General features: G+C 36.8%; 14 protein-coding genes, 2 long non-coding RNA genes, 1 other non-coding gene and 1 pseudogene across 26 annotated transcripts; 6 read left to right on the top strand and 12 right to left on the bottom strand.

Moving 5' to 3' along the window:
* Positions 1-16,425: 16,425 nt before the first annotated feature.
* On the bottom strand, positions 16,426-21,732 carry LOC109151345. Its single transcript, XM_019299318.1, has 2 exons — positions 20,319-21,732; positions 16,426-16,832 (listed from the first exon to the last, which is right to left on the bottom strand). Exons 1-2 carry the CDS (start codon positions 21,476-21,478, stop codon positions 16,811-16,813), a joined length of 1,182 nt encoding a protein of 393 aa, XP_019154863.1. The 5' UTR covers positions 21,479-21,732; the 3' UTR covers positions 16,426-16,810.
* A 1,372-nt stretch (positions 21,733-23,104) lies between these two features.
* LOC109151080 (sugar transporter ERD6-like 6) lies at positions 23,105-27,441 on the top strand. The gene is made up of 19 exons (XM_019298992.1): positions 23,105-23,345; positions 23,426-23,488; positions 23,649-23,738; positions 23,842-23,901; positions 24,044-24,109; positions 24,199-24,264; positions 24,381-24,456; positions 24,779-24,843; positions 24,926-25,018; positions 25,204-25,284; positions 25,369-25,453; positions 25,815-25,861; positions 25,955-26,017; positions 26,113-26,172; positions 26,298-26,357; positions 26,437-26,496; positions 26,752-26,866; positions 26,951-27,153; positions 27,333-27,441. Exons 1-18 carry the CDS (start codon positions 23,163-23,165, stop codon positions 27,061-27,063), a joined length of 1,446 nt encoding a protein of 481 aa, XP_019154537.1. The 5' UTR covers positions 23,105-23,162; the 3' UTR covers positions 27,064-27,153; positions 27,333-27,441.
* On the bottom strand, positions 27,148-30,703 carry LOC109151081 (epoxide hydrolase 4-like). Of its 2 annotated transcripts, XM_019298993.1 has the most exons (4): positions 29,957-30,700; positions 28,845-28,931; positions 27,693-27,760; positions 27,148-27,441 (listed from the first exon to the last, which is right to left on the bottom strand). In XM_019298993.1, the coding sequence occupies exons 1-4, from the start codon at positions 30,647-30,649 to the stop codon at positions 27,306-27,308; spliced, it is 984 nt and encodes a 327-aa protein (XP_019154538.1). In that variant the 5' UTR covers positions 30,650-30,700; the 3' UTR covers positions 27,148-27,305. The 2 variants fall into 2 exon arrangements, with proteins under 2 accessions (XP_019154538.1, XP_019154539.1); XM_019298994.1 differs by lacking the exon at positions 27,693-27,760 and having other exon boundaries at positions 29,957-30,703.
* Positions 30,704-31,458: 755 nt separating this feature from the next.
* Positions 31,459-32,739, top strand: LOC109151083. Its single transcript, XR_002049254.1, has 3 exons — positions 31,459-31,625; positions 32,238-32,455; positions 32,631-32,739. It is a non-coding gene; the product is annotated as an uncharacterized LOC109151083 (long non-coding RNA).
* On the bottom strand, positions 32,457-34,826 carry LOC109151082 (epoxide hydrolase 4-like). The gene is made up of 4 exons (XM_019298995.1): positions 34,047-34,826; positions 33,593-33,682; positions 32,987-33,054; positions 32,457-32,739 (listed from the first exon to the last, which is right to left on the bottom strand). Exons 1-4 carry the CDS (start codon positions 34,731-34,733, stop codon positions 32,604-32,606), a joined length of 981 nt encoding a protein of 326 aa, XP_019154540.1. The 5' UTR covers positions 34,734-34,826; the 3' UTR covers positions 32,457-32,603.
* A 4,573-nt stretch (positions 34,827-39,399) lies between these two features.
* Positions 39,400-40,627, bottom strand: LOC109151241 (GATA transcription factor 19-like). Its single transcript, XM_019299164.1, has 2 exons — positions 40,132-40,627; positions 39,400-40,039 (listed from the first exon to the last, which is right to left on the bottom strand). The coding sequence occupies exons 1-2, from the start codon at positions 40,540-40,542 to the stop codon at positions 39,785-39,787; spliced, it is 666 nt and encodes a 221-aa protein (XP_019154709.1). The 5' UTR covers positions 40,543-40,627; the 3' UTR covers positions 39,400-39,784.
* A 10,418-nt stretch (positions 40,628-51,045) lies between these two features.
* On the top strand, positions 51,046-51,117 carry TRNAQ-CUG. The gene has a single exon. It is a non-coding gene; the product is annotated as a tRNA-Gln (tRNA).
* Positions 51,118-51,976: 859 nt separating this feature from the next.
* LOC109151277 (maf-like protein DDB_G0281937) lies at positions 51,977-55,194 on the bottom strand. 4 transcript variants are annotated; one of them, XM_019299202.1, is made up of 9 exons: positions 55,041-55,168; positions 54,781-54,898; positions 54,613-54,674; positions 53,694-53,777; positions 53,268-53,337; positions 53,105-53,196; positions 52,940-52,981; positions 52,773-52,853; positions 51,977-52,195 (listed from the first exon to the last, which is right to left on the bottom strand). In XM_019299202.1, exons 1-9 carry the CDS (start codon positions 55,065-55,067, stop codon positions 52,124-52,126), a joined length of 648 nt encoding a protein of 215 aa, XP_019154747.1. In that variant the 5' UTR covers positions 55,068-55,168; the 3' UTR covers positions 51,977-52,123. The 4 variants fall into 4 exon arrangements, with proteins under 4 accessions (XP_019154747.1, XP_019154748.1, XP_019154749.1 ...); XM_019299203.1 differs by having other exon boundaries at positions 54,613-54,687; positions 54,827-54,898; positions 55,041-55,163; XM_019299204.1 differs by lacking the exon at positions 54,613-54,674 and having other exon boundaries at positions 54,827-54,898; positions 55,041-55,162.
* A 4,486-nt stretch (positions 55,195-59,680) lies between these two features.
* LOC109151278 lies at positions 59,681-62,560 on the bottom strand. Its single transcript, XR_002049276.1, has 2 exons — positions 62,260-62,560; positions 59,681-62,049 (listed from the first exon to the last, which is right to left on the bottom strand). It is a non-coding gene; the product is annotated as an uncharacterized LOC109151278 (long non-coding RNA).
* A 1,908-nt stretch (positions 62,561-64,468) lies between these two features.
* On the bottom strand, positions 64,469-70,665 carry LOC109151275 (succinate dehydrogenase [ubiquinone] flavoprotein subunit 1, mitochondrial-like). Of its 2 annotated transcripts, none has more exons than XM_019299198.1 (16): positions 70,405-70,665; positions 69,897-70,064; positions 69,195-69,282; positions 68,788-68,934; positions 68,570-68,710; positions 67,823-67,908; positions 67,648-67,740; positions 67,511-67,574; positions 67,239-67,382; positions 66,626-66,813; positions 66,332-66,506; positions 66,072-66,242; positions 65,842-65,911; positions 65,624-65,744; positions 65,503-65,540; positions 64,469-64,818 (listed from the first exon to the last, which is right to left on the bottom strand). In XM_019299198.1, the coding sequence occupies exons 1-16, from the start codon at positions 70,495-70,497 to the stop codon at positions 64,716-64,718; spliced, it is 1,890 nt and encodes a 629-aa protein (XP_019154743.1). In that variant the 5' UTR covers positions 70,498-70,665; the 3' UTR covers positions 64,469-64,715. The 2 variants fall into 2 exon arrangements, with proteins under 2 accessions (XP_019154743.1, XP_019154742.1); XM_019299197.1 differs by having other exon boundaries at positions 69,897-70,067; positions 70,405-70,635.
* Positions 70,666-73,888: 3,223 nt separating this feature from the next.
* On the bottom strand, positions 73,889-77,579 carry LOC109151276 (protein LIKE COV 1-like). 2 transcript variants are annotated; one of them, XM_019299199.1, is made up of 6 exons: positions 77,274-77,575; positions 77,003-77,055; positions 76,003-76,112; positions 74,758-74,925; positions 74,460-74,684; positions 73,889-74,285 (listed from the first exon to the last, which is right to left on the bottom strand). In XM_019299199.1, the coding sequence occupies exons 1-6, from the start codon at positions 77,442-77,444 to the stop codon at positions 74,179-74,181; spliced, it is 834 nt and encodes a 277-aa protein (XP_019154744.1). In that variant the 5' UTR covers positions 77,445-77,575; the 3' UTR covers positions 73,889-74,178. The 2 variants fall into 2 exon arrangements, with proteins under 2 accessions (XP_019154744.1, XP_019154746.1); XM_019299201.1 differs by having other exon boundaries at positions 74,188-74,301; positions 77,274-77,579.
* Positions 77,580-81,567: 3,988 nt separating this feature from the next.
* Positions 81,568-83,087, top strand: LOC109151129. The gene is made up of 2 exons (XM_019299047.1): positions 81,568-81,740; positions 81,848-83,087. Exons 1-2 carry the CDS (start codon positions 81,568-81,570, stop codon positions 83,085-83,087), a joined length of 1,413 nt encoding a protein of 470 aa, XP_019154592.1.
* Positions 83,088-87,132: 4,045 nt separating this feature from the next.
* Positions 87,133-90,678, bottom strand: LOC109151372 (prohibitin-3, mitochondrial). 2 transcript variants are annotated; one of them, XM_019299362.1, is made up of 2 exons: positions 89,753-90,678; positions 87,133-87,391 (listed from the first exon to the last, which is right to left on the bottom strand). In XM_019299362.1, the coding sequence occupies exon 1, from the start codon at positions 90,585-90,587 to the stop codon at positions 89,757-89,759; it is 831 nt and encodes a 276-aa protein (XP_019154907.1). In that variant the 5' UTR covers positions 90,588-90,678; the 3' UTR covers positions 87,133-87,391; positions 89,753-89,756. The 2 variants fall into 2 exon arrangements, with proteins under 2 accessions (XP_019154907.1, XP_019154908.1); XM_019299363.1 differs by lacking the exon at positions 87,133-87,391 and adding an exon at positions 87,585-87,607.
* Positions 90,679-92,771: 2,093 nt separating this feature from the next.
* On the top strand, positions 92,772-93,218 carry LOC109151126 (glutaredoxin-like). Its single transcript, XM_019299046.1, has one exon. It carries the CDS (start codon positions 92,772-92,774, stop codon positions 93,216-93,218), a length of 447 nt encoding a protein of 148 aa, XP_019154591.1.
* A 2,549-nt stretch (positions 93,219-95,767) lies between these two features.
* On the bottom strand, positions 95,768-100,039 carry LOC109151362 (proline-rich receptor-like protein kinase PERK5). Its single transcript, XM_019299347.1, has 9 exons — positions 99,955-100,039; positions 99,071-99,652; positions 98,468-98,956; positions 97,975-98,061; positions 97,827-97,897; positions 97,643-97,719; positions 97,399-97,543; positions 97,141-97,302; positions 95,768-96,368 (listed from the first exon to the last, which is right to left on the bottom strand). Exons 2-9 carry the CDS (start codon positions 99,534-99,536, stop codon positions 96,129-96,131), a joined length of 1,737 nt encoding a protein of 578 aa, XP_019154892.1. The 5' UTR covers positions 99,537-99,652; positions 99,955-100,039; the 3' UTR covers positions 95,768-96,128.
* A 2,062-nt stretch (positions 100,040-102,101) lies between these two features.
* On the bottom strand, positions 102,102-104,360 carry LOC109151363 (F-box protein At5g03970-like). Of its 3 annotated transcripts, XM_019299350.1 has the most exons (3): positions 104,287-104,360; positions 102,259-103,399; positions 102,102-102,227 (listed from the first exon to the last, which is right to left on the bottom strand). In XM_019299350.1, the coding sequence occupies exon 2, from the start codon at positions 103,362-103,364 to the stop codon at positions 102,273-102,275; it is 1,092 nt and encodes a 363-aa protein (XP_019154895.1). In that variant the 5' UTR covers positions 103,365-103,399; positions 104,287-104,360; the 3' UTR covers positions 102,102-102,227; positions 102,259-102,272. The 3 variants fall into 3 exon arrangements, with proteins under 3 accessions (XP_019154895.1, XP_019154893.1, XP_019154894.1); XM_019299348.1 differs by having other exon boundaries at positions 102,102-103,399; positions 104,287-104,358; XM_019299349.1 differs by lacking the exon at positions 104,287-104,360 and adding an exon at positions 104,195-104,274 and having other exon boundaries at positions 102,102-103,399.
* Positions 104,361-107,161: 2,801 nt separating this feature from the next.
* Positions 107,162-108,084, bottom strand: LOC109151125 (annotated as a pseudogene).
* A 5,954-nt stretch (positions 108,085-114,038) lies between these two features.
* On the top strand, positions 114,039-114,455 carry LOC109151124. Its single transcript, XM_019299045.1, has one exon. The coding sequence runs from the start codon at positions 114,039-114,041 to the stop codon at positions 114,453-114,455; it is 417 nt and encodes a 138-aa protein (XP_019154590.1).
* The last annotated feature ends 28,329 nt before the right edge of the window (positions 114,456-142,784 follow it).

Genomic DNA, 142,784 nt, shown 5'->3' with positions numbered 1-142,784 from the left:
TTTACTGACAAAAAAAATTATATTTCGTCAGCAAATATTATCAAAAAATAGTGACTTTATTTAATACAACTCCCAAATTATTATGTTTAGTGACATTTTCTAGAGCGTCGTTAAAATTTTCGTCGGGAAATGAAAGATTTCTTGTAGTACGTGGATCACAAATTATATTTTATATTAAACTAATTAGTTCCAACTAAATTGTGTTAAAATAATTAAATTCAAACTAATAATTGAGGAATCAAATTATTTTAGTGTAAAAGTTTGGTGCTTTGGTGTAAATGGATTGGAGATGAATAAAATTTGATGTGAAAATATTTGTTTTGATGTCACATTTTGTGAAAAAAAATTTGTATTTTGGTGTAATGTGAGATGGAGATGGCCTTACAAATTACAATGAGATCCACTTTCACAATCAAAGAAAAGGAAAAAAAAAATGCTGGATGACAATCAGCAAACATGACTTCATGAGTATGAATATAATCAGAACAGTACAAGACAAAAAAACATAAAGGCAAGCACTAATACATGGAAAGAAAAAGGAGAGAACTCAACTTGGCATGGGATGAAAGGATTCCAAATAAGTGCACTCCTGCAAGAGGGAAGCAATCAGGAAGGCACACAAGTCAGCCACAATCGATCTACATAGACATCGGCTTGCACATCAGAGCTATATACAGCGTAGCGATATGATGCTCTCGTGCTGTAACGTAACATAGTTTAACCTACAGCACATGCGCACAAAATAATTTGGGGAACACAAGAAACAAGCTAGCAATTAACCTAGAAACAAGTATGAGGTGAGGAAAATACAACCATGAACCGGTAGTACTAGAGGTCCAAACTTAGGGGTTTGGTGTCATATAGCTTTATAGAACGAATGCTATATAGAACCAGCATAAGTGCATATCAGGTTTGTGAGTCAACTGCAACTGCTACAATTAAATGTGCACTTCACCCTATTTCAGATGAACACCGCTAAGTTCTTTATTAACATTTATTGGTATCATTCACACACACACACATATATATACTAGTTGTTCACACGCATTGAGCGAATGAAATAATGCCTCCCAATAAAGATTTTTAAATAAATACTTCAAATTAAAGTATATCGACCAATGCAAGATTATATAGGAGATATTCATTTATAGGTAATTGAATGTTGAATTTGTTTATTTAAATCGGTAACTCAAAGTATATGAATGCAAGATTATATAAGAGAGATGAGTATAATTGTCATTAAAATAAATGGTTGCAACTTCGTAATAACGCTAATCTAAATACATAGTCTAAAAACGATGGTCTAAATACTTGCAATTTTAACACAATTTACTTGTACTTTAATGTCCAATTATTTACAATAATACCACCTATTTTTTTAAAAAAAATAATGTTTCTGAGCCGTTAGATCTGGACATGTGGACGACTGTGAATGGTTCTTAGTTCTCTCTTGGGTACTTGGTTCTTTAGACGTAAATAGTCCTTTACTTTATACGAAAATGTCTTATTTTGTACTAGTATTGCCTCGTGGACCTTGTTGTGCTCTATAAGCTAAGTATTTACTTTTCCAAAGAAATATGATAGATGATTATTATGTGTGAATGGTTGTATAGTGATCATCAATGTGTGATAATTATTACTATAGCCATTGTTTAAGAGGTAGATATGTCATATGTATTTGCATCCAATTGATTATCAGATTTTGAGAGTTTAATTAAAATATATATATTGTGACACATTTTCTTGTTATGACCACATGTGTGGGTGCATTTAATGTCAAGTGACAAATTGTTGTTGTGTCACAAATTACTCTCTTGTGCTTATGGAGATATGTACCTTCATATAAGAGCAATTTTTCAATTTACTTTTGAGGGTAACAATTATTTGCTTAGGTATGTTGAAATTTATATTATAGCATAATTTTAAACATAGCATTAATTATGATATAATATAAATGTGGCAAGTCATAGCACTAATTAATTATGTGATAATAGCACTAGGACAATTTATATGATAGATTCTAGTGTCAAATCGACTTGATCTTGATTCAAAAGTCGGTGATTATTTGTCCAAATTCAAGTTTATTGATGGTGCTAATTTGTTATAGAAATTAGAAATAAGGGTCAAATATGACATTAAACTGCACACGATAATGCAATTAGTTCACTAAATTTAAAAACCCTACAATTGAATCTTAAACTATCCAATTTCATGCAATTCCTCAGGTTTCTAACATGTCACCCCAAATTTAAAATGTTTTTTTTTTTAAATAATTTTTTGAAATGACACGAAGTGATGACAGAATCTATTAAGTTTTCCTTTGAACAACTAAAATAGGTGTGGCTTAAACAATTATAAAAAATAAATTAAAATGTGACAGCCAAGTGTGAATATATAGGTAGAAAAATTCACTAAAGGATTCCTTATATTAATGATATAATATTCTTCAAATAAGTCATGGAACTAGTAATAAAACAAGTAGTAATACTGCAATTAGCCTCGTAAATTTTAAAAAGAAAAGTTTTAATTAAATCATTGAACTTGTAAAAAAATGCAATTAGTACTTTTATTAAGTTTCTATTAGGTAACTTGTGGACCAGATATGCCATTTGACCTTTTAAAGTGATTTAGCCCTTAGTTGTATAATTTTAGAACTAATGTGGAATAGTAGTACTGCAGTTAACATATTTTGTACCTATAATTAGTAATTTATGTGTTTGTAGTTACTATTTAACATGTTTGTAGCATTTAAGCGATTAATTGTATGTGCAAAATATATCAACTGCAAAGAGTTAATTTCACCAAAGGTTTCTTGTCTTTGGTGACAATTTCAAATTTAGTCCTACACTATCGTCGTTTTTGTCATTTAACATCCCAGACTACTATTTTTGGACACTTTTAGTCCTTCTCATGACATTTTTCTATTTTTAGTAAGAACACTTTTGTTTCTTCATATTTTTCTTTTGTTAATTTTTCGATTTCAACCGGTTTAAATTGTTTAGGAATTTACTAAAAATTGATTGCAAAATGTGGTTACTAAAAATCAAAGGTTACCTAAAGTTTAAACCAATTAAGCTTGTTGAAAACGGAAGAATAACAAACAAATATTGATACTGCTAATTATATGTAAACAATATAAAATAACACGAGACCAATTAAAGCAAGTAAAGTCTTTATTGATCACGGTAAAGGCCCTAAGTACAATCTACTTGGTTGTTCTGAGTACCGACTGAGTGCGGTCGGGATTCTCTAACAACAACCTATCGATCGTCCAAAAGTCCTCTACACTGTAGCTACTGTGGGCATTTATAGCCGCTGTGCCGGGGACAAGATTCCGGCTGCTCGGCATGTCTTCCACGTAGCCACCACGTGTCATCCTCCCGGGTGCCCTGTCTGTCGCCATGAAGAGCCGCCACGCGTCCTTTCGCGTCCTTTGTGCCAGCTCTTTCGTCGAAGGGCTACCGCTCGGTGGTCGACACCAGCGTTCGGGCAACTTCCGGCCGTTCCCGACCGGGATCTCTATGAAAAAAGCCCGACCTGCTACCTGCAAGGATCAAAAGAGAAAGATAAAGGCAAGTCGGTCGTGGCGGAGCTTATGTCGGTCGGGATATTCCCTACCAAAAGCCCCCCAGCCCGGGCCTTTTTGATCAGTCGGGAAAAAACGGGACGGGATGAAGAAGCCCAACCGTCAGGCATTAGACCGACCGGCCAGCTGTCATTCCCTCCTACGCCACGTGTCGGCCTCTGCCGGCCTCGGCGATCCCATCCGTCGCCTCGGATTCAGCGCGGGTCGTGTCAGGCAAGTTGGCCCATTTCCCGCCTAAATGCCCTCCTATAAATAGGCCCTTGAGGCCCTCATTTGAACTTTCCTCACTCTTTTGCTTCAGTCGGTATCCTCTAAGAATCCCGAGCAGAGCATCTCAGCAAGGCGATCGAGCAAACAAATTTCAAGCTCTCTCTCGCAAAGTTCCTTCATCCGGTAAGCCATCCCTCCTTCTCTTTACTTCACGCTTTCAACTATAGGTAGAACTGCTAGGTCAACTAACTGTCCCGGACGACTCAAGTCCTTTACTAACCCCGACCGACCTTTAGGTAGAGCGAAATGACGGATTCTGACAGTCAAAACGCCTCGATCGCGGATTATGACGAGGAGGTCGAGCACATCAGCGGCGAGGACGTGGACATTATGTCCTACACTCCCGAAGCCAGCCCCCGAGCAACGTCAGCCCCTGAGCGAGCCGTCGAGCATAACAACGCATCAAGCTCCTCCGGGACGTCGAGCTCTAGCTCCAGCGGATCGGGGAGCTCCAGCGAAGAAGAGGAAGGGAGAACCACGTCAAGCGGGCGGGGTTCTCCGACCGAGGGCGTTAGGGAAACGCCTACCCGGGTGGTTGGGGACTACCCGGAAGCTGCTCCTCGAGGGGGTGATCGGGAAAATACCCCCGATCAGACCGAAGAAGACCCGGCCGGGCCGGCCACACCAGCCGTCGAGCTCGAATTCTTGAACAGCGAGAGTGTCGAGCAAGAAATGAGCCTGCTGACCAAAGGCGAAGCGGCTCGGATTGCTGAAGTACTCCGGGGTCGGGTTGAATTCGACACGAGCCGGCAGCTGGGGAACGTAATTGACAGGCATCGGGGCAAGTGGATCGGGATGCATTACGACTCCCTAATGGCCCCGATTGCCATTCCCTTCCCGGCCCTCTTGACGGCCTTTCTAGCGTACTATCGGGTCGTTCCGGCTCAAATCTGCCCGAACGACCACCGGATCCTCGCCTGCTTTCCGCAGATATGCACTCGGCACGAGGCCGAGTGCACGATGGAGTTGTTCAACTTCATCTACCAGATCAAGGTCCTCCCGGGCCGCTACGGGGGCGGGTTCCTGATGCTGCAATCCCGAGCAGATATGTGCGCCATCAAAGGCCTGCCCGGGAACAACAAGGGGTGGAAGAACAGAATTTTCTCCATCAAATACGACCCCTGGATCCTCCCGGTCGATCGCACTTGGAGCAGTCACTTCAGAAAGCAAGTGGTGCCGGCCGTGACTCAGGCGCTCAAGGAGACGGTCACTCGGATCTCGAGCGAAATACACGAGTATTCCATCTTCCGGACAGCCGAGAGTCTCGCAGCCGCCAAGCTCCCGCCCCCCACGTACGAGCTAAGGGAGAAGTACCTGCCCGTACCGATGGGCGTGACGGTCGCCAAGCCGTCGAAACGAAAGAAGAAAGGTTTAGCTCGAGCTGTTCCTCCCGACCTAGCTTCATTTCTTGATCAAACTAACTTAGCTCTTTTTACTGCAGCCATGGCAGAATTCGGTGATGAAGACACCGCCCTTCCCCCGCCCGCCAAGATCTCCCTCGGCGGGAAGAAGAAGGCCAAGACCAAAGCGGCTGGGGAAAAGGAGATTCCCTCTGCCCGACCTCTGAGCGCCTCGACCGTGACGACGGGCGAGGGCTTCGTCGTCGAGCAGCCAGACGTCCTGGTCACCCGGGTAGAAGTCGCTCGGGGAAAGGAGAAGGTCGCCGACAAAGGCGCGACCGAGGTGGGCGGCATGAAGCGCCGCCGTGACCAACACAGCCCGAGCCCTTCTGTCGGGCGGGAAAGGGATTCTACGTCCGTGCTGGCACGGATCGGCAACGCCGCGCCAGCCCGAGCGGATCTGGGGAAGATGACCCCGACCCAGGTGGCTGAACGGATCGGCCACGACCTGGCTGAGGTGAGTTTCCCAACTTATAATCTCTTTGCCCAAGTATCTTTGACCGGGCTAACCCTGAATACCCTTTTGTATTGCAGATCTCCCGGGCGACCCAACTCCTTCAAGGTCAGGCTATGCTGGCCGAGGAAGCTGATCATCATAAGAAGACGGCCGCTCGTCGTCTGAAGGAGATCAAGGAGCTCCAGGCCGAGCTGGAGAAGACGCAAAAGGCCCTGAAGAAGGGCGACGAGGAGCGGGTCCTCGCCGAGAAGGTCGCCAGTCGGGCGATTGGAGAGGCCAAGGGGCTGAAGGCTCAGCTCGAGAATCCGAGCGAGCTGGCGCGGGCAGCCTTCAAAGACAAGGACTTGGGCTCGGCCTTCCTTACAGCAGCCCGGGGAACAGAGATCGGGGAAGAGCTGATCGTCTCGTTCGGTCGCTGGGGCTTTACGGCCGGGAAACGGAAGATGCTTGAACGAGTCCGTTCCCGGTTGGAGCAGGCTCTAGACGGGGAAGACCTTCAGCTGGTCCTCTCGACATTACCCCCAGACCTAACCGATCCCGGTCCCTCTCCCTTCGCCCCAAAAGCCAAGGCGTCTGAAGCCGGGACATCAACGGCAGTCACCTCAAGCGGGAAGGAGGCGGCTGCTGGAGCTCGGGAGACGAAAAAAATAGAGTAGGCTTCTTTTCTTCTTTTTGTAATGAACATTGATCGGGAGCCCGGTCCCGAATTGTACCGGGCAGCTTTTGTTAGTTAATAAAATTTGTTTTTTGCTCCATCTTGCGTCGCTCGTCTCTTGTTTCCTTGCTTTCAATTTACACACACTGATCATAATCACTCGACCACCTGGCCTTTAGACCCGGTCTCGCAATACTCGATCCGCTCAGCGCCCGACCTTACGACCTTATGGCCTGGTCGTGCGTTCGATATTTCGACGTCAAATCTGGCCAACCGATCGGGTTTACCCGATCTCCGGGCCTTTGTCGAAAAATTTTTGAAAACAAGCCTCTACGGTCGGAATGTAACCGAGCGACGGGCCTGCAAATACTTCCTTATCCCAACCCCCACACTATTGTGCGCTCGAGGCACGAGTGGGTGCAATAGTGGACAGAAGTTGGACGGATCGGGGAATAATGCTGAGAGCTCCTGGCTTCCCCGATCAGTGGCATGACTTGGGTGTCCGCCAATGTGGAGCGCGTTTTGACCGATCGATAGATTTCGCCCGGTTGATGAATGTTGAACTGATCTGCATGTAACGAAGGTGAAAGAAAATAACCGATCGGGCCGCCGCATACAAACGGTCGAGCAATCATCGATCGTATATACATTAAACTTTCCCGCTCGCAGGCTGTTTAGTAAATATTCACAAACTTAGGAATTTAATTACAAGCGACGACCGGGACTTACACGCAGGTCAAGCCCCCTCTTCGTCCAAAGATTACAACAAAGAGGCCTAATGCCTAAACATAACGAGGTGCTCGGAATTCCAAGTCCCCTCGATTACCCGACCAGTTGTCGTCTCCAGTCGGTATGTTCCCGGCCGTATGATTGCACTGATGATATATGGCCCCTCCCAGTTCTGAGCTAACTTTCCGCCCTCTAGAGGTTGACTGGCCTCCCTTCGTCGTAGAACGTAGTCTCCGACCTGAAAATAACGAGGGTTGACCCGAACATCTTTAGAACTCTTGACGCGCTTCTGATACTCGGCCATGCGTCGAGCGGCTAGCTCTCTTTTTTCTTCGACCCCATCGAGATCCACCGCCATGGCATGTTCATTTTCCTCGGCGTTGTAGGTTCTCTCTCGGTCGGTCGGGATCCAAGCCTCGATCGGGAGTCGGGCTTCTGCTCCATAAACCAAGGCGAAAGGGGTCTCCAAAGTAGCTTCCCTCAGGGTCGTCCGATAAGTCCATAAGACATATGGCAACTCATCGGCCCAACTACGACCAGCCGAGTGTAACTTCTTTTTCAGACCTTCCAAAATCGTCCGATTCGCGTTCTCCACTTGACCGTTTCCCTGAGGGTAAGCCACCGACGACCGGACGTGAGTCGTCCCGATCGTGGCCAGGAAGTTCTGGAAATATTGGCTTACGAATTGGCGGCCGTTGTCGCTGATGAGATGCACGGGCACACCAAAGCGGGAAACCACATTGCGCCAAAGGAAGCGAGCACATTGCTGAGAGGTAATCGTGGCTAAGGGCTCGGCTTCTATCCACTTGGAGAAGTAATCAATGGCGACGATCACGAACTTTCTTCGACCAGAGAGTTGAGGGAAAGGGCCCAAGATGTCTACCCCCCACCTAGCGAAGGGAATTGCGGTCGTGACCGGTAGATAGAAGGTTGCCGGTCGTCCAGGCTTCCGGGCGTACAGTTGGCACGTCTCACATTCCCGAGCTAACTTTTCACAGTCTAGCTGGAGGGACGGCCAATAGTACCCGATCAGCATGATACGACGGGCCAGGGATCGACCTCCCTGATGTGAGGAGCAGATTCCCGAGTGCAGCTCCTTCATGACTAACTCGGCCTCGAACGCGGTCAAGCAACGCATAAGAGGGCCTCCATACGATCGCCGATAAAGACGACCATGCAAGGCTTGGAACCTCGGGGCTCTCAGCTTGGCTTTTCGAGCACGCTGTGGGTCGTCTGGGAGTCGACCGTGCTCGAGGTATTCCTTCAGATCGGTGATCCAGCTGTCCTCCACCAGTTGGATTGGATTGACCGGCAGGCGATGGATACTGTGTTTGGGGATCACCAAGATCCGAGCTATCTTCGACATGTGTTCCGGGGCGTCTTGGGCCAGTTTGGATAAGATATCCGCATCGGCGTTATCCAGCCGGGGTATGTGTCGGACGGTATACCCCCGGAACTGAGCGAGCTTTTCCATGGCAAGGTCTCGGTACAACTGCAAACGCTCACCATTGACTTCATAGTCCCCGAGAACTTGCCCGACCACGAGCGCAGAATCTGTTTGGGCTCGGATGTATTCAGCCCCCAAGTCCCGAGCGCATTGCAAGCCATTTACAAATGCTTCATACTCGGCTTCGTTGTTGGTCGGGTGGAACTGATACATGAGAGCAAAATAGACTTTGAATCCTTCTGGGCTCGTGACTACTACTCCTCCCCCTGCTCCTTTTTTGCTACTTGACCCGTCAGTAGCCAACGACCACCACTCAGCCTCGGGATCCGCAACCTCGGGGGGCCGAGTATCCCGGGCGGTGCACTCAACCAAGAAGTCCGCAAGAGCTTGACCTTTAATAGCCGGTCTTGGTCGGTATTCGATCGCGTACTGGGTCAACATTAACGCCCATTTGACTAGGCGACCTGATGATGAAGCAGTTCGGAGGACTGGACCGATCGGCTGATCGGTCAACACGCGAATCGCTCGACCCTGGAAGTAGGGAGCCAACTTCTTCGCGGCAATGTACAAGGCGTAGACGACCTTCTCTAGCCGGGAGTACCGGAGCTCGGGACCATGTAGCGCGTGGCTTACATAATACACCGGTCGCTGGACCCCTTCCGGATCGGTTCGGCACAACACTGCGCTTACTGCGCGATCGGACACGGCGAGGTACACGTCTAGCTCTTCTCCGAGCTCGGGCTTTGAGAGCACGATTGGTGACATGAGATATTCCTTCAGCTCGTCAAAAGCCACTCGGCATTCTTCGTCCCAGACGAATCCGTTAACCTTCCGCAACACCTTAAAGAAAGGTAAAGCGCGCTCGGCTAGCTTGGAGAGGAACCGGCTGAGGGCTGCCAACCGACCGGTCAATTGCTGGACTTCCCGAACGGTGGAAGGCGGCTGCATGTCCAGAATCGCTTTTACTTTGGCCGGGTTAGGCTCGATTCCTCTCTTGGTCATCATATAGCCGAGGAATTTGCCGGTCTGAACCGCGAACGTACACTTGGTCGGGTTCAGCCGCAACTGGTACTTCCTCATGATCTGGAAGCACTCCCGAAGGTCCCGAGTGTGGTCGGATCGGTCCCGACTCTTGACCAACATATCGTCGATGTAAGCTTCCATCGTTCGGCCCAGCAGATCAGCAAAGAGCATGTTGACCATCCTCTGGTAGGTGGCTCCTGCGTTCCGCAGACCGAACGGCATCACTCGGTAACAATACAGCCCATCCGGGGTCACGAAGGCTGTCTTGCTCTCGTCTTCATGGTGCATCATGATCTGATGGTACCCCTTGAAGGCATCCATGAAGCTCATTAACTCGGCCCCGGCCGTCTCGTCGACCATCTGGTGAATGCTCGGTAGAGGATACGGGTCGAGCGGACAGGCTTTGTTGAGGTCCGTGAAATCGATGCACATCCTCCATGCTGGGGGCTTCGGGACAAGAACGATATTTGCCACCCACTCGGGATAAATCACCGGACGGATGTGCTCGATTGCCGCCATCTTTTTGACTTCCTCCCTGACAAACTCACGGCGATCGGAGGAAAGGTGTCGTGTTTTCTGCACGACCGGCTTTGCTGCGGGATCGACGGCTAACTTGTGACAGATGACCGACCGATCGATCCCGGGCATGTCTTCAGGCCCCCATGCAAAAATATCAGCATACTCCCGGAGCACGGTCAGAACTTCTGCTCGGATCTCGGGGGTGAGGGCTCGGCCAATCTTGATCCTCCTATCCGGGCGATCCTCGGATAGGGGAACTTCTTTTATTTCTTCGGAAGGCTCAGGCTGCTCCTTCCGCTCCTTAGCCTCCTCTTTGGCTATGGTGTTCACCCGGGAAGATGGACCGGAGTCACGTCTATTGACCGCTCGAGTGTAACACTTCCGGGCGGATTGGACATCGCCACGGACCACGCCGACCCCGTTAGGGGTGGGGAATTTCATGCACAGGTGGGGCATAGAAATTATCCCACCGATCTTCATGATGGCGGGTCGGCCCAAGATAATGTTGTGGACGCAATGGAGGTTGACCACAACAAATTCCAGCTCCGTTTGGATCGACTTTGGAGGCGTGCCGATCTCGACCGGGAGCGTTATTTTTCCCTCGGGGTAGATAAGAGCCCCGGTAAATCCCGACAGTGGTACACCGACCGGAGTCAGCTCCTTCCTGTCAAGGCCAAGCTTCTCAAACACGTCCAGGTATAGGACGTTCACGCTACTGCCCGTGTCAACCATAACCCTCTGGACGTCTGTCCCCTTAACGTCGATCGTGACCACGAGCGCCTCCATGCCGTGGTCGCTGCTGGTAGGTTGGTCCTCAAGGGTGAAGGTTATGGGCTCCATCTTCTGCCTCTTCCTGGTTCCCCGGGAATCCACTATTGCGACCGGGCAATTAGTCCGCGGTCGGGAAGCATCTTCCAGCCCACCAAAAATGACGTGGATGGTAGGTTTTCCGGACGGGCGGCTACCGGACGGAGGGTCGGGGTCCCGTCGGTCATCATGACGATCATCCCTTCTGTCTTGCCCAGATCGATCAGAGCGGTGTTGAGAACGTCTATGATCCCTCCGATCGGTGTTCCTTTTGTTTTCCTCTCTCTTCCCCACACACTTGTCCAATTTTCCTCTGTTCAGCAGATCTTCCAACAATTGGCGCAAGTGGGTACACTCCTCGGTGTCATGCCCGGCACACCGATGGTAAGCACAATGCTTACTCTTGTCAGGGCCGTCTCGATCGGGATGGGGGAGCTTGATGAGATTGCAGGACTGGGCGTATTGCATGGCCTCCGCCGCAGATCGGTTCAAGGCCGTAAATTCTCCAGGCCTGGTGCGGGATCAGGGGTTGTCATCTCCCGACCTATGTTCCGCCCGGCCGGCCGGTTTTCGGGACGAAGAGCCGACCTCCTGCAAGCGCTTGACGGCATTCGGCTCGCCGGCGTTGGCATAGTCTGTGACCCTCCGAAGGGCCTCCTCGTAAGTGGTCGGGGGGTGCAGGATGAAGTCCTGATACAAATGTCCCGCCCGGAGAGATATGTGAAGCATGTGAGTGGCGGTCGCATCATCCATGGGCTCGACCTCCCCGACCGCTGCCTTCCACTTGATGAGGAAGTCGGTCAAGCTTTCCCCTTCGAGCTGCTTAGCCTTTTCGAGGTACATATAGGACTTCCTCACCACTTTTGAAGTAATGAACTTCCGTACAAACTTGATCGCCAGGGTCTCAAATTTGTCGATTGACCCCGGCTGCAGGGTTCGGAACCATTCTGCCGCCCGACCGGTGAGGGTTGAGTAGAAGGCCCTGCACATCACGGCGTCTGAAACGCCCTTCAGCATCATATTGCTGAAAAAATCATTCACGTGAGCCTCAGGATCTGTCCGACCGTCGTAACTCTTCTCTCCCGAGACCTTTAAGTCGAGCGGGTAAGGCTGAGCCATTACCGCTGCTGTGAAAGGCGTCTGGTGTAGGGTCGATCGGTCGGCCGGGGGTGCTGTAGGATACGCACTCCTGAGCTGCGCAACTTCAGCCTGGAGGTTGTAGAGCAATCCTCGGGTTTCGTTGAGCTCGGCGGCTTGAGCGACTTGGGCTGTATCCCGAGCGCGTCGCCGTCGGTGAGATCTCGACCCGCTATACCCGGATGAAGCCTCGTGGCTAGCTTCCTGCATTTGTACGTCCTCTTGCCCGCGATTCGGGTCTTGGGGTCCCAAACGCTGGCGCATCTCTGGTCGGAGACGATCAAAAGCTACCGCTCGGGCAACTTCTTCAGGGTCCTCCGCTTGAACGGCCTGAGCTGGTGCCTCCATCGCATCAGCACCCCCCGACCCCAACCGCGAATGAGCCGAGCGTCGAGCCCGGGATGTGGACTGACGCTGCGGCTCTACTTGTGCGGTCGGTTGTACTGGAGGGGCGGCGGCTGGAGCTGTATAGGCAGGCGTATATGGTGGATAACCAACCGGGGAAGTGTAGCACATCGGTTGGCCTGGCCAATACCCATACGGTGGAGGTGGGACCGGGTACGGATACTGGGCGGGATACATCATCGGCTGCTGCTGGTATGGCAGACCGGGTGGTGGGTATCCCGGTTGTATGTAATTCACCGGCTGCTGGGCGGCCGGGTATGTATTTGACGGATGCGGTGGTGAGAGGTTGAGGTTGAGGTCCATCGTCTGACCCTGCTGTTGGGTAGCATAGTGGTCGGAGGAGCTCGCCGCGTCCGCCTGGTCGTCGGCAAAGTTGTTGTGTGCCCACGGATACATGTTGGTATAGAGACCGGGTGCTCGTCAAGACGTTGGTTTCTCGTACGATTCCCCACAGACGGCACCAAAATGATACTGCTAATTATATGTAAACAATATAAAATAACACGAGACCAATTAAAGCAAGTAAAGTCTTTATTGATCACGGTAAAGGCCCTAAGTACAATCTACTTGGTTGCTCTGAGTACCGACTGAGTGCGGTCGGGATTCTCTAACAACAACCTATCGATCGTCCAAAAGTCCTCTACACTGTAGCTACTGTGGGCATTTATAGCCGCTGTGCCGGGGACAAGATTCCGGCTGCTCGGCATGTCTTCCACGTAGCCACCACGTGTCATCCTCCCGGGTGCCCTGTCTGTCGCCATGAAGAGCCGCCACGCGTCCTTTCGCGTCCTTTGTGCCAGCTCTTTCGTCGAAGGGCTACCGCTCGGTGGTCGACACCAGCGTTCGGGCAACTTCCGGCCGTTCCCGACCGGGATCTCTATGAAAAAAGCCCGACCTGCTACCTGCAAGGATCAAAAGAGAAAGACAAAGGCAAGTCGGTCGTGGCGGAGCTTATGTCGGTCGGGATATTCCCTACCAAATATATATAAAAAGGCAAATATATCCTTATTAAAAATAGAAAAAGTTATGAGAAAGACTAAAAGTGTCCAAACGATAATAGTCTGAGATGTTAAATGTCAAAAACAATAGTTTGGGACTAAATTTAAAATTGCCACCAAATACAAAGAATCTCTAGTGGAATTAACTCGACTGCAAAAAAATAATTTTTGGACTAATGTCCATCATGCAAGATGGATCATGCTCCATAGTATAACACTTGTACGAGCATCCAAACAGGGTCGGCCCAGAGGGACGGGCAACATGGGCACTCGCCCAGGACCCAATTTTGAAAGGGCCCCCTAACTTGGATTTTTATTTTTTGATAATGTTAAGAGAAAAAAATTTTCTTGCATGAGCAGAAATTTAAACCCACAACTTCAAAATTATTATTTAATATTAAATTCACTTAAACATTACAATCATTTAATATAATAATTCAATTAATAGATGCTACGTATATATTAGAGAATATTAAGGGTGTGTTTGGAAACCTGGAAAATGAGTTTTAGAAATCATTTTTCAAGTTTCCATTGTTTGGATGTGCCTGAAAAATCAAGTCAACGGAAATCATTTTTCGTTGACTTTGGAAAATAGGCTTGTTTTGGAGGAAAATGACTTCCCCTTTTTTTTTTGGGGGAAGTCATTTTCCAACTTTTACACCAACATCACACCACCACCAACATCATCAACACCATACCACCATCACCACCACTACTTCCACCGCCACCACCACTATACCATCGCCACCATCACACCACCACAACTACCACCACCGCAACCACTACCACCACCACCACCACCGCTGCCACCACCACCACCACCATACCACCGCAACCATCGTCGCCGCCACCGCCACCACCACTATACCACCGCAACCATCGTCGCCGCCACCACCACCACCATACCACCGCCACCACACCACCACCTTCACACCGCCGCCGCCACCACCATACCACCGCAACCACCGTCGCCGCCACCACCACCACCATCACACCAAAACCACTACCGCCGCCGCCGCCACCACCACCATACCACCGTCGCCGCCACCACTACACCATACCATCGCCGCCGCCATCACCACCACCATACTACCGTCACCACACCACCAACATCACACCATCGACGCCGCCGCCGCAACCACCACCACCATACCACCGCAACCACCGTCGCCGCCACCACCACCATACCACCGCAACCACCGTCACCGCCATCACCACCATACCACCACCACACCGCCGCCGCCGCCGCCACCACCACCACCATACCACCGCAACCGCCGCCACCACCACCACCACCATACCACCGCAACCACCGCCGCCACCACCACCACCACCGCCGCCACCACACCACCACTGCCACCACCACCATACTATCGCAACCATCGTCGTCGCCGCCACGACCATACCATCGCAACAACCGCCGTCGCCACCACCACCACCACCATACCACCGCCACCACACCACCACCACCACCACCACCACTGCCACCACCGTCATACCACCACCAATTATTATTATTATTATTATTATTATTATTATTAATTTATTATTATTATTATTATATAACGAATAACACCACTACCACTACACCACCACCACCATAATATTTTTGATATATTATTAGTTTTTTTTTTTTGGAAAAACTTAGCTATTTTTTATTATATTTAAAATTAATATTATATTATTATATATTATTATACATGTTGTAATATTCTAAATAAAATAATTAAAATGTTTAATTATACAATTCATACTCATTTTCCAGAAAATGAACCAAACACACAAAACCAGTTTTCCAGAATGCAACCAAACACTGGAACTCATTTTCCGGAAAACATTTTCCAGAAGTAATTTTCCTACTTTCCAAAACGGACCCTAAATTAATTTACAATTAAGCTTTATATAGGGCCCAAAGTTTGAATGAACACTACTCTGAGACTAATTTAACTGATTTTTTTTAAATAAAGTCTTAAAAAATTATATGTTAATAAAAATTCAAAGTTATCCTTGAATTATTTTCAATTAACACAATCTTTTGAACTATATATATATATATATATATATATATATATATATATATATATATATATATATATATATATATATATAAATATTTTAACTTTATATATTAAGGGCCCTTGTTTTTACTTTGCCCCGGACCTATAAAATGATAGGACCGGCCCTGCATCCAAAATAGCATTTTTGGGTGGTTTTTTATGAGATTTTTTGCTAAAGTGGATGAGAAAGAATGAGACGGGTTCTTGCAGGAAGAATTGGTTGTCTCCAAAAATGGACCCCACCAAAACAAAGCAATACTATTGCTCACTCGCGTGAGCAGCACAGAAGCGCTTAGGCGGGTACGTGAACTACACGCGTTCGCGTGAGCAACACAGAAGCACCTAGTTGAGTACGTGAACTACACGTGTCCGCTGAACGCATTTACCCTAGTTTTTTTCTTCTTCTTTTTCTTTTTCGGACAACTTTTTATTTTTGCTTTTAAAAAAAAATAAAATCCCTTCCTTCACTCCTATTTAGCATCCAAAAATTTGTGCAAAAGTTTTATTATTATGGATGCTTTAACATTACAATTTTTGGGGAGATTTTTGAAGCTTGAAATCTTATGTGGAAGTGAGAAAAGGAGAAGAGAGAATGTGGAAGATCTTAACACCGAGATGTGATTTTTTTTATTTTTTTGCTTTTGTTCTCTAACTTCTCTCTCCTCTTTCCTTGTAATATGACAAATCCCCTCAAAATCTATGCCTAATGAGTATACTCTAACCAAAAACCAGATCCACATAGACATGGATATGCAAAATTTCTTTAAGATTTGGTCTTCCTAGAAAAATATTCTTGCTTTGTCCTTGACATACATACATAATCCCACCCTAGGAACATATATATATATATATATATATATATATATATATATATATATATATATATATATATGTATATATATATATATATTCATATTTGCTATTATGAAACGAAACAAAACAAAACAGGAGGATGTTGATAACAATGGCTTTCTTTTTACATTTCAACATCAAGTACCACTCTTACACAGCATTATTACATATTTTTACCATAATAAATTCTATTTCTTCCTTCTACGGATGCTATTTACTGCATCAAACTTCTTTGACCCTAATTATCATTCAATAACTTCCAACACAGAGTGTCTACAAGTTCACAGTTTCTACTAGAACAGCTAAAACTCTAAAACAGCAGAATGTCTGACCAGAAGATCTTATCCATTGTCCCCACAAGCACTGTGCTAAAATTAATCCTAGCCTTTCACAAGAACATCATTAGAGTAGAGTCTGTCTCTCCAATGTTAAACTCTATGATCATCAGTACCGAAACTCAAACCTCAATTATTGGCCCCAAATGCAAGCCCTGAAACAGAAGCATTCATAACAATTGGGCATGTTAATTGACGTTGCAATGACTTAAATGGGAATTGGGCATATCGAAAGTCGAATTTCCTAATGAATTGAGAAATAACCTAAAAACTAAAAAAGTATTAGTAAAAAATGAATACCAAGAACAAAGATTCACCCAACTGAGGAATGCTACAATAACTGGCATATCAAATCACAGTTCTGAATACCTTGTATTTCCAACTAATTATATCTTGTAATAAAGATTTTACATTACAGAGTCAAAAGCATAACTACATTGAGAAGGCCATGTAAATGGACATATCACACAGAAATAAGGTTAAATTTTCTGATTATGTAAACACTTCCCATACTAACCAGTTTTAAGAGAGACAGGTGCTAAGACATTCTACAGTTGCCATTAAAACTTAAAAGATACCCTTTCTCCAGTGGAATTGTTTCGCTTTACAAATTGATATTATCAAGTTTAACAGTCAAAATTGATGTTGAGAAAGGTTTTTTTGTCCAAGTACTTTGGACATTCCACCCAAATTGTATTAAGGACAAAAATTCCAAGTCATTACAAATATAGTCAGTTCAGCCAGAAAGCAACTTCTCTTTTGCAAGTCTGGCATGAGCACAAAACTACCATGCTCCTGACTGCTTATTGAACATGAAATTCTATCAAATGTTTGAATCTAAGGGATTTTTCATATCAGACACCACTCATAGCTCACTCCTGTATTATAAAGTTGTTTTCTTCTTTTTACCTTCTCCTGATATATCAGATTGAGATGAATGAGCAGATTAAAAATTTTATGCGTGAGAGAGGCAGGAAACAAAGTGATACTTAGAAACCATATCTAAGCATTTAATACCTGATTAATATCAAAAGAAAATATGAATACACATGAAAACCAATAATATAACCTAAAATCAGGTAGTATTATGGTTCCATGCCTTTTCATAGACATGATAGATTGATAGGTGATCGTAGCTGCCTGCTTGCCAAATTAGCCTAAAATCTAGACTACAAGTACTTCTATCTTATAAGGGCGTGGCTTTGACTCAGCTGCTAAATATAATTATCCACTTTCTAAAAAAGATATACGGTGTGAAATATACAGAACCATGAATCCATGATAATTGAATATGAGCATAACTCCAGGTCTTTAATCATTTAATTTGCTAACCATCTTTAAAAGTCTAAGTACATTTATTCACCCTTTGCAAACTAGCAAAAATATAAGAAAGTCCAAGTCTTTAATCATTTAGACTGCTACTATTTTGGCCTAGTGTTCCATAATTGTTTAGCATGTCAAATAGTCTTTACTAATGTAAAAAGATACTCAGTATTATTTTCTAGCAAAGATCAACAAATTGATATGAGCCTCTAGTTTTCACAACTAGTGACAACAACAAGGGATTGGATAGTGCATTGATGTCTCAATATAAATGAAAAAAATTAATTAATTATCAAAAATAAGTAAATGCAAAAGCAATGATTCCAAAAGATAATTTGTTTACTTCAGTTTTCCATTCCTAGTTTCTGTTTTCCAATTTATATTCTCTATTTTCTATTCTTTATTTTTAGTTTTGAAAACATGTTTACCAATACGCATTTACAAATTCAATTTTTTGAGACTATAACCATATAACGTTATAAAATAACACAAATTCAAAATTCTGAGTGATTTTTTTAGACCTAATATTCAAAATAATTTTGAACATGATTGGTTTGAGCAAAATATATACAGAGTATACTTTTTTATTTGAATTTAGTGTATGTGTAATTTTAACATCATATCTTTGGAACAAATTTATATCGTGATATAACATAACGAAAAATATATGAATCATAACCTATCAAGATCACCCAAAATCTAAAAATCCAATTGGATTTTAAGTTTTACTATAGATAATATGAATAATGTCTAACTCTAAATGTATATATGTAGAGGCAATACCAAAAACGAGCCTTCAACTATCACAAATTAAAAATATTGATCCTTATCAATCAAAACTCTCAAATTAAGTCCTTCGACTATAAATTTAGTACCAAAAATGGTCCACCAGTTATTTCTCCATCAAAACCCATCCAAAACTAACGATGTTTTTGGAATTTCAGGGTATTCCCATATTTTCCTTCCCTTCTCATTGATATACAAAGTCAAGTGGGTGGTTTTTTTTTTCTCTTGCTCTTATCTTGCCTGGAAAAGCATTGAACTCTTCAAGCTGTCATACACCATTCTTGCTAATCTTGTTAGTTGTTATCTCTATAGAAATTTTTTGAGGAGAACAAAAATGGAAACTTCCCAAGTTCAAGCTTCTCCCTTTGAGAGTGTCTTGAGAAATCAAAACCATTTTCACAAGAATCTCAAGGTTTTGTTGAATTCTTGTGTTTCCAATCAGTGGAGAAACGGTTACAATTCCAATGAAAATGCTCACCAAATTGACATTACACTATTAGAGTCCTCTGGGTTCATAAACCCTAGACAAAACCCATAGGAATGATGAAAGGAATACAACTACTAAGAATTCTAATAATTGGGATAAAGTCAGAGAAATTGTGTTTCCCGGGGAGAGGAAAAACGAGGACAAGAATAAAACAGAGAATTTGCCATCAAGGTCGGATACCTCGGTAGTGGAGGTTCCGCATTTTGATGGCATCTCCTCCCTGGTGAGGAGGTGGAGAGACTTTAGAGTGGTCATGGAAACCGTCAATTCCACTGCGAACAACTCTTTTGTTAGTATCTCCAAAAGTAATTCCACCACCTCTACACCGTGCGATGGTTCTCCATTGATGGAAGGCTTGTGCCGCCATCATCTAGCGATGGGGAATCCGTCAGTATGACACCTCCTTTTCATGACAAAAACTCCGAAGCCTTGGAGGAGAGACTAAAGTCGCCAATATCATCAAGAAATTGACCTATAATACCTTGAAAATGCGGGAATACCCTAAAATACATAAAACACCCTTAGTTCCTGCTAGGTTTTGATGAGGAAATGACTGGAGGACCATTTTTGGTACTATATGGAAAGTCGGAGGACTTAATTTGAGGGTTTTGATAGATAAGGATCAATTTAGTAATTCACAATAGTCAAATGACCATTTTTGGCATTGCCTCATATGTAGGTTATGTCGGTATAACTAGATGAGACTAGAGAAGATAGAAGATAATGAATAGATAAATAAGTAGATAGGTGGTAGGTGTGGGTGGAGTAGATTGATAAGCATAAGTGAGGTAGAAGTTAGTAGGTATCGAAAATGGTGGTTATAGATGAAATGGTGTGTATTTCTGTAAATTTTAAAAAAAAAATGGAAGGAGAAAAAACAGTGTTTCTTTTTAAAACTATATGCAAAGTAATTATGTTTTCTGATTTTCATTATTTAGTTTTTCAGTTTTCTAAAGAGCTCAAAAGTTCTCGAGTTAGGAAATAGCAATCAAGCCTAAGATTAACAAGAAACAAACTAGTATACTAAAAGCAAGAGGATGAATACCCAAGATTTCCAATGCCGTTAATTGGCTCCAGAAGTTGCAATTGGTGCTGTTGCTGTGCATCCTGCTCGGCATCAATTTGCTGCAATGGCTGCACGCTACTACCGTCTAATGCTGCTGCAGCGGAAGCTGGCGTCCCCTTTCCTTCTACAAACCGCCACATGTACCATGCCCCGACTGACCTATAGGGTTTCCATTTCTCGCACAATTGCTCCATCTGAGATGGCCTTGGCAACTCCTCTAATCCATGAAGCAGTTGTACCCCTTTCCTTACTCCCAAGTCGCTTACAGGCAAAACATCTGGTCTATGAAGTGAAAAGATCATGAACATGTGAACGGACCACGAGCCAATGCCTTTAACCATTGATAGCATTGTGAACAATGAACGATCGTCCATTTTAACAACAGTATCATCAGATAAAATCCCAGACTTGTACTTGTTTGCAAGGTCATAGAGGTAGCTTGCTTTTCGGCCGGAGACTCCAATTTGCTTGAGCTGTTGAGCAGAGAGGGAGAGGACGGTGTCTGGATGAACAGCTTTCTCCCCGCCGCATAGTGAGATGAATCGCGTGTATATAGAAGTGCCGGCCTTGTACGCCAATTGCTGGTAAAGAATACTCTTTGTGAGAGCTAAGAAAGGTGGGTGGCGCGTTTCAAACGTTGGCGGTGTCAGGGTGTCGATCAGGGACACGAGGAGGGGGTCCACAGCTCGAAGGTGGCGGAGGGCGAGCTCAATTTCGCCATCGGCTGATAAAGGCTTGACGATTTGGGGCAAAACCCTAGATATCTGGGTCACAGCTTTCCGGCGATTCCTGGAGGTTGCGGTTAAAACGCTGGACGTTGAGGCGGCGGAAGTGGCGGGAGTGAGCGCCTTCAGTGGAGAGGAAGAAGAGGGATCGGCGGTGGCCTCCGCGGGCTTCTGATCACCTCCCTCAACAGAGGACGCGGATGAAAGTTTTCGGATTTTCTGGGGCCGAATTGGGATTTTGGAAGGATTCGAGTGATTACGAGGAATATCAATCGGCGCGTCGGCGACAAGGGCCGGCTCCGATCGAAGCCCGGAATCTGCATTAGGGTCAGACGGCTCCGTCAGCGGTTCAGTCGGCGGTTGGGACTCGGAATCGGGTAGGGTTTGGGTCTGAGTCCGGGTCTGCTCACCCATCGAGAAAAAGGGAAACACAAAAATCCTAAGATTTCAGTTAAATGGTGGCGGTGAAAGGCGACGGACGGCGGAGGAGAGAGTATTAGTAGGCGTCGATGCCCGGAGTTCGTTTGGCGTGTATGAAAAAAAGTCAAGCAAATCTAGGGAGAGTGAATTGGCGCGTGGATAACGTGCACACTGCACACAGGCTACAACGTTGTCGCACCACAAGTCCGAGGGTGTCGGTGTTGTTGGGTTCGGACCAGTAGTTTGAAACGTGTTCGAAATGACCAATTGGCAAGGTTTTAATTTTAAAAGGACATCTTTTTTATTTTGGGTACTGTTTACTCTTATGTAATATCATTCCATATATACTTTTTCAGTTTTCAAAATATTACGTACTATTTTTCCTATTAACTTCGGTTTCTAATATTTGTGTATGAGTGTAGAGTTAATTTAGCGGAGGTCCCTTGTTTTAGTCTCACATTATCAATTTTGTCATTTAACATTCCAGATTTTAGACTATCATATTTTGAACAATTTTGGTCCTTCTAACGACTTTTTAGTGAAATTATATTTTAAACAAATATATTTTCGTCTCTTCAAATTTTTTAAAAAGTTGTCTCAATGAATTAATTTCAACAGAGGTCAATTGTCTTTGGTGACAATTTCAAATTTAGTATAGATAATCGTTTTCTTCCATTTAACACCACAGACTATTATATTTTGAATTTTGATTATTCAGATGACAAATAATAGATTTTTTTGTTTTGTTTTGTTTTTGCTCTACAATTATAGTAGATGATTCACAGAATCACTGACTAAAACAATAGCGGTCAGATTGAAGGCGAATAAGTGGCGACATTCAAAGCTTTCTAACTGCGTTGCAAAATGACCCCTCCCCCGCCCACACCCAGAGACCGTCACCTACTTGGTATCACCATTGATGAAGGACGATTTGGGGCGGGTTAAAGCAGATGAAGACAAGAACCAGGTGAAGGAAATGGTGAAGTGCAAGTCTAAAGAGACGAAAATTAGAAAAAAAAACAAAACTTGTGCATTAAATAAAAACAATAAAAAAAAAATTGAAGAGACAATAATAAAAAAATGTCATTGCCTAAAATAGGGCTTCACCTGAAAAATGTTCAAAATATGATAGTTTGGGTTGTTAAATGTCAAAAGTGACTGCCTGAGACTAAATTTAGAAATTGGAATTGTCACCAAAACAAATGATCTCTGTTATAAATAATTCAATGGGAAAATTATTTAAAAATCTTGAAGAAACGAAAATATTATTACCTAAAATAGGATTTTATAAAAAAAGTCATCGGAAGGATCAAAAGTATCCAAAATATTATAGTTTGGGTGTTAAATTACAAAAATAATAATTTGAGACTAAATTTGAAATTACCACCAAGACAATGGACCTCCAATGGAATTAAATGAGTGTATCATATTCTATTTTATTTATTTTATAAGAAATTGAAAAGGGAATAGTTTTTTTTTTTTTTTTTATAACAAGTGAATAAAATTTTTAAAAACCTTGACATGACATTCATGATCTTACAGTCAGCATCCTGTGCGTATAACTCGGTCAGCTTCTCCACCATTTCAGTAGACCATTGCAGTTTACCTTTGAATCTTTTATAATCCATTGCAGTTCTCACCTAGCTCCCCCTTTCAGCTCCCCTGCGCCGCCGCCGCCATGAGTTTCCGAGACGACGCCTCCGCCGAGGATGGGCTTCGAAAGCCCTTGCTCCACAACGGAAGCTGGTACCGCATGGGCTCCACGCAGTTCGGAAGCATGACCTCGTCGTTCCGCGAGTCCATCTCCATTTACCTCTGCGTCTCCATCGTCGCTTTAGGGCCCATCCAATTCGGTTTCACTGTACGTACAACCATGCATCCCCTATGCACACGTACGTGCTTATAATCATTGTTGGATAAATGGGTAATTTAATGTTACAGTGTGGTTATTCTAATCCTACACAAGCTGATATTATCGAAGATCTTGGGCTCACCATTTCCGAGGTTTGAATTTTCGCCCAAAAAGATACGGAGTACAGTAATTTTTTTCTTAATGTTCTTCACTTTAATTTGTTCATAGTAGAAATGTTTGTCTGATTAAATGAAATAGAATAGGAAATTTATACGAAATTTATGTTTGTGTAACTCGATTGTTGCTGGACAGTTCTCTCTGTTTGGATCTTTAGCAAATGTGGGTGCCATGGTTGGTGCAATATCAAGTGGTCAGATTTCAGAATACATAGGGCGAAAAGGGGTATATGCAGCAAGAAGTTTTTCTTTTCTGTTTGTGAATAGCCACGGAGTATTTCTCTTTTCTTACTTTTATTTAGTTATTTTGTGTATAATTCCAAATGCAGACGCTGATGATTGCTTCAGTTCCTAATGTACTAGGGTGGTTTGCCATTTCATTTGCCAGTGTGAGTTTTTTTTTTTTTTTTTTTTTTTTTTTTTTTAAATTATTGCAGTTTTCAATCATTCATGAAATGATGGAATGGCTTGAAATTGTTGTAAGTATGTTGTATCTCTAGATTGAAATTTACTTGGCTTCATTGTTCACAGGATGCTTCATCTCTGTATCTGGGAAGGTTATTGGCAGGTTTTGGTGTCGGTATAATATCTTATGTGGTAAACTAAACATATTTGATTCAAGAGTTATTCTGGTAGAATTCATGATGATAAGTTATGGTTAAGAGAAGAGTGCTTATAATCTATAGGTGCCTGTCTATATAGCAGAGATATCACCTCAGAACTCTAGAGGAGTTCTTGTATCCATTAACCAGGTTTGTTGCACAGCTTGCCTTAATATTAGAAGCTACTTTGGTTACAATTTAAATTGTTCTTTGATGTTATTCTTGGTAAATGAAATTGCTGTTGTTTCATCCATTTTTCTATTTAGCTATCAATAACTGTTGGAATAATGCTCGCATATCTATTGGGGATTTTTGTGCCTTGGAGAGTGCTTGCAATTTTAGGTAAGAAGTTCATTTTTTATTTACCTTACTGAAATTTTGCATATTTGGCAACCTTTTGAACTAGAATCATCATTTGTCAGTTTCTTGCCTATATGAAATTTGATTCATCGATGCCTAAGCTGTCTTCATCTTCTGAGTTTTATCTTGTCAATCTTCCTATTTAGCCAGAGATTTGGTTACTGGAAAGTTAACAAGATTTCAAGTCTAAGTAATTTGACATGGCCTCTTTTGGAAGAGACTTGTAATGTGGTTTTTGTCTGTGAATATTGAATGTTGAAGATACCTGACCTTTAATTCATGAAATTTCCATGGTAATATGCAGGGATGATACCATGCACAATCTTGATACCTGGTCTCTTTTTTGTACCAGAATCTCCACGTTGGTTGGTAAGGTTGCAGATACAAGTTTTGATATAATTGGGTCAAGTATTCTCATATCCTGATTTCTTCTGTTCACTGTAAAATGTAGGCTCAAAGGGGGTTAACTGATGATTTTGAAACATCATTGCAAGTTCTACGAGGCTTTAATACTGACATCACCTCAGAAGTGAATGAGATAAAGGTATCATATTGAACTCAAACAAATTTGACTTTATGACAGGATTTAGACATATTTATTAGTTTGGATATGGTCATATGACTGATGTGAACCTCGATATTTTATACAAGAAACTTTGCACTGCTTCTTTGTTTCTTCCAATGCTTTCATGTCTTCGCAGTTATTTATTGTGCTTGTCCTGGCTACAGAGATCTGTGGGGGCAACAAGTAAAAAGACTGCCATCCAGTTTTATCAATTTAAAAGAAGACAGTATTACTATCCTTTGATGGTAAACCTCCCTCTTGTATTTGATGAAAATTTTACGGTTCTGAGCCCTTTGGGTTTTCATTCCCTGGGGTATTTCATGACACAGGTAGGTATTGGATTACTCGTTCTCCAGCAACTAAGTGGCATCAATGGCATCCTGTTCTATTCTACTAACATCTTTAAATCTGCCGGTGAGTTTGCCTACCCTGTGCTTTTAACTGTAAGCTTCCCATTACATGAATTCACAAATAATGGATGCTAGGTGTAATAAATTTCCTTTCATTGTTCTTGGACTTCTATATTTTAAATGCATCATAGTAAGATGGATTGAAGTATTTAAGCCAATAAGAAGTGTTTTGACTTTCAAAAGTTATACACTAAAACTTGCTTACCATCAAGTATGAACTCCATATCTTTTAAAGCCAACTTTCTTTATACATTTCCAAATTCTAATGCTGCATTGGTCATGAGTGTTGATACTAGTCTGAGGTTATTGTAAGAGGCTATGACATGGAAAATGGTTCAATATCTAAATCTAATGTTTCACAACAGGAGTTTCATCCGATCAAGCTGCAACATTTGGACTTGGGGCTATTCAAGTAATTTCTGTCTCCAGAGTTTAGTAGATATCTGTTTTTATGAAAAAAATATTCAGACTACAAATCATTAACAGAACTATTTTGTTGAAAAAGGTGATTGTCACTATGATAGCTACATTGTTGATGGAGAAGGCTGGCCGCAGGCTGCTTCTTATTGTATGTTCTTCCAGTTCTGCAAAACTCAGATTTACTATGTAAGACAGAAAAGTCCCCAAAGTTTACATATCAAGATTTTCTCTCTATTTTTCCAGATATCTGCATCAACAATGACCGTTAGCAGCTCCATTGTTGCAACTGCATTCTTTCTGAAGGTCTGTATTTTTAAGTGCTGAACCTTATAGTAAAATAATTTGTTAACCATTAACCCGAATAGTTGTTACACAATTTTGGGACTGACCAACAGTCTTTTGTAATTATTTTCCACTGATTGGCACAGGATTCCACTCCAGAACATTCGCAGTTTCAGTTTGGAGTAATATCTGTGACTGGATTACTGGTATGCTTCCTAGGCTTCTAATTCTCGTCTTTATGGAGCTTTTGATGGGTATCTCTTCTTCACTACTTTATTTTGGCAGATTTATGTGATCGGTTTTGCTATAGGATTGGGGGGTGTTCCGTGGATTATAATGTCTGAGGTAAGACTAGAGTTAATTATCACATCACTATAGTGTAAACTGTAAAGCACTCAATACAACTTAAAGTAAGTAATTATGCATGAAGGTGGTTGGCTGATGGCCTAACTGTATCCAAACTAAAGTAGTTTACTTTGTTCTACTGTAACCAACCACTCAAATCATTGGTAAGTTGCTAGTTCATTTGTGTTATATGAATAAGGACTTGTGTAATTATGACCAGAAAATAGCTTACATGTTTAAGTACGGTTATCCCAGGTACTGCCTGTGAACATTAAAAGTCTCGGTGGCAGTGTAGCAACGCTGTGCAATTGGCTAAGTGCATGGGGCGTCACAATGACTTCTAACTTGCTTATGAGTTGGAGTGAAGGAGGTTCTCTCTTCTCTCTCTGTGTCTTGTGCTAGCTTCTGTCTTTATTTGATGAGGTACTATATGGTTATATTATCTTTTCAACAGGAACGTTTACCATTTATGCTTTAGTGTCAGCTTTCACAGTGGTTATTGTAAGACTCTGGGTTCCCGAAACTAAAGGAAAGACACTGGAAGAAATTCAAACATTTTTCAGATGATGAGTTTTGCTTGAATATATATATCGGGTATCATACTGCCAGCATTTGGTGCAAAATTGTGAACATGCTCTATTCCACTTGATATGTCAGGTGCACAAAGAAATCCAATTCATTATAATTTTGCAGCCTTAAAATTAAGTTTTTATATCCAAAACTTTGGATAAATATGATAGATGCTTGGGATAAGAACTGAACATTGAATTCAGAATGAAGATTGTCACTACTTCCTTGTTGTTTTATAGTCACTTTTTGGGTTTATCGCCATACAGGGAAGCAAGGAACTGCTTGAGAAACCTGTTGTAGACGCAAGGCCGCTCTAGGTGAACCAGGTGACCCGCTTTCTTTATGCCTTGAAACGTCGTCTTGCTTCCTAGTTTCCTGTCATCATGTAAAGCTAAGGCATTGGTATTTAAAGAATCTCATACTCTTCAGCTGTTTTGCTGAATAATAGGCATATATGTTTTATGTGTAGTTCTTCATAGATCCTTTTTGTGTGTATTTGGAGACTTCATTGAAGTGGAAACTGGTTTCAATCTGATGTTCTTGGGCATTGACAAATCTATTAACTGGACCATGTTTGTTCTTTATTTAATATTTTGTGTTACATATATATAGCCTTAGGAACTTACTCTTTCATTTCTTGTGCTAGCTCCAACTTGAAAATCTGATCATTCTCACCCCACAGAAGGTGTATTCTCTATTAAAAGACACCACCAACATGTTAAAAGATCAGTCAACAATTATGTTCAATGAGTTAATACCAGCTGGGATCCTCTGAATATAGTGACACCGCCACATATAGTCTTAAACTTTCAATTTAACCACACTTGGTGTTGGTTTTAGGATTTTTGGGTCCAAGAAGGTCCAACACAACCGTAGTTGGTGGATTCACCGTTCAAACAAAGCTGCTAGAAACAAGAGATAACTTGCTAGAATTATGTATTTTTACTTGTGCTTTCTGGCGACTCTATGCCCAGGAGAAGCTTGTCCTTACATTTGCTCGAGGGACCAACTTATAGGTGGCATCCCTTGCTAATTTGAATACGTACATTGAATGGACATAAGGAGGGTCTATTAAAGCCAAGGGCCGTTGGACTGCCGTTACTAGGCCTTGTTAACGGCCTAGTTGACCGGGCACTGAAGGCAGTCTCTTAATGACAACGGCTAGCTACCGGACCGACCTCTGTCCATGCCGAGCGCCTGCTCGCGTCGACTCCTCGGACTCGGCCGTGTCCTTCTCTGGGCTTCTTCCCAGCCCATGGCGCTTATTTCCCCTGTTGGGGCAATCTTTGTGGGCTCAACCTTTGTCCCCTCTTTCCTTTTCTTCTCGGGCCCTAGGCCCGTTGGGTTTATACCTCATTACTTGGTCCTTCAACTTTTAAATTTAACCAGTCGTGGTCTTTCTCTTAGTTTACGTAAGGTCAAAGTTAGGACTATGGTTGATTAAAAAATTGAAAGACCATGAGTAGTTAACTTGAATATTGAAAGACCATGGGTGATTAAATTTGAAAGTTGAAAGACCACGTAGCAATGTCACTATACTCAGAGGATCTCGGCTAGTATTAATTATCACACCCTAAACCCCTGGGAGTGGATTGTTAGATATTTTGGATATAGACATCGGAATTTTTTTTCTTACCGTGTTAATTAGCACAGATGCCGATAATATCAGGTATCAGGTATAGTTATATATACTATTTTTTGGTGTGTTGTATTAACAATTCAATATTATTGACACCAGTGCTGATATATCGGACCATAGAAAAAAGGTAGTTGACTACCTGGGGAAAAGCTGGGATAGTAATATCTTTGCTAACTACCATGCCTTCTAGCAGTTCACTCCTTTCCTTCCTGTTGCCATACATCACCTGCCATCATAATTCAAATAAGAAAAATACCACGTGGATCCTCATTCTCTATTCTAAATTTTCTTGCTCAAAATCTTGATGTAAACACTTTAAACGGGTTTAAATAAAAGAATAATTAACCAGTACCCGTCACTCAAGAAAATGTTCTTCTTCCACAACTCCAAAACCCAATAATTAATCAAAGGGAAAATGACACTTTTTTTTTTTTTTCATGAGTTAGCACTTTTTCTCCCTGAATTAGCACTTTTTCTCCCTGAATTATTCAAGTGGCTGTTTTTCCCCTGAAATGTTAAATGGACATATTTATCTTTAAAATAAATATTTCATTTATTTTTCTTCTCCCACAAATTATGACCACAATTTAGTTCGAACCAAACAGTCACTATAGCAACCAAACTGAAATATTTTAATTACAATTTAGAATTGAAACCCAATATTTAGAGTTTATTCAAATCGCGAACCGGGACGGCTTGTTAATGTTCCAAACTAAAATATATATATATATATATATATATATATATATATATATATATATATATATATATATATATATATATATATATATATATATATATACATTTATTGTTGAATTTAGACTACTATTTTAAAATAAAAAATAAAATTTTAAAATAAATACATTACAAAATCGCGAAGTGTCCGGTTCAATTCAAATCGAACCGTGGTCATCCCTACGTATACGCAATAATTTGTTGGAGAAGAAAAATAAATAAAATGTTTATTTTAAGGGTAGAAATGTAAATTTAATATATTATGGAGAAAAATCGCCACTTTTAAAATAATTGAGGGAACTAATGCGCTTACATTCAAATGGAAAAAGTGCTATAAATATATAACTAGGGGGAAAAGTGTCATTTTCCTTTAATCAAAAAGAAAAGAAAAAAATACTATGTGTACAGTGTACTCTTAACTTTTTATAAAAAAAATAGTTTATCAAACTCGTCGGAGAATAAGATTTGGGAATACATATACTAAAATGATTTAATCTAGTATATTAGTTACTATACCTCAAGGAAATCCTTGTAAAAGCGATTAGGGATCCTGAGTTTTCTATAAGTAGCAACCTTAAATAGAGCCTTGAGACCTTTGACAGAGGTAGGCAATAGCATGTCCGAGGAAGTAGAGAATCCTAGGCTATTAACCATGTGGGTGATGATATCGTCGGTGGTAGCCATTATTGCGCCGGAGACTACCAGGGCCTCCACCAGCTCCGGGAAGAGCTCCGCCATCTTGAACGCCACCATGCCGCCGTAGCTAAACCCAACCACCGTGCATTTCTCCACCCCGAGCTTCCTCAGCCCCTTGGCCAAACACTCGGCCTGAAATGCCGGCGACCGGTCGGCGCTGTCCGTGACGGAGCCGCCGAAGAAGAGGAGGTCAGGCACGTAGATAGCATACTTCTTCAGCCACCCAACCTGGAACTGCCACGTCAGAATCCCTTCTCCGGCGAAGCCGTGCAGGAGCACCACCACGGGTTTGGATGGTTTGGCGGCGTCGGAGCTAGTGACGACGACGCCGGCGTTGGAGGTAGGGATAGTGGTGGCTAATTTGTTGCGCTTCTTGGGGGTTTTGATGGTGCCGATAGGAACCCAGATGTTCATGACGGTTCCTGGCTGGATCTCGACGGCATGAGGTATAACACCAGCCATTTTCATTACGAAATGCAACAATGACTTCTGAGCTTCCACAAAGTTGACCATGGTGGTTTGTGAGAGTATTTTAAGAAGCTAAGCTATGACGATTATCACTTACAAATAAGCACAACTTGCCGCTTACTTGCTTGCCTAACTTTTTTTTTTTTTTTTGTTTTTTTGTTTTTTTGTTTTTTTTAGTGTTAGGAAGTCTATGATAATGTAGTATCTGTTCATAGCTATTTTCTCAACCTATTAAAATACAAAGTGCAACTTTAATGTTATTAGACCACAAGGTCTTGACGCTTGCCTAATTTTACAACTAAAATTTTATAATATTAACTATTTTAATAATGAAAATAATTATTAGGGAAAAATGTCAAATAAGTCATCAAATTTTATCTAAGAAGTCAATTCTGTTTGAAAAGGGGTCAAATCAACCCCTGAGTGAATCAGATAGTGCAATTGACCCCTAAGTAAAAAAGTTTCATGTAAGCCCTCTAAATCGGCTAAAAAACAATTAAGTTCATTTGCTACCTACACAGCCGGTAAATGTTTAGTTGTTGTCATTATTGTGTGGACCATATTTTGTCTACTGTAAAATAATATATATTCAGTACAAAAACAATATATATTGTATTCAAGGGGTGTACATTATTTTTGTTCTAAGAGTACATTATAGATTCTATAATATAATGTACATTCAGTAAAAAAATAATGTACATTTAAGATATTAAAAATGTACTTTTTGTTATTGTCCACATAACTCTACACAATAATTTGCCGTTGTCGCCAATATGGATTATATTTTACAATATCTATCGCCAATAAGTGGAATTGTTTTCTTTAAAAAAAAAAAATCGCATATACGAATAAACCCTAATTCTCTTCTCCTCTATCGTCGATCTCTTTATCTCTCTTACGCTCTCTCGCTACTCACAATGGAATTAACCCTAACTCGCTCTCTCAATTCAATCGATCAGTGACGGGAACTACAAAGCTATTGGTAGTTAACATTGCAACGACTTCACTTCCGTGCAAAGAGGTAAGAATCATGTTGGTTTGCAAATTTTGATTTGCTAATATTTGTAGTTTGCTGTAGATATTTTATTCACAAATTTGTGTGGCCAATGTGTTATGTTCATATGGGTGTTGAAAACAGGGTGTGAATGCTTGGGTCCCTCGTTGTAGTTGATAATGGAGATATGTTGTGTTCTTGTGGTCTCCATAAGTATTTTTTTTTTCCAGTTGTATAATAACTTTGTTGTTGTTGTGGTCCTTCTCTGTATTATTTGTCTCAGCTGTAATTTTTTTTGCATAATGCTGGTGTGTTGGGTCCCTCTCTGCAGCTCCCTGCTTGTTGAATGTATAAATTTCTGCATCAATTATTGCATCTTGATTTTTTTTTTAATTTTATTGCTGCTTACATCAATTTCTGTCCCTCTATATACCGCAACTGTAATTTATTTACTACTGCATCACAAATAATGGATGCTAGGTGTAATAAATTTCCTTTCATTGTTCTTGGACTTTTAAATGACTGCTAACTTGCTTATGAGTTGGAGTGAAGGAGATTCTGTCTTCTCTCTCTGTGTCTTGTGCTAGCTTCTGTCTTTATTTTATGAGGTACTATATGGTTATATTATCTTTTCAACAGGAACGTTTACCATTTATGCTTTAGTGTCAGCTTTCACAGTGGTTATTGTAAGACTCTGGGTCCCCAAAACTAAAGGAAAGACACTGGAAGAAATTCAAACATTTTTCAGATGATGAGTTTTGCTTGAATATATATTGGGTATCATACTGCCAGCATTTGGTGCAAAATTGTGAATATGTTATGTTTCAGCTGATGCTCTATTCCACTTGATATGTCAGGTGCGCAAAGAAATCCAATTCGTTATAATTTTGCAGCCTTAAAATAAAGTTTTTATATCCAAAACTTTGGATAAATATGATAGATGCCTGGGATATATAAAAACTGAACATGAATGAAGATGGTCACTACTTCCTAGTTGTTTTATAGTCACTTTTTGGGTTTGTCGTCATACAGGGAAGCAAGGAACTGCTTGAGAAACCTGTTGTAGACGCAAGGCCGCTCTAGGTGAACCAGGTGACCCGCCTTCTTTATGCCTTGAAACGTAGTCTTGCTTCCTAGTTTCCTGTCATCATGTAAAGCTAAAGGCATTGGTATTTAAAGAAAATCTCATGCTCTTCAGCTGTTTTGCTGAATAATAGGCATATATGTTTTATGTGTAGTTCTTCATAGATCCTTTTTGTGTGTATTTGGAGACTTCATTGAAGTGGAAACTGGTTTCAATCTGATGTTCTTGGGCATTGACAAATCTATTAACTGGACCATGTTTGTTCTTTATTTTGTGTTACATATATATAGCCTTAGGAACTTACTCTTTCATTTCTTGTGCTAGCTCCAACTTGAAAATCTGATCATTCTCACCCCACAGAAGGTGTATTCTCTGTTAAAACACACCACCAACATGTTAAAATATCAGTCAACAATTATGTTCAATGAGTTAATATCAGTTGGGATCCTCCGAGTATAATGATACCACCACGTGTAGTTTTAAACTTTCAATTTAATCACACGTAGTCCTTCAACTTTCAAATTTAACCAGTCGTGGTGCTTCTCTTAATTTACGTAAGGTCAAAGTTAAGACCATGGTTGATTAAAAAATTGAAAATTGAAGGAATATGGGTGATTAAATTTGAAAGTTAAAAGGACCATGAGTGATTAAATTAAAAGTTTAGGACTGAACGTGACAGTGTTTATGTACTCTAAGGATCCAGAGTACCCCTGTGAGTGGGTTGCGGGATATTTTGGACATGGACATCGGATTTTTTTCTTTTTTTTTCCTATAGTGTTAATTAGCACAGATGTCGATAATATCAAGTATAATTATATATATACTATTTTTTGGTGTGTTGTTTTAACAACTCAATATTATTGACACCAGTGCTGATATATCGGAACCATAGAAAAAGGTAGTTGACTACCTGGGGGAAAGCCGGGATAGTAATATCTTTGTTGCTAACTACCAAGCCTTCTAGCAGTTCACTCCTTTCCTTCCTGTTGCCATACATCACCTGCCATCATAATTCAAATAAGAAAATAACTATGTGGACTCTCATTCTCTACTTCTAACTTTTCTCGCTCAAAATTTTAATGTAAACACTTTTATTGGCCCTACATTAAAAAATAATTAATCATTACCCGCCACATTAAGACTCAAATTCTTCCCTATGACAAATTATTCTGTGGGCTTGGGTCAACCTTGCAAGGTGGACTTATATCCAAAATACACACTTTACAAATTGTGAACATTCAATATATAACTTGCGTGTATTTTAGATCCGGGTTCACCTTGCAAGGTGGACTTGATCCATGGTACCCATAAGGCCATAATTAATAAAAAAAGAAAATGATTTTTAATCCAGTATATTGGTATACCTCAAGGAAATCCTTCAAAAGGCGATTAGGGAACCAGAGTTTTCTATAAGCAGAAACCTTAAGAAGAGCCTTGAGACCTTTGACAGAGGTAGGCAATAGCAAGTCCGAGGAAGTAGAGAATCCTAGGCTATTAACCGTGGGGGTGATGATATCGTCGGTGGTAGCCATTATTGCGCCGGAGACTACCAGGGCCTCCACCAGCTCCGGGAAGAGCTCCGCCATCTTGAACGCCACCATGCCGCCGTAGCTAAACCCAACCACCGTGCACTTCTCCACCCCGAGCTTCCTCAGCCCCTTGGCCAAACACTCGACCTGAAAAGCCGGCGACCGGTCGGCGCTGTCCGTGACGGAGCCGCCGAAGAAGAGGAGGTCAGGCACGTAGATAGCATACTTCTTCAGCCACCCAACCTGGAACTGCCACGTCAGAATCCCTTCTCCGGCGAAGCCGTGCACGAGCACCACCACGGGTTTGGATGGTTTGGCCGCGCCGGAGCTAGTGACGCCGACGACGCCGGCGTTGGAGGTAGGGATGGTGGTGGCTAATTTGTTGCGCTTCTTGATGGTGCCGATAGGAACCCAGAAGTTCATGACGGTTCCTGGCTGGATCTCGACGGTATGAGGTATAACACCAGCTAGTTTCATTATGAAGTGCAACAATGGCTTCTGAGCTTCCACAAAGTTGACCATGGTGGTTTGTGTGAGTATTGGGAGTGAAATATGAATCGAAGGTTTTAAAGAGTAAGAAGCTAAGCTATGACGACTATCAGTTACAAATAAGCACAACTTGCCGCTTACTGAATTGCTTGCTTGCTTGCGTAACTTTTATTAATCCTTCAACAACCAAAATTTTTATAATATTAACTATTTTAATAATGATAATAATTATTAGGGAAAAGAGTCGAATAAGTTATCGAACTTTACTTAAAGAAGTCAATTAGGTCTTTAAATTTTTTAAAATAGCAATTAAACTCATCATTGTATTTTGATGCAATGAAGTTCAAAAACCTGTTAGTGACCTACTATCACAGGTCACTAGGATTCCGATCAATATTTCAGCCAACTCCAGCGACCAAGTTCAAATATTTAACATTCAATTGTATTTATATATCAACCAATAATGTCCATGGGTGTTGAAAATGGTGACCATATCAATAAAGTTAGAAGTGTCAAAGTGGGTTAAGATCCGTAGGCCAGTACCAATCCACCACATAGTCGGATAGATTAGGGTTGAACATTTTTGGCTAACAAAGAAATCACATAGTACTCAAGGGTTTAGTATATTGGACAAACAACTCTAAAATAACATAAAAAGGATTGCACCCTAATCTCGAGAGCTTTACTATTCTGTCCTGGAAACTTGGTGGACAAAATTAACTATGGAATATTGCTTACACCCACTTCTTTATGCTTGCCATTATTATGAGTGCTAATGTACAAGCATTTTGAAGAATGTAGACCAGTTGAGACACATCTCGCAATTTTTCTCATATATTCGTCTTCAAGAGTATAAGCGGTAAGAACTCATTAAGTTTAGAATTTAAACTTATCAAAACAATTAAACCAATGAAAATGTATGCAATTAAATCATATATTTAACTACATGATTAAACGGTTGATAAATAGTTGATTGAATGTAACAAGGCAAACTAATTAAGGTAGGTTGTTTGTGTATTGATGAACCACACTTCCTACTCCTCACGTCATTCAATTCAATTCCCTTGATTGGCTCATGTGAAGGGGAATGCAATCTTTGAGAAAATCAACGTTAACCGTTTTTTTTCTCCCAAATACTGCTCACTAAATCATATATTGAGTTAAATTCGTGCGGATAATCTTTTTTTTTTTTTTAGTACTACTGACTATGTTATAATTTAGTATTCCATATATGTTAATAACTACGAACTTTTTTAATTTATCAAAGTATAAAAAGTTGATAATATTACCCTACTAAAAATTAAACTTATGACTACTTTACATTTAAAAAAATCACTTTATGCGACTAGACCACAAGGTCATTAGCTCAACAACGTTAACTAAACAACTTGTTTCAATACCGATTTGTTTAATTACTTGGTGAATCTAACACTAACAAATCTTTGCTCCATATATAATATTGAATTTTATTAAGATTTGCTAACCTACCGTTGAAACTGCGGCTTCTGGTCAACCTGTAGTGATGTCGTTACTAATATTTTTTTTATTATTATTTGTGGTTAATTAGTACATGAAAATGTTTATCAATTATTCTTTAATTTTTTTTAGTCATAGAAACAAGTGTTAAATTTATATTGCTCATTAGTTCCAACACTATGAATCAAGAAAATGGAAATTGTAGCGAAACGATGATGAAATTAAAGAAAGATAAAGAATAGAAAAAATTTGGAAGCGTTAATCTCTGTATCTTCATTCCAAAAAAAAACCATATATATACAATGAATTTAAGGAATGCAATAATGACAAATAATTACATAGTTGTTACAAATGTTACAAGACTGAATTATAATAATGTCCATAATAATAAATATAATATTTATAACATGCACCCCCTCTTGACATTATTTGACCGTAATAAAAATTCGTTAGAAAAACTATGTGGGAAAGACCTAGACAATAAAAGAGTATAAGATAAAAGTAATTATATGAATCAGTGAGAATGTCTTTGGTCTTTATGTGCTGTCTCTACGTACTGTGAGTGTTACTATTATTATTGTAATTAATATTGTATAGTCTATAGTAGTAGTGTGTGGTGTTAGACTCAGTCTCTATGTAATAACTTATCTCTTAGGAGTGTTTAGAGGTTCAGTTGGATATACCCTCTGTAATCCGTATTCAGTTTGAATCGAATTAATCTTCTCTCTCATTTGTACCCCATAAGACCAGTTTTTAAGGAATATGTTTCACTAACTACTTAGAATGCAAGAATTGGGCCCAACTGCTAATATAATTTGTTCTCTTCTTAGCCAAATCAATGCATTCAAGCTCTATAAATATATTATTATACCATCCGTTTCTTAGCAAACTAAACATTACTAGTACTCCATAGTATGAATTTCAGATCTCTTCTTTTGAGTAAATTAAAAGTCTTTGTTCCAATCTTGTAAATAAGCCAAAGAACTTGTGGTCAAGTGACATAAAGTTACTCTTTTGATTAGAACTGGGAAGTCATGTGTTTGAGCCTCACTGGAGTTAGTATTGACTCGTTGGGCTTTAATAGGTTGAAAACGTATATGAACACATATTACTACAGGTAACCGATCAATTGTTAATAATAAATCAAATCCTAACTGGTTCAATTTGATTCAATTCAGGTAACCCAAACTAAAATTCCACCCCTAATTATTATTATTTTCGTTTTTTTGTTAATATAAAGGTCTGTGTTGACAAAGGCATGCTTAACTTTCCCTTTTAGGTGGCAATAGTGTACGTGTAAAGTAGTTTAGTCGTTATGGCAATGTGATATTGTGATTGGTTTAGCACTCTTCAATGCTTAGCATATAGGTTAGGTTGAATGCCTCACTTTGGTGGTTGCTTATCATCCAAACTCTTTTGACTGTCCTCAATTCGGTTACTATCATATCATCATATATATTTATATTTTTATGGGTCCTACAAGGCAAATTATTCTGTGGACCCGGGTCCATGGTATAACTATTGGTCCTACAACATACCCATGTGGGGTTTCCCTGTTTTGTATTGGGTTACTACTCCTTTGGGCCATTGTTTGGACTTGTGGCCCACTTCCCATTATGGACCATCCGTACAACAAAATTGCCTCAACAGTAGTACATGTCTAGATGATCATCATTACTTGTGGTCTTGTGTTAATAGTTTTACTTGTTTTCTTTTCCTTTTCCTTTTTCTTTTTGTTATGGATACCATGCAGGAAGGACGTACAAACACCAATTGGTATACCATCGGGTTCATATTACATTGTAAATCCTAATATAAAGATTCTATATCTTCAGTTAATAGATTTTGTATTTACCGTTAACTGTGTCTGTACATGTAAACGAATAACTTGATAATTGCTGACACATAATATGATAGCTAAGGTACAGAAATTATCAACTGCATGTACATAATGTATCAACTATAGATACAAAAGAGTTAATTCCAGCAATGGTCCTCCGACTATAGTGATTTTCCAAAATTAGTCCCCGACTTTTAATTTGGACACTTTAGGTCCCTTGACTTTAAATTTCTTTCCAATTGAGGTCCTTTCGTTAGAATACGGTTCATTAGACTTTAAATGAAGGAGTAAACTCGTCCTTTCACCTGCCTATGTATTATTCTTCATATTTCTCCCTTCGTATTTCGCGGTTATACCTTGTAAACATTTCAATAATAGAGGAACGCACACACGAGTAGTAAGCAAATGGGGAATGACGAGGAACATTTTAGGATTTTGACTAAGATTATCTTCATATATATCGCGTATACAATGGAGAAATACTAAGAATAATACATAGGCAGGTGAAATGATGAGTTTACCCCTTCATTTAAAATTCAATTAACCGTATTCTGACGAAAGGACCTCAATTGGAAAGAAATTGAAAGTCAAAGGACCTAAAATGTCTAAATTAAAAGTCAAGGACTAATTTTGGAAAATCAATATAGTCAGAGGACCATTGCTGGAATTAACTCGATACAAAATCTAACTTGGTAATTGCTGACACATGATATTATAGCTACAGATACAGAAACTATCAATTGCAGACACATAATATGTCAACTATAGATATAGAATCTGGAGTTTATTTTTAGACCAGGTAGACCTTGGTCCATGGTCTAAAAAGATTAAACACAAGGTAGACATTGATCCGGTATAATTTGCCCCTGAAGACTACAAAAAACGAGACCACGCAACCTTATAGAGTCCATGACCCCCCGAAGTTAATAAATGCTATTGAAACTATTCAATTGACGTAAAAATTAACTTCTCTATGAATATGAACGAGATGACACAACTCTCAAACAATTTTACTTGTTTTGTATTTATGATAATAACACTGTCAATCATAAGGTCTTTAATTACTTGTGACTAAAAGTGGAATCGTTCACTTCAAATTCTTAATTTCTTATAATAAATTTTACCTGCATGACTAGTTGAGCTGCTCATGCAATCAGTCAGAAGGTATTTACTACCAATATTAGACCGGGCCTAGTACTAAAGTACATAAGCTAAGGTATATGAATGAGGGTTGGGGGTGGGGTGTAAGCAAGAATCTCTTGGGAATGGAAAGAGTGGAGAGAATATTCAGTAAACCTAAAGCAAAATGAGTAGATCACATTCCAAGAAAAGTATATGGTAAGCTAAATAATATAAGGAAGTGGAGAGACATAGAGCAGAAACTAAAGCAATAAATAGGGAAGTGTATATATCATATCATATCATCATCAAAGTGGAAAGTTAAAGTTTGAAGTCGTTCTTCATCTTCATCTTGACTCTCATCAACTTAACTCCTAAAAAGAAAGGAAAAGTACTCCCCTCCCCCTCCACCCCAGAATCCATCACTACACGCCAAAACATAATTACCTCTCCCCCCATCCTTCTCCAAAATCAATAAAATCATTTCTCTCACAATTCAACAACTCTCTCTCTCTCTTCTCCTACCTACAACAAATATTCTTTTTTTTTCTTTTTCTTTTTTCACTTTTCTTGTTTCATTTTTCCAATAGTTGAACCCTAACTCTAAGGCCCCACATCCCGACCTGACAAAGAATTTGGTGGGCCCAGTTTACGAGCAGTGCACATTGAGACGCCAGGAGAGGAAGGCGGAATCACGGTCGTCGTCTTCCATGTACCCGTACTCGTTTCCGTAGGCCGGCGGGGAAGAGTAATTATTGTACGGCATTTGCGTGTGGTGGGCCCACGAGTTATGCATCATGTCCATTCCTCCGGCTCCGCCACCGTTCGCCGCCGCTGCCGCCGCCGCCGCACTCGCTCTCCGCTCCTCCTTCTTGAACCGGATTCCGCACGCATTGCACAGAGACTGCAATAACAACGCAAACCCATTATTTAATTATAAGCATAAAACATTACATTAATTCTTATTAGAACTATCAACATTGGTAAATAATGTACCTTAGGGCCTCTGGGGCCATTTCTCCAGAGGGGGGTAGAGGTGGTGTCACAGTTAGCGCAGCGGCGAGTGACGAGAGGGTCGGCGCCGCCGCCGCCGCCGCCGCCGCCACGGCCGGACTTGTGGGATGAAGAAGATAAAGAGCGGCGTGATTCAGAGGGCGGCCTCTCATTGGCAGAAGTGAGACGAGTGGACGGTGTTCCCAGAGAAAGAGTACAATCCACAGAAGAAGACGAAGAAGAAGAGTAGAGGGTTTGATCATAATCCGGAGCTTCTTCATTATAATAGTAGTGATTATAATTCTGATTCGCCGGCGGGGAGGAGAAGAACATGGAGAATCCTCCGGCAGAATAGTCATTGCTGCTCTGATTGTACATTCCGCAAGAACAGCTGCTACTGCACCTGTGCATCATTTTTAATACACAAATAATCTGGGAACTGGGAAATGATGGATATGAAGATTGTATGTAATAGTGAGAGAGGGATATCGAGAATTGAAGGAATAGAAGCGAGTTGAGAATGAAGAGAGAAGCGTGGAGGGGTTTTATAGGGTGATAAAAATAGGGGGAAGACCAGTCAGCACTGGAGGTGGGCCAGAGTGTCGTCAAATTAGAACATCATTTTCGTTTTTTATTCTCTGCCTTTTGGATTCTTTGCAGCAGCTGAGAGGGACAGAGGGGGGCCCACTTTCGTGTAATTTAGTGACCCCACCTCAGGTAACACTCTCATTGGGCAACTCACAAGTGGTCTCTATATACGCCGTCACTCATCCCAACTAAACTGGTTATGTTATACATTAATTTTTCTGTTTAGGTCAATCTAATTCAATCGTTATGCGTTGGACCCGTGTCCAGCATACTTGCTGGACACGGGTAACAGTGCCGTTAGGCACTGTTATCTCTTTTTTTTTTTTTTTTTTTTTTTTTTTTTTTTTTTTTTTTTTTTTAATTTCAGATCGCTTCATTGTAAGAGTATATGTTCATAATTTTATTACTATATGTTAATAACTATACATTCATAACTCCATAACTGTACGTTCATAACTCTATAACTGTACATTCATAACTCCATAACTGTACATTCATAACTCCATAATTGTACATTCATAATTTCCGAAGCTCTATGTTCACAATTTTAGAGCTCTATGTTCATAATTTTATCACTATATGTTCATAATTGTAAGTTCATAATGTTAGAGCTCTTTGTTCATAATTTGATCAATAACTGTACATTCATAATTTCATACTGTAGATTCATAATCTCATAACTGTAGATTCATAACTCCATAACTGTAGATTCATAACTCTATAACTGTACATTCATAACTCCATAACTGTACATTCATAATCTTCGAAGCTCTGTATTCACAATTTTAAAGCTCCATGGTCATAATTTTATCACTATATATGTTCATAATTGTAAGTTCATAATGTTAGAGCTCTGTGTTCATAATTTCATAATTGCATAACTGTATATTCATAACGGCGTAACTGTACATTCATAACGGCATAACTGTACATTCATAATCCAAAAAAAATAACGCCGTTAACGGCAAAACGCGCGCGATTTTTTTTATTTTTTATTTTTAACTAAATGACGCGTTTTTTTTTTAAAAAAACGACGTCGTTTTGGGCCCGTGTCCACAATTCAATGTGGACACAGGTCCAGTGCATAATTTGCCAATCTAATTCTAAACTCATAGAATAAATATTATTTAATTTAATATAAAAAATTTGTAAGTTAACAATTTCTAATAATTTACTACTTGTAAATTTATGGATGTTGAGCATATAACCATTAATATGCAAACCAACTATCAACTTAAATTTTTAGTTAAGATGAAACACATGCTTCAATTTGATATCAGAATTCTAATCTCCGCGTCACCTGATACAAAAAAACAAGCATATAACCATTAATGTATGCTTTTAGTTGAGATAATATAAAAATCAAAAGGTGTAATTAAATATTGAAGATTATGTGGAATTTAGAAAAAATATAAGTTAGATTACACAGAGGATAAGTGTATTGGAGGACAATAAAGTTGTTGTTAGGAGAGGAGTGAGGAGAAGAGGAATAGGGCGATTTTGGGCAGTCAAAAGAAGCTGAGCTCCGACCACGTGACTAACGGGAACAGTCTTCCATGGAACTGCCGTCTCCGATCACGAGGCATCCGGTAGGGTCTCAAACCTTGCAATTCGTAGCCTATTTTATGTCACCACCCTAATATTCGATCATTTCAACACCATATCTTGTTTAATTTAATAATAAAACAAATTCCATAACAAATAATTCTACACTATATAGTCCTACCAAGGTGTTTGGTAAACATAAATTGAAATATAATTACAAAATGATATTTTAGTCATCTCCACCGAGACTTGAACCTATCACCTCCCACTTAAGAAAACAAACTAGATACCATTGGATCACAAGGTTCTTGGTTTTGAATATTTACTTTATGCTCACCTTATTCTTGTCTCACCGAATTACAATTTTTTTCATTCAAATTCTCTCTCCCAACCAAATGCCCTGTAAATTCTTAATTTAGTCATTGATGGCAATAGTAGATTCAGAAATTTTTTTGCGTAAGAGCAAAGTTCAAATTATGGGACTTGATCGTATAATATATGATATCAAATTTTAAGGAAGAACCAACTAAGCTATCTAAATATCTAATAATTTATATATATACTTTTCATATATATATATGGGGTGAGGGGGCTACTGTCCCCATTGTCCCCTCTTGATCTGCCTGATTGATGTTAGGATTTTAATGTAACCCTATAGGACCAAATTCATTAATTCAAAAAAGAAAAGTTAAATGTACAATGCAAATAGTTGATGAACTAAATTTACTCCATGATCATATTTGGAACACAAAATGTCATTTTCTTTTTTAAATATTCACCCGTATAGATTTACTATTAAACTTTTACGTACAAATGTAGCAATTGATCACTTATGAGACTAAAAATAAAAACATTTTAATTTGTTAGCTAATCGTGAATAAATTAATATCATTCCAAATTAATTAAATGGTATAAAAGTATATGTATTAATTAAATTTAAAATAGAATATGCATAATTGTGTCATATCAAGATTTATTATTAAAAATATGATTTTTAGAGTGAAATATAACAATATTGATAATATATTAGTTTTTACAATGTTTAGACCGCTTCACCAATCCCAGCAAAGAAATGTCCATAATCTACTATCACTCATCACTATATCAGGCGATTTTTGAATTATATATAAAATAATAATAATAATAATGAAGATTAAATTGATAATCGTTAAACTAAAACTTACAAATTAATGTGATTAAATTAGAAGTGGTGTTTTTCAACCAAAAAAAAAAAAAAAAAAAAAAAAAAAAAGTCGTGAGAATTTGATAGATTAGTGGATAAGAAAGGGAAGACAAAACAAAAATAAAATAAAATAAAATGAAATAAAGAGAAGAATGCATGTAATCATCAAAATGGGTAACATGCAATCATCAAAGCAAGCTGTTTTCCTTGCGGCCTCAGAGAACAATCTTTGACTCAGATGGAAACTTGGAATAGAAAAAAGGCACCAAAAGTTATTCCTATATACCATCCACAACCCATTACTATTATTATATTTTATTTACATTTAAAAAATAACAAGGGAAATCATAGATACATGGACACCCCAATTTGATCACGTTTTCATTTACGTGATATATATGTGTGTGTGTTTGTATATATATATATATATATATATATATATATATATATATATATATATATATATATATCGTCCAATTCAATGAGGACCCATCCTTAGATAAGAACGTAGGAACTAATTTAGATTGTTAAATTATAATGATGCACGATTGAGATTAAAAGGAAGAAATCACACGGATTAAGGAAACAAATTTCTTTAAAATATTAAAAAATATACAGTTATGGATAAATCAATCTTATTAGAAATTGTGCATTCTTATACAGAATATTGTACATTCGATATCGAATGTCGTGCATCGATAACTCTCTGGTTGTGCATTCAAATACCGCAAGAAAATTCTATGATGGACATCTCAATAGGTTGCACGTGAAAGATGAGGTTTAATCTCAACCCTTGATCTAATCAAAATCAAAATCAATAGTTCAGATGAAATAAAACTTAAAAAAATGCGGTGGCAATTTTTTTTTTTTTTTTACTTATTGGTAAAACTTAAGGTGCGTGGTTTCTATGCTTAAGGTGCATTAGTTCTTCAGTTGAGAACTTAAGGTGCGTTTTTTTTGTTGAAACTTAAGGTGCGTCAGTCTAAATTAAAGCTTTAAGTGCGTCGTTCTCCTTCTTAAGGTGCGTATATTTTAAACTTAAGGTGCGTATATTTTAAACTTAAGGTGCGTCACTTTTCTATTTTAAGGTGTATCATTTTAAACTTAAGGTGTGTTGTTTTATACCTTAATGTGCGTGATTTTATAAACTAAGGTGCATAGTTTATATCTTAAGGTGCATCCGTTTGAGATAGTTAATTATTTGTATGCATGTTGGCAGAAGTGCGTTTTATAAAAATAAATTTTCTTGATTTGAGTCGTTGATCTGGATTATATCAACGGCTCAGGTTTTACCCCATCTTGCACTTGGGAGATCAGAGTCTTCGCATGTGAATTGATCCATATATATATATATATATATATATATATATATATATATATATATATATATATATATATATATATATATATATATATATATATATATATATAATCACCAACAAAGTACTTGACGAATGCTTTGTTGTATTGACAACATTTGACGTACCTTTTACATGAAGTTAGGGAGTTTATCTACATTGATAGTAACCTTAGAATCTAGAGAAAGTATTTTAATTAGTTCCACTACATAAAGAGTATTTAATTTTAGTCATTTTGGGACGATAGGTATTAAAATCTTAGTAATTATTTGATGATTTTATGGGACTGAATCCCTAATAAATTGGGTAGAAATATAAATAGAATGAGAAAAAAATAATTATAATATTAGTCCAAATAATATTTAGAACTGGACTACACATAAATAAATGATTAAATAATAATAATAAGTCATCAGCTCAACAAGGGTCCAACCCCAAAATAGAGTAGGTCTTAATTCTAGTTCTCGAGACATGCTTCCCGTAAGATTTGAACACGAGTGTTGTGGTAGGAAGACTTGAGTAAGATGCATTGGACTATGGGCCTGGATAAGGATACTGATAATGTTATATAATGGCGATAAGAGCACCCTTTTATAGTGTCTTTTTCAAAAAAAAAAAAAAGAGTAATTTTCATGCTACGATGAACTTTGTCCATCCACTTGTTGTCACCACAAGTCGCTACATGTCACTACTCAACCCTTATTTATTGCTTCTACTTACACAACACATAAGGTGAACTAGCTGGTTGCCACTCTAGTAGCTAAACCTGCATGTTCAATGTTTGAGGGTAAAACAAGATATAATACCACATTTAATTTCTCGACACACTTCACATTTTTTATATCAGAATATTTCAAATGTTTTAAATTACACCAATTGAGAGATAAAAATTAAATTTAAAAATAGTTTAGATCAAAATATAAATATCACTATATAATAGGATGATAAAAATGAAATTAATTTAATTAGATAATAATAATAATAATAATAATAATAATAATAATAATAATAATAATAATAATAATAATAATAATAATAATAATAATGTTTTATTCAATGTAGAAAAAGTAACCCCATTAGTACTCATCATCATGGTGGTCCAAACCTCAAGTTTGGAATATACAAAACATTAAAAAGGGGAAAACACACATAAACAGTAAATAATTAAGAGCAGTGGAATATGTGGGTGGATTCGATTATCAGATTCAAACAGGTAAAAGAATCAGAGAGAAGGTGTTCAATTCTAGTCTAGAGATTGGCATCTCCCTTACCTTTGTTGGGACAAACGGGGCGACCACCACACTCTCTCCAATATATGCCCAACCACTATATTTTATATAGAGTTAATTCCATTTTTTTCTTAATATTATTGTGATATGATCAATTTTGATCATTTATCAACAAAATAACTTAAATACTCTTAAATATAAAGGTATTTCAGTTTTCAATTATTTTTTTTTAAAATGAATATAAAAAATATAACAGGTCAACGCACTTTGTATTAAAAAGATCAAAATATCCTTGTATTTAACGACATTTCAACGATTTTGTTGATGAAAGACCAAATTAAAATTGGTCATGTCACAATAATACTAGGACCAAAATGAGATTTTTGATAAAAAGAGACTAAAAGTGGACTCTCACCTATAAATCTATGATAAAAAAAATAGAATTAACTCATTTTATATATATCTCAATCACATATATATTTCATAATTTTTACTGATTACTATACTTAATATTTAATTATAAAGTTTTTTGAGTCAAATTTTATTTTTTAAACGAAAAACATCACTGATATTAAGAAAGATAAAATTTCAATTTTGGTCCACTGATTATTGGAGTTGTGTTAATTGCAACATTTGACTTTTAAAAATGTTAATTTAGTACTTTGACTATTCAATTTCTATCAATTTTGGTCACGCCAATCAAATTGCCGGTCAAATCTCACCCAAAACATTTAATAAATTAAATAATAAGGATATTTTAGTCATTTTACTCATTTTCTTTCTTCTCTGGTGATCTTTTCCCAATTTCCGGTGACGAACAACCTGCTACTCCTTCTCCGCCGGCCTCACGCAACTCCGATGATATTCTGATTTTATTACTACCGCTCTGATCTTATCTTATTGATCATTACCTTAAATGCATTGATTCTATATTACTTGCATTAATATCATTACCTTTAATTTTATATTATTTGTGGTATGTTTTTATAATACCTATGTCTCCTCATACCAACAATCAAATTATACTATGAGGTACACAATATATAGATTGTAAGTAAGAATGATGATGTTACGTGGTTGGTTGGATTTGGTGGGACCCAAGACGACCAAGTTGGTGGACCAATTCTCCAAATATTGCATATATCAACCTTGATTAACTTAACAAACAAATATATACATTAATCCTAGCCAAGCCACCCAAAAGGATTAATCATTAGACATAAATCCACGAGCCGCCCAAATTATTAATATTAATAATTTCGAAGCTATTGCGTGCATGCATGCAAATGTGTTAATTGGACAGAGAGAGATTTGAAGCTAAGGTGATATGATGATCGTAAAAAAAGAATTTGGATTATATTTTTATATAATAATAAAAAATGAATTGGACGACTACGAAGAGAACAAAACAGTGTTCGAGAACTTCTAGTAAAAAAAGACACAAACATTCCTCAAAAGTAACGAGATACAACTGGAATGAATCTCTCTCTCTCTCTAGCTTTTGTCTTGCTTGCCAGTGGGGACTAGGTTATCTATGGATTGGTGTGGTTGATCTACTTATTCGTAAAGGAAAAAAAAAAAAAAGAAAAGATGTTGTATTTAATTGACCTACTTATATATAAATATATAAGATAAAACATAAAAAAAATAAATTCAAATTATGTTTAATGAGAGAGAGAGAGAGAGAAGCTAAAGAAGATGAGAAGTGAAGTGAAGTTGTATGATGGAAAGGAAAGTGAAGATCTGGTCAACATCAAGTTACCTCTAAAGAATAAACTGTAACCTCTAATTGTCCCCTCAAAGGGCTTGTAGCCTTGTGCCCAAAGGAAACCTCAAATTCCTCCCCTTTTTTCTGATCGAATCCTCATAATTCTCTCCACATCAATTCATTTTATATTACTTAACTTTTTATTTTATTTATATAATAATAACTCATTTGCTTTTATGTACCCTATACACATACATACATACATGTATATCATCAATATCAATATAAACAGGACGGAGCCAGAAATTCGATTGAGAGGGGCGAAGTAGGACGGATTCAGAAATTTTTTTCAGTAAAAGCGAAACATTAAAACAAAAGATATAATTTAAAAAAGATAAATAAATTACCTAAGAATTTTTTTTTATAACCATTACTTAAGAAATATAATTGTAATTTATTAAAATAATTTGAATAGAAAACACATTATAAATTATACATATCACTATTAATATAAAAGAATGTTTTATATATATATATATATATATATATATATATATATATATATATATATATATATATATATATGTGTGTGTGTGTGTGTGTGTGTGTGTGTGTGTGTGTGTGTGTGTGTGTGTGTGTGTGTGTGTGTGTGTGTGTGTTAAATATTAAAAAAGTAAATGTGTTAAAGCCATAGGGGAAGGACAAAATATGCTAATGCAAGGTTTCGAACCCAAAACCTTTCTTATTAGCATAGATATGCTCTACCAACTAATCTAACTCTTACTTGTTGACATTTACTAGTTTTTTTGTACTAATACTAAAACATATACTATATATACATATATACATATACATATTATATATGGGGTGGGGGTGGGGGTGGGGTGAGGGGGGGCAGCTGACCCCTCTGCCCTCCCTCTGGCTCCGTCCCTAAATATAAATATATACACTGCAAACAACCGAGGGTGGTTTGGCCCTCTAATTTCTTCAAAAAATGCTTCTTTTGCTCTTAATTTTAATTTTTTTTTTTTTATGTATTTAGATGGTTTCAACAATATTTTGAACGATTTTACAACCACTTTCATAAATAATTTGTAAGAAAAAAGTAGAGGAACCTTATATTTTATTAGTGAATTTTACAATTTTTAGGGGGCGCCTAACGTATTTTGCAACATTGAAATATATAATAACCTGTCAAAGAGTACAGTTTTCCTACATACTCTTTTTTACATTAATATGTTGTATGTTATGTTATGAAGATACATTATAGTATTTGATGGAGCTAGCAGCCAGGGCCTAGTGGTCATAGTTTCTCAATGGGTAATCCAATAATGGTATGAAATTAAGCCCGAGTACGTATATAAGGTGAAAGAATAAGTGTTTGGCCTTAAAGGGAGTAGAAAACCATGGAATGGCTAAGTCCGGGTTAGGGAGGTGAGACCAAACGGGGGAAGAGGTGGTGCGCCAAGGCACAGCCGGTTAGGCGCCCCACGCACAACATGGTGCGGCCATCTGCATGGTCGTGAAGGTGCCAACATGGACAACGACAAGCGGGCAATGGCGGAGGTTTCAGGCGTTGATGTTTGTGCATAGACTCGTGGCGCAATTTCGAGGCTACACATATTTTGTGTTCATGCCTAGCTAGATTTAAGCATGTGTTTTTTGTTTCTTAGTATGTAAGATACCTACATATTTTTTGAGATTCTTTCCCTTCATTGTAATTGTGCATTTATTTATTTATTATGATTTTCCTTCAATGTTTTTAAATTTATTATATAGATTTATTTATTATGACTATATGGTGTGAAAAGGGTTTCCCAAATAAAAATACATAATGTACAAGTTATGTTAATGTGCATATATACACTTTCACATAATAAAATGTGATCTTTAGAATTTATATATAATAATAAAAAAAAAAAGAACAAAATTGTCAAAAGAGTATAAATTTAGTTTATTTAATGACTTGATTTGCAGGATTTATATCATTTCCTACACCAATAATCATTCACACATAATTCATGACATATACTAGCAACAATACATGTGTTGCATGAAGTGAGCGCCTATTTTTTCTAATTAACATTTAAATGATAATTATATTGAAATATATTTAAAAAATAGGAAAAATGACACTTTTTCCCCCTGAGTTATATACTTATAGTACTTTTTCCCCCCTGAATTATTTAAGTGGCTTTTTTTTTCCCCCCGAAATGTTAAATGGACATATTTACCCTTAAAATAAATATTTAAAATAAATAATTCATTTATTTTTCTTCTCCAACAAATTATTACTATAATTTGGTTCAAACCAAACAGATACTATAGCAACCAAACCAAAATATTCAATTACAATTTATAATCAAAACGCGATATTTAGAGTTTATTAAAATCGCGAACCGGAATGGCCGGTTCATGTTCCGAACTTGAAAAATAAAATACATTTATTGTTGAATTTAGACTATTTTAAAATAAAAAATAAAATTTTAAAATAAAGACGGTTTAAAATCGCGAATCGGATCCGGAACCGCCAGTTCATTGTTCATGATCCAGTTTTTTTTTAATTCTTAAATTTAATAAATTGAAATCCAAATATTGAGTTCTAGATCTGAATCATAACCGAAAATTTTTAATTCGATTGCTATAGTGTCTGGTTCAGTTCGAACCGAACCGTGGTAATCGCTACATATACGCAATAATTTGTTGGACAAGTAAAATAAATAAAATGTTTACTTTAAGGGTAGAAATGTCAATTTAATATATTAAGAGGAAAAACCACCACTTTTAAAATAATTGAGGGGGCTAATGTGCTTACATAAATAATTGAGGGGGAAAAAGTGCTATAAATATATAACTTAGGGGGGAAAAGTGCCATTTTCCCTTTAAAATAATAAGAATTGAAATAGAAAAAGTAATTTGTAAAATTCAAAACATATAATTTTTTTATAGTAATAAATTTAGAAAAAAAGTGTTTAATAGAGTTATTTAGATTTCAATTAACAATCTCTATATATGTGTGTGTATTGAATCTAAATATTAAGTATTATTTATTTCAATAATCGTAACTCAAAAATTTAAATAAATACATACATTATAAAACATTATTGTATAATTGTCTTTCTTTGTATATCACTCTAAAAATCATAAATCAAACCTAATAGTAAACGTAATTTTATTATTGAATTTAAATCAGAAAAAAAAATGTATTATTTAACCAATGAAAATATACATCGAATTAGATCCCTATAAATTATGAAATTTCTCCCTATAGATTAGAAAGAGATATTGATCAGGGTGTAACATCAAGGTCCCATGGTCTAGTGGTCAGGACATTGGACTCTGAATCCAGTAACCCGAGTTCAAATCTCGGTGGGACCTTTTGTGTTGTTTTTTTCCCCTTAACAATTTTACGTTTTTATAAATACCTCTCATATTTTTAAATGTTATAAGTTGTAACTAATCAACTCTGTTGATCAGATACTCGTCATTCTATTATTTAAAATTCTATATATAAAATTCATATATTTAAAAATTATATACAAAAAAAGTATTAGAAAGCACCAAAAAAAAAAAAAAAATTGAATCTAAAAATTATAAGCAAATGTTAAAGAAAATAAAGACATAAAGAAGTGTTTGATTAAGAGGGCACATGCTAAAAAAAAGAGTAAAGAAAGCGGACAAATTTTGATAATAGTATGCTAGTTGTCCTTATTTAATACGGAGTAATAGTTTGTAAATTATTTTTGTATACTATAAATAGTGGTCAAGTAATGTCAAAAAAAAAAAAATAGTGGTCAAGTTACACCATGCGCCAAGGGGTCACGCCCCTTTGTGGATAATCAACAATGTCAAGTAAATTGAGCATGATTGAAAGATTACATCTAATCATTTATCTACTAATTTGTTGGTTAAAATTTTTGGATGAAATATTAATAAAAAAATTTTGGATGATGAAGAAAATCCGTAGCCATTAGTCAAGGACTTGCACTGATAAGTCCCGCCTTGAAACCCTAACCGAATTACATAATATTTTGGTCAGTAACCATAACTGACCAAAACAGAACTATTAACTGGGAAAAATATTAATAATTTGATTCTATAGGAAGATAATTAGTGTTCGAATTATATAATATTTAGAGCATACTTATTTATAGTTTTTCTTTAAATTTTTAAATTTAAAAAATTCTAACATTGATTCTGAAACTTAAGCTGCATAAAGTCATAAACCTTCACAAGCTATGGTTAATGAAAATCTTAAAACTCTTCTAGCAAAATGAGTTCAAACACACATTGTAATTTGTATCTTTTTACTGACTCCATATAATGTTTTGTGGTATTTCAAATTTTTTAAAAAATAGGGACAAAAAAAATCAGAAAGTGAGGCTCAGAGAGCTTCTTCAATGAGCTTTTCAGTGAGAGCCTTTGGAAGTCCCATGACATGATCTGCAGTTCCAACCTGCAAATAATGAACAACCATCTTAGTAAGAGTTCCAACAAAGGCAAAAATCTCCTATGAGACCGTTCCCCAGACCCTCGTCTGTGAGACGGGTCAGGACTTTATAAGTATTCCTTTTGAGTACTATCGACTATGTTACAATGTAGTATCTGTTCATATCTACTTTCTCAAACTATTGAAGCACAAAGAGTCAATACTGCCCCCACTAAGGCTCGAACCCATGACCTCCCATTTGAGAGAGTCACTTCATGCCACTAGACCCCAAGGTCACTGGCATTTTGATTTAAAAGTATCACATCACATTTTCTCCCAAAAATATTACATTTTTACTTATAAGTAACAAATAATTTATTCCTGATTAGTTACATTTCTAGCATAAGCATTACATTTCAATCTTAACTCAACCCATCTCACGGATCCTAGGAGACACCCTCCAACAAAAACAGCACATACTAAATAAGGATGGATGAACAAATAATTCTGCAGAAATGGCAATGATAATGCTAGTAAAATCTTCTCTCGATATGCATATCTGAAGAGCAATAGAGAGAGGAAGAGTCTTCGGTAATAGACTAACCACTGTGTCAACAAAGGGCAATGTCAATGGATGTTCAAGCATTAGACCGCCAGCCACGTTGAGTATTATTCCCTCCTCAATCTAGGAAAAAACGCATGAATAGTTAATGATTTATCATGAGCAGTGAAAGTAGTGTTCGTTATGTACGCACTAGAATTTTTACCTACCAGGTTATCAATCACCTCATCTGGTATCTCGTGGAAATAGACCTACAGTTATAGATACGTGGCAAAACATTCATCTTCGAGATGCAATAATGTTGCAAAGTTGCGAAAATCTAAGATTATGGAACGACAACCATGTAATAATACATAAAATGGAAAAAGATATACCTCAGACAATTCCCACCCCGTTTTTCTTTTGCCAGTCGTGAGGTTGGTTACTACAACAGATCCCACCACGGAAGCTTGACCACCGGAATACCCTAAGATGAGATCCATTCAATAGAACATTATTTGCAAAGAATAATTTGATAGAGAGGTGAAAGTACCAAACCTTTGATGAACTGACGTGCTTCTTCCTTGCCTGATGGCTTTTCTCTGATGACTCCTTCATAAACCGCCACCTTGATATCATCAGATGCATATAAGTCATAGCCTTAGAAATCAATTCTTCAACAAACCAATAAAATATCAGAATTAAACACGTGGTTAGGTACTTGGGTGCAGCATGCCACTTGATGGCAAGATATAATCAAGATGACATGTGAGAAAGCTCAACATTTGCATGTGGAAAATTTATTAAAGAACTTGATAGAGTAATAAAATTACACAAAGATGCGTTAGTAGACCTGAAAAGGTCTAATGAAATTATTAAAGAATTATGATCTCAAATATGTATTATGCAATTCAAAACAGGTTTGTCATGCAAAATGAGGAAGCCCAATATGCTACTGTGAAAACTAGATGACAGAAAACATACAGTGTCAGCAGTAATTAACAGTGTAGGTCCGAGAATTTCCTTCATTTCACCAGTACTCTTGAGCCTTTCCATGATAGCATCTGCCTAAGACAAACAAATCAAGGTGTTAGTACCAATTGCATTCTAAATAATAACGCATGATAAATGAACATATAATCTCAAAAAGAATACTGAATAAAAGAAACACATGAACCTAATTAAAACGTGTCAGAGATATTAATTAGTTGGCGAGAATCAAATTCCAGAACCACTCATCCCACCAAATCTCGTCTTCATCAATTTTGAATGGAGAACTATTCAAATGTCAACATCAGAATCCTTTGTTGTTTATTAACTAAGCTTAAGACAAAAAGATAACGAGTGTCCACTCTTATTCTACACTATACTCCAATCAATAACCAGAATATTTTTAGCAAAATCGAAACAAGCCAGGAAGATTCTCTTTAGCATTTAGCAAGAAATGAAAATAAAGTGTTTTACTTATGTTACCACATCAAGAAGTGAACATTAGGGAGTGATTTTAGTAGGGAAAAATAGCATTATCCACAGTAGCAAGGACCTTCTCCTGTATATCTCTATAAACTTTAATTTATTCAACCCGAACTATCTAGTACTACAAATTTAAAACAAAAACACTATTATAGGATATCAATGATGCTCAAATTGACTACCTCAGGGTAAAGCAATCATATCATTTTCTTGGCCATAAAATAATCTCACATGTCACAACTAAAAACCAAACAAATTTATGCATTCCTCGTAAGCTTCTGCTCATTTCACTAATAAGAATGGCTTTAGTTGTGGCGTAATTCTGGATGCAAATGCTAATAAACACACCACATTTTTGTTGTTTTCCCCATATTCTTGACAATTAAAGTAAATAAACACAGTGAAAATGAGAATGGGTTTATCCTCGTACCTTGGCTTCAGCTAGAGCTACTACCAGTTCCTCTGCCTTTTCCTTCCTTATGCTTTGTTCATCTATATCAGCAATCTAAACCACATTATACTAAAATCAAATCCCCAATTTAAATAAGAAAAATTATGTCCACAACCAATTATTTCACAATACACAATTGATATATACATAAAGCAATTCTGAGATAGGCACACAAAATGGAGGCGGAGCATACCATGACCGTGAATTCGTAGCCCATCTCAGCCAAAATTTTCCGGCGAGCAAATGAAGACGAACCCAAGATTATCTGAAAAACAAAAAACAAAAACAAAACCCGGTGATTATCTATTTACAGATTATTATACAATAGACGTCAGCTAAAAATGAGATTATATGATTTTTTATTTCCTAAAAAGTAAAAAAAGAAAAAGGAATGTGGGGCGGCATGCCTTGAACGAGGAGTTCTTTGGGGCCATTTCTCTTGCTCTCTCTCACTTAGCTTAGGCGATAAGCAGTGTGAAGTGATTATGTTTTTTAGCAGAATATATCTTCTTATGGTCCATCGTGCATTTGTTTCAACTTTCAGCTCCTTCAGTCACCCAGTAAGAACTAAAATACTGGCGTCAAAAAATATTTTATACGTCACAAAATAAAAATAGAAAGTAATTTTAACCCGTCTATTATTATTACGCGATTATAAATGTCACCCCTTATTTTTAATTCTGATAAATATTGTCCTTTAATTATCTGAATTGAGACATACTTAGCCCTTTTATTGACTGGATGAATCACTTCTACTGCGAAAGAAACAGCGACCGGGGTCTTCTTCTTGGGTCGACTTCTCCGGCGACTGGAGAAGGCGACCTATTTGATTGCCTTCTCTAGCTGTCGGAGAAGGCAACCAAAGTGTTGTCTTCTTTAGTGAAGGAGAAGGCAGACCAAATCAGTTGGTCTACCTTCTCCTTCGCCGGAGAAGGCAACTAAATGACACAAGCGACTGTTTCGCCAGTGTTATTTATCGGAATAAGGTCAGAAATTCACCAGAATCTGAGTGACCTGTAATTATAGGTCACCAACTGGTTTTTGGGACTCAATGCTCTAAAATGATATGTATAAACGCTTAATTTCAACATTTGAAAGTTTAAGTGCCTAATTGACTTCTTGAGTAATGTTTAGTGGCCTATTTGACCATTTTCCTTAATAATAATAATAAGTTGTGGTGTGATAGTGGTGATGTATTGGCACTGGTGGATTCGGTGGTTTTGGTTTTATGGTGATGGTGCTAGTGTAGTGGTGATGGTGTTGGTGTTGGTCATGCTCGTAGTTGTGATGGTAATGATGATAATTCAAAAATTAGTTTGAAAAAAGATGGGAGAGAAGATAAATATGAGAAAATAAAGAATTCAAAAAAGGAAAAATGACAATTTTTATCCATTAATTATGCCTAAATTATAGACTCAGTTCAAAATTATAGCTCTATACAATTTTCCCCTTTAATTATGTTGAAAGTGGTTGTTTCAGTCCATTACTTATAAATTTTGTTAAAATTAAAAATTTACTTTGATTTGTCATAAGTTATTAGAGGAAAAATTGGTTATTTTGTAAAAATTTTCAAGTATGACAAAATAAGCTTTTCACATGATTTCAAGTTAATCTTGAATTTGTTGTAATGTTGATTACACGAAAATATGAGACTGAATTTTTCCTATTATTAAATAATAAATTTAGTTCTTAACTATTTAATGCAGATATAAATAATTTTTAAATTTTTAATCATGTTCCAATTTTGACCTTCTCATAATGATAATTAAAAAGTAATTTTTTATCAATTAAAATTACAGTGCAACATGATTAAATCGCAATGCGATAAATTTTTTGAAATTTATCTTTCTGATAAACAATTTAACAACTAATTTAGTTCAAAAAAAATTATTAAAAAGAATTGCGAATGAATTGAATTTAAGTTTTGAAAAACAAATTACTTGAAATATTGATTATGTTGTGTATCAGTGGAAAATAAATTATTGAAAATAATTAGTATAAAGACTCAATTGTTCTTACATAATAAAGATATGTGAGTTTAATATAGAAATTCATATTATATATTTTCTCAAAGTGTGAAAAAATAAAATATATAAAGAGACTAAGAAATTCATTTTCTTGAAATTAAAAAAAAAATGAGAGAGAAAATGACGGGTTTAGTTCATTAATTATGCCTAAATTTTAGACTAAGGTATTCTGGTGTAATCAACATTACAATAAACCCAACATTCACTTAAATCATCAATGTGAAAACCTTTTTATAATTGGAAAAAATGTACAAAATGACCAATTTATTTATTCTCTAATAATTTAACAAATCAAAATAATTTTTTAATGTTAAAAAAATAATAATAAGTAATGGGTTGAAACAATCCTTCTAAACATAATTAAATGGGAAAAGTTGTATAGAGAAATAACTTATGGACTAAGTCTTCAATTTAAGCATAACTAATAGACTAAAACCCTTTTCAAAAAAAAAAAAAAAAAAAAAAAAGACAAACCTTGTAATCCAATGGCACCAAATTGTTCACTTATATGAGAGATTGTGGGTTCTCATTATATATATATATATATATATATATATATATATATATATATATATATATATTATATAGTCCCGATCATGTGTTAAGAGATTTGAGTCATTGATCTATCAAGATCAATGACTCTAAAAGGAAAGTTTTTCAAACTTTGTAATATAAGTCCTTTTTTTTGTTTTAAAATTAAGACATTAAATCCACCCTAAGAGCATCCAAAAGAGAGACAGGAGGGGTACAAATCCACTCCTCCCTGTCACACAAAGAAACAAATTTCTTAGCTAAAGCATCGACAACCCAGTTCGCAGACCGGTTTAACACAAGAGAAATCAATAAAAGTAAAAGTGCTAGCAATTTCTTTAACATCAAAGTAAATTAAACCAATATCTACTATCCGACAAAGATTGAATATCTTGATAAACTTGCCGGGCATCCATTTCTACCTTCACTTTTTCATAGCCTCTCGCTTTTGTCCATCTAAGAGCTTCACAAATGGTCATGACTTGTGCCTCTCTAGATTAAAAAAAAAAAAAAAAAAAAAAAACAAAAAACAAAAAAACAAAAAACATTTCCGAAGGTTGGCTGGCAGCTGCGAGAAAAGCTCCATTAGAGTCTCTTATTATCCATCGAAATCCCATAGTAAGAGCCATGCTAATTGCCACTTGAAGGCTTCTCCCATTTAGATTTTAGACTCACGTACCCTTCTGAATCCTAAGCCACATGTTTTCTTAGGAACACGACTCCATGACTGCTAATGTATTCCTTTTTTTCCTCCATTTCCCCACCAGTAAGTGTTCATTAATTTCTCAATCTATATCACATAAATGCAAAAGGTAATAGGAATACACTCATGGTGTGCGTGAGTATAGCCTGCACAACTGTTTTTAGGAGCACCTCCTCGCCAGCCTTAGATAAAAATCGGGTTCTTTAGAAATTAAAACTCAAGATATCATTTTTTTTACGACCCATTGATGAATCCTGAATACTTACAATCCTCAACTCCCTTCTTGACTCCTAAAATATTCTGGATCAAAGAAAAGATGTGATATCTTTGGTGCTCCTTTAACAATAGCTAGCCCGCTCATTAGCCCCAACCTCTCGTGTCTCCTTAACATTATGCTCAGGCCCTCACCCACCAGTAATAAAAACAAATAAGGGGAAAGAGGATCTCCTTGGCGAATGCCTCTTTGATTGAGGAACAATATGTCCAATCTCTTGCCCATTTCTGAGGATATTGTATGTAACTGATGAGATGTATTCTCCTACCAAGTTAACCCATTTTTGGCCAAAACCCCCCATCATCATGATCATAATATCCAATAGGAACTTCCCATCCACGCTGTCATATGTTTTACTCATGTCAAGTTTTAAAGTCCCAAACCCTCCTTGCCTTACTTCTTCCTCTTTAAAAAATGTCATCCTTTAGGCTAGGGTGATATTATCTTAATTCTTAGCAGGTATAAATGCGCTCTAAGCCTCTGAGATCAAGGAATCCAGCAGTGGTTTCAATCTGTTAGTCAAAACCTTTGAGAAGATTTTATAGACAAGTCTGATCTACACAGAGAAATCGGCCTCAAATCCACCATGGTCAAAGGTTTCGCTTCCTTACTAACTGAGTGTGGTTGGAATTCTTCCTTCACGCAAGATATTATATTACAATAATGCACAATATCAGTTCCAATGATATCCCAATAATGTTAAAAGAAGCCTGGGTATTCAGAAGACTTATCCTGTTTCATGTCAAATAAAGCATCTCTAATAACCTCCTCTTTGCTGCTGCTGATCGTTTTCACTAGCTCCTCGTTTTGGGAATCAGATATAGAGCTATTGATATCATCTAAATCAGGTAGATTACTCCCAGCAGTAGAGGCACTCATTAAATTATTTATTTATTTGTTGCTCATCACTCACCCAACTTCCTGCATTATCTTTAAGCTTCTGGATCAAATTGTTTCTCCGCCTCAGCTCCTTCCTGTTGACAGCATTATCTTTGCACTTTGTAGTACTTCGTATATACTCGTGTCCTTTCAAATTTAAGTTTCTCATAACATTTTTGTAAATATCTCAAACTAATATTACTCTTTACATTAAGTGCAAATTTTTGCACTTCAAAATTAGAGAAAATTGCCAAAACGCCTCCATATTTATTAAAAAAAAAAAAAAAATTCCCTCCGTTATATGCGTGTGTGTGTGTATATGTATTCTAGTTCATATGAAAATACTCTCCATGCACAGCAGACAAATCTGGGTTACTCATCTAAGATGATCATGGCTAGAAAATAAGGTATATATATTTATTTATTTATACAAATTAAACAAACAAATAAATATAAATTTATCTATTCCTACGAGGATGGATACCTAATACCATGGACTTCTAGGGAATGACTATTTACATTACAAGTGAAATAGCTAACTTTATAGAATTCTATTTCATGGTTTGAAAGTAATGCACCAACAAAAATAATACAAAGTAATCAAAATCAAAAGAAATAACACTATATAAACCATTGCCTGGATGAGATAGTATAATCATTTGATTCAATTAGATGTTGCAAGAAAAACTATGATTCTATGAAAAAACCAACACACATTAGTACATGGTGATTAAGGAATAACCTCTATGGTATTCTTATCTGCCAAAATAAGATCCAAGTACTCCGAATATCTCTGCTTACTCCTCTGTTTGCAGGCTGAGCAATGCCCACTGGATTGGTCATTGGGAGCAATCTCCTTTATTGAATGCCCATTAGCAACACAGACTCAGAGTACAGAAGAATTGTATGAAAAGATATTTAGCATATCTAGTTTCAACAGATCAATGAACAGAAAGAGGGCAAAGTGATTATTCAAATTTGTAATCAGCTCCAAATGCACCATATTTAAGAGAAGACTTGAAGATGGTGTGAATTACCAAAGGATGATAGGACAACATTGCCAGAATAGCGGCTAGTATGAAAGTGAACTCAAACCTCACCCGCAGCAGGAATATGTTCTCAGCAGATTTCTGATATTATTGTATATTCCAAACTATTATGGGTGCAACAACCAAAATGCTGATACTCCTTGGGCATAAGTTGATAAGCTTGGGCAAAAGTTGATAAATGAGTAGAAGAAGATATCACCTCAATCAAAACTTGCAAAAGATATCATCCAACAAAAGCAGGTCAACATTCATCCACCGTAGCAGCTCATAAATAAGAGAGGCTTTGTACCTATTTAACCTGGACGAAAAGACTCCGGTCTTGCTTTTCGTCAGCTTTTAGTTATACACCTCTGGAAATGGATTGCCTCCTCCAATATCTTCCCCTTCCTCTTCAACCCGAGAATACGCTCCTATGTCATTATGCAGGCGAATGCAATTTATCCGTGCACAAAAAAAAACTACTCTACTCCCATAACATCCATCAACAGTCAACATCTGTTGGATGGAATGGTCTTGTTCCAAACCTCTTGAATTAAAGTGCAGCTTGCCAATTGCAGACTCATCCATCCTCATTGTTCAACATAGCACAATGTATCATACAATTGCAAATTCGGAAAACATCAAATACAACAAGAATTATTAAAAAGTCTACAGATTTACAAAGATATTCATCAACTTCCTCATCCACTGCTTTACAACCAGTGTACAAAGTTCCAAAAGTTTATAAAAGAGAAGGAACTAAAAATAAACTTGTGTAAGGTGGTAAACCAACAAAGGTAGATATGAAATATGCAATGTGTCATGAAAAGCAATATGAATAGTAACAAAAGATGTTTGAACCATATACTTCCATGGTAAGGAGAGAAATGAGTAAGGTGGGAGAAGAAAATGAGTAAGGTCATTTGCCAACAACTCTTTGGTTTGCCTCAATTTCTCATCCTATAAAGGTATGATTGGTGATTGATAAAATTTACCATCTTGAATAGCAAAATTGCCTGTGGATGTTCATTTAGATAATCTAAAAATCTGTGACTGCCATAACCCAAATATTGATGCTGGGAGTACATTCAACTAGTTAGTTTAATGTCATTACAGGTTAAAGCATCCACTTGTTCCATGTTTGACAAATATTATGAACAATTGATAGTACAGAACTTTTAACTTCTTTCTATTACACACCCAAAATTCAAAAACATAATTATAATCAATAGTCATAAATTTTACCATAAAAAGATATTGAAACTCAATTGTAGAAATATAAATGATATATGAAAATTTTGAAACTCCTTTTCAATTTTATCTTTTCAATCTCATATAAAAGAGGTTATTAGTTTCAAATTTTAATCATTTTTTTTTAACCATTTGAATTTGGTATTTTTGCCACAAACCAGATTCTGACATGTTTTGCTTCCTAAACTAAGGTAACCAAGTGAAATTAAATCTGAAATGTAAATTAATTGCATGATTTATACCTTTCATGGTTGGTTAGCAAGATGATGTTGATCCATAAGCTTCCATCGTGTTGGGATTGTTGGTAGTGTGAGTACGTTGGATGTTGAGGACCAAAAGAATAGCAAAGCAAGTAAACACAGGGCACACCACCAAAGGGAGAGATCCCGGGCTAAAATATCCCGTGCGATCTCTCCCTCAAAACCAAAAAAGTTCTTATTTTTATTAAATTTGGGACCTGCCATGCAAGCGCACCTGACATGGCAAAGGTCTGGGATGACAAAAAGATCAATTGGAACTCAGCCCCCTGAAACTAGGCCTCCTCTGCCCCAATTTCTCCTTTTACATCACAAATTTCAATCCTGCACTGCTCCATTTACAACATAGTTCATGAATCAATATAATCGATCGGCAAACATCCAGCTTATCTCGCCCATCAACCATCGGACTCCCAAAAGCTATGCTCCCGTTCTCCATAGTAATGGAGCAGAACCGACGCATGCCCTGGTCCATTGAAACATAATCAGCAATAGACAAAAAAATATATGAATAGAACAAGCTTCTATAGCCTCAGGCTCACGAACGGATGAAACCCGATTTAGGAACAAAGAGCTTGATTCTTCAGAAAACAGAGAATCAAATTGAATCAAAACACCACCAGATCTGAACATCCTAAGCATAAAACCCTAATAAATTTTAGATTTTAGAACATACCTGTAACTTGAGCTGTAGATCTCACAGAAAACCTCATTCGACTCAAACTGCTAAGGTATGGGACAATAATCTGCCTCGAATCGATGAAGTTCAGAACAATCAATCAATCTTCATATCCACGAGCAAAAAACGGTGGGATTGAGAGCAACCATAGCCCGTCCGTGGAAATCACGCGCCAAAGAGCTAAGCAAATTGGGTTCTGACTTCTGAGCCTCCTAGGCAATAGATATTATTGCTCTGAAACCTTATCTTATAGGGAAGGCGATGACAAATAGACGGAGGAGATTGATTTCAGGGAAGCATATCTACGGATGTCATTTTCAGGTTGTGGTTTTCGTTTTCAATTAATTAATTGGGGAAATTATATCGAGCTAAAAATTAGGTGGCTTGAACGTTTCAGCGAATATAGAGATGACACGTGTACGATCCCAGCTTGTTTACGTAGATGCCCAGCTTGGCGACGAAGCCGTTTTGCGCCTTTACGTCTGCTAATTTAACTCTTTTTTTTCTTTTTTTTTTTTTTTTTTTTTTTTTTTTTTTTGCAACAACCTAATTTAACTCCTAACACAACACTATCTCCTTATATATTTCCCCTATAAATTTTCTCTTCCAAAATGTATCATTTAATTTTGCCTTTTAATTTGACATAAAGTTCACGCACAATCTAATAATTGGAGGACCGATTTGGGTTCAATTAAGAGTCATATAACCAATTTGATAAAGGACCATAGTTAGAGGACCTTTTTGAGAATTTCCTCTTACCTATAACATTGCATACTTGACCTTTTTTTTTTATGTAAACCACAATGTGGTCCGGGTCTTTCTATGTCCGTTCAACGGTCCAGGTCCACCCGATACGCTTCGAGAGACACTAAAGTTGACCCAGAGGGAATCGTCAATTGCATACTTGTCGTTGCTAATTCAAAAAATTTACCAACTTGAATTATATTAAAAATGAAAAATATAAAGTTAAACCCAAATATACAGTATAAATATAACCTTATTCGTGAAACAATAAACAAATAAAATAAAAAAAAACCAACTCCATAACACCACAAAACACGCTATGCGCTAACAAGGCCAACGTTTTCCTTGCCATTGATATCTTCAATCATTAAGAACATCATCATTAGTCATTTGAATTTGAATTTACCCAGTTTTTTACCATACTAGTGTTTGGGTAAAATGAAAAACCAGTGCCTACTAATAAGCATTGGTTTTTCAATTAATAAAATAAAAAAAATAAAAAAATAAAAAACCAGCGCATGTGGTTAGCTGTTGCATTTCATTACAATACTTGCTAAGGAGCTTCAAAGTGCATGTTAGCAGGCGACAACTCTGAAAACGATTTTTGTTTTTGCCGGCCATTGCAAAACAACAGTCTAATGCAAAAAAAAATAAAAATAAATAAATAAATAAATAAATAAATAATAATAATAATAAATTATTATTATTTGAATATATTTATTTTATTTTTTGCAAAATTAAAATATTTAATTTAAATTTTGACTATGCAAAAAAAAAAAAGTTGCATTTTTATTTTATTTAATTTTAATACCATTATTTTAATTGAAAATTTTGAATTATCAATTAATTAAAGTAAATTTTTCCAGTGATCATAAATTTATAATTATAATTATGTGATAATAAATATAGAAATATAATTAAAATATAGTTGATGTTATAAATATATAAAAATATTTCATTGAGATCTTTTGAATAATATCCATATTAATATATTTTGAATTTTAGTTGTTTATAAATTGATATGCAATATTGAAAATCTATTCTATAGGGATGTTCTAATTCTATAGGCATTCAAGGGATGTTTTAAAGTAATTTAAAATTTCTGAAAATCTAACATATTCTAAGAATATGAGAGGATTAGAGGAATGTGATTTCATGAATAAAAAAAAAAAAAACAAAAACAAAAAAAAAAAAAACAAAAACAAAAAAAAAAAAACAAAAACAAAAACAAAAAAACAAAAAAACAAAAACAAAAACAAAAAACAAAAAACAAAAAACAAAAACATTTAAAAAAAAAAAAAATTAAGAATTTCACATTCTCTAAAGGAACCTCACATTTTCTTGTGTACCAAAAAAGTGATTGTAATGCAATACAACAATACTCATATTAATATGAGGTTATGCGAGATAAACTAAATCAAAATCCCCATAACATAATAGAGAAATAGAGCAATACAACAAATGATTTGATTATTAGCTGAATAACATTGAAAAACAATAACATATTTTTAAAATTGTCCCCTTTCTAAAGAAGATACAAAAGTAAACTAAAAGGTTTCTGCACATTTCATGTTTGCATGTATCATAGGCAGATGACTGCAATAATTTATTACCAAAATTTGAGAATACAAGATCTCCTAAGTAGGTTATTGAAACCTTTAAGGAGGTGAGATTATTTTGGTTAGCCAACAACTATCCATGTAGCTATGCTAATACACACGCGCCTTCGGTGGGAATGTCTCAATTTCATCATCCAATGTATTCATGTGAACAGGCCTGTATTCTAGCCTTACTTTCTCATTCTCCCAATATCTGCAGTAAAAGGGCAGGAAATTTGTTTGTGAACTAGACTGATATCTTGGCAGAAATACAAGCATATGCAGGCAGGAATCGTTATGCAGAGGGGAGCAGATTTCAGCAGAGGTAGGAAGCAATAAATATACTGACTAAATCCTTTATTGATGTAACATGATATTAGGAACCACAAAAATATCCCAAATGTAGAGTATAGAAACAAGATGAAAGTCATGAAACAAAATAACTCAATACTCAGATAAGGTAGGAGATAAAATGATGCTAGTCATGTTAATATGTTATAGAATATCATTCATTCACTATTAAACTTCAAATGATAGGTTTGGTCTAAGAAATGCCATAGTTCATAGAAATGAAAGAGGTTATATAATCAAGCATCCTAGTGCTACAAAAGTCTAAAAAGTTTCCAAATTCACAAAAATCTTATCATGGAACTCATACTGGTTTTGTCCTGCCTTTGGAGGAAAATTAATATCATAAAATTTTAGTATGAGCATAGGCATGTACAATCATAAAGCAGGTATAACTTAACATGCTTATTTGGGTGGCGAGGGTGGAGACTGGAGAGAGAGAGAGAGAGGGAGAACACAAATACATAGAAATGGGAAGACATTGCAATTCTGTCATCATTCAGAGGAAAATCAATTGAAAAAATAAAAACAAATATGGAGTGTAAGTTACCCCAATGTATGTTTCATCCATTTCTCATCATCTCTTGTCTGCAAAGCCAAAGGAGATGGTCATATTAATAATGATAAAGAGAGGAAAAGGAAATCCCTAAAGGAAATAGACAGGAACTAACCGTAAAATCTTCACGGGCATGTGCACCTCTGCTTTCTTTTCTGGCTTCAGCAGAGTGCATTGTAATACATGCATTAATCAACAGGTTTTCCAACTCAATAGTTTCTATAAGGTCTGAGTTCCTGAGAATACATAATACAAACAAAAGTTAGAAAAATAAAAATTAAAATCATCAAAGAAAGCGTGCGGGCAAGAGTAAAGTGGCTTAAACAAGTTTACCAGATCAAATTTCGATCCTTCACCTTCACATCATGGAAACTGTCCCATGTCTTGTCAATCAACTGACAACCTACAGTCAAGACAAATAAATGGGCGAGGAGATGATAAATATAGCAGTAACTGAGTTGATTAGTAAAGCTAAGTTGTGAATCAAGGGCATCAGCAAGTTGATTTCTAGATTACAGTAACTGTACAAGGGAAACAAAACAAAATGGATTCCATATGTCTACCTTCTTGTAAAGTCTCTTGTGTACGGAAAACAGCAGCATTGTTTTGCATTACTCTTTGCATATTCAACCGAATCTTAGATGTGGGCAATGAACCATTTGAATTTCTAAGCTTGTCCAACCATGCAATAGTCTTCTCTCCAGAATCCTTTTCCAAAGGCTTTTGTTGTTGCCCTAAGGAATGAAAGCCATGCCCCATGCATCTCAGACATATGTGTCATTATATAAGAACTTGGTGATTCAATTAATAAATTCAAACTCACCTGGTCTATGGATTTCTGCGACCCGATTAGCACATGCCCGGCCAAAAACAACAATGTCAAGAAGAGAATTTGCGCCTAACCGATTGGCACCGTGAACTGATGCACAGGCTGCTTCTCCAGCAGCCATGAGGCCAGGCACAACAGCATCAGGATCATTACCTTTAATAGTCACCACCTGCAGAGAGACAAATTAATTAATGTAAGAAATAATACCTTCACTTTGAAGTACATAAACTATACTGAATTAAAGGTTAAAACCAAAACACTCTTGGTTGTTGCATTAGATTTTCATACCTCTCCATGGTAATTTGTTGGAACGCCACCCATATTGTAATGCACAGTGGGCAAAACAGGAATTGGCTCCTTTGTAACATCAACACCAGCAAAAATAGCAGCAGTTTCAGAAATACCAGGAAGTCTTTCTTTGAGTACCTCTGGGGGTAAGTGGTTCAAGTGGAGGTAGATGTGGTCCTTTAGTGGCCCTATTTAATGTTAGGCAACAAAATATAAACACATTATTGGTATTTGGTAAAGTGAATTCTCAATTTGAAAAAAAAGGAAGGGGAGAAGAACAAGAAAAAATAAAAGATAAATATAAGCAAACCAATAAGGATATATGAGATGATCATTTTGGAACATTCAAGACTACAGATCCTTAAACTTTCATCTATACTGAAAAAGAGAACACTGTCTTTAAATTAAAGACAAGCAGAAAGAATGAATCTGGCATTAAGAGGCTATCCGGTTCATGCTCTATTAATTTTCTTATAACTCGGAACGCTGTACAAAGTCTATTGTCACCCAGTATAGAAAAGTGAAAGAAATTTGAGGGCATTAACAATAAGTGTTCTAACAGTTATATATCCATATTACACCTGAAATCTAACATACATTAACAAGGTCTTACCTACACCACGCCCTTCTCGGATTTCCATTGTCATAGACCTTGAAACGACATCCCTTGAGGCAAGATCCTTTGCTGTTGGTGCATATCGTTCCATAAATCGCTCACCTTCACTATTCCTGAGAATGCCACCTTCACCACGAGATCCTAAACAAAGAAAATACAGGAAGAATATGTAAACAGAGGTGCATGAAAATGATGGATCCTCACAACAAATGGAGCAAATTACAGATCCATATCCATCGTGAATAATCAGTTAGGGAAGGCATCAAAACCTTCAGTGATGAGACAACCAGCTCCATATATACCAGTTGGATGAAATTGCACAAACTCAAGATCCTGCAAGATGACAAGTAAGAAGATCTAATGGGAGTAAAATAGCAGAGAAAATTGGAAAGGTTCCTATACAAACCTGGAGAGGAAGCCCAGCACGTGCAACCATAGCATTCCCATCTCCTGTGCACGTATGAGCAGAGGTTGCAGAGAAATATGTTCTACCGTAACCCTGATGAAAAATTCAGGCAAATTAGGTTACACAAAGATATCTATGAAAGAAATCCAAATGAATTCCACAAACAAGTAGGTACCCCAGTGGCCAAAATAGTAGAAGCAGCACGGAAGCGATGTAATGTCCCATCCTCCATGTTTAGTGCAATTACACCTTGGCAACTTCCTGGTGTAGACATTGGATATCAACTAAGTTTCACATAGAACACTTGTGCAAAAGGATTTCACATTGAAAAGTAAAAAAAAAAAAAAAAAAAACAAACAAAAAACAAAAAACAAAAAAAAAAAACAAAAAAAACAAAAAACAAAAAAAAACAAACAAAAAAAAAAAAACAAACAAAAAGGAAGGCAATGTGCCAACGATCTATAGAACCCTTTTTTAATACACAGACACACGCACACATAATACGTATATATATATATATATAACACATAGAATAAAAAAAATTATTAAATGAGAGAAAAGAATTAAATTTATAGACATTTTTCTACCACAATTTTTTTTTTCTGACTTGCTTACCTGATCATAATGTCATAGGCACTTATATCATCAACTCATAGTGAGGGTACAAGTATGCAACAAATCTTCAAAAAGAGTATTGTTCACACGCAAGAAAATTATTCACATTGCATCTCAAGTATGCAACAAATCTTCAAAAAGAGTATTGTTCACACGCAAGACAGTTATTCACATTGCATCTCAAGTATGCAACAAATCTTCAAAAAGAGTATTGTTCACACGCAAGAGTGCAAGATAATTATTCACATTGCACATATAATTTTATAAGACAATAGTTAGGCTGCAACAATCCCAATTGAGAGCGTACCATCACTATTCATTAGTAAATCCAACGCAAAATATTCCACAAAGAACTGTGTATTATGTTTCATAGCCTGGCCATACAAAGTATGCAACAAAGCATGACCAGTCCGATCAGCAGCACATGCACAACGATATGCTTGTCCACCTGAATAATTAGTAATAAGAATTGTTAGATTGCACAGAAATATGGACTGCAACCCCAGATAGACAGCATCTGATTACCTTTTCCAAAATTAAGACTCTGACCACCAAATGCACGTTGGTATATTTTCCCATCTTCTGTTCGGGAGAATGGCAGCCCATAATTCTCAAGTTCTATAACTGCTTTTGGTGCTTCCCTACACATGTATTGAATAGCATCCTGATCACCTAGATAAAATTAACACACAGCTCTGAAGATACAAGTAGAAGAGAACACATTGCAGCCTTCACAAGTTATAATAAGAAATTATGTCACTTTATTACTTTAATGTTTCAATAAGTCGCTGCACACTACAAATAAACATTTAGAAGTGAAATGAATTTAATTCTAAAAATCATCATAACATTTAGAAGTGAAATGAATTTAATTCTAAAAATCATCATAACATTTAGAAGTGAAATGAATTTAATTCTAAAAATCATCATACCTAGCCAATCGCTTCCTTTAACTGTATCATACATGTGCCACCTCCAATCATCCTCAGTCATGTTTCCTAATGCAGCATTTATACCACCCTACAGAGGATTTTCTTCAGTTTGAGATTGAAAATAAAATATCTGTCTCACGATTGAGACCAGAAAACGACCTCCAGAAGCTAGAACCAAGGTTGTCAAATGTACCATAGGAAGAACATCTAATCAAATTAATGTGAAATAGTATCCTTTATTATTTCTCTATACAAACCATTTCATTGGTCAATGAAAGGAATGAAACATTATAGAATATGGAGAAAGGTTTTGATTATTTTATTCATGAAATAGGAGGCAACAAAGAAAACAAACAAACCCAAATGTAATGAAGGTGGAGAACAAAATTTTGACAATCTAAATTTAAAATAAAATGAAGATATATAGTATAATAATAAGTAATTAAGTAGTTAAAAGAAAAAATCTCTACCCCATAAAAAAATTAGGAAAATGCTTTCTTCCCTTCTGAATTTCCCATCTACTGTGACTTTCGTTCATTGGGTGCCCATGAATTAGCCGCCCCAAAAACTAATTAGAAAAGGATTTAGTTACCAATTGGATAATGTCATTTCATGTCATGAGGGATAGATTGGAAGAGACTGGAGGGGTATGTAGCATTAATCAAAAAAATATACATGTGCAATGAGCTAGAAATAAAGTACCTGAGCTGCAACAGTGTGAGAACGAGTAGGAAATAGCTTGGTGATGCATGCTGTATTGAATCCATGCTCAGACAACCCTATTGCCGCCCTAAGCCCTGCACCTCCTGCACCTACCACCACAGCATCATATGTGTGATCAACCACTGTATACGAAGACCCGCCCACATTCTGCTAAAACAACAAAAAATAACTCAAAATCAACGAGATACAGGAGACAAAAATAGTATCATCGCCGCCATTAAATAATCAAAACCAAAATCGAGAGAAAAGACTACTGACCGCGCTTACTGGAAAACAAAATTAAGCTAACTTTAAGAGAAATTAATCAAACAACACCTAGGTTACGAGCTCAGAGCCTCGGAGTAATAGAATGAGAGACAAATGTAAGAGATTTAATATAAAACTTGCCAAAGCAATAAAATTAAAGCGACTTCTATAAGCACTGAGCTAGAAATATCCGTTTGCATAAAAACACACAGATAACGAGAGAGAGAGAGAGAAATCGTACAGTTTGAGATGAGAAGAGTCGCCGGAAATGAGAACGGCCGGCGATTGATCTGTCGGATGGAATGCGCAGGCCACGCGACACACAGCGCCACATCTCTTGGAGATTCTGGTTATTGGGCTTGCAATGCTAACTATGGAGATCGAAGAGAGCCGGAGAAGGGGATGTGAAACACAAATAAATAAATATAAATATACAAACAGTAAAGTAGAGATTCTGCTGGGAGTTTGGAAAATACTGTTCTCCGGTGTCCGAAATAGGGCCGAAATATAGGGGCTTATAAATTTTGTAATTTGTGAAAAATAGTTAATTACTGAAATGGTCAATTAACTATACAGAAATTATCAATTCGGTTTTTGACTTTTTTTTTGTCTAACTAAAAAAAAATTTAATTAATTTGGTCTGTTTGTTTACCGATCAGACGTCTGTTTACTCGATATTAAATTGGTAATTTTGTTATAGTCAGAGGATTATTACGATAATTAATTCTTCAGTTTAATAATAGAGGAAATGATGTATGTGATGACTAAAATGGTCCTAAACTATAGCAAAATTATCAATTTTGTGCCGCGTAAAGCCGTAAACAGATGTTGACGGCTAAACAAACAGAATACCAAATTTATTAAAAAATTAAAATTAAGAGACTTAATTAAATAAAAAACATAATCAATAATCAAATTAGTAATTTCCCTATAGTAAAACAACCATTTCGATAATTAACTCTACTGAAAATGCCTTTTTTAGCATAGTTAAGAAGGGCCTACTTTAATGCATCAAAACTCTTTTAAGAAAAATCTGGAGGATTTTCTAATCATCTTTTACGAACATAATCTGGAGGATTTTCTAATCATTTTCCAAACTAAATAGACCATATTCATATATAAAAACTATTTTTTTTCTCAATTTACTTAAATAAACCTTAATTGTCACTATTAATTACGAAGTAGAGTTAATTCCACTAGAGGGCATTTGTTTTTTTGACAAGAGTAAATACCGAAAATGGTCCATCGACTATAGCTAAATTCACAAATTGGTTCTCGACTTTCAATTTCAATCAATTAAGTCCTTAACTTTGCAATTTTGACACGATTTGGTCCTCCATCTATTTGACCGTTTGTTGACCGTGATCGACGATCTCCAGAAGAACCTTCAGCTCTCGTCGGAGCATGTGGAGGCCTCCAGGATGACGTTGCATCGGTTCGGAAACACGTCGTCTTCTTCGCTCTGGTTCGAACTCAACTACATTGAATCCAAAGGGAGGATGAAGAAAGGCGACCGGATTTGGTAGATTGCTTTCGGCGGTGGATTCAAATGTAACAGTGCAGTCTGGAAATGCAACCGGAACCTTAAAAAATCGACGATGGACCATGAAATTATATATATATCCTCAAAAATCACAGTCAACAAACGGACAAATAGACAGAGGACCAAATTGTGTTAAAATTACAAAGTTAAGGACTTAATTGGTTGAAATTGAAAGTTGATGACCAATTTGTGAATTTAGCTATAGTCGAGGGACCATTTTGGGTATTTACTCTTTTGACGATTTTAAATTTAGTCTCAGACTATCATTTTTGCCATAGACTAATATTTTTTTAGATAGTTTTAGCCCTTTCATGACTTTTCCTATTTGTAGTAAGGACATTTTTGTTTTTCATATTTTTCTTTTGTTATTTTTTCGATTTCAACCGATTTAATTAGTTTAAAGCTTTAGGTAACCTATAATTGTTAGTAACCCTATTTTTCAACCAATTTTTAGTAAAGTCCTAAAAAAAATTTGGACCGGCTCTAGACATGCCTCATGCTTTTTTGGAATAAGTTACATCGATATAAACTAGATAGACTTGAAGGGCATGCACTCATGCCCAACAATGAAAACACCATCGAACAAACGACCCAAGCGGAAGGTACAAACAATGGATGCCCTTCCGGCTTCAACCACTGCAAATTGATAGAGAAAATGGCATTATTTGCCTATTTCCGATGAGTAGTTATGTTGTGCATCCGTATGCATCATGCATGGTGTATATGGATACAAAAATGACGTCGTTTTATTAAAAACGCGCGTCTTCCCTTAAAAAAAAAGTCAGTTTCGATTTCCAACAACAACTTTATGTTGTTCATTCATTCTAAAATTTTAGTTCATAGATTATGGAATTTTAGTTCATTGATTTTGGAATTATAGTTCATCGATTCCGGAATTGTAATTTATCGATTCTGAAATTTTAGTTCATAGATTCTGGAATTTTAGTTCATTCATTATGAAATTTTTAGTTCATAGATTAGATTCTGGAATTTTAGTTCATCGATTATGGAATTATAGTTCATCGATTCTGGAATTTTAGTTCATATGTTGTTGCTGGGAATCAAACCTGATTTTTTTTAAGGGGAGACGCGCGTTTTTAATAAAACGACGTCGTTTTTGCATCCGTATGCACCATGGTGCATACGGATGCACAGCATAATTTGTCATTTCCGACGGGGTAAAAATTTGCCCATGCCAACTTTAAAAAATAAAAATAAAAATTACAAGGAGTTATATTGATCTTCATTTATAAGAAGTATAATTAATTAAATATCAACAAATGAATATGTGAAATATCAATTCAATACCATTAATTAAATGTTTATACAACGTGAGATGCTATTCACTCAAATTTATTAAAGTACAATATTGTTTATTAATAGAAGACACTTCCCTTTTGTCTAATCTAACCTTTCAAATTTATTTTAGAGGGTGTTTGATAGCCATAAAAGTTTGAACTTTCTTGAGAATTTAAAAAGTGAGAGAATTATTCTAGTATTTAGTCAATTATTTGTTATGTTTTTTTTTTAATTGTTTGTATATAATAAGGATATATTAGAAATTTAAAAAAATTCTAGAAAAATTTGAACGTACCAAATTAATTAATTTATAGATAATTTAATAGTTATGTTTCAAGGTAACACTAAAATATTAATTATTTTTTTTGTAAAGTTATTCTCATCAAACATGATCTTTTAAACCATTTTCTCATGAATTTAATTAATGGCAAAGTAGTAAATGGCCTCTTAGTGTTCTACATATATTTTATGTAAGATATAAAATATTTTTCTATTATATTGAGGCATGTATTTAGTTATTTGTCCTACTTACTATTATACTAAGGTATGTAAGAAAGTATATTTTTAATATACTAAAAGTATATTATTTGTGTACTGAATGTACATTATATAAAATAATGTACTTTTAGTATTCAAATAATGTACATCCCCTGAATACAAAGTACATTTTTAATATACTAAATGCACATTATTTTATACTATACAAAATATGGTCCACACAACTTGTGTGGACCATGGTCCACGCAATAACGATTGTTATTTCTCTAGCATGAAGTAGCTCTCTCATTTAGGAGGTCATGCGTTCGAGCCTCACTCGGAACGAGTAGGTTGAGAAAATAGCTATGAACAGAAACTACATTGTAACAGAAACGCTATAACTTGAAATATTATAATATTAAAACAATTATGATGTGTCACGATATTTTACTTCTGGCAGCTAAGAGGAATAAATCCATAGGCAAAGAAGAAAAACTTCCATTGTGAAGTTGAGAAGTGGAGGTAAAATTACAGAGTGCTAGTGTTTCTTCTTTGAGGGAGCAATTGCTTGCATACTTACAGCACCAATCACAGTGTAGTGGGCAACGATGAACTTGGATTATTGGCGTGTCAATTTATATATAAGATGTGATGTGATATGAATATCTCAGCTCTTCAGGAATTTCTTACAGTAAATTAGACATGTGGAATTGCAAATTTCCCAACTCGCGGAGATAGTATCGACTGCGGATCCACTATAGTCAGTATCTTCGGTATAGACAACCCACCGGAGATCACGATTTCTGCATCATTTCACAACTGCATTATATCATTTTTTGTGTAATAGAGCTTCAAGCTCACTCAGGTTTTAGCGTGTCAGTAGTTCAGTAGGTAGTATTTGGAGAAAGAGACTAAAGACAGTCACAGCCAATGAATTACGTGATTTACATGCTCGGTTTTAGTTGTTTAGTGTTTACCTATGCCTTCTCGAACGGATAGACTTGGCCTCATGATGTCCTTGGAGTTGACAAGGTAGATATCGCCGAGGTAGAGGTGATTGGTTGGGAGATAAACACAGCAGAGCTCCTCTGGGCCTGAACTCTTCTGGAGAACCAGAGTTGAGGTGATGAAGCCCAGTGCATATTCTCCCACCCGGGGATGCTTTATTATTGCCACTTCTTTGAAGGCTTGAGAATTGTGATCTGGGAAAGCCATTTTCTGCACTCTGTTTAATCTATTGAACCCTCTCGGAATAAAGCAGAATCGTAAGTTTACCTGTTGAAATTGCTGCGCTGATTTGTTTGGAAGCGGAGTAGACATAGCCCATCAGAGGCATCTTTTTGATCAGCCATTCTCCTAAACCAAGTACAGAAGCACCTAACCATGAGGAGATGAACACCCCAACCAGAAAGATGAAACTGATGGAGGTCACAAATCCAAGACCTGTGAAATTGTCAAAAAATTTCAAGTTTAAAAGTTGATACACCTAAAGGAGAGCAACTCTGTGTAAGGTATCCACACTCTTCCTCAATCAGCTTCAAATCATATAAACCTCCTAATATTATCATATTATGTCTGTGATTTAGCAGAGCCAGACTGTATTGTGGATGGGAAATTAAATATACAAGTTTCCAAAATGGTATGTATCACTTGAATTACAACTTTACATGTCAGTTAAAGAACTAGAGAAAGAACCTGAGTTTTAGAAAACAAATTGATAGCATAATCTCACCACCCCCATCCCTGTTGATTAACCATGTCATTCCAAACAACAAACACCTGGTAATGCTTTTGTGGGCATACTTATAACAATACCAACTATTGAAATCACGCAAACAAATATGTATGGGGTAGTTTCTAATACATTTTAATTTATTCTCCTACTCCAGTGCTTTTCAAAATTCTCTTTTACCGGTTACAACATTTTTATAACATATTAACATGAACTAAAAATTTCCAGCTAAGGCACGTATGGTTGCATTCTGCCGATTCAACAGACAAAGGTGTGAACCCCTATGGATTAGTGTAGTGATCAAGGTTCAACTGTAAAACTGGTGCTCCTGACATCAAAATCAGTTTTCTAATTCCTATGGATCAAGCTTATGTTTCCCCATAAAACAAGCATATGAAGTGCATTAATGATGGCCATGCACTTAGGTAAGTATCGTCATTAACTCTTTGCTTATATCTTACTCCTTGTTTAAGCTACACGGAAGGTAATGCTTTTCAGTTTCGCTCACCATTGTAATGTTCTACAAAATCATGGTATTCTAGTTTTTAATAGACTTTTTGTATATAGGTATTGCAAAAAATGAATAGAATACACAAAACAGCCTCTTCCTGAACTCAATCAAAATAATGCTAATACTATGGAAGCTGATTTTTTTAATGTTTTACTCAGAACAGGATAAAGCTAAATGGTTTCGCAATACAGTAAAAGAAGATATGTAATGCTGGTACACATATAAAGGAAATAGTCTTGCTGAAATACACAAAACACAAACTAACCACTATACTTACCGAATACATTTATTCCCAGGTGAGTATATATTGGAGAAAAGAAGCCATCCACAAAACAAATGAACCACCATGTTATGTAAAAGGTCATAGCTATGGGAAATAAGATGACACTGCAAAAAAATAAAAAAAGAGAAGAGGTTAAAGCCCTGTAAGTACTATAAAGAAACAAAAATATATACATGAAATGATGATATTGTCAAATACAGAGTAAAGAGCATTGTAAAAGTAAAAGAAGTAATTTTAGCATGCTTAGGGCTTCACAACTTACAGTACCCCAGTTATGGACTACATTCATGAGTTTGATGACAAATATTCTGTAATATCCTATCAAAATCATCTAAAGTTTTACAATTAAGTTGAAAGAACAAGAAAAAATGCAAAAGATCAAAACTCATGCACAAACTGAAAGAAGTACTTGGATTGGTTTGTGGGCAGCTCAAGCCATTTTGGTTTTCAATTGAAAGAAGAGAATAATTAGGTCATTGTATTTGCGAACTACTATGTAGTGTGATGACACCTCTATTAGCATTTCAAATGGTTGGTCACAAGATCAAACCCCAGGTGGTGGGGACATTGATTCTTTGGGCTGAAACAGATACTACCGTGTAAATAAATCATCATATTCAGTTTTCATTGGCTTGATACCAGTAAATTATGCTAAAATTCTACTTTAATTTGGACAAACAACTAGAAATTCCATGCATACTCAAGGAGGCAGATATACAGCAGGCAGCTCAGGTTCTAAAAAGTTTACCCCTAGGATAAGAAAATATTCCCATCTCCCAAGTATCATGGCTATACGAGCTCCAGTAAACATGCAGTTCAAAAATGAAAAGCATCTAGTTTAAATGTGATCAAGAGTAAGACACAGAATATTTAGTTCAAATTCAATTCAAAAGAGAGACCATTTAGTTCAAGCTCAATAAATATCCACACATGGAATGCTCTTTATACAAGGTGTTCATTCTAATGAAAGATGAAGAAAACAAAGAATACTGACCATCCAGTAATGAACTTTTTCCAAGCCCAGCTGCGAATCACCTTGCTTATCGCCTGCAAAAATTAGAAATTAAGAAAACCGTGAATTTAAAACCCTGGTTACAGAGTCTTAGTGTTTTACCCTGTTTGGCTAACATAATCAAAAAATTCCAAACATTTCGTGTGTGGAAGGAGAGGCAATCAATCAATAGGTTGTTTGAAATTTGAAATGATGAGACATTTGCATTGATATGTGATGTGTGTGAGAATGTGAGAATGTGAGAGGGAGAGACCTCTTTGCCGGTGGAGTAAGAGGAAGGAGGAGTCGGGGAATCTTCAGGGGAATAAGAATTGGAGCACGCCCCGTTCTCCAAGTCACCGCCGCCGGCCACCGGAATCAGCCGTTCCAGATCCTTATCCTTCTCCTTCTCCTTCTCCTTATCCTTCTCCGATCGGGTTCCCATTTCTATCTCTCTGCTCTTCCCGCGAGTGAATGATAAACTAAAACCTCTGCCAAACGGAATTCCGGACGTTAGCGACGTATTCCTATTTACTACGTAGATTTCTTGTCATTCATCTACCACCTCTGTCCTCCCCAAGTCACCAAATAATGAGTCATACTTGTGTATGATCGTCTAAGAATTTTTATTCCTCAAATATGAAAATGCAATAAATAAAGTATATGTAAGGACAAATGTAATATTAAAAGGATTGAATGTAATATGTAAAGGATCGAATCCCGATAATGCGATATTGATTCTTTAAACTGTAAAAGTATAGAACAGATAGTACCTTATAATACAGTCAATAGTATTTGAAAAAATTAAAAAAATAAAGTATATGTAAGGACAAATGTAATATTAAAACGATTGAATGTAATATGTAAATGATCGAATCTCGGTAATGGGATATTGACTTTTTAGGTTGTAATAGATAAATAAAGTATAGAACGGATACTACATTATAATAGCGTCAATAGTATTCAAAAAAATTAAATAAATAAAGTATATGTAAGGACAAATGTAATATTAAAAGTATTACATTTTCCCTTTAGTGTTGACAAGTGTTTGTTACTTATAAGGGAAAATATAATATTTTTGCGAAAAAATATAATACTTTTAAATCAAAATATAAAAGTACTACATTTTTTCGTATAAGTAATAAACATTTTATTTCTTATTAGCATAACATTTTTCAGTATTAGTATTACATTTGATCTTGACCCGACCCGCCGCACAGATTACACAAGCTTTTGTCCCAAGGATCTGTGAGTCACACAGCGTTTGGTTGGTGCTTTTGTAGTATACTATTAAATTTGATGGATCACACTTGTGTGAAACGGGTCGATCAATATGAAATGGTTATGCTTATACTAAAAATATAATACTAATAAAAAATAAAGTATTTGTTACTAATAAAATATAAAGTATTAGTATTACAGTTGATCTTGACCCGACCCACCGCACAGATTACATAAGTTTTTGTCTCAAGGGTCTGTGAGTCACATGGCGTTTGGTTGGTGCTTTTGTAGCATATTATAAAATTGGAATAAGGGTCAAATAGGCCATCGAACTGCACAAGATAATGCAATTAGACCACTGAACCTAAAAAATCAACAATCGGGTCCCTAAACTAATAAATTTCAAACAAATCTTCCAATTTGTAGGTTTCCAACAGGTCATACTCCCAAATTAATTATTTTTTAAAAAATAAAATTTAAAAATTAATTATTTAAGTAATTAAAAAAAAAAAAAAACAGAAACGGCCGGAGACGAAGAAACTTCTTCGTCTCCGGCCGTTTCTGTTTTTTTTTTTTTAATAATTAATTTTTAAATTTTATTTTTAAAAAAATAATTAATTTGGTTGTTGACATGTTAGAAACCTTCAAATTGGATGAATTGTTAGGAATTGATTAGTGTAGGGACTCAATTGTTGGTTTTTTGGGTTCAGTGGCCTAATTGTATTATTAGGTGCAGTTCAATGGCCTATTTGACCCTTATTCCTATAAAATTTGATGGATCACACTTGTGTGAAACGGGTCGATCAATATGAAATGGTTATGCTTATACTAAAAATATAATATTAATAAAAAAATAAAGTATTTGTTACTTATAAGGGGAAGTGTAATACTTTTGATTAAAATATGTAATACTTTTTAAAGTATTACATTTTTCCTCAAAAATATTACACTTCCCCTAAGTAATGTTTACAAGTGTTTGTTACTTATAAATAAAAATGCAATGCTTATGAAGAACAATGTAATATTTTAAAATTATAATGTAAAAGTATTATATTTTTCCTCAAAAGTATTACATTTTTCTTTATAAGCAAATAATCACTTTATTTTTAATTAGTATTACATTTTTCAATATAAATATTACATTTTTATTTGACCAACTCACAGATAAGGATCCATGAAACAGTCTCACAGAAGTGTTTGCCAAATTTGATACATTGTTTTCCTACTTTAGTTATTTTTATATTTGATTCAATTTTTTTAGTAATTATAAGACGTATTGCATTTCTCCTCCCCTAAACTAGAAAAAAAAAAAAAAAAAAAGAAGGAATAAGGTTCAAATTGGTCACTAAACGTAATCTGAAAATGCAATTAGGTCATTGAACGAAAAAAAGTGCAATTAGATCATTGAACACTTCAAAAATGTGCAATTAGACCACTGAATACTCCAAATGTATGCAATTTCACCGAATAACATGTTACCATCAAATTTAGCAGGTTACAGGCTTACGTGGCAGCTGAGTAACATTTTTAATAATTTTTAATAAATTATGTATCTTATGAGTGAATTATGTATCTGGAACAAATTAGTAGTTGTGTCTTATGTTATAAATTTTTGCGTCTTATGTTGTAAAAATTTGTGCCTATGAACACAAATCATGTACCTAAATCAGATTTGAAAAATAAGTAAATATATAACATGTGTATGTGTCTTGTGTTATGATTTTTTGTATCTTATGTTATGAAATTTTGTATCTTACAAGTATGAATTCTTTACCTCGTATTTTCAATCCAATTGGATTCATATTGCTATGCTATGTGTCTTTTATTGTGATTTTTTGTGTTTTATATTGCAAAATTTTATATCTTACGAGTATGAATTATGTACCTCATTGTTTCAATCCATGGTCCATAATGTTGAACCATGATGCATGATATAAATTGCCAAGGAATAATAATTGATTAATCATGATTTTAATTGTTAAATACAATTTTTCTCTTTAAAAAATGTTAAACATAGTTGCCCAACTCGTGGGCTAGCCCATGGAGCACACCAATTCGCATGAAGTGGGCTAGGGTAACTTGAAACTTAGCTAACGGGCCAGCCCACAGAGTCTTCCAAAATTTAAACCCACAATAGTTGGGCAAATTATGCTGTGGAACCGTGTCTTCCTTACAAGGTGGATATGGTTTCAAAACTGTTTATAATTATGAATATATAGTTCAAAAAGTATGAATATAGAGTTCTATGATTATGAATATAGAGTTATTGATGGATTTAATTCACCCGGGATAGCCCGAATTATTAAACCCGGATAAGAATACGTACGAAATAAATAATATAACGCAGAGATATCGTAAGGCCGCAGGGACCGTATATTGTATTAATTGTCGCTAATAAGCTATTACAAGACTTGATTAGGACAATAATGCTAGAAGATAGTAATTCGGAATATGTTGTGTTGTGTCCCTGTTTAGGACAAGAGGGAGGCTTTTTATATCATTCATCCACAGCGATGACGAGATCGAGATCCAACTCTCGCCACACCAACGGTTCCCGCGGCACCCAACTCGTCGCAAACGGGAACGGCCCCAACAAGGCCCCCAGCGTCCAACCGGCCGCCTCCAACAGGTCGGGAGGAGACCTGAGGGCCCAGCTCACCAACCACCGCAGCAGTGGTGCACCACCCCCCGTGGCTCCCGCTGCTACGGCTCCTGCTACCGCTCCAACTCGCGCCCTCATCCAGGAGGGGCTGGCGGTCTTCGAACAAGCCTCCATGGCACTGGCCCGTGTTGCGGCGGGCCTCCGGGCAGAGGAACAAGCCGACCTAGGCGCCACCCAAGGGGGCCTGCCGCCGAGCGCCGCACCGCCTCCACCTCTCTCCAGGGGGCGCAGCGGGCCGAGCGCCGCGCCACCTTCGGCACGGGCCACACAAGGGGAAGTCAACTCCCCCCGCCCGACGGATAGACAAGGAGGAGGGAGCTCCCGCCGAGACCGTCAGCATGGTGATGATGGAAGGGCCCCAACCCAAACCAGGCCCGCCCTGGAACGTTTGGGCGAGCGCGTGTCGGCACGGGACAGGTTGGGTCCGAGACCGGCCGCGAACGACCCACCAGCGGCCGAATCGTGCTCCCGCAGGCCGCCACGACAAGCGTCGGGCACTTGGAGGTCGCCGAGTCGCGGACCCCGAACCTAGCCGCAGCAGGGAGCGGGCTCGCGTAGATCCCCAGACCGTGAGACCCGAGCTCCCCCGCGACGCGGACAGCCCGCCCGGGTAGAGCGAACAGGTGAGACAAATGGCCGAGTCCCGAGCTCCAACCGGGACGAGGTCGAGCAGTTACCGAGAAGGATGGACGAGCTCCAGAAGAAGTTCGATGAAAGGGACGGGTCCTCAGAGTCCAATGACATACTGTCCACCCCGTTCGTGAGTTCTATCATGGAGGAACCCTTGCCCAAGGATTTCCGTTTCCCCACCGTCAAAGCGTACTCGGGGACCACAGACCCGCGGTCGCACCTCACCAGGTACAGGGCCGCCATGATGATTACCGAGGCTACCGACGCCATCCTATGCAGGGGATTCTTTGCCACCCTGGACGGACAGGCACATGACTGGTTCGGGTCCCTCCCAGGGGATCCATCTCCACCTTCAAGGACCTAACCAAGCAGTTCCTGTTCCACTTCGCCACCAGCATACCAAGGAAGAAGCAGATTGTCGACCTGTGCGACCTGAAACAGAAGAGCTCGGAGTCATTAGCCGAGTATCTCAATAAGTGGAAGAAAGAAGTCATGGGAGTCGCCAACTTTGATGGTAAGTCGGCTATACCAATTTTCAGGAACAATGTGAGGTCGGGTGCTTTCCACCAGGATCTCATCCGGTACCCCCCGAAGAACTATGCCGACCTGATGGACAGGGCGGCCAGATATGCTGACGCCGAAGCTGCCGAGAAGAGAAAAAGGGAGCAGGAAGAAGGGAGAGGTAGGAAGGACAAGGCCCCCCAGGAGGAACGCGGCAGGGCATCTCGGCAGCATCGTCGCGACTACGCCGAGGGGCCCAGGCTGAACCCCACACGTTTCCTTACCCCGCTGACGCACCCCGTGAGTGTCATCCTAGCCCACGCGGAGGACCAGGGGATCGTCGAGTTCCCAAATGAGGAGTGCATGAAGATCTCGGCGAAGGGCGACCCCAAGAAGTACTGCCGGTTCCATCGTCAAAAGGGTCACGACACGGATGAGTGCATCCTCATGAAGAAGCAAATTGAGGAGCTCATCCAAATGGGTTACCTGGGCCACTTCATTAAACGGCCCAGCCAACCCCAAGGCCAGGGCCGGGACAATGTATGGAAGAAAGGGAGTGGTGGCTCCGCGCCACCCAACCCGGCACCCCGCAAGAGAGAGCACGACCAAAGCTCTGAAGAGGACGACAAGACGACAGAAGACTCCCAGCCCCCAAAGAAGCGGTCCATTTATGCCATTTTTGGAGGACCCGAGGGTGGCGACACCCAAGCCGAACGGAAGAAGTGGGCGAAGAGTCTATACGTTGGGGAGGTGACACAAGCCCCACGGGAGAAGAAGCTACGAAGGAAACCCATCACCTTCACCGATGACGACCTGCGGGATGGTTCCCTACCACACCGAGATGCCCTGGTGATCAAGTTGGACGTCAACAACGTGGTGGTGCACCGAGTGCTCGTAGACACGGGAAGCTCGGTAAATGTCATGTACTACGACACGTTCATCCAACTCGGCCTCCCAAGGGACCAGCTGGAGCAGGTTAGAACCCCCCTATCCGGGTTCACGGGGGACTCGATCGAAACAGAGAGATCGATTAGCCTGGATGTGGAGATAGGCACCTCACCTCACCTCAAGTAGTGGAGGGTCGAGTTCGTGGTTGTAAAAATCAGCTGCGCCCACAACATGATACTTGGTCGACCTGCCCTGGAGGACCTCAGGTGCGTGATTTCCATGGAGCACCTTTGTCTCAAATTCCCAACGCCGAACGGGGTCGGGACCGCCCGGGGGGACTAGAGAGTGAGTCGTAGCTGTTACCTACGAGCGTGCCGCCAGATGGGCAAGAAGGACCTCCGGGTCCACACCATAGCCGAGAAGGCATTACGAGACGAGACGGGTCGGCCTCGGGCTGAGCCCATAGTCGAGTCGGAGGAAGTCGTCCTGGATCTCAACCGACCCGACCGGGTCGTAAAGGTTGGGGTCGGCCTCCCGGATGAGCTCCGAGCTCGCATCATCGACACGATCCGAAGTTATAAGGAGATCTTCGCATGGGGCCCCGAAGACATGCCAGGCCTCAGCCGCGAGGTGATCACACACAAGCTGGCTGTGGACCCCTCGGTCAAGCCAGTCCAACAGCGGAAGAGATACCTCTCCACAGACAGGAGAGAATTCGTGAAAAAAGAGGTCGACACCCTCTTGGAGATAGGTCACATCAGAGAGGTCATATACCCCACCTGGTTGGCCAATGTGGTCCTCGCCCCGAAGCTGCCCACCTGGAGGATGTGCGTGGACTACACCGACCTCAACAAGGCCTGCCCCATGGACCCCTTCCCGCTTCCAAACATTGACCAGCTGGTGGACGAGACAGCGGGGTGTGCCCTCATGAGCTTCCTGGACGCATTCAGGGGGTACCACCAGATCTTCATGAAGGAGGCCGACGAGGAGAAGACGCCTTTCACCACCCCAGAAGGGGTCTACTGTTACAAGGTCATGGCCTTCGGGTTAAAGAACTCAGGTGCTACCTACACCCGGATGGTAGTCAAGGTGTTCAAACAAGTCCTCGGCCGCAACCTGCAGGCTTATGTCGACGACATGATCGTGAAGAGCACCGAGGCCAATCTGCACACGGACGACCTAGCTGAGGTATTTTCAATTATGCAACGTTTCAATCTGTCTCTTAACCCCAAGAAGTGCACCTTTGGGGTCCACGGGGGGAAGTTCTTGGGGTACATGGTTTTCAAGAAGGGCATAGAGCCCAACCCGGACAAGGTAAAAGCTATCCTGAACATGGAGCCCCCACGGTGTCTCCGGGAAGTCCAGCGCCTCAATGGGCGACTAGCGGCCCTCGGTCGTTTCCTCTCCGAGGTCGGCCGAAAGATCTCTACCATTCTTTGGAGTACTCAAGAAGACCAAGGGGTTCGAGTGGTCTCCGGAGTGCCAAAAGGCTTTCGAGGATCTAAAGACATATCTAATGTCGCTCCCCCCCACTAGCCAAGCCCGTTAAGGGGGAGGTCTTATACTTGTACCTCGGCGTCTCCCAGGCCGCGGTCAGCTCTGTGCTGGTCCGGGACGATGACGGGGTCCAACGGCTCGTGTACTACACGAGCCGAGCTATACGGGAAGCGGAGATCAGGTACACGCCCGTTGAGAAAGCCATATTTGCGGTAGACATCACCACAAAGAAGCTCGGCCACTATTTTCAAGCCCACCCCGTTCACGTCCTTACCAACCAGCCCCTAGATGCGGTGTTGAGGGCCTCGGGGTCGGCCAGCAGGTTGGTCAAGTGGGCCATGCGACTTAGCCAGTATGACATACAATTTCGGACTCGCACGGCCATCAAGGGGCAGGCACTAGCCGACTTCATAGTCGAGTGCACTGCCCGGGAAGCCACCGAGCAGGCCCGAGATGAAAACGAGGAGTGGTGGACTTTGTCCACAGACGGAGCTTCGGGACCAAAAGGTTGCGGGGGTGGGGTCGTCCTCATCACACCCGAGGGGTTCAGAGCCTACTACGGCCTCCGTTTTGCCTTCAAGCTGTCCAACAACGAAGCCGAGTACGAGGCGCTCCTCGGAGGGCTCCGACTGGCACTAAACATGAGGGTCGAGAAGCTCAAGATCCGATGTGACTCTAGGCTGGTAGTGGGCCAAGTCACAAGAGAGTTCGAGGCAAGTGACGAGAGGATGAGGAGGTACCGAGATGTGGTGCTCCAGCTCCTGGGCCAGCTAATAAACTATGAAGTCCTACAGGTACCCCGAGATCAAAACAAGGATGCCGACATGTTGTCCAAACTCAGCCAAGGGGCCCCGGAGCACATCTCAAAAATTGCCCGAGTTGAAGACTTCGAGAGGTCGAGTCTGGAGTTACACCCAGTCCTACCCATACAGAGCCGACCCCCCTGTTGGTTGGACCACCTCAAGGAGTACAAACAGACAGGTACGCTACCTCCTGATGAGGTTGATGCCAAGCTAGTGAAGTGGCGTGCCCCCACATATGTCATCATGGGAGACACGCTCTATAAGAGGTCGTACAACGGCTCCCTACTCCGCTGCTTGTACCCGGACGAAGCCAGGTCGGTCATGGAAGAAATCCACGAAGGGACCTGCTCTGCCCACCAGGGCGCCTTCACTATGGCCCGTCGAGCCATCTTGCAGGGGTACTTTTGGCCGAGAATGGCCAAAGAGTGTGCCGACTACGCAAGGAGTTGTGAGACAACACAACATATTCCTGAATTACTATCTTCTAGCATTATTGTCCTAATCAAGTCTTGTAATAGCTTATTAGCGACAATTAATACAATATACGGTCCCTGCGACCTACGGTCCCTGCGGCCTTACGATATCTCTGCGTTATATTATTTATTTCGTACGTATTCTTATCCGGGTTTAATAATTCGAGCTACCCCGGGTGAATTAAATCCATCAGTTATAAACAAAGTTTTATAATTATGAACATAGAGTTCTGTAATTATATGAATATAAAGTTCAATAATTGTGAATATGAAGTTCAAAAGTTATGAACATAGAGTTCAGTAATTATGAACATAGAATTCTGTAATTGTAAATATAGAGTTCAATAATTGTTAATATGAAGTTCAAAAATTATGAACATAAAATTTTATAATGATGAACATAGAGTTCAATAATTATAACATAGAACCGTATCAAGGTGGACACCGTTCTACGGCTTAAAATTGAGAGTTAACTAGCTTGCTTTGACAATACTAATTGTAGATTATAGGATAGACCCGGGTCCACCTTGTGTTATGGACCCTAGTCTAAAACAACATTCAAATTATGTATATGCAATTAATATATTATGTACTGAATATACATATCAAACTGCATATACATAATATGTTAATTATAATAGATATATAATTCATGATGTACCACGTTCCACAATATAACAATTCCTCTAAAGCTTTTGCAATTCTGAATTGCAAGTCAAATTTGAGTGAGCCATGTTTATATATTTTGAACTTTTTACTTGCTTCTTATTTATAGAAATTGGGTCTACATTTAAAAAGAAATTGATTGAAATTTCTTGGATGTAGAGTGAATAATAATAATAATAAATTGCATAAAATTTAAATTCCATTTTCCTTAATTATTTTTCACGAACCATACAGAGCTATAATTCTTAAATGAATGAATGTAGTTTCTTAACTTCTATTCGTATTGTGAATTTGATCCCTAAATTGTTGATTAGATCCATTAGAAAAAGAGACCAAATTAATAAATAAAAATTCAAGATTGACATTTATTCACTTAAAAATAGAGGGGCCATATTTCAAATTAATAAATAATTAAAGGACAAAAAATGTGATCCCTTTCCTTTTATCTAAATATCAAGAGAATTAACGAGGCATATAATACACACAAACGTGTGAACTATAAATAAAAAAAATACATTTTTAATATATTAAAAGTACATTATTTGTATACATAAAATACATTATTTGAAAGTATATAAGTTTTTATATACTATCAAATAATGTATATTTAATATATAAAAATGTACTTTAGTATATTAAAAATGTATATTGCATTCATGGTCCACACAACTATCGATCCCAAGATGACAAATCTGTCGTCCCCTGTCGTTTACTTTTCAGACAAGAAAATTGCCTAATCAATAGGCAAACATTGCTAGTATGAAGTATCATTAGCAATAAAAACAAACAAGATAGTAATAGAACATTATGAACTAAAATGATTTCATTTGTGTTCACTTTTTCATAGTCATTATCACAACAACAGTTTCAACCACCACCTTATGCTCTCATTTTGCAAATAATACAAAATGTTCATTAATCCAACTACAAAAACACCACCAAAGAGAAAGACAGGAGAGATTCTAAGTGAGATATACCAAGTACTCGATGGCTCAAACGAGCTGAATAGAACCCCTCCAAACATTAAGCCGCCTGACCAGGTGTCCCCTCACTAGATATCACGGAAAAACAAAAAAACAAAATTGCAAAATGTAATCAGTAAAGGCAGAGTATATAAACATTGCTGCATTTATATATTGCATCTTTTTATTCCTATGAGCCAATGATACCTTAATAAGATGAGGTCTTATACGTCCACATATTAATTCAGAGAACAGAATAAGCAATATAGACAATATATTCAACATGACAATCAAAGACCCATAACCTATTCCGAACAAGTAACAAAAATCGACAGGCAAACTACATATTATGTCACAAGTCCAAATGAAAAATTAAAAGCATAACCCTTCAAGTTATATTGCAAGAATCGTTTAACTTTCTGGACAACTTCAACATACAGTATATAACTGTAGATGGTCAGAGAACCAATTTGGGTCATCAAGATGTCAGGCTGATTCGTTAACCCAGTGTAGGACCTAATATGTATTTAAAACCTGACCTAACAGAAAATAATATTATTAGTGTGACTAGGGACCCCTTCAAACAAATAATGACAATAATACTTATCAAACCAAAAAAGAAAAAAAAAAAGTGGCTATAGAACTAATATAAAAGGTAAGCTTGTTGTTCAAGAGAAATTTAAACAACTCAGAACTTGTATTTCATTTCAAGAGAAACCATCTCATTCAACACATATAAACCAACAAATTCTCTTCCCTTACAGTTACCAACAATCTTTACTATCAAAAGATCTTTGAAATAGATACTAGTTAGGAAATAAAGTACTCTCCTTAAAACCACATTCACTTACAAGTTACATGTTTGGTTTGCAAAATAAGCAAGAAATGGAGTGGTATTCTATAGAACAGGTTTATCCCAACATTTGGTTTGTTTTTTGTTCCACGAATAGAATTCAGTGGAATGAGTTATTCCTTATATAATATTGTGAAATTGTTGCTCTGTGTTAGTTTAAAACATCCAGCAAAATGCATTTTCTACAGTAAATATTATATAGTGCGAATCAGATTTAGTATGTTTACTCTAAGAAATAAAAGGTGGTTAATGGTTACATAATAGGTATTTAGGACAAATTTAAGATTACAATTCTAGGAATACCCCTATATTAATTTGCTTGAAACGCTTGTCATGGGCATAAAGCTATTTGAAAATTATGTAAAATAATTACACTTCACACAATGCAGTCGTTATGAGGCAAAAGGAAATGAAGATATTTTTGAGGGCTAGAGAGTCATGCAAAGGAATAATGACACAGTTTTGAACCTCTTTTTCTCTGTAATCATCACTGGGTTCACCTACTTGGTTCTTGTTTTTGTGCGTAATTCTCTTAAAGTCTTAATATATTTACACAGTATATAAAGGCATTAAAGAAAAAAAAAAAAAAGGTTATTCAAAAGTACAAATAATTTAGTACTATTGACTCTGTTACAGATGTAATAGTGCATACATATTTTCTCAACCTATTAAAACATTGAAGCACAAAAAAGTCAATACCCCCACTGGGGTTTGAACCTGTGACATCCCATTTGGGATGTCCATAGTTATGCCGTTTGACCACAAGGTCTTTGGCCATTTCAAAGAGATTGGGAAAAGCATCAAAAAAAAAAAAAAAAAAAAAAAAAAAAAAAGAGGATCTGTCATACCAAATCCACCAAGCTACACTAATTGCACAGAATTGTTCAGACTACAATTGAAAAATTTTAGTGGAACAAACATGTGAATCTCACAACCCAGATCAAACTGAAAACAAATAATTACATCAATTACGAAAACAAATACATCTTCATAAATTTATCATGGATTTGTACCCAGGTGCATAAACTGATTTCAACAAGAAGCAAGATGCAGGACAAAAAAAATGTTTAGTCTTGAAGGTTCCCTCAATGGCATAGGTTTTTAGCTAGATACAAATCAGGCAGCTTAATGTAGACTCTGAGAATCATTAAACAAGGTGCATGCTGTAGGAAAATGAAATACCCTAAACATTCATATACTATGGACGTGCATAGCTCATTCTTATATTGACAATAATTTTATTCTCAAGTACAAGAAGGGGCACGGATTGGTTAAAGATCAAGTGAATCCTAGCTATAAAACTATACAGAGTATATGTAAATGATAAAGCATTAACTCAAAAAATAAGAACAGGATTTAGGCCAGTATGAATAGCTCCTCTAGAAGGATACTATTAAGTATCCAAGAGGAAATGGTTACACCTTTGCCTTAATCTACAATGCACGAATTGGGCCTTAATCACTCAACCTCTATCCCTCATTTATTATCTCATCCCAATGTCTTAAATTTTCTATTCAATAAGTTTATGCCAAAATAAGTGAAACCCAGAATGAATACTGAGAAAGCATACCAAATAGTAATTTAAAAAGCAAATCACCTGCTCAACGATTGAGCCCAAGGAGCAAATTGTTGCCTTTAGGCAAGTACTGAATATTAGGACTCTTGGCCAAGGTGGATGCGATCTCCTTGGAGGCCTCGATCCTCCTGAGCTCTATTAACCCCATGCCAGCTGCCGCAGTAGCATCTGAAATCAACTTGGCAGACTCGCTCTCTCCCTCTGCCCGAACGATAGCAGCCCTACGCTCCTGCTCAGCCTTCATCACAACGAACTTGGAGCGCTCAGCTTCCTGTTGTGCCACCTGTTTCTGCTCCACGGCCTTTGAGAACTCGGGACCATACGACAAGTGGGTTATCGCAACATCATCCAGTTCAATGTTGAAGTCCTTGGCGCGGCGAATCAAGCTCTCCCGAACCAGAGCAGAGACCTGGGGACGCTCAGTGAGTAGCTGGTCCGCGTTGAACTGCGCAACCACTGCTTTCAAAACCTCGTTGCCGATGGACGGGAGGACCTTCTCGTCGTACTCGAGACCTAGGGTTTTGAAAATGTCGGAGAGGCGAGAGACCTGAGGGCGAGAGAGCACCCGGAGAGTGAGGTTCACCATCTGCAAATCCTTTGTCCCGGAGACAGAGGAGAAAGTGTGGGGCCTGGTGCGAATGTCAAAGATGAAAGGCTTCTGAAGCCATGGCACCAGAAAGTGGGTCCCCTCGCCGACGGTCTCGTCGATCACTCCGCGGAACCGATCGAAAAGCACGGCGCGTTGGCCGCCGTCAACAGTGTACATCGAGGAGTTGAGCACCGTCGCGCCGACTCCGAGGCCGAAGGCGGCGCGAGCGATGTTTGTGAGAAATGAAACAGCTTGTTGGCTACCCATGGTCGTTGAGAACGGTAAGGAAAATGGGAGATTTAGTTAGGGTTTTAGGACAACAATTGAGGGAGACGGCGAATCAGGGGTTTATTATATAAATATATAAAAATATATGTAGAAAGGGAACTAAATTTCTCTCCAAGAAATAATTATTCCCAATAAATAAATAAATAAATAATAGTTAATTGCAGTCTGCCCCTAAAATTTGTCTAATTTAGACACATGGCCCCAACTTGAGTCGTCAATGGTGGGTCGAGAGTAGGGATGGCAATTTCAATCCGACCCGTGGATATCCACCCGAATCCACCCCGCATGGATCGGGTTTTTTTGGATGATGGTGGGTGGTGGGTTGGGGTGGGTCTTAAAAAAGCAAACCCGCGGTGGGTCGGGTTGGATTTGGGTTCTATGTACATGACCCGCCTAGAACCCCACCCGATCCACCATGTGTGTGTGTGTATATTATATATATATATATATATATATATATATATATATATATATATATATATATATATATATATATATATATAAAATAGTAAAATAAATACTAGTATGTAGTTATTTATAATAGTTTATATAACTTCGTGTATCTTTTTACTATTTTTTATATCAAAACTACTAAGTTTATTTTTAAAAATTAACAATTTTGTTATTATATTTAAATATTTCCATTATTTATGTTTTAGTATCACTAATGGATTTTATTTTTTTATTATGTGTAAATAATTTAAATATTATTTTTTGAAAAACATAATAAGATAATAAGTGGTGGGTACCCGTAGTGGGCACCCGCACCCAGTGGGGGTGGGGGTGGGTTCTGAAAAAGTCCACCCGATGCGGGTTGGAGGTGGGGGTGGGTGGAGAAAATATAAGATGGGTCGGGTGATGGATGTAGCCCTCCCCAACCCACACCCGACCCATTGACATCCCTAGTCGAGAGGGGCTACATCCATCAATGGACTCACTATATATTTTCTCTACTTACCTCGATCTTTATTGGGTTGACTTTTCCAAAATTTACTCCACTCCATGGGGTTCCCAGTATAGGTGCACACCACTTATTATATTATTATTAGTATTTTCTATGCACAATACGTAAAAATTGATGCTCAATATTAGTATTCTATATTAAATCTTAGATTTATTTAGATTTTAGATATTTATATTAGAGTTAATTCCATTTTTTGTTCTAGATTTATAGGTAGCAATCCATTTTTAGTCCATTTTCTCATAACATTTGTCTTTAGTCATAGTATTATTGTGGCATGACTACTTTTGGTCCTCCATCAACAAAACCGTTTATATTCCATAAAATACAAGGGCATTTACATCTTCAATTATGATTTTTTTCAAAAAGTAATAAAAAAAATTATAACGGATTAACCTGCTTTGTATAAAAAAAAATCAAAATGTCTTTGTGTTTAACTATATTTCAAGGATTTTGTTGACGGATAATAAAAAAATTATCATGTCACAATAATACTCATATCAAATAAAAATTTTCTGAAAAGACTAAAAATGTACCACCACCTATAAATGTAGGACAAAAAATACAATTAACTCTTTATATTATTGTTATTGTTAAATAGTAATAATAATAACAATAATAATAATGTAAACTATTTTTTATTAAATTGATATTGATATTTTAGGAAATTCGAAGTAACTTATATAGTACTCATATTCAATTACTCATTGATATCTATACAAACAAGGGTTGCATAAATTTCGCCACCACCACCATACTACCAACACCACCAATACCCTACCATCTATCACTATCACCACCACCAAGGCACCAACACCACCGTTGTGTGCTGCTGCCACTGCCACCATACCACGGCCACACTTCCACCAACCACTATCACCACCACCATTATTGCCGCCACTACCACCATCACCACACCACTACCACTATTACTTCCATCACTACCACCATCACTTATTATTATTATGAGAAAATTTCAATTTTGGTCCACTGACTATTGGGGTTGTGTTAATTGCAACACTTGACTTTCAAAAATATTAATTAAGTACCTTGACTATGCAATTTTTATCAATTTTGGTCACACCGGCCAAATGTGACCGAAAATTTTAAAATTAACAATTAGTCTTAAATGGGAGGGGCAAAATCGTCATTTCATGTGACTTTCTTCTTCTTCCATTCCTTGCACCGGCAACGCAATTCCGATGACTTCTTTGAGGTGTTCGGATAATAGGGCGGAGAGGCCGAAGTTGGAGATCTCGAGGTTGCCGTCTCCGTCGAGGAGTAGGTTTTGGGGTTTGATGTCGCGGTGGGCGACGTCGTTCTGGTGGCAGAAACTGAGGGCGGAGGTCGTCTTCGTTGCTTCGAATCCCGTCGTCGTCTTCAGCAAGAGTTACTGTCCGTTCTGCGTGGATGTGAAAAAGTTGTTGACTCAGCTCGGTGCCTCCTTCAAGGCCATTGAGTTGGATACTGAAAGTGATGGAAGTGAGATACAATCTGCACTGGCTGAGTGGACTGGACAACGGACTGTGCCGAATGTCTTTATTGGTGGCAAGCACATTGGTGGCTGTGATAAAACAATAGTCGTGAACCAGGAAGGAAAGCTCGTTCCATTGCTAACTGAAGCTGGAGCACTCTCTAAAGCTTCTTAGGTGTGCAATTAAGCTGTTTGGTGAAGAATATGATATATTATTAAATAAAGGGCTGGATACTACCTTGTTAATGCCAGTTATTGATGTCCTATTTTGGTCTTACGGAATTGGGTTAGGAAGAAGTCATCGGAATTGCGTTGCCAGTGCAAGGAATGGAAGAAGAAGAAGAAAGTCACATGAAATGACGATTTTGCCCCTCCCAATTAAGACTAATTGTTAATTTTAAATTTTCCAGTCACATTTGGCCGGTGTGACCAAAATTGATAAAAATTGCATAGTCAAGGTGCTTAATTAATATTTTTGAAAGTCAAGTGTTGCAATTAACACAACCCCAATAGTCAGTGGACCAAAATTGAAACTTTCTCTTCTTCTTCTTCTTCTTCTTCTTATTATTATTATTATTATTATTATTATTATTATTATTATTATTATTATTATTATTATTATTATTATTATTATTATTATTATTATTATTATTGTTATGTTCATTTTTAGAAAAATGAACCAAATAAAAAATATATAATTTCTTAACTTTCGGACAGATAGTTTTTTTTTTTGCTTTCAGCGAAACATTAGAAATTAAAATTAATTTTCAAAAAGTGAATCATTTTCTGAAAATCATTTCTATTTTTTTTTTTCAGATTTCAATTCCTAAATTTAGGGGATTTGCAAGATGATGTGGTATTCTTTGTGATTTTTTTTTAAAAAAATATTTCATTTTTTTAGGGAAATTATTATGTGAACTCCTAAATGCTACTTCTAACTTTTTAAGTTGTAATCGCACTTTCAAATTCTTGATGCATTTTTTTGGGATCACATGATAAAAATAACTTATCATTGTCTGTCAGATTAAAGTAAAAAGGAGATAGTAGAATTTAAAAAGAGTAAATACCCAAAATGGTCACTCGACTATAGATAAATTCACAAATTGGTCCTCAACTTTCAATTTCACCCAATTAAGTCCTTAACTTTGTAATTTTAACAAAATTTGATCCTCTGTCTATTTGACCGTTTGTTGACTGTGATTTTTTAGGATATATATGTAATTTCATGGTCCATCGTCGATTTTTAAGGTTCCGGTTGTATTTCCAGACCGCACTGTTACATTTGAATCCACTGTCGAAAGCAATCTACCAAACCCGGTCACCTTCTTCATCCTCCCTTTGGATTCAATGTAGTTGAATTCGTACCAGAGCGAAGAAGACGACGTGTTTCCGAACCGGTGCAACGTCATCCTGGAGGCCTCCACGTGCTCCGACGAGAGCTGAAGGTTCTTCTGGAGATCGTCGATCACGGTCAACAAACGGTCAATTAGATGGAGGACCAAATCGTGTCAAAATTGCAAAGTTAAGGACTTAATTGGGTGAAATTGAAAGTTGAGGACCAATTTGTGAATTTAGCTATAGTCGAGGGACCATTTTGGGTATTTACTCATTTAAAAATACATATATTAAAACTCTTTCGTACATTAATTGTAAGTTTGCAAATTATAAATGCTATCAATTAGCAGCCTTTTTTTTTTGTACTTTTCTCTTAAAAAAATTATTGATTATTTATGATTTAGGGAAAAGTGCACTTTTCATCCTTAAGTTATAGGATAATTGTAAAATTCGTTCCTAAGTGTATGTCAAATTCACTTTTCGTCCCTAAGTTATCATTGACGTTGCACTTTTCGTCCCTCTACTAATAAAATATTAGGGATGAAATTTACAATTTTAGTATAACTCAATGACGAAAAGTACAATTTTCCCTATAATTTATATTGATTAGTTTTATTATTATTATTATTATTATTATTATTATTTTAATTTTAATGTGATGTGATATGAAACTAAGACCCACTTCTTGATTGAGATCGAGTTGGTTAAATTAGAGATTGTGAAGCAAAGATAATGGAGGTGATGTAATCATTTAGGCTGTATTTGAAAACTCGAAAAATGATTTCTGAAAATTATTTTTCAAATTTTTCATGTTTGAAAGGGGTCGGAAAATTCAGTCAATGGAAAATATTTTTCGTTGACTGGAGAAAACCAAGTCAATTTGGCGAAAAATGTTTGGCGAAAGTCATTTTTCGCCAAATGACCAACAATATTTCCGGCGAAAACCATACTACTGGTTTCGCCGGAAACCTTAAAAAAAAAGGAACAAGAGGAAGGGAAATCAGAGAGAAGTTTTCTCTGGTTTCTTCCGTCTTTTTTTTATTTATTTAATTTTTAACTTTTTAATAATTAATATTATTTGATTTCAAAAAATAATTATTATTATATTTTTTTATTTTAAACAAAATAATTAATTATATAAAATGTTTAATTATACAATTAACATCATTTTTCGAAAAATGAACTAAACACACAAAGACAGTTTTCTACCATGCTCCCAAACACCAGAAAGGAAAATATTTTTCAAAGAATGTCTCATTTCCCAGAACATATTTTCTAGAAGTTATTTTTCTGCTTTACCAATGAACCTTTAGTTAGAATTGTGATGTAAAATTGGTATTTAAAGAAATGAGACATCTTATCACATGAATAAATTACAAAACTAAGCATTGGTAAGGCTCACACTACTATAATTTTGGTCGAATATGTCATTATATTTTACAACAAACATTAATTAAACAGAAGAAAATATATGCAGAATCGACCTGGATAATTTAAGCTTTGGTATGTGTGGAAATTCCAAAAAAAAAAAAAAAAAAAAAAACTCATATGAAATGGGAGAACATCATCTGATTCCTCCAATCCTTTCCAAAACTGGGTTCATCACATCACTTGCCAAGAGACTGATCGATCCATATATGTCTCTCTCAATGACAAAATTTTTTCTTCTTTTTTTTCTTCTTCTTCACGGCCGGTTTCTCTATCACGTCCGTTCTTCTGCCCCTGCTGCTTCCCTCCTCCTATGTTATTATTATTTTCTCTCAAACTCACCTGTAGTCCCAAACTCAGTACTGCTGTCGTCTGACAGCACCATTTTCCGGAACTTCATAATGTCTGCATTGTATGCACATGTATCGTACATCCCAGATCTGTCTGAACTCGTCGTCATGCCGCTATTGCTGGATACCACGCTCGTGCCACCCTGCAACCCCGTCTTTCCACCCTCGTTCAAATCCTCTAGTGATGAATTTCCCTCCAGCGCTCGTACAATCTGCACCGTACCACCATTTCATCCATTATATATATACCTAGTAACGGAGATCGAAAATAGGCTGAAAATGTGAAAACAAGGAATGTTGTGTCTTAGTATAATCAAATGAATTAATGGCTATTAGTGCAGACTCACAACAATAGAGTCATCCAGAGGTTAACATAGCAATCCCTGTGTATCCGTGTATCCGGAAATACCCGTGCAGACTTACAACAATAGTGTGGCCCCCAAGGTTAGCATAGTAATCTCCATCTCCGTGCATCCCGGAACAGAGATTGGAACTTACCCAACATACTCACAGTAATAAAGGGACAATAAAGTTATCAGACAATCTCTGTCTAATCTATGAATTTATGTAGTTCTCCTTTAAATAGTAATAGATCATGACCACTCACTTGTTATGCCGTAGAACCGTGTCCACCTTGTTCATAATTACTGAACTCTATGTTCATAATTATAAAATTCTATGTTCATAATTTTTGAATTCTATATTCACAATTACAAAACTCTATGTTCATAATTTTTGAACTTCATATTCACAATTATTGAACTCTATATTCACAATTACTAAACTCTATGTTCATAATTATAAAACTATATGTTCATAATTTTTGAACTCTATCACAATTATGACAGTTTTGAAATTGTGTCACGTGATTTCACAACATAATTTGTCCCGATTTGTGGTAAATATTAAATCAAGACTAAATCACCATGACAACCTTATGGGGAGGGAAATCATATATTCATATGATAGTGAAGTCATACATACCTGGCTCATCTTGGGGCGCCTTCTAGCAGAATGGCGAACACTAGCAGCAGCACATGACACCATACGAGCCATCTCATTGGAGTTATAGTTGCCTTCAAGCCGTTTGTCTACTAATTCATCATAGTTCCCATTCTGAATAGCCGTGGCAAGAAGTGGTCTAGCCTGCATGCACATACACAGTAGTAGTATAAACACACACATTATACTAAGCTGTCTTCCATTTCACCACCTGGGAAATGAAAGATTCAGAAAACAAACCCATTCTACTAAGCTGTCTTCCATTTCACCAGTAAGATCCACAGGTTGGTTCCCGGTTATAAATTCTAAAAGCATCACTCCAAATGAGAAAACATCTGATCTATCTGTTAGCTTTCCGCTTGATGCATATTCTGGAGCCAAGTACCTGCAGATCAGATCAAAACCCCATACACTCTCCTTAAATCCATAATATATACTCAATCACTAAATACTGTCAAATTCTAGCTAGGTAGCAGTAGCATACCCGAAGGTTCCCATGACGCGAGTAGAGACATGAGTGTTGTTGTCATTAGAGAGTTTAGCCAATCCAAAATCTGCAACCTAGAATATTTCTAAGAGTGCAGTAAGTCACATGTGATTATTGAAGCAGTCAATTGCTATATATATATATATCATGAATATATTGCTGATTAGTTCTCTAATGTTACCATGGCTTCAAAGTTCTCATCAAGTAAAATGTTTGCAGCCTTGATGTCACGGTGGATAATCCGAGGATGGCCTACATTTACAAAACTTAATGAGGAGGGAGAGAGAGTCAGATTAAGAGAGAGAGAGAGAGAGAGGTAGTTATCATACAATCTTCATGGAGGTAAGCTAATCCCTTAGCAGATCCCAGAGCAATTTTGAGCCTGGTTGCCCAGTCCATGACAGGTCGACCCTTTCCTTCAATAACACACATTTGGAATATATAGAAATCAAATTTCAAAGACAAATAGGTACATACATAAACCAAGTATTGATAACAAGAAATCTGTAAAAATGATCAAGAGCAAATCAGAACTACAATTGCTACACCTATGCATTGAAATAGAGGGAACAATTTAGATAGGAAAATAAATATGGCAATACTAGTCCCCCGGCTAGATCAGTTGGTTCAACCGATGATCATACTAAAACCTTGATTCAACAACAGTTCGAGACTTTGTGGTTCAAATCCCATCAGGTGAGAACTTAAAAGACTAATGGGGTAACTCGCGATTTACCTCCTCCAGTCTAGAGTTAATCTGGGTAAGCTGGAAACCTAATGTATCAAAAAAAAGAAGAAGAAGATGGCAGTAGTGAAATTTACCATGGAGGTGGAATTCCAAGGTCTGATTGGGAACATATTCATACACCAACATCCTCTGCCGCTCACTGATGCAATATCCAACAAGCGACACAAGATGCCGATGGTGAACTCTGCTAATGATCTCAACTTCGGCCTGGAATTCTCTTTCCCCTTGTCCACTACCCGATTTCAAGCTCTTGATTGCCACTACCTTTCCCGAGGGCAGCACACCTTTGTGCACATACCCGAACCCACCTTGCCCCAACAAAAATTCCCGAGAGAATCCCTTGGTGGCTGCAGCAAGCATGTCATAGCTGAATTGGCTCTGGTTGAACCCGCCCATACTCATTTGTGGCGACACGCTGCTGTTTGATGGAGGCGGTGCACCCCATGCATTGCTTGGAGGCATCATTCCACCTGGTTGCTGAGAGAGCTTAACTACATGATCCATGTTTTGTCCTCCTCCTTGCCATTGTGCAGAAGGGGGGGCGTTGTAATACATGTTTTCACCTGTCAGTCAATTTAACAAACACGTCGTATGCATTATTCTTCAAACATTTCTTTTGAATGATATTGTTTTGTCTGATCACAAATTTAAATTTAAATTTAGATATAGTTTGATACCTTTATATGGATTTTGACGATCCATATAATGCACCTGTTTCTTCTTCCTTCTTCTTCTTCTCTTACAGCATATGCAAAGAATTATAATGGCAATAATCAATACTCCCGACGCGACAAGTCCGGCTATGACTCCCGTATCTAAAGATGATGAATCTTTGGAATCGGACTTGTCAGACGAGGATCGCTTGGAGCGTGATCTGGAAGATGGAACTTTGTCATTAGAGTTTGATGAATCTGTCGACGGAGGAGAAAATATCGGCACGGAAGAAGAACCGCTAGAAGAGCTATCCGGTTCCGGCGAAGAACCATCAGATGGCGTAGACGAATCTCCAGATGAATTGGGGGAAGAATAATCGGAGGTGTCTCCAGATGGAGCGGAAGGGGGAGAAGACTCTACGGGAGGCGGTGAGACCGGCGGAGACTCATCCTGCGATGGGGATTCACCTGAACCGCCAGGAGCATCCATGGTAGTTTCCGATCGCAGATGAATTTCCGGCCAAAAATAAATTTGATCAGCTCAATCAAGACGGCCGGAAACTGAAATATCTCCCGTAACAGCTCGTCTCCACAACTCTCAATGCCCTTTAATTTCCCCAAAACAAACACGCCATTGGAAACCACCATTAGACTAATTACATGCAGCGCAGCTATATATATTTCAATTCAATCCTTTACAGTATATACATACTTCTCCCAAATAAGTAAGAAGCATGCAAAATCATTAACAGCAAATTAAATTATCAACAACTAACTTTATATATATAAACAACTTCACATGCATGCATATATACAGGATAATTAACAGTACACTTAAAGCTTAAACTATATCATGTTTAAACAGCTAGCATTGGTATGTAGAGAGAGAGAGAGAGAGAGAGAGAGACCTGAATGAAGAAAAAATTAAAGTGGGAAGAGATGTTGTTCTGAAAGAGGGTGGAGAGAGAGAGAATAGGTGTATGTGTTTTTCTCATCTTAGAAAAGCCTGTCCTACAAACAAGGGATCGGAGTCTCTTCTTCTCTTGTCTACCCAATAATCTTTGGCTTTCAAAAACTCCATCCTAATTTCTTGGGTCTCAATCTGTTATTCCTTTTACCACATCCTCTCTTCTTCACATATATCTTTCTGCCCCCTCACTTTACAAATATGCACGCATGCATATATATGCTGCATTACATTTACATGTGACATTATTATTATTATTATTATATATATATATATATATAAAAGTTCAGATGCATTTAAGTGTTTTCCGTGCGGGTGATTAATGTGTGTAAGTTTTGTATTTAATGTGCGTGAGTTTTGTGCTTAATGTATAATGTTTAATGTGCGTGAGTTTTTTACTTAATGTGCGTGAGTCTTGTGCATGATGTGCGTGGGTTTTGCGCTTAATGTGCGTGAGTGTGTACTTAATGTGAGTTGTTAAAACTTTAAAGTACATGAGTTTTATGCTTAATGTGCGTGAGTTGTGTGCTTAATGTGCGTGAGTCGTGTGCTTAAGGTGCGTGAGTTTTGTACTTAATGTACGTGAGTGTATACTTAATGTGAGTTGTTTTTAAAACTTAAGGTGCGTGTATTTTTGTGCTTAACAAGCGTCAAGTTTGTGCTTAAAATACGTGAGACTTGTACTTAACATGCGTGAAATTGTGTTTTGGAGGTGTTTTGTTTGTGTGCTTAATGTGCGTGCGTTGTGTACTTTAAGTGCGTCAGATTAATGCTTAACGTGCGACCACCCGCACAACCGCATGGGAAGCCTCAGATCCCTTCCCTATAGCCTCAAATGCACCTGATTCCTTCCCGTGCGGTTGTGCGGGTGGACGCACGTTAAACATTAATCTGACACACTTAAAGTACACAACACACGCACATTAAGCACACAAACCTCATGCACGTTAAGCACAAGCCTCACACATGTTAAGTACAAGTCTCACGCATGTTAAGCACAAGCCTCACGCATGTTAATCACAAAAACACACGCACCTTAAATTTTAAAAAACAACTCACATTAAGTACACACTCACGCACATTAAGTACAAAACTCACGCACCTTAAGCACACGACTCACGCATATTAAGCACAAAACTCACGCACATTAAGCATAAAACTCATGCATTTAAAGTTTCAACAACAACTCACATTAAGTACACACTCACGCAATTAAGCACAAAACTCACACACCTTAGGCACAATACTCACGCACCTTAGACACAATACTCACACCTTAAGTACAAAACTTACGCACATTAAGTACAAATCTCAAGCACATTAGGCACAAGACTCACGCACATTAAGTACAAAACTCACGCACATTAGTCAACCGCATAACCGCACGGGAAGCACTCACTGGAACCTTATATATATATATATATATATATATATAAATGCTGACATGTCTTTGTTTGACTATATTCTTCCCAAAATATTAAATCCTCAACCATAAGGACCCCCCACATCCCGATCGGTACGTCAGAGCATAACCGCACGGGAAGCACTCACTGGAACCTTTCACTATATATATATATATATATATATGCCGACATGTCTTTGTTTGACTATATTCTTCCCAAAAGGTTGAATCCTCAACCGTAAGGACTCCCCACACCCCGATCGGTACGTCAGAGCATATGAGAGGATGTAGCCCAGTGCGGACTTGTTTAGTTAGAATACAATCCTTATTCTACCCTAGATGAAAAAGAAAATCCTTAATAAATACTAACATAATGTAATTAGACAACTCAGCTACAAAATATTTCTTAAAATTAACGAATTGACATGCTCTAACGACAACTCAGCTACAAAATATTTCTTAAAATTAACTAATTGACATGCTCTAACTTGGATAAGTATATATATATATATATTAACGAACATGGAAACTAGCGCCCATAATAACTTGGCAAAAAAAAAAAAACCCACTATTACTTATTTACAAACATTAAAAAAGAGTTCAAAATTCAACAAGACACTTCATATCATCAAAAGACTAAGCAATATAAACATCCTCATCAGTTAGAAATTCCCCTGAACTAAAGATGCCACAATGGAAACTCTTTCCACAATTCAAATATAAAAGAAAGAAAAAAAAATCATCCCCAAATGATAGAAAAACATCATATATTATTCCCTTAACTAGATTGATCATTGTTCAAGCTAGGACCTCAAGAGTTTATGAAAGTGCATGAGATCAACAGAGGGCTGGCAAGCTCAGAGTGAAACAAGGCTATTCACATAGGGCACGCAAATCGTATCATTCAATTCAGCTGGCTGGCTCAGTGCTTTAGTTTCTTTGGATTTGAAATCATAGGAGTATAATTTGTTCCCGCTCTTAACCACTAGAATATCACTGCTTATGGAAACAACTTTGCTGCCAATAGCATCCAACTTCAACACATCAGGGTCAAGAATAACAGGGTGTGGAGTGTCCCACATTTTCGATCTGGATTGAATTTGCATTGTATTTGAGTAGATATTAACCAAGATGCTCACCATCACAGAATGGCTATTGACAGAAACCTTACAAAGCCTTCCATCAAATGTTCCCAGTACACAGTTACTGCCATAAGAATAGCTCTGCAGCAATTGTGATCTATCCTTTGTTAAATCAAAAGAAAGAAGACCACCACTCGCCAGAGTCCAGAAAACAACGCCATTGACATGAACACCAGACCTCGGAGCAACTTTTTTAGCTCCAAAACAAAGCTCCCCAGAAATGTTCCAAGTATTATTATTGGAGGTGTATATTTCAAATTCAGTTGCATCATCAAAATCATCAGATTGGAAGGCACAAATGAGTTTGTACTCAGGTACAAAGTTGAGCAGTGACGGTTCAAATATCAGCACAAGTGCTGGCTCGGATCCATGACAAGCAGTAGGTTTTGGAAGTTTTTTCCATTGTTTTGTAACTGGATTGCACAAATAGTAGTACCCGTTTTCATCTCGTCCTTGGCAACACAACAGTCCATTTGATGAGGCCCTAATGACAACAGGCTCTGGCAGAAAACTCAAAGATGGATCTGGTACACCAGAAGATTTTGGATGAATTGGTATGAAGACGGGAGCATTTCCAGGAGTCTGACAAAAAAGGCCTGATATGCCACGACAACAAAGTGATTGATTATGGTGGAAGAATGGTGCTGAAATCTGGAGCTTCCAGTCTCGACAAACAGCCAGGAATCTGAACAGTGATTTAGCAGGAAGGAATGGAAGAGCTTGTTCTCTAATGATATCCTTAAGATCCATGTAAATCTTACTGTTTGATGCAGTATGAAGGTTTCCTGGCCTTTTTCCTAGATCCATTGTTGCAACCAATAGTATCTCTAGAGATTGATGGGCTACAATAAACACATCAAAGCAACCATATTACTACCAAATCCCATGAACTATAGTATTATCCTCTCCCATTGAGCAATCACTATTCCCAAATACAAAGAAACATCATCACATAGTAACAGCATCATAAAATTGATCAAGATTATCAGTGTTTCATACTTCCGTTAGAAAGAATGTTTCAATGATAACAGAGGCATTTCAGAAAAGTCTTGTAGAATAGATTTATTACGAAAAATTGAGAATGGACTAAATAGGAAATGTGCAAAGGAAATCACACCATGTAAAACCATTGGTAAAGCTAGAAATCACATAACCATTAAAAAAAAATAAAGTACATCTATAAGAAGCTATGCAGAAGAAAATTGGATTAAACTAATCTATAAGCTTAAAGCTTATCTATACAGTAGCATTCTTTCACTATCCCTATTCATTTGCTTCATGTGAAAAAGGCCCAATTCAGATTAAAGAACTTCATTACCTGAATAGATCAGTAGGAGGTAGGAACAGTACATGATAATAATAGGGCATCATCACGACCCATTATAATAGGCAAAAACATAGATAGGTAACAACAATATTTCTCTGGAATTCAACAATTCCCTAAACACTAAACCAAGATATATAATTATATACCCATTGAAATGTTCAGAAACACCATTCTTGAGTCACAGTATAGGGAAGTACTAACATAGAAACGCCAAAACTTGCACAGAATGAGAAAAACAAAATAAAGAATGGTCAGGCACCGAACTGTAGAGCCAAACGCAGCTGTAAATACAAGTCTTAGAAGATCTTACAAGTTTCACAGCCATTCTTTCAAGTTCTCGCAAATTTCAAGTTTCAACAGCAAATTCACGGATCGCAGGTAGTGATTAAGGAGCTTACGTACCTATGAATGATAGCAAGGGCGAGGTATGTATCTGAGAGTGGGGACAGAGGCGTAGCCTAGCCTGCCGCGGACTCTTTTGAGAACCGGAGACCAAGAAGACTGGAGAGTTGCCTGACCTCGTTTTCTTTCCCTTCAAGTTGATTATATATGAGCTTTTTTCCCTTTTTTTTTTTTTTTTTTTTTTTTTTTTTTTTTTTTTTTTTTTTTTTTTTATAGTTAATTACCGATTTGGTCATTCGACTATTAGAATTTCATCATTTTGGTCCTCAATTTTTAAAATTGTCCAATTGCATCATCAATTATGGAAACGTTAACCAAAATGGTTCTCATTCTGTTTTATCATCAAAATGCAAGGGTAAAATAGGAAGTTCCAATATTCTTCATCTTCCCTACAATACCTTTGGTTTCCCTGCCTTCTCTCTAATTTTGCTTCAAACAGCCGCCTTTCAAGCAAAGAAGAAGAGGCCGGTTAGTCCGGCAAACACATCTCAACTGGTAAGCCAACCTCACCAGCCATGGAGATGACGAAACCGCCGGACCCGCTCGAAACAACCACTGAAATTGGCTTCCGTTTCCTGGCAGACCTGCAGTGTGCTGGATTCACGTCGCCACCTCTAGAGCTGCTAAGACTTGTGAACGACGAGGTAACTCCAACGAGCAAACAAACGATTAGCGGTCAACCCAATGTCATCTATCGACCAAATCTATCAAGTAAACAATCTTTTCCAATCCAAAATAATCAAATAGGAATAGTGCTCTCGAAAGGAAATTAGCCACAGCAACTGCCCGATGACAGATATGAACACCGGAACATCGAGGAGGTTCTGGCGACAGCTCTGGACGTACAGACATCGCAACCCACCAACCACCTAAAGCCGACATCTAACTGAAAAAATACGCTGGTCAACGGGGCAGGGATCCACGACGGTAGAATGTGTCCATTAGAAAATGCTCCAGTTCACATCCCATCTCAACACCGCCACTAAACCATCGACACGCTCCCTACGGCCATCGGAGTTCCCAATCGCGAACAAAACCTAGCCACCTCCAACAACAATCCTTTTGTTTTTGGTCAATCAGCTACTCAATTTGTACATAGATCAACGTAGAACACTGATGTAGATTTATGATTTTGGGTCGAAATTTGGACAAATTCTCAACATTTAGTTCATAGTGTTTGCGATTAGGGTTAGGCTTTACGAATTGGGTTTTTTTTTTTTTTTTTTTTCTCTCTTCTATAAACTAAAATGAGAAGGAAATACACACCGAAGAAGACTTAGATAATGAAATTACATTTTTATCCTCCATTTTAACGTCTCACAAACAGCAGTTTCGGTTGATGACCAATTTTGTCAGAAATAGCATAGTCGAGGATACAATCGTACAATTTTGAAAGTCGATGACCAAAGTGATGAAATCCTAATAATCAAGGGACCAAATCGGTGATTAATTCTTTTTAAAAATAAAATAAAATAAACAACTTTCATTAAACTTCAAAATCCAACCTCAAAACATCAATGATACATTTACGGGCGTTTGTTGGGAAGGAATTACAATTTCATTCCATTTAATTCTCACCTAATTTTGAAGGCACGCAAATTCCTTCTTTTGGTTGGAGAGAATTGCAAATTCGTGGAATTAAAATCTCATGCCGCCACATTTCAATTCTATGGATTTTAGGAAAGAAAAAAAAAAAAATAACTATGAGATAAAATTACTCCTGTTTTTTTATAACCTAAAATTGATGTTTAACTTTACAATACTCTCTCATTTTCAACATTTTCAAATAAAAAGTACAAAATTGTGTTGCATACTGCCATGCAACAACCTGTTTAATTTGTATTTTAATTTGCAAGTTTGCATTGCACATAAGCAACAATAAAATTGAAAAAAGAAAATTATGTTCCACTTGTGTAGCCACATCATTCTTTTAGGGATGAGATTAGCGCAAGGGGCATGATTTCTAGAGGACCATTTTCAATAACATTTCTTTTGGTTTGCATTCTTTAACACTTGTGTTAAGAATTGTTTTCTTCCAATTCTATTGTGTCATACCAAAATATTACTTTAAATTTTAGGTTCTATAAGATGTCAATTTGGACTAAGGGTACCAATCTTGTTCTACGGACGGTTTGTCTAATTTTGGTGGTCAGTGAATAAGTGAGATTCATAGGTAATGTGGAAAACCAGTATCCTAAAGCATTAAATTTTTTTGAAAGGTTTTGAATAAAGCTTATATCATGTAGATTAACAAGAAGGTGCAGGTAATAGTAATGTTTGAATAAATCTATCTCTTCAATGAATTTATTCAAGTGTGGATATCCAAGGAGTATATAAGGAGCTTAAGGCATAGGGAGAAGGTTGACAATTAAAACAAATTGAGCTGAAAACCTATTATCTTCTTTGTCCTTGTCCTACTTTAGATGAAAACTAGTGCCCAAACGTCTAAATGGTTCCAATAATAACTAGGAAGTTCATCAAACACTTCATATCATCAAAAGACTAAGCAATATAAACCTTCTCATCAGTTAAAAATACCCCAGAACTAAAGATGCCACAATGGAAACTCATTCCACAATTCAAATATGAAAGGAAAAAAAAAAAAACAAAATCATCCCCAAATGATAGAAAAACATCACACATTATTCCCTTCACTAGATTGATCATTGTTCAAAGTAGGGGCTTGAGAGTTGAGAGTTCATGAAAGTACATAAGGTGAACAGAGGGCAAGCTCAGAGGGAAACAAGGCTATTCACATAGGGCACACATATCTCACCATACGGTTCATCTGGCTTGGTAAGTGGTTTAGTTTCCCTGCTATGAAAATCATAGTAGTATAATTGGTTCCCACTTTCAACTACCACAACATCTCTGCTTACAGCAACAACTTTGGAGGCAAACAAAGGCATATCATGTCGGGGTCAGGACCAAGCACCCATTCATCCCACATTTCAAACTCATCCAAAGTATTTATGTGGATATTAACCAGTTTGGAGACATTGAAAAACACTTCAACCCCATAGATAAAAAACTTACAAAGCATTCCATCAAATATTCCCAGTAACCAGTCAGTGACAGGAGAAGAGCTTTGCAGTAATTGTGACCTATCCTTTGTCAGATCAAAAGAAAGAATGTGGTCACTCTTCACAGGCCAGTAAGCAACACCATTGAGATGAACTCCAGACCTCAGATCAGCTTTTATTGCTCCAAAACAAATCTCCCGAGAAACATTCCAAGAGTTATTTTTGGAGGAGTATATTTCAAATTCAGTTGCATCATCAAAATCAGTAGATTGGAAGGCACAAATGAGTTTGTACTCAGGTACAGAGTTGAGCAGTGACAGTTCAGGTATCACCACAAGTGCTGGCTCAGATCCATGACAAGCAGTAGGTTTTGGAAGCTTTTTCCATTGTTTGTGACTGGATTGCACAAATAGTAGTACCCGTCTTCATTTCGTCCTTGGCAACACAAAATTCCATTTGATGAGGTCCTAATGACAACAGGCTCTGGCAGAAAGCTCAAAGATGGATCTGGTACACCAGCAGATCTTGGATGAATTGGTATGAAGACAGGAGCATTTGGAGGAGTCTGACAAAAAATGCCTGATATGCCACGGCAACAAAGTGATTGATTATGGTGGAAGATTGGTGTTGAAATCTGGAGCTTCCAGTCTTGACAAACAGCACGGAATCTGAGCAGTGATTTAGCAGGAAGTTTTGAAAGGGCTTGTTCTCTAATGATATCCTTAAGATCCATTGTTTCAGTAGGAAGGTTTCCTGGCCTTTTTCCTAGATCCATTGTTGCAACTTGCAACCAATAGTATCTCTAGAGATTGATGGGCTGCAATAAACATGAAACCTTGTGATTATCCACGTCATTTTTGTTTGTTTTTTTCAAAAATGAAACAATAGTTTGCTGATCATCAATATGTTTGAGCTGTTTACCACAAAAAAAAAAAGAAAACATTTCTAATAGTGCAATACTGAACCATCAATATGTTTGAGCTGTTTACCACACAAAAAAGACTACATTTCTAATACAAACTAATAGTGCAATACTGAACCATCAATATGTTTGAGCTGTTTACCACACAAAAAAGACTACATTTCTAATACAAACTTATCCAAGTATAAAATGACTACTCCTCCTCTGAGTCCTCCTCCTCTGAGTCCTCCTCCTCTGAATCCTCCTCCTCCACCAAGCCCAAGTCCTCCATGTAAACTTGGCTCTAATGTACTCCAAGGCACCACGTCTGTATGTATTAACTGTAGCCCATTGCGATCAGTGAGGCGAACTCGAAATCCAGCTTGTTCAATATCATGATATACGCCACCCCAAATGCTAGGTGGTTCACTGTGCAATGTTGTATAAATGAAAATGCACAGAATCTTAAAAATGGTGTCCCTATTGCCGTTTAAATGTTTCTTTAAAATGAAGTGGGCTCTAGCCTCACTATCTGGTAACCCAATGATGGGGATTCTATCCCCATCCATCTCTGGCTCAAATACTATTTTTGTAAGTAAAGCCTTAAAATTCTCCCAGGGAGTGACCAAAGGGTCTATGTTTAACTCAGCTTCAACCCCGGAGACATGTTGAACATTAATATATAGTACTCTATGATTCCGCCACGGGCACAACAGATAGGGGACGCGAGCAAAGCTAGAATCTAGTGAAGATAGAGTCTGCAAATCACTGGTCAGTCTGCAATATCCTTCCCTGAACATGACATGACCTCTAAGCACCTCTGCATCCGCACCTGAACCAAAGGGCCTATACACTACTCGAATAAAAGAGCACGGCAGCTCTTCCTCATCCACTGGCGGCTCTTCAATATCATCATCACTGCTGCTGCTGCTGCTGTCAGTTGATTCTCCTATTTGAAGGTCAGAACGGCCAGTGAACCGGGTTTGGCACAAGTATAAAATCACAAAAGCAACTCCTACTCCGGTAATGGCAATTAGTCCCTGTTCACAATAAAAAGTATAAATACCTATAAACATATGCCACACTCAAACTGGGGAAATTAAGGAAAGCAGACCTTTACGTTTGGGATACCCCTTGCATGACTTGAAGCATCCAGTCTGATTAAAAAATAAAGAAGTGTTAGAAAAGTAGCAACAAGCAGTAGGTTTTGGAAGTTTTTTTCCATTGTTTTGTAACTGGATTGCACAAAAAGTAGTACCCGTTTTCATTTTGCCATTGGCAACACAACAGTCCATTTGATGAGGTCCTAATGACAACAGGCTCTGGCAGAAAGCTCAAAGATGGATCTGGTACACCAGCAGATCTTGGATGAATTGGTATGAAGACAGGAGCATTTGGAGGAGTCTGACAAAAAATGCCTGATATGCCACGGCAACAAAGTGATTGATTATGGTGGAAGATTGGTGCTGAAATCTGGAGCTTCCAGTCTTGACAATCATCACTGCTGCTGCTGCTGCTGTCAGTTGATTCTCCTATTTGAAGGTAAGAACGGCCAGTGAACCGGGTTTGGCACAAGTATAACATCACAAAAGCAACTCCTAGTCCGGTAATGGCAATTAGTCCCTGTTCACAATAAAAAGTATAAATACCTATAAACATATGCCACACTCAAACTGGGGAAATTAAGGAAAGCAGACCTTTACGTTTGGGATACCCCTTGCATGACTTGAAGCCTCCAGTCTGATTAAGAAATAAAGAAGTGTTAGAAAAGTAGCAACAAGCAGTAGGTTTTGGAAGTTTTTTTCCATTGTTTTGTAACTGGATTGCACAAATAGGAGTACCCGTTTTCATTTTGCCATTGGCAACACAACAGTCCATTTGATGAGGTCCTAATGACAACAGGCTCTGGCAGAAAGCTCAAAGATGGATCTGGTACACCAGCAGATCTTGGATGAATTGGTATGAAGACAGGAGCATTTGGAGGAGTCTAACAAAAAATGCTTGATATGCCACGGCAACAAAGTGATTGATTATGGTGGAAGATTGGTGCTGAAATCTGGAGCTTCCAGTCTTGACAATCATCACTGCTGCTGCTGCTGCTGTCAGTTGATTCTCCTATTTGAAGGTAAGAACGGCCAGTGAACCGGGTTTGGCACAAGTATAACATCACAAAAGCAACTCCTAGTCCGGTAATGGCAATTAGTCCCTGTTCACAATAAAAAGTATAAATACCTATAAACATATGCCACACTCAAACTGGGGAAATTAAGGAAAGCAGACCTTTACGTTTGGGATACCCCTTGCATGACTTGAAGCCTCCAGTCTGATTAAGAAATAAAGAAGTGTTAGAAAAGTAGCAACAAGCAGTAGGTTTTGGAAGTTTTTTTCCATTGTTTTGTAACTGGATTGCACAAATAGGAGTACCCGTTTTCATTTTGCCATTGGCAACACAACAGTCCATTTGATGAGGTCCTAATGACAACAGGCTCTGGCAGAAAGCTCAAAGATGGATCTGGTACACCAGCAGATCTTGGATGAATTGGTATGAAGACAGGAGCATTTGGAGGAGTCTAACAAAAAATGCTTGATATGCCACGGCAACAAAGTGATTGATTATGGTGGAAGATTGGTGCTGAAATCTGGAGCTTCCAGTCTTGACAAACAGCAAGGAATCTGAGCAGTGATTTAGCAGGAAGTTTTGGAAGGGCTTGTTCTCTAATGATATCCTTAAGATCCATTGTTTCAGTAGGAAGTTTTCCTGGCCTTTTTCCTAGATCCATTGTTGCAACCAATAGTATCTCTAGAGATTGATGAGCTGCAATAAACATGTCAAAGCAACCATATTACTAACAAATCCCATGAACTATAGTAATCATCTCATTGACCACTAACTATTCCCAACTACAAAGAACATCATCACACAGTAACAGCATCACTAAAATTGACCAAGATTTGAAGTGCTTCTTACTTTCGTTAGAAAGAATGTTTCAATGATAACAGAGGCGTTTTAGAGAAGTCTTGTAGCATAGTTTATTATGACAAATTGAAATGCACTAAATAGGAAATGTGCAAAGGAAATCACACCATGTGAAACCATTGGTAAAGCAAGAATTCACATAACCATAAAAAATGCAGACCTATAAGAAGCTACACAAAAGAAAATTGGATTAAACTAATCTCTAAGCTTAGATCTTATCTATACAGTAGCATTCTTTCACTATCCCTATTCATTTGCTTCATGTGAAAAATGGCCAATTCAGATTAAGAACTTGACCTGAATAGATCACTAGGAAGTAGGAACAGTACATGATAACCTAGACTAGAAAACATGTAGTGTACATGATAACCTAGACTAGATACAAATAAAATTAATGATACCATATTGATTTTTTTTAATAAATCTATAAATACATATAGTGAATTAAACACACACACATATATATATGAGAACATAAATTATTACTATTATTAAAATTTGTAAGAAGCAACTAGCTTGACCTGTATTCACCAAAGAAATATATTATTTTTGAAAACCTGAAGCAACAAACCTAATTTGCATTTATTATATGCAGGCCCCGGGCAAGGGCCCAGCCCGCCCTTGTCCAAGGGCGGGCATGCTCACTAAGTAGAAAAAAATATTTAATATTAAAATTCAAAATACACTCAAAACAATACAAAGAAAAAATATTTATTTATATACAATCCAAACAAATAAATACCAAAAGAACTGTAACCTGCAGTGACAATCACTAAGAATAGTTGAAAAAAATTATAAATTATAATAGTGAATTAAACAGATGCCATGAAGGCATAATTGTATAAATAGGCCAGAAATCACAAACTCATGAACTGCTATTCATGGCAGAATTGTCTTAAAAATCCACCAACATATACCCAAAGTAAATGAAGAGATGCCATACATGCATAATAGTCAAAAACAGTCAAAATATGAACACTACTTTGATGAAAACTCATCAAACAGGCATCTCTTAATTGCTCCATTATCAGTAACATCTCCGCAATAAACATATAGCCAACAACAACTAAAGGGCTCTCTACTTCATCAATGGTCAAATATTCCTTAAAAACATAGAATACATATTAAAATAAATAATAATGAAAGTAAATTACACAGTCAGGAATACAAACCTCATCAGCCAAAGTATCCTCTTCATTTATCACAAACTTTGAACTTCATCCAAGGTATATTACTGTATTGTGGTAAAATACTAAAATGGGTCCTAAAACTATATAGGGGTTTGAAAAATGTTTTGTTTAACTAATTTTAACTATTTGACTTGATAGAGGCCTCAAGATGTTTTCCTCATCACCAAACTTGCTGACACCCATATTACCCAGAGGATGATAGTTGAGAGTGAGAGTTAGTTTTCTTCCTTTATGGTCCTCCCCCTTTTCTCATCCCAAAAAAAATGTAAAAATTTATATGTTTTTTAATGGTTTGAGCTTTGGGATGAGTTAGACATGATTGTTTAGAATAACCTTATTATAGGCATATTTTAACCAAATTAGTTCAATTTAGTTTAAATAATAACTAGATAAATGACGGACTGGCCAGGACTATGTGGTCCAATGGTACCCGGGTTGGACTTCCATTTGGAAGATTATGAGTTCGAGCCTCAGTGGAGGCGTTATTGGTTCTTTGTGTTTCAGTAGGTTGAGAAAGTATATGGAGGCGTTATTGGTTCTTTGTGTTTCAGTAGGTTGAGAAAGTATATGGAGGCGTTATTGGTTCTTTGTGTTTCAGTAGGTAGAGTAAGATAAAAATTTGAATAAATATCTTTGAACACATTTTTCATCAAAATGAATCCTTTTTTCCTTTGATTGAAATAAATTTTTTTTGTTGATTTCATTTTCTATTGATAGCCAAATAATGAAAAATTCAACAAATGTTGATTTCATTTTCTATTGATGGTCAAATAATGAAAAATTCAAAAAATAACATTAGGAAGTGATTGGATAAGTTCTCAACGTTTTACAATTTTTATACCTAATGCATTATCTCTTTGGATATGAAAAAGGTTGATAAAGAGGGGTAACACCACCTAGAAACTAAATATGTTAACACATAATGCTTATGTGTATGTTGTTGACTTGACTATCATATCAAATTTAAAGTTTGAAAACTTTTTAAAATGATAGCCAAGTTATAAAAGATTAGGGTGCAACATGAAAAATCAATTTTAGTTCATAGTGTGGAACGACATTTTAACCTAATTATATTAAAATTATTTTTTCACGCACAAAGCGCAAATGAGATAATGTTCAATTATTTTTAAATAAGTAATTCAAAGTATATCAATTCAATATTATATATGAGATGTTTATATATAGGTAATTGAATGTTGTTCCAGTTAAGGATATGTAGATACTATTAAACATTTTTAAAAAATGAAATATAAAATATTTTTTTTAAAAAAATACTAAATAGATTATATTGTTTAGGAATAAGGGTCAAATAGGCTATTGAACTACACACTAAAATACAATTAGGTCATCCAACTAAAAAAAGCTACAATTAGATCCTTGAACATGACAAATTAAAACAATTAAACCCAATGTGACCTATTGACCTGGTAATTAGATGACATGGCGGTAAACAAATTAATTTTTTGAAAAAAAAATATTTTAATTATTTTAAATTTAAAGAAAGAAAGAAAGAAAAAATCTCTGGCCGCCCCTTCACCCTCCTTTGTGGACCTGTTTTCGTCTCCGAAGAGCCACGAACACCATTTAGAATTCTTTCAAGCACTGAAGTAGTACTGTGACTAGAGTCCCTCCTTGATTCCATTACTCAAACCCAAAGCTTCATGGGAAAATGGTCTTTGATTAGAACAAAGTTCTCAGCTCTTCAGACTCACATCTCTGATCTCTCCTCCGCTGCCAATGACAACCCTCTCTCGGCGGACCTTCTCCGGTCACTCTCCGCCGCCATTTTCGACGGGCTGTCTCTTCAGTTCGTTGCCACAACCCCAACCCTCCCCAGAGGGAAGCTTAAGACGCAGAATGACATCGACTCCTTGCTCGCAAAAATCGATAGCCTTAGCAGGGACCTCGTGGTTCTTATCAAGAGCGGCGTTCTCTGCGAAAACGACGTCGTTTGGTTGAGTAGTTATTCGAAGAGGGAGACGATTAGGGCGGAGACGACGAATCTGATCACTCGGCTCCAGATCGGGACCACTGAGTCAAAAAACACGGTGCTCGACTCACTCCTCGGACTCTTGTAGGAGGACGATAAGAGCGTGTTGGTCGCGGTGTCGAAGGGAGTCGTTCCGGTGCTCATCGGCCTACTCGATTCCACTTCTTCGCCGGCGATTAAGGAGAAAATCGTCACCGGTGAAAATTTCTACCGTCGGCTCGAGCAAGCTATTATTATTATTATTATTATTATTATTATTATTATTATTATTATTATTATTATTATTATTATTATTTAAGTTTTTTATTTAAAAATTATTAAAATGTTTTTTTAAAAAAATAATAAATAAAAAATTTGGTAACCACCATGTTATTTAATTACTTGGTCAACAAGTCACTTTGGGTTTAATTGCTTTAATTTATCATGTTTAGGGGCCTAATTGTAGCTTTTTTGAGTTGGATGACCTAATTGCATTTTAGTGTGTAGTTCAATGACCTATTTGACACTTATTCCTATTGTTTATTTAACCCATAATAAAATTTAGTGTCCAAACGTCTCAATGGTTTCCATAATAACTTGGTACAAAAGCTCATTGCTTCTTTACAAGCATTAAAAAAGATTTCAAAGTTCAACGGACACTTCATCATGAAAAAACTAAACAATATAAACCTCCTCATCAACTAAAAATACCCTTGAACTAAATATGCCACAATGGGAACATTTTCCACAATTCAAATATATTAAAAAAAAAAAATCATCCCCAAATGATAGAAAAACATAACACATTATTCCCTTCCTCCCAAAAGATTAATGTAAATCATGGTAACTCAGCTGAACCATAGAGGCTAGACATTTGCTTACTGCACACAAGGAGTACCCCTCACTTCTTTGAAAAGTTATTCCCACACTGTCGCTGGTGAGACTCAATCCCTGTTCATTCTTCCCAAACTTCATCCCTATGACCAGCTGAACTGTCCATGTGGGCCACATTATTCCCTTATAAAAGTAGATGAGGTGAAGAGAGGGCAAGCTGAGAGTGAAACAAGACTATTCACATAGGGCACACATATCTTATAAGATGATCCGGGTGGCCGAGGAGGGCTCAGTAGTGTTTCAGTTTTCTTGTGTTCAAAATCATAGGAGTAAAATTTGTTCCTTCTCTTAACCACCACAATATCTCTGCTTACAGCAACAACTTTGGTGTGCTCATCCAAAGGCATATCAGTGTTGTAAGTATCAAGCACCATTCTATCTTTCCACATGTCATAGTCTGATAGTCATAGCGACCCAAAATTATATGATCCAAAGGCCTTGTATTTATGTACGTGGATATCAACCAAGACTCAGACAAACATTTCTTCCCCAAAGATAAAAACCTTACAAAGCCTTCCATCAAATGTTCCCAGTATGCAGTCAGTTCCAGGCTTAAAGCTTTCCAGGAATTGTGACCTATCCTTTCTTAGATCAAAAGAAAGAATGCCACCAGTCGTTATATCATGCATTATGGCGCACAGATGTAAATTTTCCGTTTTGCTAATTTGAGACAAGAATTAAAGGCGCGAGTAGTCTAAACTTTATACAATGTAAATTTCATGTTTTGCTCTCTAATTTGATGGCCAAGTTCACGTCTAACTAACGAGAGATCAATTTGGCTTAAAATCTAATAGTTGGAGGACCAATTTGGATTCAATTAAAAATCATATGACCAATTTGAAAAAAGGCCATAATTGGAGGATCATTTTGGGAATTTCCTCTTATGGTAAAATGGGGCCTACAAAATATATATGGGTGTTTGGAAAATGACTTACCGTCAATGTCTTGTTTAACTAATTTTAATTGTTTGATTTGGTAGAGGCCTCAACATGTTTTCCTTGCCACGGAACTCGCTGACACCTATCTTATGCGGGAAAAATGTTGGCCAGATTACTCAAAACATGATAGTGTTTTTTTTTTTTTTTTTTTTTTTTAGAATAAGGTTCAAATTGGCCACTGAACGTAACCTGAAAATGCAATTAGGTCACTGAACGAAAAAAAGTGCAATTAGGCCACTGAACACTCCAAAAAGTGCAATTAGGCCAGTGAACACTCCAAAAAGTGCAATTAGGCCAGTGAACACTCCAAATGTATGCAATTTCACCGAATAGCAGGTTACCATCAATTTTAGCAGGTTACCTGCTTACGTGGCAGCTGAGGTGGCATTTTTAATAATTTTTAAATAATTTTTAATAATAGATTTTAAAAAAATTATTACAAAAAATAAACCCCGTCATTTAAAAAAAAATACATTTTTTAAAAAATTTATTATTAAAATTTATTAAAAAGTATTTAAAAATTATTAAAAATGTCAACTCATCTGTCACGTAAGCAAGTAACCTGCTAAAATTGATGGTAACCTGCTATTAGGTGAAATTGCATACATTTGGAGTGTTCAATGGCCTAATTGCACTTTTTTTTTTTTTCGTTCAGTGGCCTAATTGCATTTTTAGGTTACGTTCAGTGGCCAATTTGAACCTTATTCCTTTTTTTTTTTTTGGAAATACAAAGGGAGGGGGGGAAATCTCAGGTGGTCAAAAAACAAAAAACACAACCTAAGTCGTCTCAAGAATGAGACGCGACCTCACAACACCCAGAGGATGATAGTTGAGAGTTTTCTTCCTTTATGCAATGGGTTCTTCCCTCCTTTTCTCATAAAAAAAAAAAAATTAAATGTTTTCTTAATGGTTTGGGTTTTGGGATGAGCTAGACCAAGATTTTTATTTTTTAACACAACCTTATCATATTCATATTTTAACCAAATCAGTTTAATTTAGTTTAAATAATAACTAGACAAATGACGAATTAACTTGTCTATTTGACACCACTAAAAGTGAGAAAGAGAGATACATGAGCGTGAGATAAAATTTTGAAAAATGTTTTTTGAGTAAATATCTTGGAACATATTTTTCACTAAAATGGATCATTTTTCTTTTGACCAAAATAAAATTTTTTGTTAATTTCATTTTCTATTGATGATCAAACAATGAAAAACTCAAAAAATGATATTCGGAAGTGATTTCATAAGTTTCCATCTCATGGGATAGGAAAAAAGTTGAGAAGAGGGGTAACACCACCTAGAAACTAAATATGTTAACATGTTATGCTTATGTGTATGTTATTGACAAGGCTATCATATCAACTGTAAAGTTTGAAAACTTTTTTTAAAAATAGCCAAGTTATAGGCAAGAACATTAATTATCCGGATATAAATTGGACTATGAGCGGATTAAAATATCATTCAAGTTGATATCATTTAGCAACATATGTTATTAGCCTATTAGGTAGTAGTTTAGTAATAGATAGATAGATATTGTTGGTTAGTAGAATTAACTAAGTACAATGTACACGTATTAGGAAGCGTGTAACGTTTTGATAGTAATTTTATTAGTTGATTGTCTTCATTTACTAAATATACATGGTCACAAGATAGTTTATATTCTTTTCGTTCCATTTTATATATCTAATTTGATGAAAAAAATTTAACTCAATCTATTTATAATTCAATTTATACATTTAGTAATTATATTAAAATCTATTAAATTAAACATGTACTAAAATAAAATATAAAATAATTTTAATTTTTTTTTGTTTATTTAATCCATGAATAATAAAAATATGAATAAAATAAGACCAAAAAATGAAATTGTTCATTGTAATTAGAGAACTTAGCTATGAAATATTTCATCAAATAAAGTAGACAGAAAGAGTGATTGAGTTATGAGTACAACCAGAAACCATGAATAGTCCTTGTCCTACCTTAGATGGAAAAGAAACTATTTTTTAAAGGCTTAAGATAATGTAATTAGACAACTTAACAACATAATATTGTTGAAATAAACTAAAAATCTATTATCTTCTTTGTCCTTGACCAACTCTAGATGGAAACTAGTGTCCAAAAGTCTCAATGGTTCCCAGAACAACTTGGTACAAAAACCCACTGCTTCTTTACAAGCATTAAAAAAGATTTCAAAGTTCAACAGATACTTCATATCATAAAAAGACTAAGCAATATAAACCTTCTCATCAGTTCAAAATTTCCCTCAACTAAAGATGCCACAATGGAAACCATTTCTACAATTCAAATATAAAAGAAAAAAAAAACCATCCCCCAAATGATAGAAAAACATCACACAGTATTCCGTTAACTAGATTCAAACTAGGAGCTTGAGAGTTTATGAAAGTACATGAGGTGAACAGAGGATTGAAACGTTAGCAAACTTGGGTTCAGTGGCCCGGGGTGCACTAGTTGGTTTGCCATAACTGTATCAAAAGGGACGTTATGCCATGGAACCGTGTTCACCATTCATGGTGAACAGAATGGTGAACACGGTTCCAACGGTGTTAGTACACCGTTATCTTTCTTCTTTTTTCTTCTTCTTCTTCTTCTTCTTTCTTTTTTTTTTTTTTTTTTTTTTTTTTTTTTTTTTAATTGCGTGACTTTTCTTCTTTATTTTCACATTTTGCGGTTTCACTTTAATTTGAGGTGAACAAAGATTTCGAACATTCATAAATTATGAATTCATGCCTGCACATTCACTTTGGAACCATGCCTACACATTCCCGTCCGAAATCACGGACATTCATAAATTATGAATCCATGCCTGCACATTCACTTTGGAACCATGCCTACACATTCACTTTGGAACCATGAGATTATGAATTTTCTGTTATGAGATTATGAATTTTCAGTTATTAGATTATGAATTTTTTGTTATGCGATTATGAATTTTCTGTTATGAGATTATGAATTTTCATGACATTCATAATTTCGGACATTCATAAATTATGAATTCATGCCTGCACATTCACTTTGGAACCATGCCTACATATTCCCGTCCGAAATCACGGACATTCATAAATTATGAATCCATGCCTACACATTCACTTTGGAACCATGCCTACACATTCATTTTGGAACCATGAGATTATGAATTTTCTGTTATAAGATTATGAATTTTCTGTTATGAGATTATGAATTTTCAGTTGTGAGATTATGAATTTTCTGTTATGCGATTATGAATTTTCTGTTATGAGATTATGAATTTTCATAAAATTCATAATCTCATAACAGAAAATTCATAATTTGATTAAACGCGCGCCGTTAACTCCACATCCGCGAAATTTTTTTTTTTTACCTAAAAATGACGTCGTTTTGCATTGTGTTCACCATTCTCGGTGAACACGATTCCATGGCATAATTTGCGGTATCAAAACAAATCATAATACTTAAAAACTAAAAACAATAAAACTAATAATCTCACTTTGTTCATTTGTTTTGGGTTTTTACTTAGACATCAAAGTCGAACTTGGGAAGTCCAAATTTTTTTCTATTAACAAAATGATAAAAAAAAAAAAAATAAAAAAACCGGACTTCTATAGTCCCATTTTAGTCTGATTTTTCCCAAAAAATAACATCAAAGCCGACCTTCTATAGTCCGACTTTGATAAAAAAATTTTTAAATAACAAAATCGGACTTCTATAGTTCGACTTTGATGTATAATCTATTTTTTTAACAGCACAGTCGGACAGAACACAAATTTTTGAGTTCATGAAAGTCTGAAATTTCCAAAAAAAATAACATCAGTTTGATCTTTTTTTTATTTAAACAACAAAGTCGGACTTTTATAGTCATAAACAACAAATTCGAATAGAACACATAATCTGAAATGAACACAAAATCTGAAATGAAAAATGAACACAAAATCTGAATAGAAAATCTCAAATTAATTCAACAAATAAATAAATAAAGAACATCAGTAATTCATATTAATTCAATAAATAAACAAATAAATAAAAACAAGAATTAATATTCTACAGTGCGATATAATATTAAAAAATCTTCAAAACTAAATAAAGAATTAAAAAAAATATCAAATCAGTATATAAACGTCTCGTGAACACTGCAGTTCTTTTCCCTATGCAATTCTATTCCCTATGCGTGGTGTGAACCTAGAAATTATTCATTCACGTGATTCGGTCTAATCTAGACCGAATCATCTCACTCTTTCTTGTAGAGTGCAACTCTACTTTTCAGAGAGTCGGACTCTACAAGTTCGGATTTCCCTTCTCCGTATCCACTAATCCATGCAAGCAATTTTTGTATCTAACGCATAAATCCTGCATAGTCGGCAAATGCACCCTAGAGCCTAGAGTTTATTACCCAAATCATTGCTGGACTATTACGAAATTATGACAATTTTTCTTACCCAATTAAGTCTTCAATTTTTAAAATATTAATCATTTTGGTCTTATGCTAAAATTTCATCCATAAGCAAGTTTAAGGACAACAAAGTAATTTTATATATTTTACTAATTTTTTTTTACGTAGGATAATGCCCAATGATTTTTTTTTTTTTTTTTTTAAATATAAGTATTTTAAAGTATATCAATGCAATATTATATATGAGATGTTTATACATCTACTATCTACTATTCTACTATACTAATAAGAGCCCAAGAGAATTAGGCCTATAATGGGTAGAAAAAATGGCGGTCACAGATTTTAATCAAATGAATGGCTCAGATTAATTAAAAGATTGATCAGATTTAAATTTTACACTAAAATTTTCTAAAATACCCACACACCGTTACTAATTCCGTTAAAATTTTAAGAATTGCCGTTAGTTCACCGTTAACTTACTCATTGATTTCAATAAAAAAAAAAGTCTTAAGTTCGAACCTCATCCCAATCAAAGTTGGCATAATTAGTACTCTATTTTACTCTTATTAAATTATATAAATAATAATTTAGTAGTTACAACAAAAAATAATACATATGCATTTCTTTAATTTAGAATTATGTGTCAACAATGCCTTTAATCAAAAAAAAATATTCATTATCAATAAATTAAATAAGAGAAATAATTTTATTAGTTATATTGTCTTTATTTTTCTACAACATAAAAATTCTTTATATTCAAATTTATTAATTGATTATATTCGCTACATTGTCCTTACAATGTCTTTATTCAGTAAAAAAAAAATTATTAATTATCAATAAATTAATTAAAAGAAATATTTCCATTAGTTATATTGTCTTTATTTTTCTCAAATGTAAAAATTTTTACATTCAAATTCATCAATTGATTATATTCACTACATTATCTATTATTTTTTTGTGCACTATTTTTCTAATTAAATATCAAAGCTATAATACAAAATAATGCTATATATTTATTTACCAAGTATTTTATTAATACCATGAAAAAATTAAAAAAATATAATTAATAAAGCCAACCATATTAATTACTTGAGAGATTTTGTGACAAAGAGAGTATTCAAATCACACAACAAATTGAAGTGAGAACTACCTCGCAATGTCCTTGTTTGACAGTCAGCAGTTAACGGTTAGCGTTAGAGGATTTGACCAGCGAATTTATTTAATTATTAACATTGGGTAGAAAAAATGACCGCCAAATTATTAAATCAAATGAATTGTTCATATTGTTCAGGTTTTAATTTTTTTTTCTTTTAAGATTTTCTAATTTATCCTTAATTATATGATTATCCATTTAACTTTTTCGTTAATTCACTATTAGTCTAATTATAATATTAAAGTCTAATATAGAATTATAACTACATCATTAATCTAATTCTAATATTAAAGTCTTAATAGAACTTAACCACAAATACTAATGTCGGAATCTCCTCAAACAATATTAGTATATATTTAATATTTTATGCCCTAATTTTTATTTGTTCTCCCTTATGTCCCGTATTTGGTTTCAACCATACCTATACAATTATTTTATTGACAATTATAATCAATCTTGACTATATTATCTTGCATTTGTAAACTTAGAATTACCTATTTAACCCGCACAGGCTTAGCTCAATGGTTTAGTGGGTAGTATTTGAGAGAAGAGACCAAGGTTTGAACCACGGCGGCGGCAGTGCGGGAATTATGTCCAAAGTGGACAGATTCCTTGTGCGTATCAGCATTTGGCTCTGTCTGCTGAACCATTGAGTCACCGTGATTTACAACTTCCCACAATGCTCTGTCGGGTCGGAGTGTGGGGGGCCCTTGGGATTGGGGACTCAACCTTTGGGAGAAGAATTACCTATTTAAATACGCAAATTCAACCTTCAATTATCTATGCATGAACAATTTCAATATAATCTTGCCTTAATATACTTTAAAGTTGGCATAATTAGTACTCTATTTTACTCTTATTAAATTATATAAATAATAATTTAGTAGTTACAACAAAAAATAATACATATGCATTTCTTTAATTTAGAATTATGTGTCCACAATGCCTTTATTCAAAAAAAAAATCCATTATCAATAAATTAAATAAGAAAAATAATTTTATTAGTTATATTGTCTTTATTTTTCTTCAATATAAAAATTCTTTATATTCAAATTTATTAATTGATTATATTCGCTACATTATCCTTACAATGTCTTTATTCAGTGAAAAAAAATTATTAATTATCAATAAATTAATTAAAAGAAATATTTTCATTAGTTATATTGTCTTTATTTTTCTCAAATGTAAAAATTTTTACATTCAAATTCATCAATTGATTATATTCACTACATTATCTGTTGGTCCCGATAGGGTGGTGAAAGTCTAGAGGGGGGGGGGGGGGGTGAATAGACTTTCAAGCTTTTTCAAATTAAATAACTCTTTGGTAACTTCAACTCTAAGTAACAAGTAAATAAAGCAAGTTTGTACTGCACAGCGGAATAATAGTAAAGAGTTATGCCCAACTTAGTAAATTAGGTGTGCAGGTATAAGCAAGTTAGGTACAAATGATATGTAAAGTGACAGAGATATCTTGAATATATAGAGGTGATGGTTCACTCAATATATAATGACAATATTCAAGATTGTAAATAAATATCGTATCACGTCGACCGTGTGACGAATGTTACATGCAACACGTCAAACTTGCTTAGAATAAATCACTATTTAAGCTCGAGAAGTTTGAGTCACATGCATACGTGAGAACACACTAAACCCGGATGATTAAGATTAACTGTGAATAGTAAACGGGTTAGTCGGATGAGATAGATAAATGTAGCAAATAATGTAAGTGCGGTATGTAAATGAGAGAGGCAATTTATAGTGGTTCGGAAGTGGCGTAATCTTCCTAGTCCACTTTTCTCCTTTCACTTCTAGGAGAAATTCACTATTTTCCACACACAGTTACAATAGTGAACAAGTGCTACACAGGCACTTCCTCCGGATGTCTTGCACACAGCTACACCCTGCTCCGAGTGTCTCGCACACAGCTACACTCAACTCCTGAGTATTTCGCACACAGCTATACTCAACGCCAACTAAGTGTCTTGCACACAGCTACACTTAGCAACTACGAGTGTTTTGCACACAGCTACACTCACTAGAGTATTTTGCACACAGCTATACTCTTTCTACAATTTACAAATACAAGGATTTGTATTTCTCTCTCCAACTAGATTTGAGACTATTCAGACTAAGTCTCTTAAAATATTTGAGCACTAGCACTTTTGAATTTTGCACTTGTATTCTATCTCGTTTTTCTCTGTTCTTCTCACGCCATTTGTCTTCAAGTCTTCATGGCTTTTTATATTCAATCAAATATATCCGTTGGAGTGGGATAATTTGATATTTGAATTTTGAATCTTCATAGCCTGATATTGTTGACAGTAGTAGATCTTCAATTTTGATTTGATTTGTCAACTTGCCTGACAAAGTAATTATTTTTAGCACAACTTTGATTTTCTAGTTGTTTCTAAAAATATTACTTTAATTGTCAATTTGAATATCCAACGAATCTTTGAAATAAATTCATCTGATAGAATTTATTTCTAGGATAAGTTTTTATATTCATGCCTTCATAAATATTTTTCCGTTCTGATCAAATGTCTTTCAGGCAATTTTGGAGTCTTGTGGCATGTGGGTGGACTTGGAGTAAATTCCTTCGAATTTATCCAATTTCTGATCATCTTGCTCTTTTGCCACATTGTGCTCCTTTGACTTGAACATCGTGCTCCTTGACTTTGAACATTGTGCTTCTTTTGATACATTGTGCTCTTCTGACAACATTGTGCTTCTTAGACAACATTGTGCTCCTTTCAGATTTGGTCACATTGTGCTCCTTTAGTAAGCATCGTGCTCCTTAGCAGCATTGTTCACATTGTGCTCCTTCGGACACATTTTTCTCCTTTAGCACACATTGTGCTCTTTTGAACACATCGTGCTCCTTTAGCACACATTGTGCTCTTTTGAACACATCGAGCTCTTTTGAAATCTGCCTTATTAAAAAAAACATAGGTCCTTGGGGGGAATCGATCTCGGGTGTGATCGTTTAGAATAAAGACCTCTACCATTTCACCGTTAGGCTCATCCAGTCATTCCATGCAACGCCATTGTTTTATGCTTCTTTCACGGATGAATACTCGTAGGACCAAAATTAATTTCTCAAATTAATTTTGTTCTTCCTATGGTAGATTCCTTCTGATTTCAATATTCTGATTTATGATGCTTGTACTAAAGACCTAAAAACTAAGGGGATCTAAAGATACATTTGGCTCATCAAAACTTACAAAAATATTCCTATCAATTTTCCCCCTTTTTGATGACGCCAAAACCTATACTCAGTCATTTGACTTGTCTTTTAAAACAATTATTTTTCAAAAGATTTTATTTTCATTGACATAGCCAAGATGAATTTAACAAATGATTTTGACTCTAGGAAAGGTATTTTTAGCCACTATATTCCTATTTCGCATTTTTGGAATTTTAATGATAATGAATTTTTGCATTTTTCCAATTTATGCGATTTGATACATTCTAAGCTAAAAATATAACCTTTCAAGACAAATAATAAAATTAAGAAACAACTTAATAGCATCATAAACAGATAATTCAAATCATTTCAAATTGTTTCATGGGTTCATGTACCCGTGGACCACAAAAATTGTACCAATCATACAAATCATCTAATCACTTTGTTTCTCTTTTCCTTGAGCACATTGTTAATATGGTTCTGAACATCAATGAAATTGTCACTAATGGCAAAGTTGTTGCATACCTGCCCAACTGAATAATAGTTGAAAGCTTCGGTGATGTTGGTTCCGGGCAGTATACCTTCCTCATACCATATGATGCACTCTTCTAGACTTTTCCCGTCTTGTAGCTCGGCATCATTGACTTTGATGTAGTCCCTTAGAACCATAATCATCAAGGCTCTAGCATAGCTTTGAATTCTTCTGAAATTTTCACTTGAAACCCACATGTTTTGATCACTAGGACCACTTTTCTTCATTCCTTTTGGTAGATCGTTCAAAGTCACCAACTTTGGCATTTCAACTCTACCATCTCTCGGTGTGGATTCCAAATAAAGAGCTGCACGGTTGTACCAATTTATTTGCTCAATGTTTCCCCCTGCACACACAATATCACGAAAAGAACGGTTAGTGGTATTTGCACTGCTTGATCCTCCTGGACTGCCAGCTTCACCACCACCGAACCAATACTCCAATCCTCCTTTTCTTGGTGCATTTCTTCCAGCAGATCTGCCTCCTCCACCTCTACTACTGCTTGTGCCAACATTTCTGCTAGCCATGGCAGTCATCATCATCTCAATCATGCTCTCCAAATGACTGAATCTCTCTTCCCCCTTTTTGGCGTAATCAAGAAGTGTATGAACCGATTCACGAAGAGATGAGATGGATTCGGAAATATTCTCATAAGAGCCCCGAAGACAGCCCACTTTGGTGTTAACTGAGATGAGATCCGTGTGGACATCACTAATCTGCTTTTCATGTTGATGAACAACATTGAGAATACCTTGGCTTTGGTTCACGGCAATTGCTTCATTTGCCTTTCCAGAATTCTTGAGGATTTGTGAAAGTTGGATATAGAACTCATTGAGTTGCCCTTTGACATTGTTATTCAAACTTCCAACTTGTCTTTCAAGTGCTTGGTGGGTATCAATCAAATGTTGTTGACTTCTCCGATTTTCATCAAAAGATGCTTCGAATTTTCCACCTTGAATATTGACAACTTGATCCACATGAGTGTAGATCCCTTGAAACATGTTCTCCATTCGGTCAACAAGGCTTAAGACAACTTTCTCCAGATTTTCTAATTTCTCATTTGTAGGTGTGCCATCAAGTTCTTGTTCTTCTCGAGATGAGGGAAAACACCTTGCTCCTTCTTGAGCAAAATCGGCTTCAAGCATGTGAGATTGAGCTTGATTTTCCACTATATTTCCTTCCCTTTCCGGAGTGTGTAGCACGTGAGTGTCACCATGTGCACTTTCTGCATTAATAGATTGAATTTCCTCCGTATGTTGACTAGCTTGCATGGCATTTTGGTCTTGACTTATTTCAGTGAGATTTAACACACTCACATCATATAAGCCACTATCCATCAAGTGTACACCATACGTGACATTTTCTTCAACATCCCTTGTCACAAATTTGGCCATATCAACTAAGAAATTTTCTTCAGTAGGCAAGTCATCTTGAACAGTGCAGTCAACAGTAGCTTCGGCCAATTTGGCTTTCAATTTGTTCACAAATGCTCCATTCACCGTAGACAACAAGGTTGCATGGCAAACATCAAAATTGCCAATCCAATTTAGTGAAAACAATTCTTCTTCATGCATACTTGGTCCCTTAGTCATCAACTCATCATAAGGACCAAGTCTCCATTTTCTCCAATTTAGGACTCTACGGTATTCATTCACTAATACACAGTCTAATCCTTCAACTTGATGAATCTCGTCATTCAACATTGTTTCCAATTCGGCAATTTGGGAAAAAGGATTTAAGAGACTTTGGCTTGCATTTGGGTTAAGACATGTGGTAGGATTTTGGCTTGTGGTAGGGTTAAGGCTTGAGGTAGGGTTATGGCTTGTGTTTGGATTTTGGCTTGATGTAGGGTTTTCATGGGATTGAGAGGGTAGACCAAGAATTTCTGCAACTGGTCTCTTTCTAGCTGGGATACCTCTCGGCTTCCTCTTTCTTTTGGAGTTTAGATCACTAACTGCTTCATGATCTTTAAACAGGATTCTATTACTCCCAAAAGGTTTCTTTGACCTCATAGTCAACCCTTTTCTTTTGATAATCTCTCCAATGAGCAAACCGAACCCTAATATACGGTTGAACTTCCCATTCCTTATTTTTGCACCTTTCACAAAGTGTGCAATTCGGCTCAAGACAAGCTTACTCCAATCACCCCTAACCACATTCATGATAGCATGTACATAACCAATTCTTACGGGTGAAATATCTTCCATGCTATTTAATTTGCACAACACACATTTGTAGAGAATTTTAACAAGCATTTCATACTCCAACTTCAACTCAGATTTTTGACCGGAAAGATTTGGTTCGAGAGAAGCATTCTCATTCCGAATTTCTGTCCAAATTTCCGTATGATCATATAAATGAACATCTAAGTCCAACAGTGGTTGTTCTGGACTAGATATGGGCAGTCCAAAGGTTGTGTGTAACTCGTGTTCATCAATGGTGATGAGAGTTCCATTCACGGTGGACTCAATGGTCCATCCAACAATCTTGGCATTCATATAAAACTCTGCTACATCTTCATCATAAAATCCAGAATATGAGTAAGAACATAACCTCATTAGATTGCTTTGTTGAAGTGCATTGATGATTCTTTGTGCAAGAGGAGAGTTCTCGGCTTCTTTGAGGAATCCTTGAGGGTCAAAACTTCCTCCGGCCTTGATTCCCACTGCTAGCTTTGCAAGGTTGAGTTGTGTGGTGTGTTCTTCATTCGGTTGTGAGCTTGTATCTCCAATGGTGGCCATAATGCGATTGATATTTTTAGGAGATTTGAGGGATTAAGAATTTTTGGAAGAAGAGGTTTGTATTTCGGCTATGGAAGATGAAAGGCTTTTGAAAATTTGAGTGTAATGGTGGCTTCTCCAACCGATTGGGTAGAAAGGAGGTGTCTTTACACAAATATCCTCACAATTAAATGTTGACTTTTAATAAGTGAGGGGTATTTTTGATATTCCAATAGCTTCCAACCTTTGACCTAACTGATAGTTAGTTTAGGTTATATATTCTCCATCCAATTTGTCTGCTGATGTGGTGCCAAAAATTTAGATACTCGGACTGATTTTACCTGAAATAAAATTCAAAGAGCACTAAATCTGTTCGAAAATAATATGTATGTATCTACACGTTTTTATGTAGATGGAAGGGAGAGAAATCTATTCTTTCTAGACTATTTATTGTGCACAACTACCATAAAAAGGTGTTCTCATTTAAGACATTCTATCATCACACCATCTTATCACTCTTAAATGGTAAGATTTGGCATATCTAGATGATTTCTACTTGTACATATGTATATAGATACACGGTTAGAAAGATATATAAGCACTATGTGTTTTAATACCATTTAATAGATATAGGTGGACTTTAAAAAGATGTGACATTTCTTGCATGTGTGACACATAGGCACGAAAAATTTAAATCAGATAAAGTGTCGAAATATCAGATGAAAAATTGAGCTTATAAATAAAATAGAGTTTAGAAACTTAGCTCAATTCAATCATGCCCATTTCGTGTCTCAATTTCGAAAATCTTGATTCACACAGAGGCTTTGTGAGAATATCAGCTAATTGATTCTCGGTCGAGATATATTCGATTGATAATTCCTTCTTTTCAACATGATCCCGGATAAAATGATGTCTTACATCAATGTGTTTTGTTCTTGAATATAACACGGGATTATGTGTTATGGCAATAGCACTTGTATTGTCACACAATACATTGACATTTTCACAATTCACGCCATAATTTTTCAGCTGTTGTTTCATCCAAAGAATTTGCGCACAACAACTTCCAGCAGCTATATATTCAGCTTCGGTTGTACTTGTAGCTATGGAGTTTTGCTTTTTGCTGAACCATGAAACCAACCTTCCCCCTAAGAACTGGCACGTTCCTGAGGTACTTTTGCGATCGATTTTACATTCTGCAAAATCTGCATCTGAGAAACCAGTTAGTGTAAAGTTACCTTCCTTGGGATACCATAATCCCACATTGACTGTTCCTTTTAAGTATCGGATGATTTTCTTGGTAGCAAGAAGATGACTCTCTTTTGGCTTTGACTGGAACCTGGCACATACTCCCACTGAGTAAGATATATCTGGTCGACTTGCAGTGAGGTATAGTAATGATCCAATCATTCCTCGATATTTTGTTTCGTTAACATCCTTGCCTTCATCATCTTTATCTAATCGTAAAGATGTGCTCATCGGGATCTTGATTGAGGACTTTCCATCTTGATCGAATTTCCTTATCAGATCTTTTGTGTACTTGGCCTGATTGATGAATATTCCTTCGCTGAGTTGCTTTACTTGTAGTCCAAGAAAGTAATTCAATTCTCCCATCATGCTCATCTCAAACTTATTCTGCATGAGCTTAGAAAATTTCTCACAAAGAATATTATTAGTACTTCCAAAGATAATATCATCAACATAAATTTGTACTAATAAAATGTGATCATTTTCTTGAATTCTAAATAAGGTTTTATCAACAAGGCCTTTTGTGAAACCACAGTTAATTAGGAACGTTGATAGGGTGTCATACCAAGCTCTCGGTGCTTGTTTTAACCCATATAACGCCTTCTTTAATCTGTAGACCTTATTAGTATCACCTTTTACCTCGAAACCGGGAGGTTGCTCAACGTAGACTTCCTCTTCAAGTAATCCATTTAAAAATGCACTTTTCACGTCCATTTGATAGACAGTGAAATTCTTGTATGCGGCATAAGCTAGAAATATTCTGATGGCTTCTAGTCTTGCAACGGGTGCAAATGTTTCATCGAAATCTATGCCTTCTTCTTGTGAATATCCTTTTGCCACTAAACGTGCTTTATTTCGAATGACGATTCCATCCTCATTGGCTTTATTCCGAAAGACCCATTTTGTTCCAATTACATTGTAATTTTCAGGTCTTGGAACTAATTCCCATACGTCATTTCTCTTAAACTGTTCAAGCTCTTCTTGCATTGCATTGATCCAATCTGGATCACTTAGTGCTTCTTCAATGCTTGTGGGCTCCACCTGAGAAAGAAAACAAGAGAATAAAGAATTTATACTTGAGGACCTTGTTTTTACTCCTTCTCGTGGATCTCCAATCACTAGCTCTGGAGGGTGATTTTTGAGCCATCTCAAGTCAGGTTGTAGATTGCATGGGCTTTCCACGTTTCCTTGTTCAGTAGGTAAATTGGAGGTAGACACATTTTGCTCATCAGATTGATCTCCAATTTGTGTATTGACTTGAGAGTTTTGATTTTCCACGTGTGCATCTTCATTGGCTTCCACGTGTTCTTCACTATTGCAATTAATGTCCAATTGCTCCATACCCTGTACAATTTGATCTTTAAAAGATATGTCAGCATCATTAAATGATTTTTCAACTTGACAAATCTCCTGATCATTTTTTTTTGCTTTGGGTTTCCTTTATATGAGCTTCATCAAATGTGACATGAATTGATTCTTCTACCACCATTGATTTCTTGTTCAATACTCTAAATGCTTTACTGGTAGATGAATATCCCAAAAATATTCCTTCATCTGCATGCTCATCAAAAGTCTTTAGATATGTTTTTCCATTATTAAGAATAAAACATTTGATACCAAAAGTATGGAAATAGTTGAGTTTAGGTTTTCTCCCTTTCCATAATTCGTACGGAGTCTTATTGTAAGACTTATGTATCAAGCTCCGATTTTGTGTGTAGCAAGCGGTGTTGATTGCTTCAGCCCAATACCTTTTAGGTAGCTCGGCTGACGTAATCATCACTCGTGCGGCTTCTTTTAGCGTTCTATTTCTTCTTTCGGCTACACCGTTTTGTTGAGGTGTATGTGCGGCAGATAGTTGATGTAGAATTCCTTGGGAATTGCAGTAGGCTTCAATCACTTGATTCACGAACTCAGTTCCACGATCCATTCGGATTTTTGCAATTTTCAAGTCTTTCTCATTTTGTAGTAGCTTCAGTAGCTCTGGCAACTTTTGCTCCACTTCATTTTTCTTTTTGAGAAATATTGTCCAAGTGTACCTGGAAAAGTCATCAACAACAACTAGTGTATATTTCTTACCACTTAGACTTGCTGGGTCTACTGGACCAAATAGATCCATGTGTAGTAGACTTAGCGGTCTTGTTGTAGATTCTTGAGCTTTGGATTTGAAAGATGTCTTGACTTGCTTTCCTCTTTGGCAAGCATCACATATTTGATCTTTCTTGTAGACAATGTCGGGTAGACCTTCAACTAATTTGTTTCTTGCTAGCTTGTTGATAGTCTTGAAGTTTAGATGATTCAACTTCTTGTGTCATTCCCAACTTGTTGCGTGTGAGTTGTTTGCTAGTAGACACACTGATTCTTTTGTTGTGTTCCAATCCACAACGTACATATTTTTCTTTCTTATTCCTTCGAGAACAACTTCTCCTGTGGAATTATTTTTCACTTGGCACTTCTCTTTGAAGAACTCTACTAGATATCCTTTGTCACAAAATTGACTTGTACTTAACAAGTTGAATTTTAGACCTTCAACAAAGGATACATCTTCGATTTTCAAACCATTTCTAAATATTGTGCCGATTCCTTTTGTTACGCCGTATCGTTCATTTCCACCGAATACGACTTTTGGTCCTTCGATATTTTTAAGATTCACAAGACTTGATTTATTTCCAGTCATGTGTCTAGAACATCCACTATCGAAGTACCAAACTTCCTGTAAACAAATTAAACATTTTTAGGTACCCAACTTGACTTGGGTCCTTGGGTGTTAGTCATTTTTGGTACCCAAATCCACCTTGTACTCACTGATCTAAGTTTAGGTGATTGGTAACCATTAAACAAATTATAATCATATTTAATTTTTGAAAATATTTTTTGTGCCGGTTTTTGAAAATTAACTCGATTTCTTGACACGTGGGATATAGATTGTTTGGGCCTGTGATAAGCATTAACTCTGGACTTAGTCCATGGTTTAATATTTCCAAACCAATCTTGTTTAGAGGGATAGAATCTCCCTACCCCAATCCTCGGATTTCTTCCCATTTTCCTATGAGGACTTTGTGCACTAGACTCATTGGTGTACTTCCATTTAGGAACAAACTTTTGTCTTTTAATGTACTGTTTGGACGAAATATTGTTTCTTTGATGCTTTAGTCCAACAGTGTTAATTTTGACATCAGTTTGGTAACCAATTCCTTGTCTCACTGTGCTTTCTTGACCTTTTACAAATTTTACTACTTGAACTTTATTACTTAAAGTAGTAGTAGAATTGGTCAATTTTTTGGAGGCTTGAGAACACGATGGATCATAACCAAGTCCGGTTTTATCACTTGAGGGTTTTTGCATATTTACCATTTTGTCCATTATTTTGGATGAATGCGTAAATGTTGCTATAACCTCTCTGAGGTTGTGTTCTCTCACTTCCCTTGATTTACACTCTTCTTGAAGACAAGTAATTTTATCTTTCAAGTCTTTCACTTCAAGTAGAGCATTTTGCAATTTTTCATTTAATTGATCCTTTTCAAGAATCAGATGATTATTGCGCTCTTTGAGTTGAGAGTGAGTGTCCATTACGGTTTGACATTCTTCCATTAAGTGAAAGAAGGACTCTCTAGAAAATGAAGAATTGACAGAGTCATAAGATTTAGATGTTACCTCATTTTCTTCATGTCCATTAGCCATAAGACACATGTCCTCGTGTGGTGTATTGTTGGAGATGCTCATGCAAAACATTGCATTGTCATCCTTTGAGGTGTCACTTTCATCACTTGAAGATTCTTCTGACTCACTTATTTCAAGTGGGTCACTGATGAGTGCTTTTCTTCTTTCTTTTAATCTTTTATCCTTGGGCTTGAATTCTTCCTGTTGAGGGTTAGTAACATTTGTATACTGACTTTTACTCACCTTGGGATATGGACAACTTGCTGCAAAGTGTCCCGGTTTTCTACAGTTGTAACACAAATTTGAATCTTCCTCAATAATTTCTTTCTTCGAATTCTTCGTTGTATTCCATGATTTCCCTTGTGGATTTTTCTTGTAGTTGCTTCTCTTCATGAATTTCCTGAATTTCTTGACAAAGAGAGCAAATTGATCATTAGGCAATAATTCAACATTTTGTACTGACCTTGAGGTTGATGGTTGCTCGGCTATAAGCGCGTTGTTCTTTTCTTCATGATCTTCCTCTAATCTTGATTTCATCTCAAATTCATAAGCTTTTAGATCACTAAAGAGCTTATCAGTTGATAGGGTTTTTAGATCCCTATGATCTCTCATGGCTGTGACCTTCATGTCCCATGTAGATGGTAGACCACGTAGAATTTTGAGTGAGATTTCTTTTTGATTAATATCTTTTCCAAGATCATTAATCTCTCCTAAGATTTTGGCAAATCTTGTTTCCATGTCGGTAATATTCTCGCCGGTTAGCATTTTGAAATCCTCGAATTTCTTTAATGCTATAGTGAGCTTATTATCCTTTTCTTGTTCGTCTCCTTCACCAATTTGAATGAGCGTTTCCCAAACTTCCTTCGTGGATTGACACTTTCGAACTTTTGGAAATATCGTGTCATCGATAGATTTAAACAAAATATCCTTGGCAATATTGTCCAAGTTATTTCTTGTTCTATCTTCACGAGACCATTCCACTTTCGGTTTTGGAATGTATTGTGGAGTTTCACTCGTTTGTTCGGATGAAGTGTTAACTTGTAAAATCTCAATAGGACCACTCGTAACCACTTCCCACATTTCATCATGTAATGCGGATAAATGAACCTGCATGCGAATTTTCCAATCGTCAAATTTTTCTAGGGAAAATAATAAATTTTGGGCAAGAGCATTATCTCTTTTCATCATCTTGATTTTTCGAGATCTGTCTAGCAGTCAAAATTGACTCAAATAGACAACCGCTCTGATACCAATTGTTGGTCCCGATAGGATGGTGAAAGTCTAGAAGGGGGGGGGGGGGTGAATAGACTTTCAAGCTTTTTCAATTAAATAACTCTTTGGTAACTTCAACTCTAAGTAACAAGTAATTAAAGCAAGTTTGTACTGCACAGCGGAATAATAGTAAAGAGTTATGCCCAACTTAGTAAATTAGGTGTGCAGGTATAAGCAAGTTAGGTACAAATGATATGTAAAGTGACAGAGATATCTTGAATATATAGAGGTGATGGTTCACTCAATATATAATGACAATATTCAAGATTGTAAATAAATATCGTATCACGTCGACCGTGTGACGAATGTTACATGCAACACGTCAAACTTGCTTAGAATAAATCACTATTTAAGCTCGAGAAGTTTGAGTCACATGCATACGTGAGAACACACTAAACCCGGATGATTAAGATTAACTGTGAATAGTAAACGGGTTAGTCGGATGAGATAGATAAATGTAGCAAATAATGTAAGTGCGGTATGTAAATGAGAGAGGCAATTTATAGTGGTTCGGAAGTGGCGTAATCTTCCTAGTCCACTTTTCTCCTTTCACTTCTAGGAGAAATTCACTATTTTCCACACACAGTTACAATAGTGAACAAGTGCTACACAGGCACTTCCTCCGGATGTCTTGCACACAGCTACACCCTGCTCCGAGTGTCTCGCACACAGCTACACTCAACTCCTGAGTATTTCGCACACAGCTATACTCAACGCCAACTAAGTGTCTTGCACACAGCTACACTTAGCAACTACGAGTGTTTTGCACACAGCTACACTCACTAGAGTATTTTGCACACAGCTATACTCTTTCTACAATTTACAAATACAAGGATTTGTATTTCTCTCTCCAACTAGATTTGAGACTATTCAGACTAAGTCTCTTAAAATATTTGAGCACTAGCACTTTTGAATTTTGCACTTGTATTCTATCTCGTTTTTCTCTGTTCTTCTCACGCCATTTGTCTTCAAGTCTTCATGGCTTTTTATATTCAATCAAATATATCCGTTGGAGTGGGATAATTTGATATTTGAATTTTGAATCTTCATAGCCTGATATTGTTGACAGTAGTAGATCTTCAATTTTGATTTGATTTGTCAACTTGCCTGACAAAGTAATTATTTTTAGCACAACTTTGATTTTCTAGTTGTTTCTAAAAATATTACTTTAATTGTCAATTTGAATATCCAACGAATCTTTGAAATAAATTCATCTGATAGAATTTATTTCTAGGATAAGTTTTTATATTCATGCCTTCATAAATATTTTTCCGTTCTGATCAAATGTCTTTCAGGCAATTTTGGAGTCTTGTGGCATGTGGGTGGACTTGGAGTAAATTCCTTCGAATTTATCCAATTTCTGATCATCTTGCTCTTTTGCCACATTGTGCTCCTTAGGTGGGCATTGTGCTCCTTCGGACACATTTTTCTCCTTTAGCACATCGTGCTCTTTTGAAGACATCGAGCTCTTTTGAAATCTGCCTTATCAAAGGCAAACATAGGTCCTTGGGGGGAATTGATCTCGGGTGTGATCGTTTAGAGTAAGGACCTCTACCATTTCGCCGTTAGGCTCATCCGGTCATTCCATGCAACGCCATTGCTTTATGCTTCTTTCACGGATGAATACTCGTAGGACCAAAATTAATTTCTCAAATTAATTTTGTTCTTCCTATGGTAGATTCCTTCTGATTTCAATATTCTGATTTATGATGCTTGTACTAAAGACCTAAAAACTAAGGAGATCTAAAGATACATTTGGCTCATCAAAACTTACAAAAATATTCCTATCATTATCTATTATCTTTTTTGTGCACTATTTTTCTAATTAAATATCAAAGCTATAATACAAAATAATGCTATATATTTATTGACCAAGTATTTTATTAATACCATGAAAAAATTAAAAAAATATAATTAATAAAGCCAACCATATTAACTACTTGAGAGATTTTGTGACAAAGAGAGTATTCAAATCACACAACAAATTGAAGTGAGAACTACCTCGCAATGTCCTTGTTTGACAATCAGCAGTTAACGGTTAGCGTTAGCGGATTATACTAGCGGATTTGACCAGCAAATTTATTTAATTATTAACATTGGGTAGAAAAAATGACCGCCAAATTATTAAATTAAATGAATGGTTCATATTGTTTAGGTTTTAATTTTTTTCTTTTAAGATTTTCTAATTTATCCTTAATTATATGATTATCCATTTAACTTTTCCGTTAATTCACTGTTAGTCTAATTCTAATATTAAAGTCTAATATAGAATTATAACTACACTATTAATCTAATTCTAATATTAAAGTCTTAACATAACTTAACCACAAATACTAATGTAGGAATCTCCTCAAACAATATTAGTATATTTTTAATATTTTATGCCCTAATTTTTATTTGTTCTCCCTTATGTCCCGTATTTGGTTTCATTCATACCTATACAATTATTTTATTGACAATTATAATCAATCTTGACTATATTATCTTGCATTTGTAAACTTAGAATTACCTATTTAACCCTCACGGGCTTAGCTCAATGGTTTAGTGGGTAGTATTTGGGAGAAGAGACCAAGGTTTGAACCTCGGCGGCGGCAGTGCGGGAATTATGTCCAAAGTGGGCAGATTCCTTGTGCGCGTATCAGCATTTGGCCCTGTCTGCTGAACCATTGAGTCACCGTGATTTACAACTTCCCACAATGCTCTGTCGGGTCGGAGTGTGGGGGGGCCCTTGGGATTGGGGACTCAACCTTTGGGAGAAGAATTACCTATTTAAATACGCAAATTCAACCTTCAAGTATCTATGCATGAACAATTTCAATATAATCCTGTCGCAATGCGCGTAAAAAACTAGTATATAAATAAATGTTGACTTTGTTATTTAAATCGGTAATCTAAAGTATATAAAGTGAAGATAATATATGAGAGATTAATTATAATTGTCACTAAAATAAATGTTTGCAACTTTGTAATAACGCTAGTCTAAATAAATACTTCTTTGGTTTAAATTTATCTAATCCTTCTTAATTTTCTTTTGGGTAGCATTGTCATTGTTTTCAACTTTAGTACATGTCCTCTCTTTTTTTATTTTTTTTATTGATAGTGTGTCATGTGCAATTAGGTTATTGGTGGCAGCATAGAGGGATTCATCATGCAATGAAATTATGGTGTATGAAGCTTTAGATTATGGTGTATGAACTCTTTATCTTACCAACACCTATTGATATTTAGTAGTGGTAGTTTTTCCCACACATGTTTCATGTGTGTCATAGGTTATCATATGAAAGTATTGAACAAAATATTAATATTTATTATATTTGTATAAAATACTTGGTAAATAAATCTATACTATATATAAAAACAAAATCCTGAACTTTAACTTTCCACCTAATTCCTAAAAAATATCGCTTTCTAATAAAATATATTGTTTTATATTTTCTATTCGTACTATAATTTTAGGTTAAAATTCTTATTCTAATCTATACTATCTAAAAATAAAAAATAAAAAAAATCTTGAACTTTAACTTCCCGCCCAATTCCTAAAAAATCTCATTTTCTAATAAAATATATTTGTTTTCTACTTTCCTATTCGTACTATAATTCTATGTTAAAATTCCTATTCTAATATTATAAAATAGTGTAATACAATTCCTATGTAATAATCTAATATATAATATTATTAAAAATAAAATCATAATAACAATAATAATATGATTAATACTAATAATAATTAATAAAAAATTAAAGTTAGCAGTAAACAATGAAAATAAAAAAAAGTATCCCTAATTCATTCAAAATGGAAAAGGAAAACGGAATTTACTTATTAATACAAATAATAATCATTAAAAAAAGTTAAAAATAAAAAAATAATCCCTAATTCACTGAAAATGGGATATGAAACAAAATTCACTAATTAATATAAATAATAATCAGTAAAACAGTTAGTAGTAAAAAAAAAATCATTAATCCATCTATACTATATATAAAAATAAAGTCCTGAACTTTAACTTCCCGCTCAATTCCTTAAAAAATCCTGTTTTCTAATAAAATATATTGTTTTCTACTTTCCTACTATAATTCTAGGTTAAAATTCCTATTCTAATATTATAAAATAGTGTAATACAGTTCCTATGTAATAATATAATATATACTACAATTAAAAACAAAATAATAATAATAATAATAATAATAATAATAATAATAATAATAGTAATAATAATAATATGATTAATACTAATAATCTATATCTATCTATACTATATATAAAAACAAAATCCTTAATTTAAACTTCCCGTCAAATTCCTAAAAAATCTTGCTTTCTAATAAAATATATTATTTTCTACTTTCCTATTCGTACTATAATTCTAGGTTAAAATTCATAATGTAATCTATACTTCTATACTTACTATATATAAAAACAAAATCCTGAACTTTAACTTCTCGTCCAATTCTAAAAAATCTCGCTTTTTAATAAAATATATTCTTTTCTACTTTCCTATTTGTACTATAATTCTATGTTAAAAATCCAATTCTAATGTTATAAAATAGTGTTAATACAATTCCTATGTAATAATCTAATCTATACTATTATTAAAAACAAAATCATAATAACAATAATAATATGACTAAAACTAATAATAAGGGTTAATCAACGTGATCGGCGTGATGAATTTGGCATTAAAACAATAGTTGTGGATGAAAATTAGTACTAAAATAATAGTTGTGGATGAAAATTAGTACTAAAATAATAGTTGTGGATGAAAATTGATAAGAATTAAACATGTGGACTAAAACTGTCATTTTGCTAATACTCAAGGGACCAAAATTGGTATTTACCCATAATTCTAGGTTAAAATTCTATTCTAATATTATAAAATAGGGTAATACAATTCTTATGTAATAATTTAATCTATAATATTATTAAAAACATAATAATAATAATAATAATAATAATAATAATAATAATAATAATAATAATAATAATAATAATAATAATAATAATAATAATAATAATAATAATATGATTAATACTAATAATCTATACTATATATACAAACAAAATCATGAACTTAAACTTCCTGTCAAATTCCTTAAAAATCTCGCTTTCTAATAAACTATATTATTTTCTACTTTCTTATTCGTACTATAATTTTAGGTTAAAATTCATATTCTAATCTATATCTATACTATATATAAAAACAAAATCATGAACTTTAACTTCCCGCCCAATTCCTAAAAAATCTCGCTTTCTAATAAAATATATTGTTTTCTACTTTTCCATTTGTACTATAATTCTATGTTCATATTCCAATTCTAATATTATAAAATAATGTAATACAACCCCAATGTAATAATCTAATCTATACTATTATTAAAAACAAAATCATAATAACAATAAAAACATGACTAATACTAATAATAATTAATAAAAAAGTTAACAGTAAAAAATGAAAGTAAAAAACAAAAATTATCCCTAGGTAGTTGCTCTGGATAAGGGTGGAGGTATAGGTTGGAACTGATATAAGGATGGAGAGGAGTAAATGTTGGAACTTGGTATAAGGTTGGAAGATGGATTGTGTGCCTTGATGAGTACTTGCTAATTGATTGTCCCTGGATCCCCATTGATGTCTCTCTTTATTATTTATGAGTTTATGTCTTGTATTGTGTTCTTAGGGCGCATGCTAGTCTTTATGATTGTTCTATAGTGTCAGGTCTGTTGTTGGGCCTCGAGTCTTGATCTTGGTTTAAAGCTAGAGTTGCTTAGACTATATATGTATTCCAGTTTCAAAATGATTTCCTATATTTATATTTATTGTGCTTAACGCATGAGAGTGGGTTACTCAGCATTATTCGCTGACGGTTGCTACGATGTGTTTTTCAGGTGACAGTCTTTAGCTAAGGAGCACGTTAGACGATCCGTAGATTTAGCTTAGAGGTAGTTAGACGGCCTGTGAGCCTTGATTTGTGTAAACGGATATTAGTTATACTTATGTCTTGTTCAGTTAGTTTAGCATGTGCATCTAGGTTCTCAAACCTAGATGTGACATAGCATTCCGACAATTGTGTTTAGTTTATGCCATGTTTGGAATGTCTAATGGTAGATTGCGTATATAAGCTTTTAATTGCTTTAAAAATTAGGGGTGTTACAAGAACCTCCTCTTCCTCTTCCACGACCTCTACCAGATCCTCCACCTCTTTGATTAGTGTCAGTCACATTATGGGTGACTTGACTCTTCAAAGCTTCTTCTGCTAGTGGTTCCGATTTTGACGCAATTCTGTTAATATGACTTTTTACCATACCTTTCAGCTCTGCAATTGATAAGAGCTCAGTTTTGTGTGACTCTGTGATCGAAGCCACCACATGGTCATACTTCATCGGCATAGTTCGAAGAACTTTTTCAACCACTGCACCATTTTCAATCGTATCTCCGTATAACCTCATCTTATTCACCATATCAATAAGACGAGTGAAATACGCGTCTACTGTTTCTGTAGGGGTCATCTCACAATTGTCATACAACCTTCTCATGCAACTTAGACTTCTACGCCCGATCTACTCCTTTGTTTGACACCTTTAAGATGTCCCAAGCTTGCTTTGCTGTTTAAGCATGAGCTAATTGTCCAAAAATGGAGTAATGAACACCTTGGTGAATCTGACCCAAGGCCAATTGATCGCGCCTTGTAGCGATTACATTAGCTCTTTCGGGTAGACCGAGATCAACAAAGCTCCAAAGATTTTGAGCTTTCAAATGTGTGGACATCATAATTTGTCAATAATTGTAATCGAGTTTCCCGTCCAATTTGGGACCCAACCATACAATATTGAAATTTGCAGCCATATTTCACTACGAACAATATCTCGGGGTTGAAAGGTTGACTGGCTTTGATACCAAATGATATATATATATATATATATATATATATATATATATATATATATATATATATATATATATCTTACAGTTGGGGTTGATTGACTGAGGAAGGTTTTGTTGAGGTAGGAATCACAAGACTATTCGTATTGATCCCCACAGACGGCACTAATGTTGATTTTATGACTTTTGGGTAGTCAACGGCAGACCAACACTACCGTTAGAATAACGAGAATATTAAAGAAATATAGGGAAAATATATGGAGAAAATATAGGAACTTTGTATTAATGAGTATTGTTGGTGAATAATGAAAGTCCCCTCCATCATCTATGTGAGGGGTCTGTTTATACATATTTTGGGCCTAGTGCCCTACAAGGAATGAGAATTCTAGACTGCCTCATATTGGGAGTCTTAGTTACATAATAAAACCTAATTCTATTATACTAGAAATAATGAGTCTAATTCTAATTATATTGGGAATAACAAGCCCAATCCTTCACAAACTCTAGGATTGCTCCATGTCGTGTATCTTTCTTGGGCTTTCTTGATCCAGTTGCTTTCTTAGATTGGTCCATGTGGCACAAGCCTAGTATATTATCCATCAGTCTCCATGGCTGGTCTTCGTCTCCACGGCCGGAGATGAAGAAAAACTCTTCATCTCTGGCCATGGAGACAAACAGTCTAGCTAGGGGTGAGCAAAATATCGGTTAACCGACCGATAACCGCTAACCGATAACCGAACCGCCCGAAAAAATCGGTTATCGGTCGGTTACGGTTACCATTCTTAAAAAATTGTCGATTTTTCGGTTTTTCGGTTAATATACGGTTTTTGGGGTCGGTCATCGGTAACCGACATATAATATTTATATTAATTATATATACATAATAATATATTAGCAATTTAGTATTCAAGCATCAGCCAGCCCATTCACGCATTCAGCCCAGCCCATAGTTGATAGCCATAAGAGTAAATACACTGCCTAACCAGTAAGTCAGTAACCCTAAGTCCCTAAATCACTAAAATCACTTCACGCCCTCAGCCCTTCACTCCTTCAACCTTTCGCCGTTTCGCGATTCGCGATTCGCATTCTCGTCTTCTCCACTCTCCAGAAGACTGAAGACCAGAATCAGCTGAAGCCTTCCACTGTTTCACGGTGGAACTTCCACCTTCTAGTTCCACTGAAAGACCGGAATCGGCTACACCTCAGCCTCACCGCCCTCACGCCCTCTCAAACTCCCAACTAATCAGCTCTCGCCTCCCGGCCTCTCCGTCCTCCGACAGTCTGGCACGGCGACACCACCTTTCCTCGCCGGCAACGTCTCTACTCCAAGCTCCAGTCAACTACTCTGCTACTCAGCCAGCCATCTAGGTAAATTTTAAATTTTTTGTTTTTAATTTATTTTACTGTTAAAAATATGTTTAAATGTTGTTTAAACTAATTATGCATTTGTGTTATGTAAATTTGTACCTAAATTAGGTAGGTTATGTATTTAAATGTTGTTTAATTAAATAGGTAAATTTGTGTTATAAACTGAATATGATTTATGCATTTGTGTTAGAATTAAACTTAATTAAATATT

Source organism: Ipomoea nil, unplaced genomic scaffold (genome assembly GCF_001879475.1).
Source record: "Ipomoea nil cultivar Tokyo-kokei standard unplaced genomic scaffold, Asagao_1.1 scaffold2283, whole genome shotgun sequence".
In the NCBI taxonomy this organism is placed as follows: Eukaryota; Viridiplantae; Streptophyta; class Magnoliopsida; order Solanales; family Convolvulaceae; genus Ipomoea; species Ipomoea nil.
The sequence above is the reverse complement of the archived record's forward strand: the minus strand, read 5'-3'. Positions and strand labels throughout refer to the sequence as shown.

Bases quoted from the DNA above. Each gene is read 5' to 3' on its own strand.
- LOC109151345 (XM_019299318.1), bottom strand. From the start codon at position 21,478: ATGGGTGAGCAGACCCGGACTCAGACCCAAACCCTACCCGATTCCGAG. The intron at 16,833-20,318 runs GTATTCATCCTC...CTTCTGTTTCAG, and splicing joins AACGGCATTGGAAATCTTGG to GGCTTGCATTTGGGGCCAAT.
- LOC109151080 (XM_019298992.1), top strand. From the start codon at position 23,163: ATGAGTTTCCGAGACGACGCCTCCGCCGAGGATGGGCTTCGAAAGCCC. The intron at 24,265-24,380 runs GTTTGTTGCACA...TTTTCTATTTAG, and splicing joins TTCTTGTATCCATTAACCAG to CTATCAATAACTGTTGGAAT. The intron at 25,285-25,368 runs GTAAACCTCCCT...TTCATGACACAG, and splicing joins AGTATTACTATCCTTTGATG to GTAGGTATTGGATTACTCGT.
- LOC109151081 (XM_019298993.1), bottom strand. From the start codon at position 30,649: ATGGTCAACTTTGTGGAAGCTCAGAAGTCATTGTTGCATTTCGTAATG. The intron at 28,932-29,956 runs GTATAGTAACTA...TTATGATGGCAG, and splicing joins TTTACAAGGATTTCCTTGAG to GTGATGTATGGCAACAGGAA. The intron at 27,442-27,692 runs GTAAGTTCCTAA...ACATGATGACAG, and splicing joins CTAGCACAAGAAATGAAAGA to GAAACTAGGAAGCAAGACGA.
- LOC109151082 (XM_019298995.1), bottom strand. From the start codon at position 34,733: ATGGTCAACTTTGTGGAAGCTCAGAAGCCATTGTTGCACTTCATAATG. The intron at 33,683-34,046 runs GTATACCAATAT...TTATGATGGCAG, and splicing joins TTTTGAAGGATTTCCTTGAG to GTGATGTATGGCAACAGGAA. The intron at 33,055-33,592 runs GTAGTCAACTAC...GTGTTTTAACAG, and splicing joins CTATCCCGGCTTTCCCCCAG to AGAATACACCTTCTGTGGGG.
- LOC109151241 (XM_019299164.1), bottom strand. From the start codon at position 40,542: ATGATGCACAGGTGCAGTAGCAGCTGTTCTTGCGGAATGTACAATCAG. The intron at 40,040-40,131 runs GTACATTATTTA...TTGTTATTGCAG, and splicing joins ATGGCCCCAGAGGCCCTAAG to TCTCTGTGCAATGCGTGCGG.
- LOC109151277 (XM_019299202.1), bottom strand. From the start codon at position 55,067: ATGGCCCCAAAGAACTCCTCGTTCAAG. The intron at 52,982-53,104 runs GTATATCTTTTT...CTATAACTGTAG, and splicing joins CGGGGTGGGAATTGTCTGAG to GTCTATTTCCACGAGATACC. The intron at 52,196-52,772 runs GTTAGTCTATTA...CATTATTTGCAG, and splicing joins TGCCCTTTGTTGACACAGTG to GTTGGAACTGCAGATCATGT.
- LOC109151275 (XM_019299197.1), bottom strand. From the start codon at position 70,497: ATGTGGCGCTGTGTGTCGCGTGGCCTGCGCATTCCATCCGACAGATCA. The intron at 67,383-67,510 runs GTTTTGATGCCT...TTCTTTGTTTAG, and splicing joins TGGTTGTCTCATCACTGAAG to GATCTCGTGGTGAAGGTGGC. The intron at 65,745-65,841 runs GTAAACTTGTTT...ATGTATTCTCAG, and splicing joins AAGGATCGAAATTTGATCTG to GAACTCAGACCTTATAGAAA.
- LOC109151276 (XM_019299199.1), bottom strand. From the start codon at position 77,444: ATGGGAACCCGATCGGAGAAGGATAAGGAGAAGGAGAAGGAGAAGGAT. The intron at 76,113-77,002 runs GTCAGTATTCTT...ATTTTTTTGCAG, and splicing joins AAAAAGTTCATTACTGGATG to TGTCATCTTATTTCCCATAG. The intron at 74,685-74,757 runs GTAAACTTACGA...TGGCTTTCCCAG, and splicing joins CAGCGCAGCAATTTCAACAG to ATCACAATTCTCAAGCCTTC.
- LOC109151129 (XM_019299047.1), top strand. From the start codon at position 81,568: ATGGACGAGCTCCAGAAGAAGTTCGATGAAAGGGACGGGTCCTCAGAG. The intron at 81,741-81,847 runs GTACAGGGCCGC...GGTCCCTCCCAG, and splicing joins CCGCGGTCGCACCTCACCAG to GGGATCCATCTCCACCTTCA.
- LOC109151372 (XM_019299362.1), bottom strand. From the start codon at position 90,587: ATGGGTAGCCAACAAGCTGTTTCATTTCTCACAAACATCGCTCGCGCC.
- LOC109151126 (XM_019299046.1), top strand. From the start codon at position 92,772: ATGACTTCTTTGAGGTGTTCGGATAATAGGGCGGAGAGGCCGAAGTTG.
- LOC109151362 (XM_019299347.1), bottom strand. From the start codon at position 99,536: ATGGATGCTCCTGGCGGTTCAGGTGAATCCCCATCGCAGGATGAGTCT. The intron at 98,957-99,070 runs GTATCAAACTAT...ATTGACTGACAG, and splicing joins TCGTCAAAATCCATATAAAG to GTGAAAACATGTATTACAAC. The intron at 97,720-97,826 runs GTAACATTAGAG...GAAATATTCTAG, and splicing joins ATGAGAACTTTGAAGCCATG to GTTGCAGATTTTGGATTGGC.
- LOC109151363 (XM_019299350.1), bottom strand. From the start codon at position 103,364: ATGGATCTAGGAAAAAGGCCAGGAAACCTTCATACTGCATCAAACAGT.
- LOC109151124 (XM_019299045.1), top strand. From the start codon at position 114,039: ATGGGAAAATGGTCTTTGATTAGAACAAAGTTCTCAGCTCTTCAGACT.